General features: G+C 45.9%; 1 protein-coding gene across 6 annotated transcripts; it reads right to left on the bottom strand.

Moving 5' to 3' along the window:
- Positions 1-53,214: 53,214 nt before the first annotated feature.
- IST1 (IST1 factor associated with ESCRT-III) lies at positions 53,215-113,926 on the bottom strand. Of its 6 annotated transcripts, none has more exons than XM_029608257.1 (10): positions 113,774-113,926; positions 113,536-113,657; positions 112,393-112,573; positions 112,224-112,311; positions 94,910-94,993; positions 94,430-94,540; positions 85,037-85,237; positions 69,150-69,263; positions 54,350-54,398; positions 53,215-54,096 (listed from the first exon to the last, which is right to left on the bottom strand). In XM_029608257.1, exons 2-10 carry the CDS (start codon positions 113,621-113,623, stop codon positions 53,903-53,905), a joined length of 1,110 nt encoding a protein of 369 aa, XP_029464117.1. In that variant the 5' UTR covers positions 113,624-113,657; positions 113,774-113,926; the 3' UTR covers positions 53,215-53,902. The 6 variants fall into 6 exon arrangements, with proteins under 6 accessions (XP_029464117.1, XP_029464119.1, XP_029464118.1 ...); XM_029608259.1 differs by having other exon boundaries at positions 113,823-113,847; XM_029608258.1 differs by having other exon boundaries at positions 113,759-113,826.
- Between the last annotated feature and the right edge of the window lie 16,583 nt (positions 113,927-130,509).

A 130,509-nucleotide genomic window follows, 5' to 3' on the forward strand; every position in this document is an offset into this window, starting at 1 on the left:
ATACACTCTACTCTCCCATCTTACTTCTTAGACTTCTGGCATTGGCATACAGACATTTCAAAGTGTGTTTTTTGTTTGTTTTAACAACCTGGTTTTCAGTTGTTTGGGATAATTTGGAAATCATTAGCTTCGGTGATTTTTTACATATAGGCATATGGACTATGTTTGCTTTTAATGGAATCTCTCTGTTGGGATGCCCTAAAGGAAAATTAGGACTTACCTGATAATTTTCATTCCTGTAGTACCAAGGATCAGTCCAGACTGCTGGGTTATGCCTCCCGTCCAGCAGATGGAGTCAGAGAGAAACTGAAAAGGCACCACTGATATACCCTGGTGCGCCCCCTGCGATCCTTCAGTATAATCCATAACAAAGCAGTATGAAATTAGAAAACAATGGCAAACTCTGTGACTAGATCAATATAAAGATGAAAAGTATGAACATGTGGAAAACGAGGAAACCATGAAAACAACCAGACAAAAAAAAAAGAACAAGTGCCCGTAAAAACGGAACCTGAAAAAACAGAACAACAGTTGCGGGACTCTACACTCTTCACTGATATGGGCGGACGTCTGGACTGATCCTTGGTACTACAAGAATGAAAATTATCAGGTAAGTCCTAATTTTCCTTTCCCTGTACGTACCAGGATCAGTCCAGACTGCTGGGAAGTACCCAAGCTGCCCTAAACGGGGTGGGACCCTGACAGTCCCGCACGAAGCACACCACTGCCAAATGAGTCCACCGTCGGAGCGCGCACGTCCAAACGGTAATGTCTCGCAAAAGTGTGCAACGTCTTCCAAGTAGCCGCTCGGCAAATTTCCTGCGAGGAAATAAAACCACTCTGCCCAAGACGCCGCCTGGGAGCGCAGAGAATGAGCCTTAAGACCCTCCGGAACGGCGCGACCTTGGGAAATGTAAGTAGAAACAATCGCCTCTTTCAACCAGCGTGCTATCGTAGCTTTAGAAGCTTTATTATCTTTCTTTGGACCACCCCACAAGACAAACAGATGATCAGACAACCGAAAAGGGTTGGTAACGTCCAGGTACCGCAAGAGCGTCCTTCGAACATCCAACTTTCGAAGTTCCGGTTGCCGCGACGCATCAGCTCCGTCCACCGCAAAAGCCGGTAGGTCCACCGTCTGGTTGACGTGAAAGGCGGAAACTACCTTAGGCAAAAACGAAGGAACGGTACGTAGAGAAACCCCCGAATTAGAAATACGGAGAAATCCCTACAAGACAATGCCTGAAGTTCCGAGATTCGGCGAGCCGAACAAATAGCGACGAGAAAAACAGTTTTGAGAGTGAGATCCTTGAGAGTAGCCCTTCGTAGGGGCTCAAACGGAGAAGTATAAAGACCCCGGAGAACCAAATTTAAACTCCAAGAAGGACAGCTAGTTCGCACCGGGGGTCGCAAATGTTTAACTCCTTTTAAAAATCGTGCAACATCCGGATGCATGGCAATGGAAAATCCGTCAAGTTTACCGCGGTAACAGCCTAAGGCTGCCACCTGCACACGAAGAGAATTATAGGATAAACCCTTCTTTAGACCCTCTTGCAAAAAAGCCAGAATATGACTCACCGTAGCCTTCCGCGACGGCACTTCCAGACCCTGGCACCAGGAGTCAAAAACTTTCCATACCCTGACATAAGAAACCGAGGTAGAGGGCTTACGAGCCTGCAGAAGAGTAGTAATGACCAACTCGGAATATCCTTTCTTTCTCAATTGCCGCCTCTCATAAGCCAAGCCGCTAGACAAAAGCGATCGGCCTGGTCGAAAAATACTGGACCCTGTCGAAGGAGTCGGGGCAGATGACCGAGACGCAAGGGGCCGTCCACCGCTAGGTTGATGAGGTCGGCGAACCACGGCCTCCTTGGCCACTCCGGAGCTACGAGAACGACGGGTCCCGTGTGGGATTCGATCCGACGCAATATTTACCCCACCAACGGCCACGGTGGAAACACATACAGAAGAACGTGCGCGGGCCAGGGAAGAACTAGCGCGTCCACGCCTTCCGACCCGTGTTCCCTTCTGCGACTGAAGAAGCGAGCCGCCTTGGCATTCAAACGAGTTGCCATGAGGTCCAACCGGGGAGTTCCCCACCGGCGACAGATGAGTCTGAGTGCCTCGGGAGATAGTTCCCACTCTCCCGGATCTAGTCGCTGCCGGCTGAGATAGTCTGCTTGAACGTTGTCGACTCCTGCGATGTGAGACGCCGCAATCCGAGACAGGTGTTGCTCTGCCCAAACCATCAATTGGCTGGCTTCGGTTGCTACCGGTAGACTCCGTGTACCGCCTTGCCGATTTATATACGCTACCGTGGTTGCGTTGTCGGACAAAACACGAACTGCTCTGTCCCGAATCAAAGGCAGAAAGTGCTGTAACGCTAGGCGAACCGCCCTTGTTTCCAAACGATTGATAGACCACTTGGTCTGAGGAGGCGTCCAACGTCCCTGAGCGGACTGAGACTGACAGACTGCTCCCCAGCCCGTCAGACTGGCATCGGTCGTGACAATGATCCATTGGGGTGGCTCCAAATCGATGCCTTGGAGCAAGTGGACCGGATCCAACCACCACTGTAGACTGGTCCTTGCTGGGGGTAGGAGTGGCAAAGGTATCTGAAACTCTTCCGATTTGGGGTCCCAACGAGACAGAAGCGCCCTCTGTAGCGGCCGCATATGCGCAAAAGACCACGGAACCAAATCCAGGGTGGACGCCATATATCCAAGAACCTGTAAGTAATCCCATGCCACTGGCAAGGGAAGGGCGAGGAGACGGCGAACGTGCGCCATCAGACGCTCCATCCTTGCCTGTGGCAGGAAAACCTTTCCCACTTTCGTATCGAACGAGGCGCCCAGAAATTCCAAATTCTGGGAGGGAATCAGATGGCTCTTGGGGTAATTGACAACCCACCCCAAGGAGTGGAGCCGATGGAGGACTGCCTGAATTGCGTCTTCGCAGAGACGTCGCGATTTTGCCCGAATGAGCCAGTCGTCCAAATACGGGTGTACCAACACTCCGTCTCTCCGAAGACTCGCCGCCACCACCACCATTACCTTGGTGAACACTCTCGGAGCTGTCGCCAGACCGAACGGAAGAGCACAGAACTGGAAATGAGATCCCAGGACCATAAAGCGCAGAAATCTTTGATGGAACTCTTGTATTCCTATGTGCAAGTAAGCCTCCGTGAGATCTAAGGAAGCCAAATACTCGCCTTTGTGTACCGCAGCGATGACCGAGCGCAGGGTCTCCATCCGAAACCGCGGTATGCGCAATGCCCTGTTGACCCGCTTGAGATCCAGAATCGGCCGGAATGTGCCCTCCTTTTTGGGAACGATGAAATAGATGGAATAACGGCCTGTGCGTTGTTCGGCGGGCGGCACTGGCACTATTGCTCCCAGCGCCCTCAACCGCTCCAGGGTCTGAGCAATCCGCTGTTGCTTTACCAGAGAACCGCTGGGAGAGACAAGGAACAAATTGCGCAGGGGCCTTGCAAAATCTAAGGCGTATCCGTGAGATATAATGTCGAGGACCCATTGGTCCGTGGTAATTGTGGCCCATTCCTCCCGAAAGTAAGAGAGTCGTCCTCCGACCTCCGGGACGGAGGAATGGACCGGCGTCCCTTCATTGAGCCGCCTTAGAGGCGGCGAAGGTATGAGACGCCCCTGCGCGTGCCGGCCTTCTACCACGAAAGGAAGGAGTCCATGACTGGGAACGCGTAGATGGCTGCCTTGTAGCCGATCGAAAACGGCGCTGCCCGCGAAATCGTCCGCGGAAGGTACCCGAAGGGCGAAAAAATCTAGGCTTGTCCTCTGGCAACTTGAACACTTTATTCTCCCCCAAAGACCAGATAAGGTCTTCTAACTCGGTGCCAAATAATAGTTTGCCCCGAAAGGGAAAGGAACCGAGTTGGGCCTTGGAGGAAGAGTCTGCTGCCCAGTGACGCAGCCAGAGTAACCTCCGTGCCGACACAGCTGAAGACATAGACCGGGCCGAAGTGCGGAGGGGGTCATAGAAAGCATCTGCGGCGTAAGCCACCGCGGATTCTATGCGGTTTGCTTGCTCTGCTTCATCCGGAGGCAGATCCTGAGATGTCAACATCTGTTGTACCCAGCGAAGGGTAGCCCTTTGTACCATGCAACTGCAAACGGCCGCCCGTACTCCCAAGGCTGAAACCTCAAAGATGCGCTTAAGCAACGTCTCCAACTTCCGATCTTGAAGGTCCTTAAGGGCCGTACCCCCTGTTACGGGAATGGTGGTATGTTTAGCCATGGCAGTGACCGCCGAATCCACCCTTGGCACCTTAAGGAGCTCCAAGGAATCAGCAGGGAGAGGGTAAAGCTTATCCATAGCCCGGCTGACTCTAAGAGTTGCCTCCGGATTATCCCATTCCCGGGATACAAGCTGAAACAGTTTATTGTGAAAAGGAAAAGCATGCGCAGGTGTGCGGAGCCCGTCTAATTCAAAATCCCCTGGCTGGGAATTAGAGTCAATCTGGGGTACTGGAATCTTTAGTTCCTGAAGAACATGAGTAATCAAAGGATCCAATTCTTCCTTATGAAATAACCGGAGTATCTGAGGATCATCCCCCTCAACCGGGTCCGTACCCCCCACATCCGTATCAGGGTCCGGAGCGGACGGATCCTGTGAAAGGGGAACCGGAGCTACATGCTGTGGAGGTTTTGGAGGGGGAGCCGAAGGAGCTGGAGTAGCCTGCTGCGGAGGTTTAGGAGGAGCCGGAGCTGGATCCCCCAAGCCAAAGAGACCAGTAGAAACTCTCCCCCGTTTATCTGGGGCAGGAGTACCCTGCTCCCATTCCGCTTCGGCCTCCATATAAGCCTTGTGGAGCAAAAGAACAAATTGTGAGGTAAAGGGATGAGGTCTCTTCAAAGAACCTCCTTTTGCTCCCACAGGTGGCAAATCCATAGGCCCTGGTAACCCGCGGGGGCTAAGGTCCGGTGGGGACAGAGGTGGGAGGTCCTCCCCTTCTTCTGACGAAACCGCGTCGCGATCGGACTCATTCAAAATGGCCGCCGAATTTTCTAAAATGGCCGCCGCCCCCGGTATCGGCAGCAAGGACTGCCGAGATTTGCCCGACGCTGCCCGTGCCCCAAGCCGTGGGGAAGGGGAGCTCCCAGCCGCGGCTGGCCCCCGCGAGGAACCCTCACCCCCGGGAAGGCACCGGGAGCAAAGGCCCTCGCGTGAGAGCTGGCGGCCTGGCTCCCCACATGCCGTGCAAACAGTTCCTCGGGGCATTTTTTTTTTTTTTTTTTTAAGAAGACCAAAAAACGGCGCGAAAAACGGCGCGAACAAGGGCTGGGTGACAAGCCACCCCTTCCGGAGACCACAGTGAGGAAAGCAGGCAGTGGGACACAATTACCTCGTTTTTTTTTTTTGTTTTTTTTTAAATATTGATAGCGCTGCCACCGGCAGCTAAGAAACTACCTCACAGACAATTTGATGGTGGAGCCTGCAGGGAGTGTAGCGCACCCGCCTGAACTTTCTTCTCCGAGGAATTAAACTTCTCAGGAGGCGGAGAGGGAGAGTGACCGGCCCACCGATTAATCCTCCCCTCCTCTCACTGGGTAGTGCTGAAATAAACCCCGGGAAAAGGCTGTAGGGCAGTGCCCTGCCTTGCCTGCTACGGCTCCTATTATTAGTACCAAATTAGGTACAAAGCATTACATTGATCCAGTCACAGGATTTCTCCTATATACTAAGTCAAACCTGATAGGGAAAAAAACCCCTTCACAATTCAATTTACAGGAGATCAGGACCGCAGATGCTCTCTCATCTGCTGGAGTCAGAGATATACTGGAGGATCGCAGGGGGCGCACCAGGGTATATCAGTGGTGCCTTTTCAGTTTCTCTCTGACTCCATCTGCTGGACGGGAGGCATAACCCAGCAGTCTGGACTGATCCTGGTACGTACAGGGAACTCTCCTGTTTCATTAGTATCTTTCAAGGATACTTTTCTCCGAACCATGCACTGCTGAGTGACTGTCGGCTTTCTCCCTTGTTCTAGTTTAAAATCTGCTCTATCTCCTTTTTGAACGTTAGTGCCAGCAGCTTGGTTCCACTCTGGTTAAGATGGAGCCCATCCTTTTGGAAAAGTCTCCCCTTTCCCCAAAACTTTCCCCAGTTCCTTACAAAGCTGAATCCCTCTTCCCTGCACCATCGTCTCATCCATGCATTGAAACTCTGGAGCTCTGCCTGCCTCTGGGGACCTGCACGTGGAACAGGAAGCATTTCAAAGAATGCCACCTGAAGGTTCTGGATTTCAGCTTCCTACCTAAAATCCTAAATTTGGCTTCCAGAACCTATGTCGTTGGTGCCCACATATACCACGACAGCCGGCTCCTCCCCAGCACTGTCTATAATCCTATCTAGGTGACGTGTGAGGTCTGCCACCTTCGCACCAGGCAGGCAAGTTACCAGGCAGTCCTCACATCCACCAGCCACCCTGCTATCTACATTTCTAATAATCGAATCATCAATTATGATGGCCGGCCTAACCCTTCCCTCCTGGGCAGTAGCCCTGGGAGACTTGTCCTCAATGTGAGAGGACAATACATCACCTGGAGAGCAGGTCCTTGCTATAGGATCACTTCCTGCTACACTAGGGTGATGTTCTCCTACTGGGAGACCTTTCTGATCCAAGGCAGCACTGGGCTGCCAGACTGGATTGGGGACTTGGCTACTATGTCCCTGAAGGTCTCATCAATGTACCTCTGTGGAGGATAAGAATACTACAATTTCATTGGCCTATTTGGTCAATTCTACTGTCTTAAAAAATCCATGGCCTATGAGGAATTATTTGATGCAAATTGCTTTGATATGGGCTTGATTGGTTCTGCTAAACATGTGATTTAGGCTGTGATTACTTAAATGATTAACTTGTCTAACTGAAGTGACCTAGGTGTCTTTATTCCTATTGCAGAACATGTGCTATGAGACTTTAATATCTGATAATTTAGAGAGCATTTGCAATGCATTTTTGGAATACAATATCTTGTTGATGGATTTTGGGGGTGATATATTTGAATCTCAGTGTTAGCATTTTTGTATGTTTTCACTTTAAATAGATAAAGAAAAATTGTTTGGGCCTACATGATTAACTGGACACAATGCACGTTTGTTTTCAGCAAGTGCATTGCCATTGTATTCATGATAACCTCGAAAACATTTTATTTTTTTTTTGTAACAACAACAACAACATCCACATTCTACTGTTACAGCTGTTCAAAGAAGACAATCCAAACAATATCATCTATTTTATTTATTTATTTAAGGTTTTTTTATACCGGCATTCATGAACTCGTTCACATCATGTCGGTTTACAGAAAACAGGGGTGCGGATAATACAACCAAAAAACATAAATAACGTGATGAAGAGAAGCAGTTACAATTAACAAGGGCTAATGAACTGGGAATGTAAGAAATAGAAAGAGATAGAGGAGAATAATTATATACAAAAGTTCAATATAAATATGGTGTCTCATATGTACAGTCTCTGAGTAGAGAGTTTGTTTATGGTGCATATTAGGTAGAGTTCGAGAAGGCTTGATATCTAGTGGATATCTCCAACATTCCAAGGGATTAATCATGGCATATTAAATTTGACCCCTCTAGACATCATACAAACAGAAAATTTTACACTGTCCTACAACCTCGAATACTGAGATTAACAAGAAGAAAGCATTAGAGCCTACTCATTGCTTCCAACCCAATAGGACCAGTAGGGAGACAAGATCTTATCCTATAAAAACATATTCCACCTAATCAGATAAGTAAGCTTCTCAATCTGAGTAATTTCGTGTACAGTTTTGTTTTTATACTTCATTTTTTCCTTAAGATCCACAATTGTAAAATACAATGCATAATGGATTACTGAATTAACTTCAGGGAGTGCACATAATTTTTTTGTATATGAAGGCCGCAAATTGCTGGAAGAGATTATAGATTCTAGACCAAACCTATAGGCCTACTACAGTTTTTCATACTAGTACCTTCTGAATCCCCTATTGGGTTTGACCTCAACAAAAAAACATGGGTTAAAGTGAACACAAATGGATCTGGATATGCCCACTTTATATTGGTATGGTAGTTGGTGGGTGATATCAATATGAGCCGTTTTTGATTATTTTCCTTCAGGACTTGGAACAGCCTACAACAGAAGTAAATCTATTCGGGTCTGAGGACTTCTGAATGTTAAAGGTACAATAAGTGGGTGAAGAGGTCCTTGTGGGCATGTCTGTTGGTGGGGTGGAGAGTGTTTACTATCATGTCTTCTCCTCTTTTTTGGAGCTTATGTTGAATGTCACCCAAGTAGTTGCTTGTACAATACACAGTATTGTGCTATCCTTTTCGATACAACCCATTTCTTAAGTCCTCACTAATTCTTATCCAGCTGACTCATCCAAAAGTGATTCCATCTCCTGTAGTCTGCACCCCCCACCCCCTAAGTAAAAGAGAGAGCAGTACTTACAGTGTACTTTATTTGGATTTGTCTGTTTGCGTCGGGACATCTTCTGCCCTCCAAGCCCAGTTTGTCTTTCCCCAAGGGCAAGCTGTTGCCACCGTCACACCCAGCACATAAACTGCTGCCTATTCACAAACAGCTCACCTTAGCATAACCAGCTAGAAAAAAAAGAGAAAAAAAAACATGAGAAGGCCTGAAAGCAGACAGCTTGCAATCTTTGTTTCTATACAATGTGGGCTTACCCTTATGCTTTCCTTTCATTTGGAAGACAGCATCAGGAGGAGCATTTGGTACCTCGCTATCGCTTACTGCAAACAGAGGAAATGAGGAGGAACACATTTTTGCTCCTCTTAGCCCACCCATGCGAGTCTCTCTACTCCACTCATCTGTAGCATAGAATCAGCGACAGCCTCTCTGTCACTATACTCACGCTAGGCAGGAAATCAGGATTGCCCTAGCTTTGGCAGGGCACAGGGATTTTTTCCTCCACTTCTGACGTGTGGCAGAAATGGAGTTGAGTAAGTGATTTGTTATTTAACTTTTTTTTTTTTTTTTTTTAATAGACCGACATTCGTTGGGAACATCACATCGGTTTCCATGTAACAAAAGAGCAGCGTAACGGGTTTTACAATAAAACTGAAATCGAACCAGGTGGAAGGGAGATGCTATGTAAAAGAGACCAGAATGTAGGAGGGGGGGATGGAAATGGGAGGATGGAAGCAAAAATGAAGTGAAAGAGGAATTACAAAAATTTTAGCTGAAAATAAAGGAGAGGGTACTACAAGATATTTACAATAGTAGAGTTAAAATCTGAATACGAGCAGAAACTATTTACAGTATTGCAATAAATCAACATAGTACAGAGGAATAGGTATTGAATGATAACCATGGTACAGTATAGTTATTGCAAGAGATCAAATAAAGAACTGAATATTGGGGATAGGATGTACAAAGGAGTATGGAGGGAGAGAAATTGCAAAAGAACCAGATTATGGGAATTGCATGAGAAGAATGAAACAGAGGTATAGAGAGATGCAGAAATAGAGGATTGTTAAGCCTGGGGGTGAAGGTAAGAGGGGGAGAGGGGGTGTGGGGTGGTTAGGCTAACATGTAAAGGCCTGCTTGAACAACCAAGTTTTAAGTTTTTGTTTAAATTTTTTTGGACAATCTTCTTGGTGTAAGTCAGTTGGCATGGAGTTCCATAATGCAGGTCCTGCAATGGATAGTGTGCATTCTTTCGTGGATGTGAGGTGAGTGAGTTTAGGTGATGGTGTGTGTAGTGTTGCCAAGTAATGTGATCTGGTGGGTCTGGTGGAGGAGCGAAACTGTAAGGAGTCGTTAAACCAGTGCATGCTTGGGTTGTGAAGAGATTTGTTTATGAGGGTGAGTGTCTTGAAATGGATCCTGGAGGAGATTGGAAGTCAGTGAAGTTGTTTAAGAATATGGGTAATATGCTCTTTTTTTGCGGGTGCTGGTCAGAATGCATGCAGCAGCATTTTGTAGCAATTGGAAGGGGGCGATAGTGTTTTTGGGAAGGCCTAGGAGTAAGGCGGAGTAGTCAATTTTAGAAAGAATGATAGTCTGTAATACTGAGAAGTCGTTGAGGTGCAGAAGGGGTTTTAGTTTTTTTTAGTGTGTAGAGCTTGAAATAGCATTCTTTTAGTGTGGAGTTGATGAATTTTTTTAGATTAAGTTGGGTGTCAAGAGTGACGCCTACGTCCCGTACGTGTGGAGAAAATGAAAAAATGGACGGGAGAGTGTTGGAGGGTGAGGGGTTGTTAGTGTTGGTTGGGGGTGTAATGATCATGAGTTCCATTTTATTGGTGTTAAGAGCTAGGTTGAGATTAGTTAGGAGATTGTTGATGGAGGAAAGGGCGGTTTCCCATGTCTTTAGGGCATTGGATAGAGTGTCAGTGATAGGTATAAGGATTTGCACATCGTCTGCATATATGAAGTGCGGAAGACCAAGATCTGAGAGGAAGTGACAGAGGGGCAGTAGGTAAATGTTGAAAAGTGTGGAGGATAGGGAGGAGCCTTGAGGCACACCTCAAGTTATGTTGATTGCCCTGGATTCATTATTTCCTATTTTTACTTTGAATTGTCTATTGCTAAGGTAGGATTTGAACCAGAGGAGTGGGATTCCAGAGATGCCAATTTCAGTTAGCCTGTCGATTAGAATGTTGTGGCTGATGGTATCGAAGGCTGCAGATATGTCTAGTAGAGCCAAAATGTATGTTTGGCCTTTGTCTAGGCCTTTAAGGAGGTAATCAGAAAGGGAGGTCAGGAGCGTTTCCATACTGAAATGTTTATGGAAGCCGTGTTGAGATGAGAATAGAAGGTGGTGTTGTTCTAGATAGTCAGTTAGTTGCAAGTTAACAGTTTTTTCAAGAATTTTTGCTATGAAGGGTAAATTGGATATGGGGCGGTAATAACTAAGAAAATGTAACTAAAACAAGTGGTAACGGATTCTCAAATCTCTGTAAAAGTCAAAGTCAGAATATTCTCAATAAAAGACCCAGAGGAAACTCCCTGTAAAAATGTACCTTCAACTCAGTATGGAGCCAGTGTCATTGATTATGTTACATGTTATGTGTGTTGTATTTTTAGTGATTATTCTTTACCCCAATCTGGGTGCTTTAGTAAAAGGATGGGTAAAATAACTAATAAATGAAATGAATCAAACATTAAAAAGACCGATGCACTGAAAGTGAGACCCCAATTTTATTTATCAGATCACAGTCAAATGAACCTATACATCACCAGATCAAAGCAAATACCAGTGCCTGGTGCTTCACCCTAAAATCTTCCCATACTCATCCCAAAGGAAAAATATCAAAGAACCCTAAAACCTCCTCGATACAAAATCAGAACAACACTTTCCTGATTAAATACTATAGCCAGACCACAGAATCCCAATCAAGCAGTAAAGGTTTAAAGCAGAGTTGCTTACCTGTAACAGGTGTTCTCCAAGGACAGCAGGATGTTAGTCCTCACACATGGGTGACATCATCAGATGGAGCCTGATGTGGAAAACTAGGCACACTAAGCATGCGGGGGTCCCTCTTCAGTCTCATAACACAGAATTACGAAAAAATTAAAAAAGGAGAAAACCAACTCCGCAGGGTGGTAGGCGGTTTTGTGAGGACTACCATCCTGCAGTCCTTGGAGAACACCTGTTATAGGTAAGCAACTCTGCTTTATCTGAGACCAGCAGGATGGTAGTCCTCACACATGGGTGAATCCCTAGCTACAGGCTGCTCCCCAATACAAAAGGGGGCCAATGGCCACCTAACCAGGTGCCAATGGGCACAACAACACAGCACTGTTAGTAACAGAGACAGCCTGAACTCAAAACAACGGGCCCTAGGTTGGGAGAGTTGGGTTCAACACCTCAAATGGGTTCTGGAAGACAGACTTGCCAAACCTACTGTCTCATCGGCGATCTGTATCCAGACAGTAATGGGATATGAATGTGTGGAGAGAATTCCACGTCGCAGCCTTGCAGATCTTCTTCATGGAAACTGCTCGCACTTGGGCCTCAGATGCTGACATGGCTCCGACAGAATGAGCCTTAACATGACCCCCAAGATGCAGTCTCACCTGGGCATAACAGAAGGAGATGCAATCTGCTAGCTAATTGGATAGTGTCTGTTTGGCAACTGCAATGCCCAACCTATTCCTATCGAAACAAAATGTTGGGTGGACTGTCTATGGGCTTCTGTTCACTACAGACAGAAGGGTAAGGCTCACTTGCAGTCCAAATTGTACAGTGCTTGTTCACCTTGGTGTGAATGGGGCATGGGAAAGAAAATTGGCAGGACAAGTCACTGGTTAAGATGGAAATTCGTCACTAACTTAGGCAGGGATCTTAGGGGGCGTACGCAAGACCACCCTGTCAGGATAGAACTTAGTATAAGTTGGATAAGTCACTAAGGCCTGGAGCTCGCTGACCCTGCACAGAGAAGTGACTGTCACCAAAAGTATGACCTTCCAGGTCAGGTGCTTCAGGTCTCAAGCGTGGGTCAAAAGGAGCTTTCATCAGCTGAGTCAATACCACATTGAGGTCCCAAGACACAGCGGGAGGCCTTAGGAGAGGTTTCAATTGAAGCAGGCCCCCTATGAAACGTACAACTATAGGCTGTACAGAGATGGGCATACCATCTACACCATGGTGATATGCCCCAATCACCGAGTTGGTTTTTAAGCCAGTGGGGCAGGAGAATGGATCTAGGACTGCCTGCTCACACCACATGGAAAATCTCCTCCACTTCAGCCATAGGACTTTCTAGTGGAAGGCTTTCTAGAAGCCACCAGGACCGGAGACACATTATCAGAAAAATCAAGTGGCTGCAGGATTAACCTCTCAACATCCAGACTGTGAGCAAAAGGGCCTGGAGGTTGGGATGCCATAGCCTGCCCTGATCTTGCATGATGAGATCCAGGGAAATCTCCAGACTAATCAGTTTCTGGATGGACAATTTCCGAAGAAGTGTAAACCAGACTTGTCTCGGCCAATGAGGGGCTTTGAAGATCATAGTCCCTCTGTCCTCATGAAGCTTCAAGAGGGTCGCCACTAAGGGATTCGGAGGATACACATACAGAAGACCCTTGCCCCAATGAGGGGCAAGGACGTCCGAGGCTGGGTTGCCATCTGACCTGGACAGGAAGCAGAACCAAGGCACATTCCAGTTGCAGGGGGACGCGAACAGATCTACATCTGGGCTCCCCCAGAGACAGAAAATCTGATTTGTCATGCCTTGAACCAGGGACTATGTGTGGGGTCTGAAGGCTCGACTCAGCCTTTCCACTATCATGTTCTCCATTCCGGCCAGGTACATGGCCCTGAGCACAATCCCGTAGTCCATGGCCCAGGACCAGATCTGGACTGCTTCCTGACACAGGAAGTACAATCCCGAGCCTCCCTGCTTTTTTACATACCACATGGCTACTTGGTTGTCGGTCTGGATCAGGACAATTTTGTTGGACAGCCGATCACTGAAAGCCCATAGCACATACCTGATTGCCCGAGGCTCCAGGAAGTTGATTTGACAGGAACATTCCTGAGCGGACCACAGACCCTGGGTGCCGAGCCCATCTACATGAGCTCCCCACTCCAGGGTAAATACATCTGTGGTTAGCAGAATTTGAGTACGGAGACTCCAAAGGAAATCCCCTGTTCCAGATTGGAGAGTACCTGTCACCAAGACAAAGAGTCCTGGAGAGACGGGGTGACTCTAATGCAATCCTGGAGGCTCTGAGAGGCTTGTTGCCACTGCTACCTCAGGGTCCATTGGGCTCTGCGCATATGTAAGCATGCCAAGAGTGACATGGACGGTTGAAGCTATGTAGCGCAATAGCATCAACATGTGCAAAGCTGATACCTGCTGGCTCTGTTGCACCTGTCGCAATGATCGTTAGAGCGACGGCCCTCTGGTACGGCAGAAAGGCCCTGGTTTGAGCCGTGTCTAGCAGGGCTCCAATGAAGTCCAGTTAATGTGATGGACTGAGATGGGACTTTGGATAGTTGAGCACGAACCCTAATGACTCCAATACCCGGATGGTCAAGCGCATGGACTGGCGGCCCCTTCCTGAGACATGCTCTTGAACAGCCAATCGTCCAGATACAAGAAAACATGCACTCCCAGTCTTCGGAGGTGCGCCATCACCTCGCCTAGGCATTTCATGAAGACTCGTGGGGCGGACGCAAGCCCGAACAGCAACAGCCGGTACTGGAAGTGCTGTTCCCCCACCACAAAATGGAGATACTTCCTGTGACTGGGAAAGATCTCGATATGGGTGTATGCGTCCTTTAGGTCGAGGGAGCATAGCCAGCCCCTTTTTGCAAGGTGCCCAGGAAAACCATCTTGAACTTTTCTTTTCTTAGAAACTTGTTCCAGGCTCTCAGGTCTAGGATGGGACAGAATCCTCCTGTTTTCTTTGGAATCAGGAAGCATCTGGAGTAGAATCAACACTCTCTTTGCCCTGGTGGTACAGGCTCGACTGCTCTAGCCGTAAAGAGGGAGGAGAGCTCAGTTTGTAGTATCTCCTGATGCACTACCGGCCCCCAAAATGGGCATGGAGGGCAATTTGGTGGGTCATCCAAAAGGCTTAATTGATACCCATGGAGGACGATGGACAAAAGCTACTGGTCCAAGGTTACATTGGCCCACCGGTTCGGAAAGAATTGCAGCCTGCCCAAGATTGGAGGGTCTATTGTCCTGGATACAGGCCAACTGGCTGATGCTCCCTAAGGCTCAGTCAAATCCACGTCCCCAGAGTTGGTTGAGGAGCTGGCTAGGGCTTGGGAGCTCTCTGCTGCCTGGAACAGCCACAGGAGCTTGGATGGTGGCTATGGGATTGAGTAAGCAGAGGATAGTAATTCCTCTGACGAAACAAAGACTTCCTGGGCCTCTGCCTCGAAGGCTTCCTGTATTAAGAGGATGCGTCCGCAGTGCTGGTGGAGAGTTGATGGAGGGTTTCATGATGATCCTGGAGTTGGGCCACAGCATCCTTCACTCTCTCTCTGAAAAGATTCTCTCCAGTGCACGGCATGTCAGTGAGCCATTCCTGTACCTCTGTCTGTGATTCCGAGGCCCACAGCCATGCCAGTCTACGAGTGCCAATTTCCGCTGCAGAGACCCTCTATGCCATTTCAAGAGCATCACTCTGTGGTCCTTTCTCAGGGCCACCGAGGAGTGGTTCTGAGAGCGCTTGGCCCTCTTGAGGGTGGATTCAACCACCTCATTTGGTGGAGTAGCTGACGCTTATCAAATCCGGCATCCTTTTGGACGAGGTAAACACCGTCCACCTTCCTATTCATGGGAGGCAGCATGAGGAGGTGTTTCCAAATCTTCAGCAGCAACTCCATAAGGATCTTGTGTACCGGGACCACCACAATCTCCTTAGGAGGCTCCACAAACTGAAAAACCTCAAGCACTTTGTGCCTGATGACTTATTCAGTCAAAAGCTGAATGGGATGGCCGCTGCCATCACCCTGACAAACCCTGCAAAGGTCAAGTCCTCAGGCGGGAACTTCCTCTGCTCCTCTGGAAGGGAAGGGACTGACAGGAGACCATCCAAATCCTCGGAGGAGGATTCCATCTGATCATCCCCCCGAGGGGCCGTAGGCACCTTCATCCTCAATGTATACCACAGGGAATGGGGCCTAGGTGCTCGGCCGACATCCAGAGGTACAGGCATTGATGGAACTGGACGGGAGACTACCAATCTTGATGTCTCCGCCAGCCTCAAGGAGCTTCCTCCTCAGCGGAACCGGCAACGACTATCATATTAGTAGAGGGAGGCCTCGGTGGCCCACCAGGCACCAATGACGTCCTGGGAACAGATGCTAGCTGGGTCGGTAAGTCACCAATAAGCACATTGAGCTTCTCCAGAAGCGGTACGAACACAGGTGGCACCGGCTCTGGTGCCACGGAACTGAAGCCCTGCAGCGCCCACTCCTCCGCCAGCTGGACCCGACGCTCCAGCTCCTCCTCAAACATTGCTGATGCCAAAACTGACTGGGAGGCAGGAGGGGTAGCCAGATCTTCTTCGGACCTGCGAGGGGGATCGGTGACTGGCATTAGGACAAGTGGAGACCATTGAGGACCCCGGGCTTCGACGGAGGTTTGGCACTCACCACCACTAGGCCACTTAGGGAGCATTGTGCTGAAAGCCGGTGCATCCCCGTGCAATGACTGTGACCAAAGCTGATGCTTCTTGGTCTTCCCACAATGCTCGGCCCGGTCTTGCCCCAGTGCCGAAGTTGAGGATTATGAAACCGACATCCTCAGCCCAGAGGAGATCGACAACAGTCAGTCTCCGGCGACCCTATCCATCACAGACTTCGATGGAACTGACAGTCCCGTCGATGTCAATGATGTGGTGTCCATCAGTGCAGCTCCACGGTCCTCCAATACTGATGCCTCAGACTTCTTTGACCCAAAGAGGTTGTCCATCTTATTGAGTTGAAGCTGATGTCCCTTCGGGGTCATCTGGGTGCACAAGCGGAAATCCCAGACGTGATGTGATGCCCCCAGGCAGAGGATGCAAACCTCCTGAGGATTGGTGATCGACATGGTCCTCGGGCACTGGGGGCATTGGTGGAAGCCAGATGTGGCCATGACTCGGTGAAACAATTGGGAAAAATATGGACGATGGCGGCGGGCGTCGATGGAAGATGGACACTGAGGTACCGCCACCGCGGGGAGAACAGACCATGGAAGGAAACTTACCCGAAAGCCATAAAACCCTGACTGGGGACACCGTGAGGGACCCGGCGACAGACTTTTGAAGAGAGACTGCGAAAAAATGCAAAAAAATAAGTTTTCCATGAGGCAAAAAGCCAAAAGTTCAGGGAAGCTTTTAATCTATGATTTGCTTTATATTGTGTAACTAACTGTAAATTAAAATGTGCTTGATGTTACTGTTTGTTGTAATCCACACCGAACAATCTGTTGACTGGAGGGAGTGGAATATAAGTGCTTGAAATAAAAGCTGTAGAGCTCAATCCAACTGCAATGCTGACAGTTCCGTGGAAAAAAAAAAAAAAAAAAAAGAGACTGAAGAGAACCCCATGTGGATGCGTGGTATAGGGCATGCTGGGCATGCTCAGTGTGACTAGTCAAAGTTTCTAGAAACTTTGACATAAGTTTTTCGCATTGGGCTCCAACTGATGATGTCATCCATGTGTGAGGACTACCATCCTGCTTGTCCTCAAAGAAAAATGTCTTTAGAGCAGCAAAGGAATCATTAACTACTAAACCGAGAATAAGAAACACAACCAAAGCACATCTAAAATAATCCAGTTTGATTGGGAAAAGGTGAGAAAATGAAGACGATAAGAAATGCCATGCTGCTGGTTCTGATACTACTTGTGGAAGGGTTGTGGGGAGCATGGGACTTATATACATATGTGATGGCACTGTCAAAGGATATGAGTTTTCTGGGGAAAAGTAGCGCAAGAAATCTCATATATTATTGACCTGCCTGTGCATTTGACGCCACTTCTTGGGTTGCTGGGAAGATGAGAAGGATCATTGGTTTCCTCTCGATTTAGGTTGTTGGTTGCACAACTCCTCCTGGCAGCAAGGCTCACAATTGCCACATACTGGAAATTTGATCCATGTTTTCACCACTGGAAGAAACAATGTCATGTCGTTTCCAATCTTGAACAACTTAGATATGCAATGCAAGGAGAGAAATTCAAATTTGATAACATCTGGGATTGCTATAAAAGATTCTATAGACTGGATGAAACTACTTGTGAGTTTGCTTTCTGCCTGACTGTATGCCCCATCTGGGAACTTATTTTGGATTTTGTTTTGTAATTGGTCTTTTATGCTAACCTATGTCGTTTAATGCTGTCGAAATAATTATTTGTCTGGTCACACCTTATTTTGTACTATAATGTATTTTTTCTCATTGTGTTATATAAATAAAGAGTTTAAAAAAGAAACACCATACTGGGGCAGACTATTGGTTCACTGGGTGCAGCATCCTATCTCCGACAGTGGCCAATTCACGTCACTTGGATGTTGCTCACTCCCATCTCCTAGCAGTAAGAAGTAGAGATGTGAATCGGAACCAGAATCGGTTCGGATTTCAGTTCCAATTCACATCTCTAGAAGAAGTGGTGTTCCAAAACCACCTGACTATATGCTCCCGTTTCTACTTTGGAGCTTGACATGGTTTTTAGACATTTCAAATTGGGTAAAGCCCCTGGAATTAACAAGTTGGGGTCTGAATTCTGAGGGGGTAATATTCAGCCACTCCGGCGGAGCTAACTAACTGGATAAAACTTATCCAGCTTACTTAGCCCTGATATTCAGCAATTCAGCTGAATAAACCCAGCTATCTAAAAGTTAGCTAGATAAATTTAGGAATTTAGGAATCTAGCACGACCAATGTTAACCAGATAAATTATATGGCTAACTTTGAATATCGGAATTAGCCAGATAACTTATCCGGATAACTCTACTCCTTCCAGTTACGCCCCTGCCCCACCCACCACTTAGCTGGTTAACTATTTAGCCAGGGAAGTAGTTATCCAGCTAAGTAGTGGCCACTGATCCTGGGCAGATATTCAGCTGTTGCCACTTAGCTGCGTAGATCGAAACTTATCTAGCTAAGTGGCCTTGAACGTGGAACTTATAAAATCTTGACAGAAAAATTGCTAGATCCCTTACAACAGACTTATGAGTTTTCCTTGCAGAAAGGATTTCTCTCACCTGAAGATAAATACAGTTTACCTAAAATGGTTACAAATCTTTCCTTGTCAGAGTTATAGACCCAAATTTCTCATTAATTTGGCTATAAAAATGTTAGCTTCTGTTTTGGCCAGTAGATTGAGCTTTGCTGTACCTGCTCTGTCATCCGATCAAGCTGGATTTGTAAAACAAAGATAGACATGAGATGTGTAGTGTGCACAAGCTCATCCATCATTTACCTGATAGATGTTTCCTGAATAGCAACGTGTTAATTATTAGTCTAGATCAGAAAACGCCTTGACAAGCTTCAATGGAAATATATGTTTTGGATCTTTGAACAACTTAGTTTTTGTGGTTCTTTTATCCATTGGCTTGAACTTTTGCATACAGCCCCACAAGTAAGAACAATTATTAATGGGCAAGTTTCTTCTTCCGTCATACTGTCTGGAGGTACTAGAGAAGGTTGATCCTTGTCCCTTTTACTTTATGTTTTGACTATTGAGCCTTTAGCTATCAAACTGAAATCCCTTGCTTTGTTCAAAAGATCACAATTAGGAACAATTGCGCAAAAGATTTGTATGACTGCAGATGATGTATTGCTGTTTATAGCTAACCCCTTTAATTCACTGGGAACAATTCTTCAGACTTTTACTGATTTGGGGAGGTTTACAGGACTTAAAAATAATTTCAATAAATCAGAAGTGATGCCTTTTGAATTATCCACCTACTTGGAATGGCAGGGTGTCTTTCTATTAAGATGAGCATCCTCTCAACTAACATACTTGGGATTATAAAGATTCAATTCCAGATATCCCATCTTTATAATTTAAATATCACAGCCTTCATTGTTAGTTTTCAATTACAACTTCAAATTTAGAACTCCCATTTTCATTATTTGGTAGAGGTTACTCCTGGGGAAATTCTGTGCACAAAAACTTAAAATTCTGCAAAATTCTGCATATTTTATATTGTCAAAATATCACAATTTACATGACAGTCTTTAAGTAATTTAATTTTTAATTAATACAGAAAAAAGTTATTACTTAAAGATGCAGAATTTTAAATATTTTGAGCAGAATTCCCCTAGAAATTCACTCGCTCTCCCTAATCCTCTGGCCACTTTGCCCTCTCAGGCCCCAACTCCTCCACCTGCCAGTATCTCTCCCGTCCACCTCTAGGCTCAACCCCTTCCATTCTATCACCACTCCCAGAGTTTGACCCCGTTCTCAATACTGCCCTTTGTCCTCCCTCTCTCACACACATGCTCCCTCTCTCTAGTACACATACACATACCCCCTTATACAGGCTCCCTCACTCTCTCGCACACACACATCCCCTCATACAGGGCCCTCTCTCTTGCATACACACCCACACAAGCTCCCCTTCCCTTTCATGCATACACCCTCACACAAGCTACCTATGTCTCTCTCTCACACAATCTCTTCACACAGGCTAGCACTCTCACATACACATCAGCTCTCAATCTCTCACACGCATACACACCTTCACTATCTCCTCATATAGGCTCCCTCTCTCTGGCACCCACACCCAAGCACCCCCCCCCCCCCGCTCTCTCACCTTCCTTGCTCATACCCCTCCTCTCTCTCACCCCCTCCCCCTCCCTTCTCACACACACCTCTCTACATACATTCACTCTCACCAGGACCTTCATCTACGCTGTGAGCGAAGCATGTCCCGCGGAGGCCTTCATCTTCGCTGCGAACAGCACGCTCCGTTTGCAGTACACTGGGGCCTTCATCTTCTATGCCAATTTCTGCGCGGGGGGGGGGGGGGATTATGCGCTCTGCAGTAGCGCAGAATTCCCCCAGGACTAAGAAGTGCTCTTTTTAAAATGGTTCTACTATCTAATTTGCTATACAGACTGCAAGTGTTGTCATGCTCTGCTGTCACAAAAAGATAAGATCAGATTAAAGTCTATGATATCAGGCTTTTTTGTAGAACTAGACATGTGACAATCAGGCACCCACCTTTCCCAAGTTTACAGCAACCTATACCTCAACTCCCACAGAGTTATCAGACATCCAGGATTCAAAAACCAAGAATCAATTGGATAACAGTAGGTTCTGGCAGAATAAGATCTGTGATGGACAGGCGAAGTAAAAATAACAAAATCAATCAGCTCAAAAAAACAGAAAAGGTTCCTAGGAAGTGCAATATAACAAGGGAGAAAAACTGGAAAGCTATGACTACAAATGCTTGCAGTTTGGGCAATAAAATCCCAGACCTGCAGGCCTTAATGGTGGAGGCAGACTTGGACATTGTTGCTGTCACGGAGACATGGTTCACGGATTCTCGAGCCTGGGATAGGCCATAACTTGTTAAGGAATGACAGAAAGGACAAAAAAGGGGGAGGAGTAGCAGTTTGTATCAAAAATAATATCCAAGCAACTGAACTACAAGGAAAGTGGGGTAGAGAAGCTTTATGGGCTGTTCTAAAAAAAAAAAAAAAAAAAATAGATGACGGTACATCCATTTTTTCTGGCGTGGTATACAGGCCTCCAACTCAAACGGAAGAACTAGACAGAGATCTGATCAAAGACATTATAAAGGTGGGAAAGAAGGGGGAAGTGTTGATTGTTGGTGACTTTAATCTGCCAGACATGGACTGGAGAATCCCTTCTGCAGAACCTAACAGAAGTAGAGAGATAGTGGATACCCTGCAAGGGGCTCTGTTCAAACAAATGGTAATGGAACCCATGAGGGAGGGAATGATACTCGACCTAATGTTCACTAATGGGGATAAAGTCTCTAATGTCCAGGTGGGTGCCCACCTCAGCACCAGTGATCATCAAACAGTATGGTTTGATATTGCGAACAGGATCCAGAGAAGTGTCACAAAGACCCGAGTTTTGAACTTCAAAAAAAACAGACTTTGTAGAAATGGGGAAATATCTGGAGGCAGAACTTGAAGACTGGAAGAAAATGGGAGAGGTCGAACAACAGTGGGCCAAACTAAAAGGAGCAATTACAAAAGCAACAAATCTATATGTTAGAAAGGTAAACAAAAGTAAGAGAAATAAGAATCCAATCTGGTTCACAAAGGAGGTGGCCAAGGTAATAAAAGCAAAAAAAGCAGCTTTTAAGAAATATAAAGGATCCCAAAAAGTAGAACACAGGGAGGATTATCTGGCAAAACTGAGGGAGATGAAAAAAAGTAATCAAGAAAGCAAAAAGTCAGGCAGAGGAAAGGATTGCCAAGGAGATAAAGCAAGGTGACAAAACATTTCTCAGATATATCAGAGAAAGGAGAAAGGTCCATAGTGGTATAGTGAAATTGAAAGGGAATAAGGATCAATGGGTGGAGAGAGATGATGAATTAGCAGAAATATTAAATACTTCAGGTAAGTGTTCACTAAAGAAGACCCTGGAGAAGGACCGTCACTTGTTATCAAGAATGTAGAAGGAGGTGGAGTAGATGAAACTCCATTTATGGAAGATAATGTATGGGAAGAGCTAATAAAACTGAAAGTGGACAAAGCATGGGGCCTGATGAGGTTCATCTCAGGATACTGAAAGAGCTCAGAGATGTGCTTGCCTGTCCGCTGTGTGACCTGTTCAATAGATCCCTGGAAAAGGGTATAGTGCCTAGTGACTGGAGAAGAGCGGTGGTGGTCCCACTTCACAAGAGTGGGAGCAAAGAAGAGGCTGGAAACTACAGGCCAGTTAGCATCACCTCAGTGGTGGGAAAATTAATGGAGACTCTGCTGAAGGAAAGGATAGTGAACTATCTATAATCCGGTGGGTTGCTCGATCAGAAGCAGCATGGATTCACCAGGGGAAGGTCCTGTCAGACGAATCTAATTAATTTCTTTGATTGGGTGACTAGAGAACTGGATCAGGGAAGAGCACGCGATGTAATTACTTGAATTTTAGTAAAGCTTTTGATACGGCCCCACAACAAAATGAGAAGCTTGGGAGTCAGCTCCAAGGTGTTGGAGTGGATTACAAACCGGTTGATGGATAGAAGACAATGGGTGGTGGTAAATGGAACCTACTCTGAAGAGAAAATGGTGTTAAGTGGAGTGCCACAGGGATCGGTGTTGGGACTGATTCTGTTCAACATCTTTGTGAGCGGCATTGTGGAAGGGATAGAAGGTAAAGTTTGTCTATTTGCAGATGATACTAAGATCTGCAACAGAGTGGACACGCTGGAAGGAGTACAGAGAACGAGATGGGATTTAAGGAAGCTGGAAGAGTGGTCGAAGATATGGCAGCTTAGACTGAATGCCAAGAAATGCAGAATCATGCATCTAGGGTGTGGTAATCCGAAAGAACTATATGCATTGGAGGGTGAAGGGCTGATGTGCATGGAGCAGGAGAGAGACCTTAGGATGATAGTGTCTAACGACCTGAAGTTGTCGAAGCAGTGTGACATGGCGATAGCCAAAGCCAGAAGAATGCTAGGCTACACAGAGAGAGGAATATCTAGTAAGAAAAGGAAAGTGATAATCCCCTTGTACAGGTCCTTAGTGAGGCCTCACCTGGAGTACTGTGTCCAGTTCTGGAGACCTTATCTCAAAGGAGACAGAGACAGGATGGAGGCGGTCCAGAGAAAGGCGACCAAAATGGTGGGTGGTCTCCATCGAATGACTTATAAGGAGAGGTTGAAGAACCTGAATATGTATATCCTGGAGGAGAGGAGGAGCAGGGGTGATATGATACAGACCTTCAGATACTTGATTTGAAACTCCAGGGAAGAAGACTTAGAACCAATGTCAGGAAATATTTCTTCACTGAGGTGGTGGTGTATGCTTGGAATATCCTTCCGGAGGAAGTAGTGAAGACTAAAGGATTTCAAAGGGGCATGGGATAAACACTGTGGATCCCTAAATGCTAGAGGATGGGAATAAATAAAGCTTAACCGGCACAGAGCGGCAGTTACTACTCTTAGAAACGTGGGGGTAACCTGCACGGAGCAGCAGTTACTACCTTGGGAAGCTTGCTGGGCAGACTAGATGGACCATTTTGGTCTTTTTCTGCCGTCATTACTAGGTTACTATGATGAAAGACAAGATTTTTGGTGGGAGTAATATGCCTGATTTTAGATTTTATAACATAGGATGTCAAATAGAGGTCACTTGTTAATTGAGCCTGATATTTATATTGGGAGATGGCTAAAGCAGGAACAGAGGGAGAAATAATCTAAATTGAGGACTGGCGTGAAATAATCAAAAAAAGACTTAAACTTTGAAATTGGTGAGAAGGCTCACATAGCCATGTGTGGTCGCACACCCAGAGACCCAGCATTTTTATAACATGCATGCGCATAACATCTGTGCGCCTATTTTTAACTTTTTTGTGCAAACCCAGCAGCGGTAAGTCGACTTATAAAATACCCTCAGTTGCACATTTGTAACAGATGTGCGCCCAGCCGATGACCAGTTTCACCAGTTTGCCCAGTGTTCAGACAGGCTCTCCCAAACCCCTGGTTCTTTAGCCTCCACTCACCCCAGACCCCTCAGATGCATGTAACTTTTTTTTTTTTTTGGAGACTTACACCTTCTCCATAGCAGAAGTAAATTTCTGCGGCAGTGGACCTGGGCACATGCCCAGGTGTGTAAGTCCTTGCATGCACATCTCTTGGCCCCACCCCAGAACGCTCACACCCCGCCCACACCACTCCCCTTTTATCTCCGATGGGAGATACTCACACATTGACACTTATGCATGCATGTGGCCGCCTTACAAAATTGGGTGGACACGCACAAGTGCTAGATGTGCATCCAGCTCCCAATTTTAACGCTTGCTCAGCTTTGAAAATGCACCTTATTATGCACATTAATTAAGTTTACACCACAAAAGATGTGAGAAACGTGCAAAACACACCAAGTATTAAAAAATAATGAATGTGCTGCAGATAGTTTTATGGTCTGATGATTCATAGTGACCAAAAACACATGGTTATGGTGTCAAAAATTTAATTGGTATCAATTGGAAATGAATCAAAATCAGCAATATATTTTAATGCATTTACAATTGTTACCAATTAAATTTTTGACACCATGACCATGTGTTTTTGGTCACTATATGAATCATCAGACCATAAAACTACTTGCAATACACTCACTATTTTTCATTAGTTAAGTTTAAACACATTTGCAAGGATATTGAAGAAAGAAATTCACCACATAAGGCTAAAATCCTCAATGGAGCGGTAAAAACTCCTTATGCCTACTCTGCGTCGCCATTTAGAGATCAAGGAAAAAAACATACTATTCCTAGCTTTAAAGAAAAAAAAAGTCTCATAACTGTTCCCTTTAAGGACTGGGTTGCTATGAGCATAAAACTGATAGGCTTTTTGCATCAAAGAAAATAGTGCTCACATGGTAATGTAACCAAAACTTCCTGCACACAGCAAACCTATCCTTAAAAGGGAACACTGGGTATTGGGGAGGAGATTGAGATTGGATTTTGAGGTGGATTGGGTTTAGAAAGAAAAAGAGTGCTGTTTGGATTGGCTCTTGGAGAAGGAAAGTAGAACTGTTTTCATAGTCACATGACCAGTGGGTATGAATATATATGACATTGTAAAATTTGGTTTCGTGCACCACAAGATTCAAGCAAACTTGAAAGTGTGCCCTGATATAAAAAAAAGGCTGAGAAGCTCTGCTCTAGGGGAGAGGGCTTGAGGGAGAGAGATTGCTGTAGACAGGGGAAGGAGGGTGGGGAGAGTGGGTGGCAGGTGTGGGAGGTGGGAGAGAGACTGAATCCCTTGCTATAAAAGTGTCACCGCACTCCACTGGACCCAATACATTTCCATACTGCTCTGCAAGCCTTGATTCTTCATGGCACTGATTAGAATAAAGAGAATTACAGTAAACCTCAAACTAAATTAAGACCTCTTGAAAGTATTCAAAACTCTGCAGCCCGCCCATTGCTTTACATTTCTTATGACTCATTGGAAGAATATGACAGTACTATAACATGCAGAGGAATGCTATATCACAATTTCATAAATATGAACTGGCCGCAGCAGAAAAACTGAATCAGTTGGTTCAGATAGAGAAGATTTAGGCTGCTGTGTATCGCTATATTTCTGATGTTTCCTGAAGACTATTGTTCTCGTAATTGCCACTTGTATTGTTGTTTGGTTTTGTATTATCTTTGGTTATTGCAATAAAAAAAAAGTTTGAACCAAAAAAAAATAAAAAAAATACCCCTGCAGCCCATTTACTAACAGGATACATTTCTGAGACCATATCACCCCAGTCCTTAAGACATTACATTGGTTACCATTACACTGGCGAATTCAATATAAGACAGCAGTCATTATAAATAACCTTCTCATCATGGATCAGCCCAACACTATGAAGCCATACTTCAATTTGTACTCTCCACGTCTCTAGCCAATTCTTGCTGGATGTCCCTTCCCCAAGGTTAGCCTGACTGTCTGAAATATGTGAGCATTCTTTTTCTATTTTGGGGCCCACTCTGTGGAATTCACGCCCCTCTTTCATACGACTCATGAAGGATATTAAAACATTTAAAAAGCTCTTTAAAAACTATTTTTTAATGATGCTTTTGCCTCAGTTAGTTAAGCTTCATTGGACTTTCCTCTAGCTGGGGACTCCGCTATACCCTCCCTTGAGGTACTACAAGGCCCTCTCTTTGTTTATGCAGCATGAATGATTATTTTATTTGTTTTTTTGTATGTTCTTTTAAATTGTAGTATTGTGCCCCGCCCCAGATTTCTCTGGAGGGGTGAGTAATAAAACTTTAAATAAACTAAATAAATACTTTGCACGTACTCCCAGGGAGATGTACCTCCGTACCTACATTTTGCATGCTGGGTGGATTTTCAATGAGAAACGCCACAAGCAGATTTCACCCCAGGAAATTTGCAAAAGAATTGAATACTTCTAGATATCTATTGTAAATCATTGGTCCTACAGCTGAATCTGGTAATGACAAAAATTATTAACCAGAGGGAGGAAGTGACGTTACTTCCCATGCCGGTCGGCTGAATCGGGGCTCCTCACCTCCCGGGGCTATTTTCGGCGAATAAACAGGGAAAAAGTGAGCGTTTTTCAGCGCCCCCAACTCACAAACAGCAGCGGAACTTCTGGGGAGCATGGCCAACAAAAAAAAGCCAATGGATTTTAAAAACTTCTCCTACTCCAAAGTGGGAGAAGAAACGGACCCGGAGGCAGGCAAAATGGCAAAGCAGGATGGCATGGCAGAGCCCGGGGCAGAAGTAAATGACCCGCGGAGCACAGATGCAGAGCCTCCCTCCCGCTCCGAAATGCCCTCCTGGTTTGTGGAGTTACGACAGGACATTAAGAATTTCAAAACTGAAATTGCAGCCACACTACAAGAAATGCGTAACGACCAAACGGAGCTGGGTCGTAGGATCGATGAAGCAGATATCCAGTTGGAGGACCACGAGGAAAAATGGAAACAGTAGCAAAAATCTCTCACAAGCCTGCACTCTGGACAAGCAGAACTTGCAGATAAGACTGAAGACTTAAAAAATAGATCTAGGCGTTGCAACCTAAGATTTAAAGGTATACCCAAAACAGATGAGTATACTAACTGTACGTTGGTGGTTCAAAAGATCTGCGCCATGATATTGAATGGATCATCTTCAGACGGTGTGGACCTCCAAAATACTCCACAAATTGAAAGAGCACACAGATCCCTGGGTCCCAAACTAGGGAACAAGCCCCGAGACATTATTGCCTGCTTCCACTCATATGCTTACAAAGAGCGGATCGCGACGGCAGCACGACAAAAGCGGCTACGGAGCTGGGAAAAGAATGACGTTGCCATCTATGCAGATCTTGCCGCCATCACTTTGCGCCAACGCTTAGCTTTTAAACCCATCACTGTGGCATTAGTGGCTGCGAACACCTGCTACGGATGGCCGTTTCCATTTGGACTGCGGTTTCAGATCGAAGGGAAAATCGCATACTGTCCGCACGCTTGAGGAAGCAGCACACGCTATGAAAGAGGTGAGTCTTCCAGTGGAGATTCCTGTCCCCAGCACTACTATGTCGGCGGGAACCAGATCTGAGATGCCACGGTGGCAGCGAGTAAACAAAGGTGACCTCAGACTGAGACAGAACACCAGTGACAGTACACAAATCCCCGCTCAAACCTTACCTGCCTTTATGAGGGGGCTCCCCTACGGAGCTTTTGACCAATTTCCTATTTTGGGGAATAAGTGACGGTTGGACATACCACGCTCCCCATACTTACTGTTTCTGCGTTGATTGGTTTGGACCTATGAGTATTTTTAGGTATATGCTGTCGTATTTCACATTGATGATTAGCTACAGAATGCCCTGGGGGGTGGCTGGCTCTTTATACCGGTATGGGTTCTTCCTCCAGTAGAAACTGGAAACAATGAAATCTTTCCTAGGGGTTGCAGAGGGGTTGGGGGGATGGGTATTTTGCCTTATTGTATATTTGCAAGGTATCACACTAGGGAGCTTTCGGTGCTCTGTTACCTAATGAGTATAGCCCTGTTATAAGGGGGTCAAGGGATGATCATGCTTTTTGGTTCAGGGATGGGGGTTCTCTTGGGGTACAACAGTATCAGAGAGTCATAAATCTCTGGAGTTCTGAGCTCTGGAGGGGGTTTGGTCATGGACATAATGGCTTCGGTTAACTTTGTTTCTCTTAATGTTTAATAATAATAAACTCAGGCCACAAACGAAGATTACTCTTTCAGGAAATGGGGCGTTTAAAGGCAGATGTGATTTACTTACAGGAGACACATCTCCGGAGGAGATATGAGGGTCTTATGAAATCTGATAAATACCCGCATCAATTCTGGGCGGCTGTGACAAAAAGATACTAAATATTCTGGAGTGGGTACTTTAATTCACAAAGATTTGCAATTTGAATTATTGAAGTCACACTGCGACTCTCAGAGCTGCTATCTCCTACTAAATGTGAAACTAGGGGGGAATTTCTGACACTCTGTGCCATATATGGACCAACCTCTCACAAGGAGGCCTTCCATATCAATCTCTATACTATCCTAGCTCATAAGGCGGCGGGGAGCGTAATTTTGGGAGGGGATTTTAATGTTACTCTCAACCCATATATTGACAATTCCACTGGGATTAGTTCAGATACATCAGTGACCAGAAAGGCTCTCAAAAAGAAAATTACACTTATAGCTGGGATAGACATATGGAGATCACGTTTCCCCACCTCTAAGTGTTATTCTTTTTATTTTCACCCACATAAATCTTACTCTCGCCTAGACATGTTCTTCATAGATAAAACTAGGATCAATATGGTACAGAAGGTAGATATTGAACCCATTGTTTTGTCCGACCATGCCCCAGTTTGGTTTCAATTACAATTAAAAACTATGATACCGGCCAGCGATACTGGAGACTTAACAATTCCCTACTAGAGGACAGTACGTTTCAAAAACAGATACATAAGGAAATTCAGGAATACCTCCGGCTTAATGACACTGGGGAGATGAATCCGGGGACTATTTGTGAATGCCTGAAGAGTGTTCTGCGAGGCTCCTTTATTGCCAGAGCCACCTATGTTAATAAACAGAGGGAAAAGGATAGGCTACAATTAATGATTACGCCAGCTTGAATTAGCTCACATGCAGGACCCTCCCAATTCTCTATTGCTGAGGGAAATACAGGAGAATCGGGATAAAATTGCGGTGCTTGATTCAGCGCACATAGCTCATCAGCTATAATTGGCTCAGTAGCAATTTTTTGAAGGGAGGAATAAGGCTGGGAAGCTTTTAGCGCAAATGCTCAAGCGACGGCAAGGCTAGCCACCATCCCGAAAATCAAGAATACAGAGGGTCAACTCCTGACTGACAACACATCCATTAGACAACAATTTCTTCAGTTTTATACTAAGCTATATAGTGGAGATCCGAACATTCAAGATAGGGATATTATAGAATATCTATCTGATACGCCACTCCCAGAATTGACTACCTCTCAACGGTAATTCCTGGATAAAGATATTATCTTGGGGGGAAATACATGTATTTATTTATTTATTTATTTAAAGTCTCTTCTATACCGATAGCCGTTTGCACATCGTATCGGTTTACATAAAACAAATAACTTTTGGGTGAGGCCCTTACAAATAACAATCGCACGACAAGTAAACGAAATATAAGGGGGAAAAGTGTGTTAAAATATATATGTTTTAAGACTCGGAACTAAATATAGGGGTATCATATGCATTTACAGTAACAGGAACTATAAATAATGCTGAGGAGCATAACATGACGCTATTAAATCATTAAAACATAACATGACGCTATTAAATCATTAAAACCTGGTAAATCTCCGGGCATCAATGGTTACACCCCAAAGTTTTACAAATGTTTTGCCACAGCATTAGCGCCGGTACTCCAAAATTTTTTTTTATTTGTTACGGAAGGGGACTACCCTTTCATCCCAGGCCAATTCGGCAGGGATTACCATTTTGGCAAAACCCGTAGAGATCAGACACTTTGTGGATCATACCGCCCCATTTCTCTTCTGAATATTGACGTTAAGCTGTTGGCAAAGATCCTTGCTAATTGCGTGAACTGTTTCATAGCACAACTGGTTCACTCAGATCAAGCGGGATTTATTCCTGGAAGAACCACAGCAGATAATGTCCATAAGATTCTTGATATTCTTTGGTACACGAAACATAAGATTTCTGCTATAGCCCTCTCTAGATGCTGAAAAAGCATTCGATATGGTGCACTGGCCATATCTATTTCATACTATGGATAAAATGGGATTTGGGGCCCCTTATCTTGAATGGTTTAGGCAGCTCTATAGCACCCCCAAGGCGCATCTCAAAATTAATGGTGGGTACTCACTTATGTTCACAGTTGGTAGAGGGTCAAGGCAGGGATGTCCTTTATCCCCACTGCTCTGCCCTTTTTCTTGAGCCCTTTGCGGTTAACATCTGTTGGAATGCCGAGGTTACAGGATTCTCTCTGGGGGGAGGGGGGGCGTCTTCTAAACTCTCTTTGTATGCCGACGATATTTTTCTAATGCTTACTCACCCTGAGACTTCTCTTAGGCATATGACTAATGCACGTTCTCTGTTCAATACTTTGTCTATTGTTTAATGTAACGCCTTACCGGCGACAGTTTTGTTATATGGAAACCGACTTGATTTGATATGTATATCGAGAATGTCGGTATATAAAAACCCTAAATAAATAAATAAATAAATAAATGGAGACTTTCAGACGCGTCTCAGGCTTTCGGGTCAACTGGGACAAATCTGAGATGCTGAATATCAATATCCAATCCAACAAGGTTTCCCATCTACAAGGGTTGTTTAAATTTAAATGGGCACATTCACAGATCAAATATTTGGGTGTTTATCTGAGTGCTACCCCGGATTTGCTCTCCATAAACTACATGCCCTTATGGCACAAACTAAACAAAGCTTTGGAAGAATGGAGTAGATACCATATATCCTGGTTGGGCCGCATTGCAGTCTAAAATGACCATACTCCCCAAACTTTTGTATTTATTTCAAACCCTCTCGATTCTGGTCCCTTCAAATCTTTTAAAACAATGGCAGAAGAAATGTATGGCCTTTATCTGGGCTGGGCAACGACCCAGGGTATCTCGGCGAGTTTTATTTCTCCCTAAGTCCAGAGGGGGACTCCATGTCCCAGATATCGCCAGATACTACTGGGCAGCTCAACTTAAGAATCTGGTGGATTGGCATATTACGAGGCAACCTAAACAATGGGTACTACACACACAAGCTTGGCTAGGACAGGTCCCACTACACAGTTTACTATGGCAGCCAAAGGTACATGCTTGGTCAATCCTAACAAACTCCTTCCACCATCTTCCCTCCTTTCTTTGACACTATGGCATCAACTGAGGCCACGGTTAGTAGGAGGACGGGAATATCATGCCAGTTCTAGTTTATATACAAATAAGGCATTCCCGCCAGGATATGAAAGTGCAGCATTTCAGGTGTGGAGGCAGAGGGGGATCAAAACCTGGGAGCACATTTGTGGACCACAGAAAATGCGAGCATTTCAAGATCTACAACAAACATATAATTTACCTCCATCCGCTACCTATTCCTATGTACAGTTAGCCCATTTTGCAAGGGCCAACCTACTCATGGTACCACTTAATATGGGTATGTCTGATTTTGAAAAAATCTGTCATAAAGCCAATAGTTCTAAACAAGTTCTCTCCATGACCTATCGGCTTCTAGCTCCTCAATTAGAGGTCATTCCTGCTTTCCAAAAGGCTTGGGAAAAAGAACTACTGTTTGACTGGACACCCACGCTTTGGAAGTCCATCTTTCGGAATTTGGGTAGGGGATACATTGCTTCCTCCCTCATTGAAAACGCCTATAAATTGGTATATCGGTGGTATATATGCCCCATAAAACTTCATAAATTTGCACACCATATTTCAGATAAATGTTGGCGGGCAAAGTGCAGAAGCTGTGGCAGGAGATATACCAATGCTTGAAAGCAATGATTCTGGGGCTAAGTGTCTTTACTCCAACACATTTTACTGGGCGTCAAGTTTCCAGGGATCTCAATAGAACAGGATTGTATGGCACATGTTATCCTGACAGCTAGTAGATGCGAACTAGCCAGGGCATGGAAATCAACAATAGTTCCAACAAAAGCAGCCTTACAACAAAGAGTGGATAAAATATTTTTATTATCTCATATCACAGCTTATAAGCATAACATGCCTAAATTTGAAAAAACATGGCAAGCATATCAGATATGGAAATCTACACAAGTAGCATTTACCATTGCAGTATAGACCGCCTTTTCTGGTTTTTCCCTGACCTATCTCACTAAAATTAGGCTGTACCTTGCTTTCAGATGTTAATGATGGCTCTCAACCGTTCTCTTCTGATTACCTAGCTATACTTGCAATACATAAGAGGCATTAGGGGAGAGGGGGGTGGGAGGAGGTTTAAAGATATAAAATCGCTGTTCAATTTCATTTTCAGAATGTGAATCTAAAATTACTCATTCATATATTGATAGGGGATTATTACACACTGACACAGTTAAGGTTGTTATGTCATCCTGATAATGTCTATACACTTTGTATCATGTCTCTTGGTGTGTTATGTATTCTGTTGGATTCACTGTCTGTTCAATAAAAACTTTTAATTATAAAAAAAAAAATTAACCAGAAAAAGCCAAAAATATCCAACACAAATCCAAATTTTACCTAAACCAACTACTACTATTATCAATTCATATCATCATAGTAACAGTAATCAAGAAGTAGAGCACACCCTATATTATGCATACCTTGGCCAGATATCAAGTGTATCTGGGAGCTTTAAGTTGGTTATAAAGACATCACAAGATAAAGTTATGCAGTAAACCTATCACACCATAATGCACCAGAAAGCAAATAGCAAAATCTTACTATCTATGAAAAGGCAGCGCTGGAAATATTAAAACAGGCCCTCCTAGAATACCAGATTAACAAATATAGCAAATTGGTCTGCTATAGATGCCTACATAAAAGTGCATGCTAGCAAATACTTTTCCTCTGTCATATATGCAACCCCATAACAAATTCAGAATAAGAGACCACAAATTAGAAACAAAATCATGCAGACCAAAACTGAAATGGAAATCCCAAGAAGCCACATTCTGCACGTAGTTCAATACTGGAGACCACTGAAACGCATTTTCTCCTGTGTTGTATAAAATATAAAGATGTAGGAGATGCAAATTTCCCAAAGCTGACAGAATAAAATGGTTTTCCACAAGAGAATGAGCAGGAAAAACTTGGTCCAATCTGCTTTCAATATCATAGAATCACCATGTACTCCATGACGCTCTGTTTTTGCTTGGTTCACCTCTTATTTTTCCTATTGCACTTTAAGTGTATCCTCTGGTGGATCATTACTCCATTGTTATCCCACACCAGTCAGCGTGTCCAAAGGCTCTGTCCTAGCACTTATTTTATGTATTTATTTTAAAGTTTTTCTATACTGCCTATACAAGTTATAACAGATCTAAGCGGTTTACAGATTAAAACATAATGATAGAACATAACAATATAAATAGATAGAGGGGAAAAATATTGCATTGCATAGGACATGGGTAGGGTTTATGACTTGGTATCAGGAAAGGCTATAGAGAATAGATATGTTTTGATAGCTTTTTTGAAGTCATTTTTCATGGTAAGTAGTCGAATGGTCTCTCTTTACACTCCTTTTCTTGATGTCCTATTCTCATCTCCCAGCTTTCCGTACCATTTTTATGCCAATGACATCCAGATCTTTCTCGCTGTGCCAGAAATTTCATACAGAATCTAGATTCTAATCTCAGCTTCTTTATCCAGCAACACCACCTAGCTGTCACACTGCTACTTTAAAGTTAACATGGCCAAGACAGTACATCTTATTTTCTCTCCTTAGCCTTCAAGTCCCTTCTCTATACGCATCCAAAACACTGCTAAAAATGTGTTTTCTCCGAATCACCACCAAAATCCATCCCTTCCTTTCTGAACATGCTACAAAATCCTTATCCACACTCTCATCACCTCCTGTCACTACTGCAAGCTGCTCCCGCTGAACTCTCTCACCTATAGTCAATCCAAAATTCAGCTGCATGACTTATCTTCCTCTGCTGCTGTTATAACCACGCACCCTCTCTTCTCAAGTCACCACGTTGGCTCCCCATCTGCTTCCACAAAAGCTTCTATCTTCTCCCACTAAAAAGTGAGTCTTCACTGCAGCTTCTCCTAATAACTTAGGACTCATTGGCCAATGCAGTTGGACCAACTGTCTTCCTTTTTGGGTAGATAAACAAATAAACTAACCAAGTTCTTACCACTCCCTCCCCCTATCTCTTTTACCTATTCTCTTAACACTGTTCCCAGCACGGCACTATGTATCTGTCCCAAGCATGGCCAAACTCTGCCACTCCAGGCATTCATCCCTCCCCTGCTTCAAATACCTCCCTCCTCACATTTCCTCTGAACCTAAGGTCTAGTAGATGAAGATAAAAGCAGACGGCTCATCCACTCTGCCTGTCTATCCCTGTCCTATGCTTCTAAGGATATATTCCAGTCACCAACCATAAAGGATTGACGTCTGCAGAGTATCGCATTATGCAAGTCAGTTCTTGGCATCTTCCCCTTTGACTCTTACAAGTCCATATATATAATCCAACACCCATCCTCCTCCCATGTCCCACCAACAAGTTTTGTAATAATCCAAACAGTTATCAAAACTAGCGAGGCTGTTGTCTGAATATCTGGCTACCTTTGTGCTCGCTACCAGTGGTGTTAGCATATTACCTCCTCTCTCTTATCTTCACCCTACACATTCTTCATGATACCTTTATTCCTCAAGCAAGCTAGTTTACACCCGTGCCCTTCTCCTTCACTGCCACCTCCCAGCTTTGTGCTTTCCACCCTGCTGTGCTCTATGCCTAAATAGCCTTCAAGCTGGTGCATCAGCCCTCTCTCTGCCCATATTCAAGTTTCACTCATAAACCTAACTTTTTTTAGGTTGGTTGTAAACCTTAAACCCTGCTTCTACCTGCTCATGTATACTATAATAATATAGTATACATAGTTTTCCTGAAGCATCTTATTTCTTGTCTCTGTATGCTGACTAGACTTTGCTTCATGGAGCAAAGATTGTCTCTTTGCATATCTGTATCAGTACAGCACTGTGTACATCTATCCCCACCTTGAACTTTGGATACTGTGGGATATAAATAAATATTTAAATAAATAGAAATAATAAGTGCTACAAGTAAGAGAGATATACAAGAAATACAGGAGACTCCAGAAACAAGACTGACAGAAGGCTGAGATCCCATAGACAGACTGACAAAGAAGAGATCCTAGAGACAAACAGCATACAGAAGATCCTCAGAGGCAGAAAAATAAACCACAGAGCCAGACAGACAGAGAAAAGACCCCAGCAACAGGAAGAGAGACAGACAGGAGACCCCAGAGACACACTGAGATGGGGCACCAGAAATGGAGAGAGAAATCAGAGAGAGAGAAAGAGTGACCATAGAGATAGAAAGACAGAGAATAGACTCCAGCACCAGAAAAACACACAGAGAAAACTCAAGAGATGGAGAGAGAAAAAAAAACGAGACAGAAAGATAGGAGACCAAAGAAATAGACAGGAGACCCTAGGGAGAAACTGAAAGACACTGATGAGATGCTCAAGACAGACATGAGACCCAGCCAGCCAGTCACAAAAGAGTTCCAAGACAAATAGACAGAGATAGATAGAGACAGGAGATTCCCAGAAGAGACTGAAGAGCTTAGAGACCAACAAGCAGGAGACTCCAGGGCTAGATGGGAAACCCAGAGAGAGAGAGAGAGCGCCAGACAGAGAGAAGAGATCCCAGTGACAGACAAACAAAAGGAGCCCCTAAAGCACAACATTCAGGTTTTTAGGATATCCACAATGAGTATATATGAGATAAATTTACATATACTGTTGTCCCCATGTTATGCAAATTTATCTCATGCATATTCCTAACGGATATCCTGAAAACCAGATTGACTGTGGGTCCCCAGGACAGGTTTGGGAAGCTTTGCCTTAAAGACAGATCCCAGGGAGAGAGTCACCAAAACACAGACGAGGTTCCAGGGAGAGAGACACCGACAGACACATAAGAGGTTCCAGGGATAGAGACACCGACAGACAGATACAGATTCCAGGGAGACACCGACAGACAGAGGTTCCAGGGAGAGAGACACCAATAAACAGACGAGATTCCAGGGACAGCGATACAGACAGACATACGGTATGTTCTAGGGAGAGAGACACCGACAGAAAAGTGATCCCAAGGAGAGACACCAACAGACAGACAGAAATTCCAAGGAGAGAGAGACAGACAGACAAGAATTTCCAGGCAGTGAGACACAGACAGACAAGAGATTCCAGGGAAACACAGAAAGACAAGAGACCCCAGGGACAGAAATGAGAGCCGAGAAAGAGAGCAATCCTAAGGATAGACTGACAAACAGGAGAGCCCAGGGACAGATTGGCAAACAGGAACGCCTATAGACAGATGACAGACAGGAGAACCCAGGGACAGACTGACTTTAAGGAGAGCCCAGAAAGAGACAGACAAGCAGAGAGGCCTGAGACAGATTGACTGACAGATGCAGTCCCAGGTTCGTTCTGGCTTACGGGTCTGGCGGTGCCGGGCTCCCTTCTCTATCTCTTGTGGTTGCACATTCCCAGTTCCGGTCCGGTCCGTTCTTGCTGAGGAAGGACCGAGAAGGTCCGGGGGAGGCTGCGCCAGCAAATAATGGGTCGGTGGACGGACGGACGGACAGACAGACAGAGAAAATGGCGGCCGGCAGCGAGAGCGCGCCGCGCGGGCAGAGTCCAAGGAGCGGGAGCGCGCACTGATAGCGGCCTGTATCGAGAAGAGAAGGAAGGAGGCACTGCAAAACCGAGCAGAGAATACCCCAACCTGGACCACCACCCTCCTTACACAGACACACCCTTCCCACCATGCACTGTCAGGAGACTCCAACAACTTCCCTCTTCCACACATACACCCTCATCCCAGTAACCTCCCAGCACTATCCAGGAGACTCCAGTAACTACACACACCAGGAAACCACAAACCCCCCCCCCCCCCCCGTACCTACCCTCTTCCACACACACCTCCCAACATCCCTTCTCCCTGCCACACACACGCTTCTCTAGCATTCCCCCCCCCCCCATATCAGGAAATCCCCCACACCAATGTTCCCTCAAATTTTTGAAGACTGCGTGAGCAAAATTTTGCTTTTTATGCAACTTTTTAGAAGCAAAGTTCAAATTTGTGCATTACAAGCCTGCATAATGGAAATAACATTGGGATTTCCAGTCGGTTTTGCTATATGCAGTGGCTTTAAACCTGTGTGTACACACACACAGTGTAGAGGGAACAGTAACCCCCCCCCCCCCCACACACACACACACTGCTCCCCCACCCCCTTATACACACTGCCAACAGACCCCACCAATTTCCCTACCAACACAGACACACCAGGAAACCCCAGAAACCCCCACTCCAGCACTTCCATTCCCCATCCTCAACACACACAGGACTCCAGCAATCCCCTTCCTCACCCACACAGTAGCATAGTAATGATGGCAGAAAACGACAACATGGTCCATTCAGGTTGCCCATCAAACATCTTATGGTAATAACTGCCGCTCAGTGCAGGTTACCCCCAAGCCTTATGTTAAGGATTGAAATATTAAAAATCGAAACCAAGCACACCGCACACACCATCACCCCTAACCCATCAGGACTCTCAAGAGCAAACACCCCCCCCCCCCCCCCCCCATACTGTTAGGAGACTAGCAAGCTCCCTCCATTCCTTGCCAGCACTCTCAACCTGTACTGCCTGGAGAGTGCCACATCCTGTCCCCCTCCCCTCCTTTTCCATCCCCTATTCTTTTCTCACAACAAACTTTATAAAGGGACAGGGACAGTGAGTGACTGCACTCATTTTTCAAGCTCCATCTGTCCATTTCTTTCTGCTGCCATTCCTGACTATGTCTGATGACAGTCAATATCTTTTTATAGAGCTGAAAAAAGGAGGTGGGGAGGGCTTCCTGTTATATAGGTCAATGATGGGCAAGTTCCCAGAGTCCCACCACATGACATGTAGCATTTATGAAGGCTGAGCATCCTACATGAATTTAATTGTGGTAGATGTACTCTGTGCAATCTGTAGGATGCTTGGCCCACAGATGGAACTCATATGTTTTTAAGACCCTGTTCTATGTAACTTGCACTCTTCATGCATGTCTTTTTCAGTTGCAATGTAAACCGAACTGATATGCAAATTTTGCATGAAGCCCGGTATATAAAAATGTTAAATAAATAAATATGTCAGGCAGATGAAACTCCAGTTTCCTTATCCTGCTAAACTAGACATCCCATACATAGATAGATGTAGTGCAGCCCAGAAAAAGTTAGTATTCGCTGCCTCCAGCAGATGCTGGGGAATACTGATGGAGCATCAAAGGTGTTAAATGCAGTGGGAGCACTGAGAGATAAGAACATGCCATACTGGGTCAGACCAAGGGTCCATCAAACCCAGCATCCTGTCTCCAAAGGTGGCCACTTCAGGCCATAAGAACCTGGCAAATACCCCAAAACTAAGTCTATCCCAGATTACTGTTGTTAGTAATAGCAGTGGCTATTTTCTAAGTCAACTATAATTACACAATGTTGGGTTCCATATTAGGTGCTACAACCCAAGAAAGAAATCTAGGCGTCATAGTGGATAACACATTGAAATCGTCAGTTCAGTGTGCTGCGGCAGTCAAAAAAGCAAACAGAATGTTGGGAATTATTAGAAAGGGAATGGTGAATAAAACGGAAAATGTCATAATGCCTCTGTATCGCTCCATGGTGAGACCGCACCTTGAATACTGTGTACAATTCTGGTCGCCGCATCTCAAAAAAGATATAATTGCGATGGAGAAGGTACAGAGAAGGGCTACCAAAATGATAAGGGGAATGGAACAGCTCCCCTATGAGGAAAGACTAAAGAGGTTAGGACTTTTCAGCTTGGAGAAGAGACGACTGAGGGGGGATATGATAGAGATGTTTAAAATCATGAGAACTTATCCAATCTTTTTAAACCCAGCTACACTAACTGCACTAACCACATCCCCTGGCAACAAATTCTAGAGTTTAATTGTGCGTTCAGTAAAAAAGAACTTTCTCCAATTAGTTTTAAATGTGCCACATGCTAACTTCATGGAGGGCCCCCTACTCCTTCTATTATCCGAAAGAGTAAATAACCACATTTACCCGTTCTAGACCTCTCATGATTTTAAACACCTCTATCATATCCCCCTTCAGCTGCAAATAGTATGTTTTTACAACCACGGGCAAAGCACTCTCTGGAATCTTAAGTATTTGCATCATATATACTTTGAACAATTCGTTAGGCGAGATTAATCTCACTAAAGGAAAATTTAAGATTCTCAGATTATGTGCTCGCAAAGCATTTTCTATGGTTTCTAATCTTTTAACAGTATTCCCTTCTGATTGTATCAATTTTAACTGCTTGGAATCCACTTTGGCACCGATGCCACTCATGGAATTGGCATTGGCATCGATGGCATGCATGGAATCAACCTGGCATCGATGCCGATCGATGGAAACCACCTGGCATCAATGTCCATCGATGGAATGGACCCTGGCATCGATGCCCATTGATGGAATCGACCTGGACATTGATGGAAAGGTCCTGGTCACCGATGGCATCCATAAGGGATGGCATCAATGAGAATGACCCTGGCATCAATGGAAGTGTCCCGGGCAACAGCGGCATCGACCCGAGTATGGATGGCAGCGACGAGACAAAGGTGTGCTTCGATGGCAACCATCCGGGCAGTGACGGTTCTGATGGAGCCCAAGGAAAAATCAGTGCCATGGATGAAAAACATTGCAGCACTGATAGAAACGATGCAGGGAGGATGGCATCAGGGTACCGCGGGGGGAGGGGTACCGATGGCATCTAAGAATCTAGGGTGGTCTGAATGGGGTACCGACGGTAGCGATGGGGCATCGACTGTGCGAGGGTACCAGGGAAAATGAAGGACCTGAATCTACAGGGGCCCTGGCAGCAACGGAACCGTGAAAGTCCCTGTCCCACTAGCGCTAATAACCAGCAATGTGTCACAGAGGGACACTCACAGGCTATGTATAGCTAACTGAAAAAATAGGGAGAGGGAAGGCCTCAGTCGGTTGGCAGGCCAGAAAGGTGACAGGAACCGACTGAAAAAATAAGGCATAGTACTCACCGAGCGTTGTATAAATGTACGCGGAGGGAGACCTGTGCAGGGAAAAGTGTTTGTTAAGTAAAAAGTTAAGTGTTTCTGTGAGGAAAAAATGTTAAAATTTCTCACAGAGCTCCTAATCGCTGTGTATACTGCAGAGCAGAAAAAAGAAGACTGAGGGAGACACCTGTGGCTCACAGGGATAATTGCACCCCTTCCACTTCTCTTGGTAGGACATCTGTGTGGAAGGCTTACGCGAAGCTACCAGGACTTGCGTGACATTGTCAGAAAGGTCAAGGGACTTCAGCACTAGCCTTTCAGCATCCAGGCTGTGACAGGCAATGACCTGAGCTTCGGGTGGCGTAGCCAGTCCTGATCCTGTGATGAGGTCGGGCGAGGTGCTCAGGCAGATGGGCTCCTGGAGTGACAGGTCGCAGAGGATTGGAAACCAGACCTGTCATGGCCAATGCGGGGCTATGAGGATCATGGAGCCTCTGCCCTGTTGCAGCTTCCAAAGAGTCTTGGCTATGAGCGGAATTGGAGGGTATGCATACAGGAGACCCGCACTCCAGGAGTGGGCGAAGGCATCTTCTGCTGGTCCCTTTCCTTTCTTGTGCAGGGAGCAGAAACAGTCCACCTTGGTTCTGCGAGGACACAAAGAGATCCACATCCGGCTGACCCCACTGGACATGGACATCTGCTACATAGGGGTTTAGGGACCACTTGTGGGGGTGGAATGTCCAACTGAGGCGGTTTGCCACCACATTCTCAGTCCCTGCCAGATAGCATGCAAGAGCATGGAATGTGACAAGGCCCAGGCCCAAATCTGTGCTGCCTCTTGGCAGATAAGAGCCTGTACCCTCTGTTTGTTCATGTACCACATGGCCACTTGGTTGTCTGTCTGTATCAAGACGACCCTGTTGGATAGGCAGCACTGGAATGCATAGAGTGCATACCGCATTGCCCAGAGTTCCAGGAAGTTTATCTGGCAGCTCGCCTTTGCTTTAGACCCCACCCATTGCATGTGGAAGCTGTTGACATGGATCCCCTAGCCTAGGTTGGAGGCATCCATGGTCAAGATCACCTGAGCAATCAGGGGTTATAAAGGTTGTACCCCTGTGCCCACCAGGCGAGGGAGAGCTGGAGTGGTTCAGTTATTCGGACCAGTGCAGAGTTCTTGAGAGGCTTGGTGTCACTGAGACCAGAGTCCACTGCATGACCCTTATGGCCAGGTGGGCCATTGGGGTGATGTGTACTGACAAGGCCATGTGACCCAGCAATTCAGGAGCAGGCAGGCAGAGGCTGTCTGCCAGCGACAGATGGACCTGGCTAGCCCAGCCAGGGTGGATATGTATTCGCTGCGAAGGCATGCCTTGGCTAGATCCGACCCAATGAAGCTCAGATGCTAGGATGGAGATACCTGGGATTTTGGGTAGTTTACGAGGAATTCCAGCAATTGGAGGAGTCTCATCATCCTGTACAGGGATTGAAGGTGCAGAGGTTAGGCCGAAGCGGAGAACCCCGTACTGGAAGTGCCGCTGGCCTACTACGAAGTGCAGATATTTTTGATGAGACGTCCTGTAGGTTGAGAGAGCAGAGCCAGTTCCCTTGGTGCAGAAGCGGTAGTAAGGTACCCAAGGATACCATTTTGAATCGCTCGCTCCGGCGCAACTTAAGGCCTGGAGATCGAGGATGGGACGGAGGCCGCCTGTTTTCTTTGGAATGAGAAAATAACGGGAGTAGAACCCCTGGCCATGCTGTCTTGGGAACAGATTCTACAGCTCTGGACAGTTACAGGGCTGAGAGTTCTAGCTTGGGTCGTTGTGCGTTCCACGAGGCTCCACACCAGAGAGGGTGGGGAGTCTGGGGGGAATATTGAGAAGGTTCAGGCGGTAACCCCGTGCTACAATGGACAACACCCATTGGTTGGTGGTGATTGGGAACCAGTTGTTTGAGAAAGCAGAGTTGCTTACCTGTAACAGGTGTTCTCCCAGGACATCAGGATGTTAGTCCTCACATATGGGTGACATCATCAGATGGAGCCTTGTCAAGGAACACTTTTGTCAAAGTTTCTAGAAATTTGATTGGCACACTGAGCATGCCCAGCATGCCACTAACCCTGCATCCAGCATGGGTCCCCCTTCAGTCTCGTTTGTATCAAAAGTACGAGCGAAAAATAAAATAATAAAACGTAAGCGAACCCAACTCCGCGGGGTGGCAGGTGGGTTTCGTGAGGACTAACATCCTGCTGTCCTGGGAAAACACCTGTTACAGGTAAGCAACTCTGCTTTCTCCCAGGGCAAGCAGGATGGTAATCCTCACATATGGGTGAATAGCAAGCTACAGGATGAGTCATATATATGAGGCCAAGCAGCACCGAACATGTGCAACAGGCACAACTGGGGTGCTGTTGGCAAGGATGAGGCAGCTTGAAATTCACAGCGGTTTGAGGTAGGACGAGTTGGGTTCCTATACTGGAAACAAATTTCTTAGGACAGACTGGCCAAAGATGGAATCCTGTCGTCCAGCCTCATCCAGACAGTAGTGAGCTGCAAAGGTGTGATGAGAGCTCCATGTCGCAGCCCTGCAGATGTCAACAATCGGTACTGAACAGTAGTGTGCTACTGATGTTGCCATTGCTCTGAGTGTGCCTTCACTCATCCCTGTAGTGAAAGGCCTGCTTGCTGGTAATAGAATGTGATGCATTCTGCTAACCAGTTTACAGCGTTTGCTTGCCCACCACATTCCCAAGTTTGTTCTTGTCAAAAGAGACAAAGAGTTATGTGGACTTCCTGTGGGCTGTAGTGCAGTCTAAGTAAAACGCAAGAGCACGCTTACAGTCCAAGGTGTGGAGAGCTTGCTCACCTGGGTGAGCGTGAGGTCTTGGAAAGAAAGTGGGCAAGACTATGGACTGATTTAAATGGAAATCAGTTACCACCTTAGGAAGGCATTTAGAGTGAGTGCGGAGAACCACCCGGTCATGGAGGAACCTTGTGTAGGGTGAGTAGGTCACAAGGACCTGTAACTCACTTACCCTGCAAGCAAAAGTAATGGCTACTAGGAAAAGTACTTTCCATGTAAGGTATCTGAGTTCGCAGGAGTGCATGGGCTCAAAAAGAGTGTGCATGAGCCGTGCAAGTATGACACTGAGGACCCATGCCACGACCGCTGGCCATAGAGGAGGCTTAAGCTGTACTAAGCCTCTCATGAAGCAACGCACCAGGGGTTGAGCCGTTCCCAGGGCATCCCCTATTCCTTGATGGTAAACAGAGATGGCACTAAGGTGCACTCGGATAGATGATGTCTGGCAACCAGATTCCGAGAGGTGCCAGAGATAATCTAACAGACTCGATGTGGGGCAAGAAAAGGGATCCAAGCCCTTTTGTGTGCACCACAAGGTAAATCTCTTTCATTTAGAGCGGTAAGATTTCCACGTGGAAGCCTTCTGTGAAGCTACAAGGGAGATACTACAACCATTCAACCTTTCAAGTGAAGTATCAGCCTTTCAACATCCAGGCCGTCAGAGAGAGAGGGCCTGGAAGTTCGGATGGCGTAACTTGCCGTGATTCTGTGTTAAGAGGTTGGGTGACGTGCCCAGGCGAATGGGGTCCTGGACTGAAAGGTTGTGAAGTTTGGGAAACCAAATTTGGCATGGCCAATACGGGGCTATGAGAATCATTTAGCCCTGGTCCTGTTGTAGCTTCACGAGAGTCTTGCTTATAAGCAGAATCGGAGGATACGCATAAAGCAGGCCTTTGTTCCAGGGACAGGCAAAGGCATCCCTGGCTGGTGCATGCCGGTTCCTGTGCAGGGAGCAGATGTTTTCCACTTTGACCTCTTTGTGTCCAGTCAGAACCACAATGGTCGGATGACCCCACTGGTGGAAGATTCTGCTCGCAACTGAGGGATCCAGAGACCATACGTGGGCCTGGTAACGTCGGCTGAGGTGTTCCGTCAGTGCATTCTGTGTGCCCGCTAGATAAGTGGCTCGCAGAAGAATGGAATGCGACAGGGCCCAGGCCCAAATCTGCGCCGCCTCCTGGCAAAGCAGATAAGAGCCCATGCCCCCCTATCTGTTCAGGTACCACATTACAACTTGGTTGTCTGTTTGGTTGGAGAGGTAATCCTGAAATGCATAAAGGGCGTACCGCATCACTCGAAGCTCCAGAAAGTTGATTTGATGGGTCACTTCGGTTTTTGTCCAAGTCCCTTGAGTTTGAAGGCCTTGGACGTGGGCTCCCCAACCTAGGTTGGAAGCATCCATAGTTAAGGTCACCTGAGAAGTCAGTTGCTGGAAAGGAAGACCCACTTGTAAGTTGGCTTTGTGTGTTCACCAGGCAAGGGACAGATGAAGCTGGCTGGTTATGCGTACCATGGACGACAGGAGCTGAGTAGCTTGTCACCACTGGGATTTCAGAGTCCATTGGGTCACTCTCATGGCAAGACATGCCATAGTGGTGACTTGGATTGTTGATGCCATGTGGCCGAGCAACCTTAATAGCTGGCCAGCTGAGGCTCTTTTTCGACAGCAGTTAAAGCTGGCAAGGTTGGACAGCGTAGTCGCACGGTCGTTGGGTAAGAATGCTCTGGACAGTGTCGTATCTAGGTCTGCTCCTATAAAGGAAAGAAGATGAGACTGAGTCATTTGGGATTTGGGGTAATTTATTAGAAATCCCAATGAGTTTAGAAGCCTTATGGTGAGACCTAGAGAGTTGAGGGCTCCTTGTTTTGACTGGCTTTTTATGAGCCAGTCATCCAGGTATGGAAAAATGTATACACCTCTGCTGTATAACTGCGCAGCCATGACTGCCAGGCACTTCGTAAAGAGAAATATATTCAAGGTACGGAGGTCCAGAATAGGCCGGAGGACACCGGTCTTTTTTGGAATTAGGAAATATATGGAGTAGAACCCTTTTCCCTGCTGATTCTGTGGAACCGGTTCCATGGCTCTGACCGACAGAAGGGTTGAGAGCTCTGATTAGAGTTTCCCTGTGTGGTCGTCCCAGCTCCAGGATGGAATGGGTGGGAAGGCTGGGGGTATTTCTGAAAAATTTAGACAGTAACAGTGGGTTATGATGGACAGTACCTACTGGTCCATGGTGATTGGATGCAATTTGTTGCAAAGTGGCACAGGCAGCCCTCCACTGGAATATAGATGCTGCTCTCTGGAAAAGTCAAAATCCAGACATGGGGCCAGCTTGTGGAGCTGGCTGTGGTCTAGATGTTTGGCTTCCCTCCCTGACCCAGGCAGTTTGGTGGTGAGAAGGAGGCCCCTTACAACCCATGGGAGGATGCCACCTCTGAGCATTCCTCAGAGGCCTCCAAGGACCTTCTGTCGAGCCTACTCCACCAGCTGAGAGACGACGCTCGCCACCTGGGGACTTTATCCTTCATGAGCTTTGTGTAAGCAATGGCAGAAACCATCCTCTTCCAGCTTTTAAGTGAAGAGGATGCCCGTCATAAGATGTTGAAGGTCCTCTAATTTGTGGATGTTCCTAAGGAAGTGATTGCCGTCCCTGTATATGAGGTCCTCTTAGACCTCCTCTACTGGCTGTGGGAACATCCGGGTTCCGTGGCTCCGGTCAACAGAAAAACGGATGCCTCCTATCTAGTGCAACAGGCCCTGGGCTTCCAGAAAAGCCAGTTACCTCACCAGTCAGTAGTAGTGGAATCAGCCCAGAAAAAAGTCAAAAGGACTCACCCTCATGCCTCCACCCCTCCGGGAAAGGACCACAGAGCCTTAGACGCTCTGTGGTCAGAGAGTTTCCAAGGATCCATGCTTATCGCTCAGATAGCAGCATACCAGTTGTACATGAACCAGTACAATCGCAACCACTGGAAACAAGTCCAGGAGGGCCTAGAATCCATCCTCCAAAAAGGATTGGAAGTCAGGAAACATGAGGTAAGGGCGGCCTATGACATCCTTGAGATGGCATCAATAGTCTCAGCAGCAGGCATTAGTGCCAGATGCTGGGCCTGGTTGAAAGCCTCCGACCATCGCCTGGAAGTTCAAGACAAACTGGCCGACCTCCCCTGTACAGGAGAAAACCTGTTCGGGGACAAAATCTGGGCCGCAATGGCCCAACTGAGGGGTCACCATGAGACCCTACATCAGTTGTCTACTACCACTTCTGACCCCTCGTTGGCGACCCGCAGGGCACCATGTAGGGATTCCACAAAGCAAATTTACAGGCAATGGAGATACTATCCTCTGGCCTCCCATGCTCGTTCAGCTGTTTGCCCAAAGAAGCCACCCTCACCACCCACGAGCACTTAGGGCATAGCCTAGCCCTGCAGCTGGCTTTTGCCTGGCACAGAGAAAGCAGCAACTAATCCCTGTGCCCACATCGTCCGATCCACCAGTGGGAGGCAGACTGCCTATTCTTCCAGGACAAGCAGGATGGTAGTCCTCACATATGGGTGACATCAGCAGATGGAGCCCTGTCACAGAACACATTTGTCAAAGTTTCTAGAACTTTGACTGGCACCTTGAACATGCCCAGCATGCCACTAACCCTGAATCAGGCAGGGGTACCCCTTCAGTCTCTTTTTTTCCACACAGCGGTTGCCTCACGGTTTAGGAGCTCTGTGAGAAATTTCTTCCAAACTTTCCTCACGGAACTATTTGAAGTTTATCATTGTCCACGGACATTCAGGTCACTTCCTAAAACTGGTCACCACTGAAAAAAGGGTGGTGTGCGGTCGGCCATTGGGGGGTTAGACACTTGGGAACCAACCGCAAAAGCGTGAAAAAACACCCTCCAAATGCTGAATCAGTTCACGATGGGGGACCCCGAGGCGGGGAAAAATCAAAGAGAAAACATTGCATTCTTCTGTGAGGAAAAAATTTTGAAACAGAGCTCCACAAACCACGAGGCAACAGCACCATGGAAAAAAGACTGAAGGGGGATCCCATGTGGCTATGGGGTTAGTGGCATGCTGGGCATGGTCAGTGTGCCAGTCAAAGTTCTAGAAACTTTGACAAAAATATTCTGTGACGGGCTCCATCTGATGATGTCACCCATCTGCGAGTACTACGATCCTGCTTGTCCTGGGAGAACCCTCTTACATGTTCCTCAGTGAAGACTGAAACAAATAATTCATTTAGTTTGTCTGCTATGGCTTTGTCATCCCTAAATGCCCCTTTTACTCTTGATCATCTAATGGTCCAGCTGATTACCTCACAGGCTTTTGTACCTGAAAAAGTTTTTGTTTTTGCTTCCATTGCAAACTTCTTTTCATATTCTCTTTGCCTTATCAATGCTTTGCATCTAACTTGCCAGAGCTTATACGGTTGCCTGTTTTTTCTTTATTTGGATCCATTTCTTGAAAAATGTTCTTTTAGCCTAGAGCCTCTCACATCTCACCTTTTAACCATGCTCGTAGTAGTTTAGCTTTCCTTCGACCTTTTCTAATGCATGAAATACATCTGGCCTGCGATTCCAAGATGGCATTTTTAACCATGTCCATGCTTGATAAATAATAAAGAATCTCCTTCAACAAGGTCCTCACTCGGAGTACCCCAAGGATCATCGTTATCACCCACTCTCTTTAATATATACCTCCTCCCACTCTGTCAGCTTCTAACAGACCTTAACCTTATTCATTTTCTGTATGCAGATGACGTGCAGATTTTGATTCCGATAACAGAATCCATCGCAAAATCACTCTCACTCTGGAACAACTGCCTAAATCGGATCACCACCCTTCTTAACAGCCTCAACTTGGTCCTTAACGCATCCAAGACCGAACTCCTCCTCATCTCCTCTAACCAAGACAACCCACTCCCACAGACCATCCTTGACACCCAGCTCATGCATACCCACGTACGAGATCTCGGGGTGTTACTAGACAACCGCTTAAACCTCAAGAAAATGATCAACACCACAACCAAAGATTGTTTCTACAGGCTTCAAGTCCTAAAAAGACTCAAACCCCTACTTTTTTTCCACGACTTCAGAACAGTCCTGCAAGCCTTGATATTTGCTAAAATCGACTACTGCAGTGCACTCCTCTTGGGACTCCCCAGCTCTACCACCAAGCCGCTACAGTTGATACAGAACGCTGCCGCAAGAATCTTGACTAACACCAACCGGGGAGAACACATATCTCCCATCCTACGTAACCTACACTGGCTCCCAGTGAAGTACAGAATCCTCCACAAATCACTCACTTTAATCCACAAAGTCATCTACAATCACTTGCATCTAGACCTCGAATTCCCCCTCAATCTCCACCTCACCAACAGACCGACTAGAGAAATATATAAAGGAACCCTACAGACCCCACCTACAAAAGCCACACGCCTCATCTCAACTAAAGACCGATCCTTTTCAACAGCAGGCCCAACTATCTGGAACGACATCCCAGCTGACCTCAGAATGGAGCCCTGCCTACCAACATTCAAGAAAAAACTTAAGACCTGGCTTTTCCGCCAAGCCTTCTCAGATACCCATGACACACAATAGTCGACAGAACTTCCTTTAGGAGCAATGGATTTCCATTTACCCCTAAGCCCAGAATAAGAGCCTCCTGACTGCTCTGTTTATTCTAATAATTTCTCCGCTATCTCTAGCCTTTCCTTCCTTCCAGCAGTCTATGCCTCCAAGTTTAATTTCCCTGTTAAATGTAACTTTGCTTTTTCATGTTCAACCTTTTGTTTTTGGTTACTGTTCTTGGTTCAGTTCCCCTATTCGATGTGAACCGACCTGATATGGTCTCCACCATGAAGGTCGGTATAGAAAAGTGTTAAATAAATAAATAAATTGATGTAAAATCTTAACTTTGCAGCTGGTCCTTTCAATTTTTTCCTATTTTCCTCATTTTATCAGTCATCTTTTTGATAGTTAAATACTGTTGCAGTAGATTTCTTTAGTGTCCTCCCTCCAGTTATTAAATCAAATCTGATCATGTTGTGATCACTATCACCAAGTAGCTCCAACACTGTTACCTCTTGCACTAAAGCCTGTGTTCCACTAATGACCAGGTCTAAAATAGTTTCCCTTCTTGTTGGTTCTTATACCAGCTGCTCCATGTAGCAGTCAGTCATTTATTTCATCTAGGAACTTTATTTCTTTAGCATATCGTGCTGCTGAATTTGTTAGCTTCTCTAATTTATTAGCATTTCATTGTCTGCCTGTTCATTCTGGCCAGATGGATGGTAATACACCCCACTGCTATTTTATGCCCTCTTTCATTTGGAATTTCTATCCATAAAATTCAACATTACAATTTGTTTTTTTGTAGAACTTTTATCCTGTTTGACTCAATGTCCTCTTTTACATATAGTGTCACCCCTCCAGCCATTAGTACATACTGACTCAGATCAAGGATCCATAAATCCCAGCATCCTGTATCCAATAATGGTCAATCCAAATTACAAGTATCTGGAAAGTACCCAAACATTAAATAGATCTGAAGCTAGTATTCCTTATTGATTAATAGCAGTTGATGGATTTTTCTTCTAGGAACTTTTCCAAACCTTTGTTAAACTCATTTACATTAACGGCTGTGACCACATCTTCTGGCAATGACTTCCAGGACTTAACTATGCGCTGGGTGAAATAATTTTCTCTGATTTCTTTTGAGCTACTTGTCAACTTCATGAAATGGTCCCTAATCCTTGTATTATCCATACTTGTAAATAACCAATTCACATTTACCTGTTCCTGATTTTGTAGACATCTATCATATCTCCCCCTCCCCCAGCCATCTCTTCTCCAAGCTGAACAGCCCTAACCTCTTTAGCCTTTCCTCACAGGTGAGCCGTTCCATGCCCTTTATCAGTTTGGCCACCCTTCGCTGTACTTCCTCTAGTGCAATAATTTTTTTTTTTTGGAGATGTGGAGATCAGAACTGCAGCGTATTCAAAGTGCAGTCTCACCATGGAGCGGTAGAAAGGCATTATGACATCCACTCTTTTATTCACCATTCCCTTCCTATTATTTCTTAACATTGGCCTGGATTTATCAGAGCACTAAATAGCACCTGCGATAGGAAAAGGGGCATGTTTTATTGTAATGGCAGTTTATCGCAAAGTGCACTCTCTTAGCACTTCGCATAGGTATTACCGCAAAGTGCGATAACTTTTTCGCACTTTGCGATAAGTACCAGAATTGTTGTATTTCCTATGTACAACCCCGGGGGGGGGGGGGGGGGGGGGGGCGGGCGGGCGGCAGCGACCATTTTAAGCTGCTGGAAATCTAGCCTGTCAGGGGCCTCCTACAACCACTGGAGGGAGAGGGGGAGACCAGCTATAATGCTTTTATACTAGGTAGGTATTTATACTTCTATATGAGGCCTACCTAGTCACTCGAGGTGAGGTTTAGGTATTAGTGTCGGGGGTTAGGGGCCACTTTGAAATTCAAAATGAGACGTACGAACAGAACAGTGCTCTCTTGTAAAGATTTGATGACCTTTGGAGTGAGGAAACTCACACAAAGATGAGATTTGTGCAATGTTCTCTCAACCTAGCTTGATGTTACCCAGGTAGAGAGTCCATCAAGCTAGGTTGAGAGAACATTGCACAGATCTCATCTGTGTGAGTTTCCTCACTCCGAATGTCAAATCTTCACAAGAGAGCACTGCTCTGTTCGTACGTCTCATTTTGAATGTCAAAATGGCCCCTAACCCCCTACACCAGAGCTTTCCAAACTTTTCATGTTGGTGACACACTTTTTAGACAAACATAATTTCACGACACGGTAATTCAGTCTACTAGTAAACTAGAGGTTAAAGGTTAAACGAACGAAACATATTTCGACAATTTATGTATGTTTCCTTAAATATATACATAAATAAAATGTTTCACGACACAACCTATCTCATGAAAACCTTAAATTTATATTAAAAATATATATTCCAAGATTCATGTTATTGTTATAATTTATGAGAAACAATAATAAAACAAATTGTCTGTCCCCCACACACTCATCTCTCTCCTCCCCCCCCAGCACATGTCTGGCCCCCACACACTCATCTCTCTCCCCCTCAAGCACATGTCTGTCCCCCCAGCACGTTTGCCCCCCACTCACTCATCTCTCTCCCCCCAGCACATGTCTGGCCCCCACACTCATGTACCTCGTCTTTTTGATTGTTGCCAGTTAAGTGCTTCACTCTCTTCTATGATCACCAGACACTGCTGCTTGCAGTCAGCACTCCTCATGTCCAGGCCTCATTGGCAGCAGCAGCCAATGCAAGGATGGCTGGGCTCGTTCCACCCACCAAGCCCCCCAAAAAACCGCGATTGACAGCAAAAATCACCCAATAATAAGCAACCCATAAACTGAAAAAAAAAGTGAATCTCTAGAAAAAAAAAGCCCAAACTCGCATCAGAGTTGACCGGGCTTGCGCGACACACCTGCACACTGCAGGCGACACACTAACGTGTCCCGACACACAGTTTGGAAAGCTCTGCCCTACACTAATACACCTCACCTCGAGTGACTAGGTAGGCCTCATACAGAGGTATAAATACCTACCTAGTATGAGGGCATTATGGCTAGCCTCTCTCTCAGTTGTAGAAGGGCCCTGATAGCTAGGCTGGCTCTCCAGGAGCTTAAACCTACTAAAACAACAGCATTTGCCAAAACAGCGCAAAGCGCAATAAAGCCCTATCACACGGCTTTACACAAATGAAAAAGGTGTAGTTAAAATACACATTAAAGCCACACAATATGGCTTCACAAATCATGAAGCCAGCCCACTTGGCCACAAAACCCACCCCAAACTCCTCCCCTTTTTCTAATTTGCATCGCACTATGCATTATGGTGTTTTCGCATGCGAAAACACCTTAACACATGCAAAAGCACCATATAGCAGTTTGATAAATGACCCCATTGTTTGCTTTTTTTTTTTTACCTCAGAGAACACAGAGCTGACAATTTTAATGTATTATCCACTATGATGCCTAGATCTCTTTCCTGGGTTGTAACTCCTAATATGGAACCTAACATTGTGTAACTATAGCATGGGTTATTTTTCCCTATATGCATCACCTTGCACTTGTTCATATTAAAATTTCATCTGCCATTTGGAAGCCCAATCTTCCAGTCTCAGGTACTGTAGATATTTCCCTATCCCCAGAGGGCTCATAATGTAAGGGGATAATTTTCAAACTGGATTGTGTGCATGTAAATGCACTTTACGCACATGAGTGGACTTTTGAACATTGTTATGATATATGATAAATCTTTTTGAAAATTACCCTCAAAGTTTGTACCTGAGACAGTGGAGGGTGAAGTGACTCACCCAAAGTCACAAGGGGTGTCAGCAATATTTGAAATCCAGTTTCCCAACCTACCTCAGTAAGCCCTAGTGACAGTTCACTGTTTGGAGGCCATGCTGGCCTCCAACGATTGAACTGGCTCTCTGAGAGCTAGTTATACACATATTGGATTATCAACCACCAACTGGTTGATAATCAAACATGTAGCACTCTGTGCAAAATTCTGGATAGCCCCCATTTCACTGTTGAACTGCAGTCTGCATCTTCACCTATTCAGTTGCTAATAACTTAAGATTGCTAAGAGATACTTAAGTCTAAATGTCAAGCCCCTTAACTTTAAGTGGTGTATTTTGTGTTAGTTTATCAATGACCAGCTAGAGGAAATCTAACAATTGTAAAAAAACAAACAAAAAAAAAACAAAATACAAAAAAAAGCTAAGTTATTTGCTTGTTTTATCTAAATTGGCTCTTGCTATGTACAACATCCCTCTTGACCTTTCAAATAGGATAACAGACTATAAAATAAAAAATGTCAGAGAGAAAGTGGGAAAACCCCCAAATATATTTATACACAAGAATAATCTAAAGAATATCTAAACAGATATAATTGTTGGAAAAAGTGCATATCTTTAATTTAAACAAAATAAAAGGACTATTAGAAAAATAAGAAAAGAGATACAAATAAAACCAAACAGAAGCAAGAACCAGGCAAGTCAATATTTAGAAAAAGTGTAGGCGGGACTGGCACTTTAAATCCAGCACTATATCATCCATAGTAAATAAGAACCATTTTTTCGATCTTCTCAATCAACAACAAACTAGAAGTCTTAAGTTTGTACATAAATATAAAAGAAATCATTAGCTGGGTAGTGACAGGCAGGAAAAATGGGAGGAGGCATTATCACACAGCAAAACATAACCTTCCCACACCAAGAGAGTCAGTATAGAGTATGGTAAGGACTCAGGAAACCTCACTGGGTTTTTTGGGCAAAGCCCTCTCCCAGTAAAAAGGAAAAAAGATGGCAGGTACATTCCCTGCTGCAGGCTCTCATACTTCGTGCAAAGTAGTAGCAGTATTTGGTGCAAGGATAGCCTCAAAACCCTCCAATCAGTAGAACAAAATATTAATCAATACGTTGAAAATAACATTAGACAGATCCCAGCTATAGAACTGCAGTGTTAATTCCCAGGTATCAGACAGGACATGTGTCTTTTCTGATTCATGTTTTCTTTTTCAACTCCTCGAATCTACGAGACAGATCATCAAAATCAATATCTTCAGATGCAGAGGTGTTTGCACCCACAGATGTAGCAGGCAAGGTGTCTGGAACAGAGGGCAATTCAGGAAGCACAAAATTGTCATAGTGACCAGTTATTGGTTTTGAAGAGGATCCAGGACCATCCCCAGGACCTACTTTTAAAAAACACAAAAATGTTGATTTTATACAAGCAGGTATATTAGCTCACAACCATACCAGTGTTTGAATTCCCTCCCCATCGCAGTCTGCCAGCAACCCACACTGCCTCTCCCAACAGTGCAACAACCTTCTGAGTCAATCAGCAGGCACAAGGACACAATGACTTTTCACTGGTGCCAAAATATTTCCAGGTACCAAACACCTCACCCCTTCCAGCATGAAGATGCAATTTCCAGCTCATCTACTCACCAGTCACCTGTGCAGAAGATATATCTTTGTCAGGTTTGATATCATCAATCTGAAAGACAATATTATTGTATGATAACACTTCTTAACCACAGCAGGGTCAGTAATAAGTATGTCAGAGGGGCAGCACTGCAGGAAGCAGAACGAGAGTCAGTAAATAATGTGTGCACATTATTTTTTGTTTTGTTTTATTTCTTTAAAATGAAAGAGCAGCACCATTTTGTACAGTAAAATTAACAGTGCTGGTCTTGGTCCACTACACCATTTTAAAAACTGTAGCTCTAGCTGGACAGAAGTGACCAGGAACTTCCCATCCTCGTTAGCATCAAGGTGGGTAAGAGGGTTTGGGAGGAAGGCTTGGGAGCACTGTTTTTTGGGCAGACATACTTTTTAAAATGAAAGGAACAGAAAATCAAACAATTTTGTTCAATCATTTTAAAAACAAATTGAAATAAAAATAGGAAATTATTAAAATGTCATGTTTCATTTCAAATGAATGCACATCTCTAGTAATAAGACTCCGAGCAGCACAGAGGTGTCACTACAGAAAACAGAGGGGTAAGAGAAAAGGATGACAGGTTTGGGTTGGCTGGGAATCAAATCAGAGAACTGAAGGGAGGAGTGCCAGCAGAATCTGGTTCATGGGATGGGAAGTCATAGGTATGGGCAGCAGACAGCATCTAGGGCAGTGGTTCTCAACCTTTTACCCCATCGTGACATACCTAACAGACCACGCTCACATGTGTGACACACTGCTCATTACAATTCACGGCAGAAATAAGTATTATTTTTATTAAGAGTGACACAAGGGAAAGATAAGTACTCTGTCTGAACAGAAATTGCATAAATCGTAAACATCCCATACTAAAACAGCACCAAACAGTAACCACCTTATCTAAGGCATCACTGAAAATATTACACCAGGCCTTAAGACACCAATAAACATCTTATTAGGAAAACAGACCAAGCCTGGCTGCTTATAGAGCCCTGCACAGAAACTACACGCCAGCAGAATACCTCACCTGAAACACATGTGCTGACCCTCACCTAACAAAGAATAAAGAGACCAAAACATAACTAGAAACACGTAGACTAAAACTGAACTGGAAACTGCATGCAGTGTAACAAAGGAAAAAGAGAAACTTCACCAGTCCTCAAAATAAAGCAAGAAATATAAAATCAACAGAAGTAAAACCATAATAAAAAAAGATTTCGAAACAGCTGATGAATGGAATATCCAATAATTAACAAATAAAAATTGTCTAGATACCAATAAAATATTTCAAAATAGCAGGCACAAACACCCAATTATGAAAAATAAGGATTACAAAAATGCTTTGCTCTGCATACCTGGGAATGTTTGATATCCAGGTGCTCCAAGATTGTTTTAAATTAGCAGAAGGAAGGATGGTTTGCTTGCAACTTTCTCCTCTCTCTGTCACACAACACATATACACAGGCTCTCTTACTTATATACACAGGCTCTTAATCATACATACAATAATCTCTCATTTACACATACAGGTTTCTCGGTCATACACTTACATTCATGCTCTCACTCTCTCACACAGAGGATCTGAAAACATATGCTTTCTCACTCACTCTCTTCCCAAACTAGTAGCAGCATCCTCCACTTCCAGCTCTCACGGCCTCGAGAAAGGAGTCCCACTTGTCGCAGGGGCTGACGTTTCTCCTCTTTTGCTCCGCGCTGTGTCTTTCTTCAGGTAGATGCTGCATGCACTAGCATGGCCTCTTCTTTCCGCACGTGCGGTTGCTGCACTCCACTTTCGGGCCGCGGGAAGAAGGGACCATGCCGGTGCCGCTGACTAGCTCTCCTGATGCATTCCACCCGGGTGACGATAATGGAGAAATTACTTACCTGATAAATTTCGTTTTCCTTAGTGTAGACAGATTGACTCAGACCAGTGGGTTATGTGCTCCTCTGCTAGCAGATGGGAGACGGAGTCAGATTTCAAGCTGTCGTCATCCTGGGTACATATACCCCTGCACTGACCTCACTTCCTCAGTTTCCTCCTTGAAAAGCCATTGTGGATATATATTTTGCATAACTTGGTTATACTTATTAAACTTGATTAACTGATTCAATTGAATTAAAATACTGGAGACCGCCAGTGCACTCAACTAAGTAAACGTCGATACCAGACTAACTGTGGGTGTTTTGAACTAAGGGTAGGCAGCAGCTTACCCGTATTTGTATGTTCAAGGTTCGCTTTCCCAGGTCCTCCTTCTCTGGGGTTAGCCGTGGGTGGGATGCTGAGTCCATCTGTCTACACTAAGGAAAACGAAATTATCAGGTAAGTAATTTCTCCATTTCCTAGTGTGTAGCCAGATGGACTCAGACCAGTGGGATGTACAGAAGCTACTCCCGGAAAGGGTGGGAGGATGCCCGTGGTCCACTTAGAACTGCCCTTGCAAGGCTGCGTCTTCTCAGGCCTGAACATCCAGGCGGTAGAACCTGGAGAAGGTGTGTAGGCAGGACCACGTCGCCACCCGACAGATCTCAGCGGGCGATAGCAGTTTGGTTTCTGCCCAAGATACTGCTTGGGCCCTAGTAGAATGAGCCTTAAACTGCAGTGGTAAGGGCTTCCCTGCCTCTATGTAGCCTGCTTAGATTGATCCAGCGGGCTATGGTTGTGCATCGGTTCCAATCTTTCCAGGTATCGCACCAGGATTCTACCGACATTTAAGTGGCGAAGAAGGCGTGAGTCTTCAGAGTCATTATGTTCATCAGGGTTCATCTTGGTTCAGATGAAATTCGGAAACCACTTTCGGTAGGAAGGAGGGAAAAGTGCGCAGCTGTATGGTTCCCGGCAGGATAGTGCCTGTAGTTCGGAGACACGCCAAGCTGAACATATTGCCACCAGGAATACCGTCTTCAGTGTTAAGAGGCATAGTGATAGACCGAGTGTTGGTCTGAAAGAAGCCCCTGCTAGGAAGTCTAATACCAGATTGAAGTTCCATTGGGGTACCGGCCACCTCAGGGGTGGCTGAAGTTGCTTGACCCCTTTTAGTAATCAGGTCAAATCCAGATGAGCTGCTAGACGTATACCGTTCACTTAGGCTCTGAAGCAGGAGAGGGCGGCTACTTGGACCTTGAGTGAGTTGAGAGACAGTCCCTTCATTATACCGTCCTGCAGAAACTCCAGGATCATGGAGATTCTGGCTGTCTGCGGGGGAGTCCCGCAGTCCTTGCACCAGGCTTTGAATATTCTCCAGATCCGTATGTATGTCAGGGATGTGGAGAACTTGCGCGCACGTAGAAGGGTGTCAATCACGGGTTTCGAGTAACTGCGGTTCTTCAAGCGAGTCCTCTCAAGGGCCAAACCATAAGAGAGAATCGAGATGGATCTTCGTGAAGGACTGGGCCCTGCTGGAGAAGGTCCCTGTGTGGAGGTAGGCACAGAGGGCTCCCGGCAAGGAATCTTTGCTTGTCTGCGTACCATGGGCGTCTTGGCCAATCTGGGGCTACTAGTAGGACTAGTCCCCTGTGGTGTTCTATCTTGCGGATGACCTCGTCCAGTAGTGGCCATGGGGTGGGGGGGAAGGCGTACAAGTAAGACTTCCTCTAGCCAGGTATGGACGAGGGAGTCTGTCCCTTGGGAGTGTGGCTCTCGTCTGTGGCTAAAGAACATGGGGACTTGGGCACTGATGTAGGCGGCCAGTAGATCCATGGTTGGTAGGCCCCAGTGATTCACTATCAGTTGGAAGGCTGTGGTTGACAGCGTCCATTCTCCTGGGTCCAGACTCTCTCTGCTGAGGAAGTCTGCTGAGACGTTGTCTTTTCCTTGGATGTGGGAGGTCGAGATCCCTTGTAGGTTTATCTCCACCCATGTCATGAGAGGATCTATCTCCAGGGACACCTGCTGGCTAATAGTTCCTCCTTGGCGGTTGATGTAGGCCACCATTGTGGTGTTGTCTGACATTACTCGAATCACTTTGTCTTGGAGTCTGTGGTCTTCCTGCAATTTATCACAATCTGCTTGTGATTTAACTACTCTGAAAAATTTTGTATCATCTGCAAATCTGATTATCTCACTCCTCGTATTTCTTTCCAGATCGTTTATAAATATATTGAAAAGTACGGGTCCCAATACAGATCCCTGAGGCACTCCACTGCCCACTCCCTTCCATTGAGAAAATTGTCCAAAAGACTGGCAGTGGAAGCCACTCTGACAAGATTACTCAGCCTGAAGGCAATAACTCCGGTTCCTGCACCCCAAAATACAGGACGCTATTCCACTAATTTTATCGTTCCCAAAAAGGATCATTCTGGTCCATCTTGGACCTCAAGAACATCAACCGTCACTTGCGGATACTTCACCATGGAGACCCTCCGCTCCAAACGGACTTTGTTCTGTTTGGTATCGAAACGGGACCCCAGGTAATCTAGGGACTGGGGGGGGGGCTGCAGACTGCTCTTGCCCGTGTTCACGAGCTCCTGCAGTAGGTTCTTGACTTTGCTGGTCACCTGTTGGCTCTCTTCCGAAGACTTTGCCCTGATCAGCCAGTCGTCCATGTAAGGGTGGTCCAAGATTCCTTCCTTCCTTAGTGTTGCCACCACGACCACCATGATTTTGGAGAATGTTCCGGGGATGGTTGCCAGGCCGAAGGGTAGCGCTTGGAACTGAAAATGGTGACCCAGTATCGCAAAGCGTAGAAAGTGCTGCTGTTCTTGATGGAATGTGAAGGTAGGCTTCGGAGAGGTCCAGGGAGGTTAGAACTGCCCTGGGGCTGTACTGCCATTATTACAGAGCAGAGGGTCTCCATGCTGAAGTGAAGTATCCGCAAGTGACGGTTGACGTTCTTGAGGTCCAAGATGGGCCGGAATGATCCTTTCTTTTTGGGAACGATAAAATAAATGGAATAGTGCCCCGTATTTTGGTGCAGGAACTGGAGTTATTGCCTTCAGGCTGAGTAATCTTGTCAGAGTGGCTTCCACTGCCACTCAATGTCAACAACCCACCACCTCAAACCACTAACAAAACCACCATCCACTTCAGGAAACCATGCTCTCCAGACATACTCAGTGAAAAGATGTCTGAAGCATTAAAGCAACTAGATCTCACAGACGCAACAACTGCAACTACCTCCTGGATCAATATTAACAATAAAATTGCAGATCAAATCTGCCCATCTACAACCAAAACCATACAACCTACACTAGACAATAGGAAACCTTGGTTTACACCCGAAATTAAATCCCTTAAACAATCTCTTAGAAAAAAAGAACAAAGCTGGAGAAAAAACCCAACCACTTCATCACATGCCATCTATAAATCGCTCCTCAACAACTACAGGAATACAATCCTTAGAACAAAGAAAGAATTCTACGGAAAAAAAATACACCACTTTATATTCGACTCAAAGGCTCTCTTCTCCTACGTGTCCTCTTTAACCAAACCATCTCCTCCTACTATCCCAGACCACCAAGCACTCAACAAAGCAAACGAACTAGCCAACTACTTCAAAACAAAAATCACCAACCTTACCCAATCAATCACATCCAACAGCCTTACCCTAACACACCATCTCACATCCTTGCCGCAACAAACCACAAGCCTGGATTCATTCGAGCTCACTTCTTCACTGGAGATTGAAAACACACTCAAAAAATTCAAACCTTCCTCCCATCCATCAGACCCAATACCTACAAATCTCCTCATCGCCATTCCAAACACCATCTCAAAACCAATTGCAGAAATTATCAACACATCCCTTTCTCAAGGTTTAGTTCCTAACCAGTTAAAATTGGCAATACTGAAACCATTACTAAAGAAACCAAATGCTTGCCCATCAGACCCAGCTAATTTTAGACCCATCGCAAACTTACCACTTATCGCCAAACTGATGGAAAAAATTGTCAAGCAACTGTCAGATTATTTGGAAGATCATAACATTCTATCCCCAGCTCAATATGGATTCCGAAAACGCCTAAACACCGAATCGCTCTTACTATCTCTCACTGACACAATCCTCGTTAATCTGGAGAATAAACAATCTTACCTGCTCATTCTTCTGGATCTTTCCGCTGCATTTGATACGGTAAAACACTCTACTCTAATAGACCAACTAGCAAACATAGGGATCAAAGGCACAGCCCTTAGATGGTTCCATTCCTTCTTAAGCAACAGATTCTACAAAGTAAGGATAAACAACAAAGAATCGCATCCAATCCTGACAGAACAAGGAGTCCCACAAGGATCATCACTTTCACCCACCCTCTTCAATATCTACCTCCTCCCTCTCTGCCATCTACTCTCAAACCTTAAGCTTACCCATTACCTCTATGCAGACGACATACAAATACTCCTTCCGATCACAGAATCCCTTCAAAAAACCATCACGTACTGGAACGAATGCCTACAGCCCATCAAAAACCTACTCTCAAGCCTCAACTTAGTATTGAATGCTAATAAAACCGAAATGCTCATTGTCTCCCAGGATCCACACACAATCTCTTCCAGCCTCTCTCTACCAAACACAAACAACTCATTCTCATCTGACGTCAGAGACCTTGGAGCATGGCTTGATAATCATCTAAACCTAAAAAAGTTTGTAAACAATACCACAAAGGACTGCTTTTACAAACTGCAAGTCCTCAAAAAACTTAAACCCCTCCTTCACTTCTCCGACTTCAGGCTAGTACTGCAATCCATCATTCTTTCTAAGCTCGACTACAGCAACTCCCTGCTTCTAGGTATACCCGCCAACACTATCAAACCATTACAGATGGTTCAGAATTCAGCGGCTAGAATTCTAACTAGCACTAATAAAAAAGATCATATCACCCCAATCCTTCGGAACTTACATTGGCTCCCCATTAAACAAAGGATACTCTATAAGGTACTCACTATCATACACAAAGCGACAAACAAACTAGCCCCCATCACATTAAGCTCTGAACTCCAACCGCACACTTCCTCCAGACCAATCAGAAGCGCATACAGAGGAACACTGCATGCTCCGCAATTAAAATCATCATTGAGCAAATTAGCGCTATCCTCAGCAGGCCCACACCAGTGGAACACGCTTCCCCCAGATCTTAGACTAGAACCCAGCCATCAAGAATTCAAAAAAAGACTGAAGACTTTTCTCTTCCAGCAAGCTTTCCCAGACGCTTAATCTTTCTGTGACTGACAGACTTCCTAATTACTAGGTATCCCTTATTATGGACACTGTATCAAATACTACTATTAAGAATCTGCAACTGGACAATTATCTTGGAGCTCAAAAATTCACTTTATTTCATATATTTATTTGGCATCGCTTATTTTTATATTTATTGCTACATTAAATAGTTATACTTCTTAAATATAAAATATTATATTTCTTTATTTATTTCCAGTTAAACTATTATCACTTTATTTAGTATTATGTTAAATTGTCAACCAGTTATACTGTTCCATATGTTCTACGGTTCCATGTAAAGCTCCGCTCTCTGTTGAGCAGTTCTTCGTTTTATGTAAACCGGAGTGATTTGTAGTCCCTACAAGAACTTCGGTATATAAAAATTAAAAATAAATAAATAAATAAATAAATAATGGGAGTGGCAGGGCGACATGATAAATTTGCCCTGAGGGATGCTACAGAACTCCAGAAAGTAATCTTCTCGGATGATATTTAGCACCCATTTGTCAGACGTGATCTCAACCCATCTTTGGTAAAAGAGGGAATGTCGACCTATTTCCTCTTCCCATGGATGGATCGGCCCCTTCTCATTGGGTGGCACAGCTGGAGCCTGCCCCTGGGCCTGTTCCTCTCTTATTCTGTCGGTTCCGAAAGGACTGGGGCCTTCTGGAGGAATGGGATGCTTGAAACTGCGAGTTCCTGTAGGGTCTAAAGCATTGAGAACCTCTGCCCCTGGCTCTTCTGGGCGAGGGGCGCTGGGATCTTTTACCCATCTTCAGGTAGCCGAGGCAATGCTGATTCGCCTCACCTGCTATCTTTTCCAGTTCGTTTCCGAATAGGAGAGATCCTTTAAAGGGCATTCTCGTGAGATTTGCTTTAGAGGTTGCGTCAGCGGACCAATTTCGCAGCCATAACTGTCTTCAGGCTGCCACTACCGAGGCCACACCTTTGGCTGAGGTACGCACTAGGTCTGAACTTGCGTCCATCGGGAAGGCTGCTGCATGTTCCATCGTCTTGCCAGTATACGTCCAGAGCTATCTACCTCTCTCGAGAGGAGCAAACAGGAACGTGCCACCAGTGCACAGCAGGAGGCAAACTGCAGTGTCATTGCTGTTGGGTCGAAGGCCTGCTTAAGGATGGACTCCAATCTTCTGTCCTGAGTGTCCTTCAATGCAGCCCCTCCCTCAACGGGAATGGTCGTTCGCTTTGAGACAGCGCAGACCACGGCGTCCACCTTTGGAAAGCGCAGGTGTTCCTTAGCCGCTGATTCCAGAGGATACAAGGCTTCCAAGGCCCAACCTCCTTTAAAGCTGGCCTCCGGAGTATCCCACTCCAGGTCAATCAGTTCCTGGATGGCTTCCATCATAGGGAAGTAGCATGAGGCCTTGCGAAGGGACACTAAGATGGGGTTCTTCTTCAGTTCTGCCATGGGGTCCGTGCCTGGAATACCCAGAGTCTGCGAAACAAGGGCTGGTAATTCATCCTTGTGGAAGAAATGAAGCATGGTTCGGTATGTTTCCAGGCCTGGAGGTATTTCTTCTTCCAGGGAGCAGTCATCATCTGAGGTATCCGGTCCCTGTCAGGAAGACTCTTAGATAGGCAAGGCATTCAAGTAAGGCCGAGAGGATTTTGTGCTTCCAGCAGGGGTTGAGCCTATGTTGCAGCGAGGGCTGATTGTGCCTGTATAAAGGTTTGCAGTCCCTGGAAAAACTCTAACCAGGAGAAGATTCCTGGGTCCATGTTAATCTCCGGTGGAGCTGGAGTAAGGGCCCCTGAGGTGCCTTCCTGTGGTGCAGGCATCTCGGAGTTGCCTAGGTCTAGTCCAAACCCGTCCTCAGGCAGTGAAGGACCAGGCTTTGGTTCCCCCTGGGCTTCATAAAGCTGACACAAGCAGGACTCCAGTTCAAGCTGCACGGCTCTTATGTGGCAGGCAATAACAAAGAGAATGTCTTCTGACCGTCTTGGACGCCAGTGCCATTGAATCTATGCTTGGGCGCACAAAGTAGTTTCACTGCGTGCGAGAATATTGAGAGTCTGTAGTTATGCGCACGGTGCGGATTTGTGATTGGCCGTAGATATGTGCTCGGAGTGTGTGCAGCTAACTTGTGCGTGGCTCCAAGTTGTGCACAAGGCTCTATGGGATGTGCACAAGTTATGCGCATTGGCCGCTGGGCTGTCCTGTGCGTACCGCCGAGGGAAGGGAAGATGGCACCCCCCCCCCCCTTAGGGTCTCCACGTGTGTGGACCCTTGCACCGGATCGGGGCCTAGCCTAACCGAGGCTGTGCCCCCATTTTAACTCGCCAAAGGCAGAGTCGGTACGGCGATCCGAGCTCTGGAGACCAGAGACCTGAAAGGAAAATTTGTTCTTACCTGATAATTTTCGTTCCTGTAGTACCACGGATCAGTCCAGACAGGGTTTTGCCTCCCTTCCAGCAAATGGAGAAAGAGAAGTTTTTAAACAAAACTCTGCCTTATATACCAGGATGCCACCTACAGTCCGGCAGTATCACTCAGTGTCAAAGCAGAATGGCTCAAAACCAAACTAAATATATACATTAACACCTCAACAAACTGGCTCAACCCAGAAAGGGACCAGAACCTGAAGAAAACCACTGAATTCTGTGAATCAAAAAATACGAAATGAGTGGACTCTCCTTTGTCTCAAAGACTCAAAAGGCGGGCCCTATGGACTACAGGAACGAAAAGCAGGTAAGAACTAATTTTCCTTTCTCTGTACCACCCGGATCAGTCCAGACTCCTGGGATGTACCAGAGCTTTCTTAACTGGGATGGGATCCGGAGAGGCCGGCTCGAAGTCCACCTTCTCCAAATCCACTGGAACCTGGTGCCTTGACATCCAGCCTGTAATGTCTCGCAAAATTATGTACAGACTTCCAAGTAGCCGCCCTGCAAATCTCTTGCGGTGAGACTTGGTAGCATTCTGCCCAAGACGCCGCTTGAGAACAGGTAGAATGGGCATGCACTCAAACGGTAGAGGTCTACCACGTAGCAAATATGCTGAAGTGATAGCTCCCTTCAGCCATCATGCAATAGTAGTCATAGACGCCACATTACCTTTCCTTGGACCACTCCACAGCACAAACAGATGGTCTGACAGACGAAAAGTGTTCGTAACCTCCAGGTAAAGCAGTAAGGCCCTGCGAACATCCAGTTTCCGTAAATCTTTAGAAAGGATCCACCTCTGGAAAAGATAGCAGCTCCACCAATTGATTCAAGTGAAAAGAGGAAACTACCTTTGGAAGAAAGGAAGGAACCATTCTTAAGGAAACTACAGAATCAGAAATTCTCAGGAACAGCTCTCTACAAGACAACACCTGCAGTTCAGACACCCTCCGAGCAGATGAAATCGCTACCAGAAAAGTCACCTTTGATGTGAGATCCTTCAATGTTGCCCTTTTTAGAGGCTCAAAGGGCGCTGCACATAAAGCTGTGAGAATTAAGTTTAGGTTCCAAGAAGGACAAGGAAGTTGGATCGGAGGTCTTGAGTGTTGTGCTCCTCGAAGAAAAAGAGCCACATCCGGATGCGCTGCTAACGCTACCCCCTGAATTGATCCGCGTAAACAGCTGAGAGCTGCTACTTGAACCATGAGGGAACTCCATGATAAACCCTTCGACAGTCCAGCTTGCAGGAAACCTAAAATATCAGGCACAGAAGCCTGGGTCGGAACCACCTCGTGTTCCACACACCAAGATTCAAACACTCTCCACACCCAGACATAAGCCATGGAAGTTGAAGTTTTGCGGGACCTTAAAAACGTAGCCACTACCATGTCTGAATACCCTTTGCTCTTCAGACGCCGCCTCTCAAAAGCCATGCCGCTAGACAAAAACGATCCGCTTCTTCGAAACAAACGGGTCCTCGATTAAGAAGGGCCAGAAAGTCCCGAAAACGTAGAGGCTCTGCCGCGGCTAGATTGAGAAGATCCGCAAACCAAGGACAACTCGGCCACTCCAGAACCACTTCTGCCAGGTGTAATTCGATGCGCCTGAGCACTTTTCTGATCAGAGGCCACGGAGGAAATACGTAGAGCAAGACGTTTGCTGGCCAGGGAAGAACCAGAGCATCCATTCCTTCTGCTCCTGTTTCCCTGTGGCGACTGAAGAAGCATGGGGCCTTGGCATTCTTGAACGTCACCATCAGATCCATGTTGGGTATGCCCCACGTGTCACATATGAGCTGAAAAGCCTCGTCGGCCAATTCCCATTCCCCAGGATCGAGACAGTGACGACTGAGAAAGTCTGCCTGAACATTGTCGACGCCGGCTACGTGGGACGCTGCAATGCTGATCAGATGTTCCTCCGCCCAGTGAATCAACTGCTGAGCCTCTAGCACCACTGGTTGACTTTTGGTCCTGCCTTGGCGATTGATGTACGCTACCGTGGTCGCATTGTCGGACAGAACCCTGACCGACTTCCCTTGGTAGAGTGGAAAGAAAGCTTGCAACGCCAATTACACCGCTCTGGTCTCCAGACGATTGATCGACCACTGAGCTTCTTGCTGGGACCATTGCCCTTGCATCGATCTCCCCAGACAAACCACCCCCCAATCTGATAGGCTGGCATCCGTGGTAATTACTGTCCACTCTGGCACTTCTAAAGGGACTCCTCGGGTTGTCTGAGAAGAGCCACCAATCGAGGCTGGACCGAGCAGCATCTGTAAAGGGAGAGGTAGGTGAAATTGTTTGGAGACTGGGTTCCATGGCGAAAGCAATGCGGATTATAACGGACGGAGCTGGCAAAGGCCCAGGGTACCAGCTCCAAGGTGGAAGTCATCGAGCCTAGGACCCGTAAGTAATCTCGCACCCTGGGAGGTCGTTTGGCCAACAAGTCCCGTACCTGGCCCTGCAGTTTGCAAATGCGCTCCATGGTAAGGAAGACTCTCCTCTTTTTTTGTGTTGAAAAGAGCCCCCAGGAATTTCAGAGACTGGGAGGGTACCAGCCGACTCTTGACTAGGTTGACCACCCAATCAAGTGAATTCAGGAATTGCTGCACTCTGCGAATCGCCAACCGGCCGAGCGTTTCCATCTTCGCTCAGATCAGCCAGTCATCCAGATAGGGATGCACCGGAAGCCTCTCCTTTCAGGGCTGCGCTGCCACCACCACCATTACCTTGGTAAACATCCTGGGCACGGTGGCAAGAGCCCGAAATTGAAAATGGCGACCCAGCACAGAGAATCTGAGAAACGTCTGGTGGTCGGAGCGGATGCCGATGTGAAGATACGCCTCAGTGAGATCCAAGGATGCCAGAAACTCTCCTTTTCGCACTGAGGCTATAACGGACCTCAGGGTCTCCATGCGGAACCTGGGCACGCGAAGGCATCGGTTTACTCGCTTTAAGTCCAGAATGGACCAGAAGGCCCCCCCCCCCTCCTTCTTTGGTACCACAAAGTAGATGGAGTATCGCCCTCGTCTTAGCTCCGCTGGAGGTACTGGCATAATGGCACTGAGCTGAAGGCGGTGCTGTAAAGCGTCTTGCACTGCCTTTCGCTTCTCTTCGTAACCGCATGGGGAAAACTAGGAACCAGTCCCGAAGGCGCAGAGCAAAATCTAAAGCATAGCTTTGACATATCGCTGAGAGGACCCACTGGTCCGACGTCAGTCTGGCCCATTCCTCGTAAAATAGGGACAGTCTGCCACCCACAACTGGCACAGAGGAATGGACTGGTGCCCCTTCATTGGGAAGACTTGGCTCCGGTGGCAGTCTGAGAACGTCTGGTTCTACCAAAGCACCGGCCTCAAAAAGGTTGAGTCCAGGATTGTTGCCAGCTTGAAGACTGCCGAAAGGAAGAGTTAGGAGCCCTAGATGACGAAATCTTCGATTTCCTTTGAACCGAGCCCGGGAGAAAAAGGAGCCCCTTGATCTGGGCCGGTCCTCTGGCAAATGATGGACCTTATTCTTGCTGACAGACTGGATCATATCTTCCAGGCCCTTGCCAAAAAGCAACTTGCCCTTGAACGGCAGAGAACCCAGCTGAGCTTTGGAGGAAACATCCACTGACCAGTTCCGCAACTACAGGAGTCTCCAGGCAGAGACCGTAGACACCATAGACCCCGGCCGAAGTCCTCATCAGATCGTAAAGTGCATCAGCACTATAAGCCATCGCCACCTCCAGGCGCCCCGCTTGGCGAGTCTCCTCCTCATAAAGGCCTGCATCTATTGTACCTAACGAAGGCCATCTTGCAAAGAAAAGTTGCTACACATAGCCGCCCGCACTCCCATTGCGGAAACCTCAAAAATCTTCTTAAGTTGAAGCTCCAACTTCCTATCTTGCAGGTCCTTGAGGGCTGTGGCTCCCGTTACCAGGATAGTAGTCTTTTAGGTGGGACTGCGGACACCACTACTCCCACCTTAGGTACACGCAGCAGGTCCAAAGCTTCCTCCAGTAGAGGATACAGCTTATCCATAGCCTTGCTCACTTTTAATCCTAAATCTAGGGTATCCCATTCACGAAACAAATCTGTCACTGAGAAATGAAAAGGAAAAGAAGTGGCCGGGCCCTGCAGGACCAACAATACCGGATCCATAGCCCCCCAACCTGGACTATTCTGGAGGCATATCGATGCCCAGCTCTCCAAGAACCGCAGGGTTCAACGGACCCAACTCCTCTTTCCTAAACAGGCGGACCACTTTGGGGTTGTCGCCTTCCACAACATGAGATCCCCTGCCTGCATCCTGCTAATCAGGATCCAAATCCACCCCCAGTAGGGGCTTGGCCTGCAGGTCTTGGTTCCCCTTCACCAAATTCAGATCCGAGGAATCAGTCAGTCTGAGGGACCGCTGTCTTCAATGGGCGTTTAGCCTGAGCAGGTCCCGAGCCACCCTTAGGCTTAGCCCGCTTGTGTGGATTAGACTTTGGACCCAAGGAAGAACTTTTTCCTCCAGCCTGCTGCTTTCCTAACTTCCTGGCCTTAAAGGCCTTGTGAAGGAGTAAAACGAACTCCGAGGAAAAGGAAGAGGAGGAGGAATCTGAAGCCCCCTCGGAGCTATTCTCTTTTGCTGATGAGTCAGAAAACAAAGGGGCGACCCACCCCCCTCCCCAGGGATGCTTTGTTGCGGAGAGAGAGAGAAGGAGGAAGAATCCCCTCCCCCCCCAATCGCTGCACGAGTCTCTGCTCTAAAAGAACCCAAAATGGCCTCCGTTCCCATGCTTAGCATGAATGGGTCAGCTGCAGCGACTTGCTATGATCCCCCACCCTTAGAGGATCTGCCCGCCGCGTTTTTTGCCAAATCTGAAATCTGACTCAGTCTCCCATCTGCTTGCAGAGGAGCACATAACCCACTAGGAAAGTTCCTATTTCACTGAGGCAGGGGGAGACCAGGAAATGTGGCAACACACCTGCGTGTGCTTGGCAACACACTGGTTGAGAACTGCTGGTCTAGGGGTAGCAAAAAGCACAAATCCATTCCTGTCCAGCCCAAGAACTGAAGCTGACTTTTTTGTATGGCAAACAGACTGCTGCTGAGCCAGAAAAGGGAAAACAAATTTTAAAGGAAAATATTTTCTGTGCATATCAGCAGTATTCAAATATACCATCAAATTACTACAGAATGTAATGAACTGTGGCACTGGGTTTTATAATTCTTGCTGCAGAATTTACTGCATGAGCTGCTACAGAAAACAAAGAACTTACAGTTTCATATGCTGGGGAAACTGTGGGTATTTGTGGGGGGGTTCCTCCCATATGAGGTGGATAGAAGTTGGTAAAAGCTTGGTAGGTGCCTACTTCTGCACCATTAAAATTCTCCTAAAATGAAAAACAAACAAAAAAAAACAACCCAGAAAAATCAGTCAATAACCCATGGAAAAAAAAACAAAACAAAACATACAACACCTTTAATAACTACAGCCCACTGTGAGAAGGGAATATTAAACATTAACGAAGGCAGAAAAAGATCAAGTGGTCCATCTAGTCTGCTCAGCAGTTTTTTATGGTATTAACTGCTTGTCCATGCAGGTTACCTCCAAGCCTTATGTCAATGGTAGTAATATTTACTATCAAAATCAAGCAACTATCAAACCCGTAACAAAATTACTTAGTGATATTTTTATGGGGTTGAACAGCCTTCTTGATTATTCAGACAATACTGTTTGAATGTGTTTTGCTTTGGACTTGGCCGTAGAAGCAATCCTATATTGCTTCTACGGCCAAGTATTTACGGCCAAGTACGGCATTTATTTTCATGAACTATGGACTCTGGTACCTCCAGGTTAAAGCACTTCCAAGCTTTAACCCGTTCTCTCTATCATATCTTTCATAACTAATACTTGCCTTTATCTTCCTTCCAGCTTGTTTTAAGCTTCCAAGTTCTTGACTCCCGTTGATTGTAACTTTGACTTATTCCTATCTATGGTTATTTATTGTTTACCTGAATTGTTCCTTCAGTTATACCCTATGTTAAATGTAAACCGATCCGATATGGTTATTTACTATGAAGGTCGGTATAAAACACTGTTAAATAAAAATAAATAAATAAATATTTTTCTCTGTCTACATATTAGTACCCTGGACCATAAAAGTCAGGGCCCAGCATTGGCTGTTTGAATCAAATTCCCCTTTTTGCATCAAAGTGGAGAACATAGAAATGACGGCAGAAGAAGTCTACCCAGCAAGCTTTCACACTTATTTTTTTCTCATGCTTATCTGTTACTCTTGACCCTTATTAGTAACTTTTTGGTTCTAGTTACCTTCCTCCCCCACCATTGATGTAGAAAGCAGTGCTGGAGCTGCAATTAAGAAGTATCACAATGTTGCAGTTGCATCAAAAGCATGAAGGCTAATTGATTAAAGGGCAGTAATCCCCCCATGCCTTTTGTTAAGGGTAGTATCTGCCTCTCTGTGCAAGTTACACCCATGCACCCTTTTCTTCATTTCTAACCGGATCCCTAAAGGCTACAGCAGTTTTTATCCCATGCCTTTTAGAATTTATTTACTGTTTTTTTGTCCTCACCACCTCTTCTGGAAGGGAATTCCAAGCATCCACCACCCTCTTCATGAAGAAATATTTCCTGATATTAAATCTGAGTTGTTCCCCCTGGAGTTCCATTTCGTGACCCCAAGTTCTACTGCTTGCCTTCCAACAAAAATGGTTTGAGGTTCGCACATCATTAAAACCTTTTTATGTATCGGAATTTCTGTATCATATCTCCCTAAACTTCCTCTCTTCCAGGGTATACATTATTCAGATCCTTCAGTCTCTCCTCACAAGTCTTCTGATACAGACACCACACCATTTTGGTCACCCTTCTCTGGATCACCTCTGTCCTGACCTTATCCTTTTTGAGATTTGGGTTCCAGGACTGAACACAGTACTTCAGGTGACGCCTCACCAAGGACCTGTACAAGGGCATCACCACCTTTTTCTTACTGGTTATTCTTTCTGTGCAGCCCAGCATTCTTTTGGTGTTAGCTATCACCTTGTCACGTTGCTTTGCCGCCTTCAGATCGCTAGACACAATTACCCCAAGTTCCAACTCCCAGTCTGTGACATTAGTCTTCCACCCCCCCCCTCCCAATCACATACTGCTCTTTTGGATTACCACATCCCAGGTGCATGAACTCTGCCTGCCTTTCTTGGCATTGAATTCAAGCTGTCAAATCTTAGACCACTCCAAGATTTCTTAAATCACGTTTCATTCTCTATACCAGAGCTTTCCAAACTGTGTCACCTGCAGTCTGAAGGTGTGTCGCCCGGTCCACATTGCAGCAGGGCCTGCAGAAGCAGGGAACTACAGCAGGAAGATCGGCGGGGCCGTGGTGGAGCTTACCTCACCACGGCCCGAAGAAAAGGGTCAAGTTCACTACTCCTCCTTCCTGCCTGCGCAGCCCCGGAAGAACGCTGCCAGAGCCACGTGGGCAGGAAGGAGGAGGAGCATCTGGCGTGTACAGAAGAAGAGCAGCGTTATTGGGCTGCCGCATATCCCACGTCGCGGTGGCCGGAGAAGGAGGAAACCCGGTAGTAGGGCTGCTGTTAGAATGAGAACCTGATTGTGTGTTTGAGGGAAGAAAACAGATGGAAAGGAAAACAAAACAAACAAAAAAAAAGACCCTGTAAAAGGAATTGGCAAAAAAACAAGAAAGGGAAGGTGGAAAAAAAAAGCCTGTGACCAACCAATTAGAAAACTAAGATCAGACAGCAAAGGGAAAAAATTACTTTTTAGTGATTGGCATATGTTATCTTTGGGAATGTGCAAGAGTAGCACTTTCTCTATGCCGATCTCACAATGTACCAAATATCCACATGGCAGCAGTGACAGCAGTAGCAGAGGAATGAGAGAGGCTCTGAGGTTGCTGGCAAAAGAAAAAGGGGGGGGTCTGCCTTCAGTGTGTGCAAGTGTATGAATAGGAGTCTGCCTGGGGGGGTGTGTGTATGAATGTATGGGTGCCTGCCTGAGGCTGTATCTGTGTATGAGAAAGAATGGGTGTCTTCCTGGGGTCTGTGTGTGAGAATAGGTGCCTGTGTGTGTGTGAATGAATGTGTGCATGCCTGGGGGGTGGGGAGGGAGCGGTGTGAGAATGAATGGGAGCTGCCTGCGGGTCAGTGTGGGTGTAACATTATGTAATCCACAAAAATGTATGTATATATTTAAGGAAACATACATAAATGTCAAAATACATTTTATTCATTTAACCTTTAACCTCTGGTTTGCTAGAAGACTGAATTACTGTGTCGTGAAATTATGTTTGTCTAAAAAGTGTGTCACCAACATGAAAAGTTTGGAAAGCTCTGCTCTACACTCTTTCAGGTGTGCGACTCTACTGCAGGTTTTAGTATCATCTAAAAATAGACGAACTTTACCCTTCTATCCCTTCTGCAATGTCGTTCACAAAGATATTGAACAAAACTGGTCCCAAAACCAATCCTTGTGGCACTCCACTTAACACCATTCTCTCTTCAGAATAGGTTCCATTTACCATTACATGCTGTCTCCTGTCAATCAGTTTATAATCCACATCACCACCTTGGCGTCCACTCTCAAGCTTCTCATTTTATTCAAGAGCCTCCTATGCGGGACCATATCAAAAGCTTTGCTGAAATCCAACTAGATCACATTGAGCACTCTTCCTTCATTCATGTCTATAATCACTCAATATAAAAAAAATATATAAATAAATCAGATTGGACTAATAGGACCTTCCCCTGGTGAATCCATTCTGCCTCAGATCCAGCTACCAACAGGATTGTAGATAGTGAACTATTTTTCTTTCAGCAGAATCTCCAATAAATTTTCCCACCACAGAGGTGAGACTAATCAGCTTGTAGTTTCCAGCTTCCTCTCTGCTACCACCCTTGTGAAGTGGGACCACAACAGCTCTTATCCAATCATGCAACACCACTCCTGTTTCCAGGGATCTATTGAACAGGTCTTTCAGCGGACCCACCAGCACATCTCTGAGCTCCCTCAGTATCCTGGGATGTACCTCATCTGGCCCCATGGCCTTGTCCTCTTTCAGTTTTCCTAGCTCTTCCCATACATTGTTCTGTAAACAGAATTGCAATTACCCCACTTCCATTCACAGTCTTGTCAAACAGCAACAATCTATCTCCAGGACCTTCTTTAGTTAACATTGAACTGAATTATTTGTTTAATATTTGCTATTTTTTCATCTTTCTCCATACATGTTTTCCTGTGTTCCTCTTTTTGGAATCCTTTATACTTCTTGAACACTATTCTTTTTGTCTTTATTTTTTTCAGCCACCTTCTTTGAGCACCAGATCAGTTTCTTTTTCCTCTTGTTTTTGTTTACTTTTTTTTTAACAAACAGATTTGACTCACTTTTAATTTGGCCCACTGGTGGTCCCCCTTAACTCACTTTCTCCCAGTTCTTCCTCCAGGTACCATAGACTAGAATTTCCCCAGCCACAAAATCTTTGTATGATTTTTTCCAGGTATTTTTCCAGTTATTTAAGGACAAAGCCATCCCCCTCTGGCTATCATGTAATTTGTTATGAAGTTTGAATGTGGACTGGAAAGGTGGAGATTTTTTGGTGAGTAGTTTCCTCTTGCTCCCAGCTTAAAGCAGATTCGCCCCTTACTGGGCACCATAAGCCTTCATTCACTATATAGGGATTTTTCTTCAATGTTAACCAGTGACAATCCTTCAGGCAGGCTCCTTTCAGATCCCAGTAAAGGAAAATTAGTTTCTTACCTGGTAATTTTCGTTCCTGTAGTACCACGGATCAGTCCAGACTCCTGGGTTTTTCCCCCTCTCTAGCAGAGACAGAGAAGTTTACCAAACAAAACTCCACTTTATATAGGATAGTGCCACCTACAGTCCGGCAGTATTACTCAATGTCAAAGCAGAATGACTCAACAAACCAACCTAACTACGTACAATAAGTCCTCAATCCGGGAGAAAAAACAACCGGAACATGTAAACCGGCAGAAACTCCACCTGTGGAATCACCAGAGGACTATTAATGGAAATCTCTGTGAAACTGAAAGCGCACAAAAGAAAAAACTAAGCAGACTCTCCCTTCACCTACATGTCTGTGAAGGGCAGGACTCTGGACTGATCCGTGGTACTACAGGAACAAAAATTATCAGGTAAGAAACTAATTTTCCTTTCCCTGTACGTACCCGGATCAGTCCAGACTCCTGGGATGTACCAGAGCTTCCTTACATGGGATGGGATCCAGAAAGGTCCGCTCGCAGCACATGTTTTCCAGATTCTCCTGAGACTGGCGCTTGGACAACTAGTTTGTAATGTCTTGCAAAAGTATGCAAGGATTTCCAAGTAGCCGCTCAACAAAGTTCCTGCGTATAAACCGTCTGACGCAAAAGAATGCAAGGATATCCAAGGAGCCACTCGACAAAGGTCCTGCGGATAAACTGACTGACATTTCGCTGAGGACACCACTTGTGAACAAGGAGAGTGTGTACGCAGACCCGCTGGAAGAAGCCTACCACGAAAAACAGATTGGCTGAGCGAAAAATGTCCTTCAGCCAACGAGCCATGGCAGTCTTGGAAGCCTGCAGTCCTCGTTTGGGACCATTCCATAGTCCAAAATGATGGTCCGACACATGAAAGGCATGTGTGGCGCCAGAGCTCTGCGAACGTCCAGCCTCCACAAGTCCCTAGACAAAGCATCCGAGAGGTCTAATTCTGGGAAGGCCGGTAGTTCCACCGGTTGGATGACCTGAAATGAAGAAAACACCTTTGATAGAAAAGAAGCGCCTGGAGGTCTGACACCCTACTAGCCGAAGTTATGGCCAGTAGAAAACACAAAACAAAACAGAACTACCTTCAAGGTAAAATCTTTCAAAGTCAAACTTTTCAAAGGCCCAGAAAGTGCCGAAGAAAGCGCCATGAGAAATAAATTCAGACTCCAATATGGACAAGGGTGCATCAGCGGAGGACGCAAGTATTTTGCTCCCCTTAGGAAACGAATCACCTCTGAAAGTACCGCTAACGCTATGGCTAGCTCGGTGCCATGCCAACAACCAAACAGCCGCCATCTGCACTGTAAGGGACCTACATGACAAGCCGTTGGCTAGGCCAGATGGAAGAAGCCCAAGAATATCAGACACCGAGGCCCGTTTAGGTAGCCCCCGACAGACCAGACACCAAAACCGAAAGAAAAAGAGCTTTCATATTCTAACGTAAGCTATGTTAGTGGGAAGCGTACGCGACCGGCAGAGCGTAGCCCCGACAGCTGAATACTAGTCCTTGTGACGTAAACGGAGCCTTTCAAAAGCCATGCCGCTAGCCAAAAGCGATTCACTGCCGTCAAACAAAAAGGGCCCTTGATGCAGCAGGTCGGGGAGAAACTGGGAACCGCAGCGGTCTCGCCACCGTCAGATTGAGGAGGTCCAGCCCCTCAGGGACGTCTCAGCCATTCTGGGACTACCTGGAGTATCTCTGCTGGATGGATCTCTATTCGCCTGAGTATCTTGTCAAAGGCCAAGGCGGGAAGATGTACCGCAGAACTCCTGGGAACGGTGAACCCGGACAGCACTAGGGCAGCCACCCCTTCTTGCTCCCGAGTCTCTGCGACGACCGTAAAACCGTGGCGCTTTGGCATTCTGAAAAAGTTGCCATGAGATCCATGCTGGGTGAGCCCCATGCGTCACAAACGAGTTGAGGAGCAGTGTCCGCCAATTCCCATTCCGGCGATGTGATACGCTGCTGTACTAACTAAGTTTGGGAGATCAATTGATTAGCTTCCAGCAACACTGGTCGACTCCTAGGGCTCCCTTGGCGATGGATATACGCCACCTTGGTCGTATTGTCTGAAAATAATTCTAACCGACCTCTTTTGGAGGAGAGGCCGGAATGCTTGTAGCACTAGCCCCAAAGCTCCTGTTTCCAAGCGATAGAACGACTACTGCGATTCCTCAGGAGATCATAATCCCTGTATAGATTTTCCCCCAGCACACTGCCCCCCCAACCAGAGAGGCTGGCAGCTGTGGTGACTACTGACCCTTCGGGGACATCCAGGGGGACTTTGTGCCAAAATTGTCCATCCACAACCAGCAACCGAAACTGCCCCGTGCTGTATCTGTTAGCAGCAGAGGAACAAATTTGGGGATCGAGTTCCATCGGAAAGCAAAGCTGATCGCCAAGACCTCCTATGAGTAAAGGCCCAGGGTACCCGTTCTAAGGTGGAAGACCTTGAACCAAGAATGTGTAAAAAGTCTCGAACCCTGGGTGAATGCTTGACCAATAAGTCTTGCACTTGACGATGCGGTCTGTTGTAAGAATAAGACTGCCCTACTGAGAACGAGTCTGTGCTGCTGAATGTTGAATATAGCAATCAAATACTCCAAGAACTGAGTTGGCACCAGCCGACTCTCGGCGAAAAAGACCACCCAGCACAGCGAGCCCTCTATGAATCGCTTCTCAGGGAAGCACTACCGAGTGCGCTCTACTCAGCCAGATGTCTAAGCAGGGATGGAGTAGAATCCCTTCCTTGCGGAGCTGTGCAGCCCTCACCACCAGTACTTTAGTGAATGCTCTGGACGCTGTAGCGAGATTGGAGGGTAGCACTTGAAACTGAAAGCGAAGACCCAGGACCGAAAACCGCCGAAACTGCTGGTGGTCGGAAGGGATACAGATCTGCAGGTACGGCTTCGTGAGATCCAGGGACAGTAAAAACTCACTTGCGCCCTGAGACAATGACCGACTGTAGCGTCTCCAAGCGAAACCGCGTCACTCTGAGACACCAGTTTATTCTGTTGAGATCCAGAATGGGCCGAGATGATCCCTCTTTTCCTTGGCACCACGAAGAAAATGTAAAAACAACCACTCCTGTTTACCTTTGGAGGCATTGAGGTTTCCTGGACCGCTTTTTGCTTGGAGCCGAAACCGCAGGTAAAGAGGAGAAAGCGATCCAGAGGGCGCCGTGTAAAAACTAAGGGGTAGCCTTGACTTATCATGGTGAGCACCCACTGATCCCTGGATATCCTGGCCCATTCCTCGAGAATCAGGGGCAGACTGACCCCTACCACAGGCTCCGAGGAGTGGCCCGGCCCCCTTCGTTGTGAAGACGTGTCTCTGGATGCCGCCTGCACATTACCAGGTCTGCTGATACGGCGGCCATGAAAGGACTGGGACCAGGCCTGTTGTCTATTTGGCGCCTGATGCAAGTAAGAACTGGAAGCTGTAGATGGCCGAATTATTCGACTGCCTCGAAATCTGGCCTGGGCCAAGAAGGAGCCCTCTGACTTTGGACGAACCACTGGAAAGCAAAGGACCGTAATGTCCCCCCGAAATTGGATCATAGCTGCCAAAAGCAACTTTCCAGTGAAGCATAGGGAACCCAGCTGTGCCATGGAGGAGACATCCGCTGACCAGTTCCTCAATCACCGAAGCCTATGGACTGAGACCGCCGAAACCATAGACCTGGATGGCGCTCTCAACAGATCGTGAATGGCATCAGCACAGTAGGCCATTGAAGTTTCGAAACGGCCGGCTTGGGCAGCCTCCATCTCCGAGAAACCGGCGTTGGCTTGTAACTGCCGAACCCAGCAGAGGCCCGCACGCAATGGCAAGTTGCCACAGATAGACGCTTGAGCTCCCCGACCTGAGACCTAAAAGAATCCCTTAAGCTGCAATTCCAACTTCCTGTGCTGCAGGTCTTTGCGTGCAGATGCCCCCAGTAGAGAATATAGCCTATCCATAGGTTTGGTAACATGCAAAACCAAATCAGGGGTGTCCCAAACTGGAAACTACAAGCACGTGACAGAAAAAAAGGAAATGAAATGGAAAGGAAGTAGGAAGGCCCCTCAGGCCCCATTACACCGGATCCATGGCCCCCCAACTTGGACTCTTCCTGGGGTAACTGACAACCCAAGTCTCCCCAAAATCACAGGGATAAGGGAACACAGAACTCCTCATCTTTTTCCACAGTATGAGATCCCTGCACAGTTCCCTGTGGCTGATCTAAAGTCCCGTAGACCCCCCCTCGGGGGCTGGGAGGGTAGGTCTAAACCACCCTAGTCTGACACCACAGACGACGACTCTGCTGCTCTCTGAGTTACCACCGAACCTAAGGGACGGCACCCCCTGTCAGAGCCAGTGCTATCATGTGTCCTGGCCTACTTACTGTGCTTCACAAGCGGCTCAATCCCAATAGCATTAGCCTCTGGTAATATTATTATTTATTTATTTTTTTAACTGTCTAGCTCCAAAAGGCCGGTGCAGCAGGACACAAAACCTGAAGAGGAGTAAGGAGGAAGATGCCACATCTGAGACCCCCTTGGGGCCATCCTCCATAGCTTTTGCTTTCATTCCCAGCGATTTGCCCCCCACTGCCTGCATGTCCTTCCTCGTTGCCGGCGCGAAAATTCCAAAATGGCGTACTTTCCCCGCGCTCAACGGGAACAGACTAAGAAGGAGACTCCCTCTCCCAAAACGCTCCAGTGACAGTCTGAAGCGCACATCTACCCTCCCAGGGGCCGTGGAAGCTCCCCCTCTCCCCAGGAAACAGACGGGGCACAACCCCTCTCTGCAGAGATGTGCGCGCGCGCGTCAAGTATCCCGCTGACAAGGTGACCTCCGCGGCAGTATGCGCGAGAGACAAACCGCAAAAACCTGGCTGAAATAGCCCGCGAACGCTGCAACAACCCCGGCTACCCGGACGACGATTAAAGCTCCACCTCAACCGTGAGGAACCGCAGAAACCGAGACAAGGAACAAAGAAAAAAAATTTTTTTTTTAAGCTGCACTTGCCCGGTCTGTCGTGGTTCCTGGACCATCTGGGGTGAGTGAGCCGGGCTCCCCGGTATCACCCCAGTGCTGCATACACCCAGCAACAGAGCTCTCAGCCCTTAGCTGCAGCTGCCTCTGAAACCAGGGGGATGGTCCCCTCAGGACCTGGCAACCCCTTGGTAGGCCACCACACTCCTTCAGAAACTGTGTGAGTTAGGCAAAAATATGCTTTTCTAAACAGCGTAATCTCAACCTGAATGATTAACAAAACAAAAAAATTATCTACACTAAGTAACCAGACTGTAGGTTTTGCACCTCCATCTGCTAGAGACAGAGAAATAAGAAAATTACTTCCTTACCTGCTAATTTTCGTTCCTGTAGTACCAAGGATCAGTCCAGACGGTGGGTTATGTCCCCCGTCCAGCAGATGGAGTCAGAGCAAACTTTGGAGGGTGCTGGCATATTAACCCGTGCACCCTCCCTACATCCTCAGTATCGAGAATATCAAAGCTAGAATAATAACTAGGAAGGATGGATCAAGTGGAAAAACAACAGCAATAAATTAAACTTGCAACCCAACTTGCAAAGAAAGCTGTCGACCATCCTCATGAAAACGGAGGCCAAAAACCCCATAACCAAGAGAAAAAAAACAGAACGAGCCACAAAGTAGAGGGAGATTGAGCAGTATAAAGAAACCCCAGTATCCCAACATTAACCGGGCGGGCGTCTGGACTGATCCTTGGTACTACAGGAACGAAAATTAGCAGGTAAGGAAGTAATTTTCTTTTCCCTGTACGTACCAGGATCAGTCCAGACGGTGGGATGTACCAAAGCTTCCCTAACTCGGGTGGGCCCCTGATAGCCCTGCTCGAATGACCTTGTTGCCAAAAGACCCAGAGGCTGACGACGGCAAGTGCAGACGGTAATGTCTGGCAAAGGCGTGTAGAGACTTCCAAGTCGCAGCTCGACATATTTCCTGAGATGAGACGGACTGAGATTCTGCCCAGGAGGTTGCCTGAGCACGGAGTGAATGGGCCTTTATTCCCACTGGATGGGTTCACCCCGCCCCAATGTACGCAGTCACTACGGCTTCCTTGAGTCACCTTGCGATCGTGGTCTTCGTGGCCGGAGATCCCTTCCGTGGCCCGGACCAGAGAACAAACAAGTGGTCTGAGACCCGGAAGTCGTTGGTAACCTCCAGATAGCGGAGTAGACTGCGCTTGACATCCCAATGCCGGAGCGATCTGGATTCGTCGGCGGGAAAAGACGGGAGCTCCACTGTCTGGTTCACATGAAACGTGGAGACGACCTTGGGAAGAAAGGAAGGCACCGTCCGTAAGGATACTCCGGAATCCGTGAATCAAAGGAATGGTTCCCTGCAGGAGAGAGCTTGAAGCTCCGAGATATGGCGTGCAGAAGAAATGGCCACCAAGAAGACAGACTTGAGGATGAGGTCCTTGATGGTGGCGTGACGTAGGGGCTCGAGGGGAGGACCTGCAAGGATCTTGAGGACCAGGTTAAGGCTCCACGAAGGACAGGGGTCCTTTACCAGAGGGCGCAGATGCTTCGCCCCCTTAAGAAACCTAGCGATGTCCGGATGAGAAAGGAGCGACGAGTGTCCGGTGGTCCGAACGAGTGAGCCTAGTGCTGAAACTTGAACTCGCAGGGAGTTGTAGGTGAGCCCTTTCCCCAGAGCGTCCTGTAGAAAAGCCAGTATCTGAGGAACAGAGGTGTCATGGGTGGAGCACCACGACTCGAAAACCTTCCAGACCCTCACGTAAGCGACCGAAGTTGAGGTCTTCTGAGCCTTGAGGAGGGTCGAGACTACTGCATCAGGGTAACCTTTGCGCTGGAGACACCGCCTTTCAAAAGCCAGGCCGCAAGACAGAAGTGTTCTGCCTGGTCGAAAAATACTGGGCCTTGATGCAGCAGATGAGGGAGATGGCCGAGCCGTAGGGGGCCATCCACTGCGATGTTGAGGAGGTCCGTGAACCATGGGCGCCGCAGCCACTCTGGGGCCACTAGAATGACGAGCCCCAGAGTGGGTTTCTATTCTCCGTAGGACCTTGCCCACTAGGGGCCATGGCAGAAAGGCATAGAGGAGGAGACAAGCCGGCCAGGGGAGAACCAGGGCGTCTACGCCCTCTGCGCCGTGCTCCCGCCTGCGACCGAAGAATCGTGGCACCTTGGTGTTGCGAGCTGTGGCCATGAGGTCTAGCGAGGGCGTCCCCCAGCGACGAATGAGGAGTTGCATCACCTCGTCGGAAAGAGACCATTCCCCGGGATCCAGACTATCGACTCAGGTAGTCTGCCAGGATGTTGTCTACGCCCATATGAGAGGCCGCCAAGCGCGTTAGGAAGCGCTCTGCCCATGACATCAGGCGGGCTGTTTCGAGAGCCACCTGCAGACTTCTCGTGCCGCCCTGGCGGTTGATGTAGGCTACTGTGGTTGTGTTGTCCGACAGGATCCGTACCGCCCGATTCCACACGAGGGGCAGAAAGTGTATGAGCGCCAGACGGACCGCTCTTGTTGCCAGGCGATTGATCGACCAGGTGGCTTGAGCCCTTGTCCACTGTCCCTGCGCCGAGCTCTGTTGGCCCACTGCTCCCCAGCTGGTCAGGCTGGCATCTGTGGCGACCACCACCCAATCCGGGATCTCGAGAGGAGAGACTTGAGCCAGATGCTGGGGGATCTAACCACCAGCGCAAGCTGTTCCTGGCGATCGGAGGGAGAAGGAGTACGACCTGGTAGTCCCGTGACACCGGTTTCCAACGGGAGAATAGAGCTCCTTGCAGGGGCCGCATATGCGCAAACGCCCACGGTACGAGATCGATCACGAAGGCCATGGATCCCAGGATCTCTAGATAATCCCAAGCCGTGGGTTCCGGGAGTGCCATGAAACGCTGGATCTGCTCTCGAAGAGCCTGCGCTTTGTCCGGGCGTAGGAAAACCTTTCCCTGAGCCGTGTCGAAGCGTGCTCCCAGGAAGTCCGGGCACTGCGAGGGCTGGAGACTGCTCTTGGTGAAATTCACCACCCAGCCGAGTGACTGGAGGAGTTGGACGACTCTGGTGACTGCCGCCTGTCCCTGGGATAGGGATTTCGCCCGAATGAGCCAGTCGTCCAGGTAGGGATGAACTAGTATTCCCTCCCGTTGTAGAGCGGCTGCCACTACCACCATGATCTTCGTGAAGGTCCGAGGGGCGGTCGCCAAACCGAAGGCAAGGGCCTGGAACTGGAAATACTGGTTCAGGATCTTGAAGTGAAGTAACCTCTGGTGAGCCTTGTGGATGGGAATGTGAAGATAAGCCTCCGTCAGGTTGAGAGAAGCGAGAAACTCTCCCTGATGCACCGCCGCCGTCACTGACCGTAGGGTCTCCATGCGGAAGCGAAATACCCGGAGAGACTTGTTGACCTCCTTGAGGACCAGGATGGGACGGAAGGCTCTGTCCTTTTTGGGTACCACGAAGTAAATCGAATAGTGGCCCGAGCCCACCTCTCCGGAGGGGACGGGAGAGATGGCCCCGAGATCCAGGAGCCTATCGAGGGTCTGCCGTACCACTGCTTGTGGCTCGAACCACAAGGCGAGAAGAGGAACCTGTCTCTTGGGGTGCGAGCAAATTCCAACGTGTAGCCGTTCCTTAGAATATCCAGGACCCACTGGTCCGAAGTAATGTGGGCCCACTCCCCGGAGAAGAGGGAAATGCACCCTCCGATCCGGGGCGTCAGGGAGCGGGTGAGCCTGGCATCATTGGGAGGGCTTGGACGACACTCCTTGCGACGACCCCTCTCTGGGTTGCCGGTGGCCACGAAAGGAACGGGGTCACAACTGTGACCTGGAGGAAGGCGTCCGAGGCGCAGGCTGTCTGGAGCCGTGAAAACGGCGTTGAGAGCGGGGGCGACTTCTTAGGGAGATGAACGGTCGGTAAGGCCGTTGGCAGTCCTCGGGCAAACGATGAACCGCGTTTTCCCCCAGGGACTTGATGAGCTGGTCAAGGTCTTCGCCGAAGAGGAACTTGCCCTTAAAAGGAATGGAACCCAGACTGGATTTGGAAGAGGAGTCTGCCGCCCAATTGCAAAGCCAAAGGAGGAGCCGCGCTGAGACCACGGATACCATGGATCTTGCCAAAACTTGCAACAGGTCGTAGAGGGCATCTGCCCCGTAGGCTATAACTTGGTCTTGGTCTGCTTCCTCCGGCGGCAGTTGAGAGGTGAGGAGTTGCTGGACCCACCGGAGTCCAGCCTTCTGGGTGAGAGAACTGCCGATGACCGCGCGGACTCCTAGCGCCGAAACCTCAAAGACTCTCTTGAGGTATACTTCCAGCTTTCTATCCTGGAGGTCGCGTAGGGCCGTGCCCCCCCGTGACCAGGATCGTGGTCCTCCTAGTAACTGCCGAGACCGCTGAGTCTACCTTCGGAACCGTGAGGAGGTCGAGGAAATCCTCTGGGAGGGGATAGAGTTTTTCCATCGCCCAGCCGACCTTGAGGGAAGCCTCGGGAGTGTCTCACTCTCTCGCCAAGAGCTGAAGGAAGGAGGCATGGATCGGGAAAGCCCGGAACAAGGGGCGCAGTCCTGCCAACACTGGGTCCCCCTTTTTGCTAGACGAGGCGACGACAGGTGCGGGGGGCCCTGCGGGGGTCGACAGGAGGCTCGAGATCCAGCTCCTGCAAGATGTGAGGGATTAGGTCCTCCAACTCTTCTTTGTGAAATATGCGAAGGACCCGCGGGTCGTCGCCGTCCAACTGAGTGTCCAGGAGGGGCTCATCCCCATGTGGTGACGTCTGGTCCCCCCCAAATCCGGAAGAGGGTCCGCTCCCCCCACCAGGGGGCATGCAAGGTGTACCCTGGAAGGCCCCGGGGGGGGGGGGGGGGGGCCCTCGCGTGACAGGGATCCAAGGCAGGAGTCTCTGCTAGCCTGGGAGCCTTGGATGGGAGAGGCTCTGTACCGAGGTGTCTGGGATGCTCCAGGTGCTGTAGGTAAGCATTGTGCATAAGCACAATGAACTCTGCGGAAAACGCGGGGGGGGGGGGGGGGGGGGGGGGGGGCCCGCTTGGGGACCGGAGAGAGAATCGGTGGTGACAGGTCCATGCAAGCCTCCCCGTCCCCTTCAGATGCCTGCAGCATGTTATCCTCCGCATCCAAGATGGCCGCTGTTCCCGCTGAAAGCGGGGACAGAGCCGGCCCCTGCAGTGCATGGCGTGCTGAGGCGCGCAAAGAAGATGTTGTCGGCGGCCCGGAGGTGCCCTCCCCACCAGGGAGGCACCTAGAACAGAGTCCCTAACGTGATCCTTGTGAACCCGGATCGCCGCAGGCCGAGCATCATGGAGCCCTCGGCATGCTCGGAGACGGCCGGGGGAGGGGCAGGCAGCAGCTGCAAAGGAGCCAGAGGGGGGATTTGCGCCGCGGGGGGAGCGGGAAAGACGCCTCCGCTCACACTAATCCCCTTCCAGAGGCAGCAGGGGAATGAAGCCTCCCTGCTGTGGCAGCCCGCCGCTGAGGAGACCCGCGGCTAGGGGGGGAGAGGCTGGCCCCACCAGCATCCACCGCCCTAAGCACTGCACGGAAAAATCACTAGAACCTGAAGGAAAAAAAAGAAAACAGAAGCACTTACCCGCAGGAGAAAGGAAAGAAGAAGAGAGAGGTGCCCATACAGCACTGCCTGCAAGGGAGATCAAACTAACAGAGTCTGAGAAATTTTTTTTTTTTTTTTTTTTAAATAACTTGATCCAACCTTAGAGAAAGAAAAACCAGAGAAAAGTAAGTGTGGAAAGAATTCCACCAGTGAGGGGAAGCACCAAGTTCCCCAGCTCCTATCTGCTGGAGTCAGAGAGATACTGAGGATGTAGGGAGGGTGCACGGGTTAATATGCCAGCACCCTCCAAAGTTTGCTCTGACTCCATCTGCTGGATGGGGGACATAACCCACTGTCTGGACTGATCCTGGTACGTACAGGGAAATTGCCGGACTATAGGTGGCACCATCCTATATAAGGCGGAGCTTTGCTTGGTAAACTTCTGTGTCTCTATCTCTAGAGGGGGGGCAAAACCCAGGAGTCTGGACTGATCTGGGTACGTACAGGGAAGTGCAGATTGAGTTGGTTCATTAGAGGTCATCACTGCCTTAAGGTGACAGCATTACAGCTATAAGTACATACAAGGTCTCTGTCTTTATTCTAAGCTGTTTGTTCCCAAATCTAACATTTAAGAACTCACTACTCTTTCAGTTATCAGGATAAACAAAATACATCTATTAACCTGCTAGGCCAACTCATGCAAATATATTATGAGTAATAATTGTGGCTATCCTTAAAAACAGAGCTATTAGTGGTTCTCAATTTGCCCATCAGTTCAATGCTAATACTTACTGGTCCCTTTGTAGCTGGATATGAGAAAGGGATATTTGGTGAAGGCATTGGCACAGGTCCAACGGGGCCAAAAGGGGCCATGAAGCCACCACCACCACCACCACCACCTCCTCCTCCTCCTCTGCCTGGACCTCCCTTTGTCACACTGTCTGAGAATCCAACATCAATTAGATCAGCCTCCACCCCAACAGGCGCTTCAGCCTACAAGAAGATAAAACACTTATTAAATTCCTACAAGGCTGCTTCAAGAAGAAAAAGTAAGTACTAAGCAGGGGAGCTTGCAGCTTCTTCCCAGCAGGAGGTGTTGTATGTAACTGTTTCAGCACACTAACTGTGCAGGAGGCTCAAGGCTCCTGTGCTCATTGTGTCTCCCAGCAGGAGCTCACAGGGGTACGAATCTCTCTTGGGACACATACTGTATCCTCAGGGCCCTTCATTTTCAGTTTCTATTTTATTTTTCATAGGAATTTATGAGTGTATTACAACAACAAAAAATGGGAGAAATCAGTGGGAAAAAATGACTTTTTCCAGGTAAATATTTTTTTTCTTGTTGCAATTGGAGAAATTACTTACCTGATAATTTCGTTTTCCTTAGTGTAGACAGATGGACTCAGGACCAATAGGTATAATGTGCTCCTGATAGCAGTTGGAGACGGATCAGATTTCAATCTGACATCAGTACTACATATACCCGGACAGGAAGCTCTGCTCTTCAGTATTCTCCTTGCAAAGCAATTGTGGATATGTGTGTTTGAACAACTTGATTAACTTAGTTAACTTGATAAACTTGGTTAACTTGGTTAAATGTGATTAACTTGAACTGACTGACCTGAATTATAGCTGGAGACCGCCAGTGCACTCAACCGAGAAACGCCGACACCAGGTAACTATGGGTGTCTTAACTAGGGATAAACCGTGGCTTACCCGTGCTTGTCTTGCTCTCGGGGATTGTAACCCGAGGTTTCCGAATTTTGAAGCAGCTGTGGGCGGGATACTGAGTCCATCTGTCTACACTAAGGAAAACGAAATCATCAGGTAAGTAATTTCTCCATTTACTAGCGTGTAGCAGATTGACTCAGGACCAATGGGATGTACAAAAGCTACTCCTGAACTGGGTGGGAGGCTGCCCATGGTCCACTTAGGACTGCCCTTGCGAATGCTGTGTCCTCCCGGGCCTGAACATCCAGGCGGTAGAACCTAGAGAAGGTGTGAATGGAGGACCATGTCGCCACCCGACAGATCTCGGCGGGTGACAGCATCTTGGTTTCTGCCCAGGACACTGCCTGGGCTCTGGTGAAATGGGCCTTGACTTGTAGAGGTGGAGGTTTTCCCGCCTCTACGTAGGCCGCCTTGATTACTTCTTTGATCCAGCGGGCTATGGTTGCCCGCGAGGCCACTTCCCCTTGTTTCATCCCGCTGTGAAGGACGAATAGGTGGTCCATCTTTTGTAAGGATTCCAACCTTTCCAGGTATTGGACTAGGAGTCTGCCGACGTTAAGATGGCGAAGGTGAGAATCTTCAGAGTCCTTATGCTCATCTGAAGATGGCAGCGAGATGGTTTGGTTTAGTTGGAAATGAGAAACCACCTTCAAAAGGAAGGAAGGGACAGTGCGTAGCTGTATGGATCCCGGTGTGAATCTGAGGAACAGTTCCCGACAGGATAGTGCTTGAAGCTTGGAGATGCGAAGGGCTGAACATATTGCCACTAGGAACGCAGTCTTCAAGGTTAGAAGCCGTAGAGACAGCCCGCGGGTAGGTCTGAAGGAAGCTCCCGCTAGGAAGTCTAGTACTAGATTGAGGTTACATAGGGGTACCGGCCACTTTAGTGGTGGTCGGATTTGCTTGACCCCTCTCAGGAAGCGGGAGATGTCTGGATGTGACGATAGACTAATGCCGTCCCCTTTGGCTCTGAAGCAAGCCAACGCAGCAACCTGAACCTTGATGGAGTTGAGACACCCCCTTCTGTAAGCCGTCCTGCAGGAATTCCAGGATCATGGGGATCTTGACTGTCCGCAGAAGTATGTCGCGGTCTTCACACCTGGCTTCGAATATTCTCCATATTCATATGTAGGTTAGAGACGTGGAGAACTTGCATGCTCGCAGCAAGGTGTCAATCAATGCCCCCAAGTATCTGCTCTTCTTCAGGCGCGTCCTCTCAATGGCCAGACCATAAGAGAGAATCGAGCTGGGTCTTTGTGGAGGATTGGTCCTTGCTGGAGCAGATCCCTGTGTGGAGGTAGAGAGAAGTCTTCGCACAACGGCCTTCTTGGCCAGTCTGGGGCCACTAGAAGCAGTAGCCCCCTGTGGTGTTCTATCTTTGCGGATGATCCTGCCCAGTAGTGCCCATGGAGGAAAGGCGTACAACAGGTCTTCCTGTGGCCAGGTCTGGACGAGGGCGTTGGACCGGGTTGCCAGAAGATCCATGGCTGGAGTTCCCCAGCAGTTTATCATCAACTGGAAGGCTGAGGTCGATAGCATCCATTCCCCTGGGGTCTAGACTTTCTCTGAGGTAATCCGCAGTGACGTTGTCTTTTCCTGCGATGTGGGTGGCAGAGATCCCTTGCAGGTTTGTTTCCGCCCACTCCATTAGGGGGGGCCTATTTCCAGGGACACCTGTTGGCTTCTGGTTCCTTCCCGGCGGTTGATGTAGGCCACAGTTGTGGCGTTGTCAGACATGACTCTGACCAATTCTCCCCGGAGTCGGTGACTGAATTGTAGGCAGGCTAGTCTGACAGCTCGGGCTCCCAGTCGGTTGATGTTCCATCCTGACTCTTCCTTGTTCCACTGCCCCTGGGCCGTCAGTTCCTAGCAGTGGGCTCCCCACCCTCGTAGGCTCACATCCGTGGTGAGCAAGACTCAGGTCGGTGGGGATAGCCTTACTCCCTTGTTCAGATGGTCTTCTTGTAGCCACCATAGGAGCTGGATCCGTACATCTGCCGGTAACTGGAGGCGAACGGTGTAGTCCTGGGACATCGGGTTCCATCGTGACAGTAGGGAATGCTGTAGTGGTCGCATGTGGGCCCTTGCCCATGGGACGACTTCTAGGGTTGATTTCAAGAGGCCGAGGACTTGGAGGTAGTCCCATACCGTGGGGTGAGCACCGTTCAGTTCTCAACTGGTCCATCAATTTCCTTCTGCTTGTAAGGGGAAGGACGACCTCGTCTTGTTGGGTGTCGAACCGGACTCCCAGGTATTCTAGTGATTGGGAGGGCTGCAGGCAGCTCTTGGTTGTGTTGACGACCTACCCGAGATTCTGCAATAGATTCTTGACTCTGGTGGTCGCCTGATGACTTTCCTCTAGAGATTTTGCTCTGATCAGCCAATTGTCCAGGTATGGGTGTATGAGGATTCCTTCTTTTCTCAGTATCACTGCCACTACAACCATGATTTTGGTGAACGTTCGAGGGGCTGTAGCTAGTCAGAAGGGTAGCGCCTGGAACTGGTAGTGGTGGTCCATGATTGCGAAGCGTAGAAAACGCTGGTGGTCGTGATGGACCTGGATGTGCAGATAGGCTTCTGACAGGTCCAGGGAGGTCAGAAATTCTCCCGGCTGTACTGCCCTTATGACAGAGCGTAGATTTTCCATGCAGAGGTGTGGTACCCTCAGGTAGTGGTTGACAGATTTGAGGTCCAGGATGGGCTGGAACTTTCCCCTCTTTCTTGGGAACGATAAACTAGATAGAATAGTGCCCAGTATTTTGTTGGTACTTAGGCACCGGTGTTATAGCTTTTAGGGCGAGCAATTTTGTCAGTGTGGTTTCCACTGCCACCCTCTTGGAGGGGGAGTGGCAAGAGGATGTCACAAATTTGTCTGAAGGGACGCTGTGGAAATCCAGATAGTATCCCTCTCGAATGATGGTTAGGACCCACTTGTCCAACATTATCTCGACCCAACTTTGGTAGAATAGGGCAAGCCTGCCCCCTATGGTTTCTTCCTGTGGATGGGGCTGTTGATTCTCATTGTGGGTTGCGGCTGGGGCCTGGACCTGAGCCGGCTCCCCTCTTGTTGTGTGTTCCGAAAGGACTGGCCCCTGCCTATGGTGTGAGGCGCTTGATATTTATTTATTTGATGGTATTTATATACCGACGTATGTTGGGAACATCTCGTCGGTTTACAAAGAACAAAACTAGCAACGGGCTTTACAAGGAACAAGTAACAGTAATAACAAGTAATGCTAGGGTTGGAGGGAAGTTAGGGAACGCAAGAACTAAAGGAGGGTAGGGAGGGCTGGGAAATGATTATAATAAAAATATAATATAGTTAACAGCACTATATTATAAAAATATAATATAGTTAACAGCACATATTTACAAGGAGGCAGTAAAGCATGTTATATATAGGTCATATACCGGGTGCGTAAAGATTGCATTGGAATATGTTCCTGGGAATAGAAAGGACTAGAAGGAGGGTGGAGAAGGGAGGCAGGCGGTTAGGTGTAAGAGTGGGTGAAGAGCCAAGTCTTAAGGTTCTGCTTGAATATTTTAGTGCAGGTTTCTTGGCGAAGTGAGGTAGGTAGCTTGTTCCAAAGGGAGGGACCTGCGAGGGAGAAGGCTCTTTCCTTGGTGGTGCGCAGTTTAGTGAGTTTGGGAGAGGGGGTGTGAAGAGTGGCAAGATACTGTTTTCTAGTGGGTCTGATGATGGTATGAAAGGTGAAGTCTTCTTTGAACCAGTTCATGTTTTGGTTATGAAGGGATTTGTGTATTAGGGTGAGAGATTTATAAGTGATTTGGGCTGAAACAGGCAGCCAATGCAGATGTTTGAGTACCGGGGTTATATGGTCGTTTCTGTGAGTGTTGGTGAGGATGCGGGCAGCAGCATTTTGTAGGAGTTGAAGAGGTTGCAAGGTGCTTTTAGGTAGGCCCAGAAGCAAGGAATTACAGTAATCGATCTTATAGAGTATGAGGGCTTGGAGTATAGTGTGAAAGTCATTGAGATGTAAGAGGGGTTTGAGTTTAAGTGTGTGTAATTTGAAATAGCAATCTTTGATTGTGGTGTTGATGAATTTTTTTGCAGTTGAACTGATTGTCGAGTGTAACACCAAGGCTGCGAATGTGGGAGGGGAAGGAGGAATTTGTAGGGGGAGTGGTGTTCATTGGTAGGGGAAGGTTGATGTTGGGGGGAGAGATGAGGATAAGCTCTGTTTTAGCAGAGTTGAGAGCGAGAAAATTGTTGGATAGCAGTGTGCTGATGGCGGAATTCCAGGTTTGGATGGCTTTGTGTATTGTGTCTGTTACAGGTATCAGTATCTGCACATCATCAGCATAGATAAAGTGTGGAAAGCCTAGTTTGGATAGTAGATGGCAGAGGGGGAGGAGGTAAATATTAAAGAGTGTAGAGGATAGGGATGAGCCTTGGGGTACTCCTTGCTCGAGGGCAATGGGTTTGGAGATGGCATTTCCAATTTGCACACTAAATTGTCTATCAGTGAGGTAGGATTGGAACCATTGAAAGGCGGAGTCTGAGATGCCAATGTCAGTGAGTCGTTGTAAGAGTATGTGATGGTTGACAATGTCAAACGCAGCGGAGATATCCAGTAGAATTAGGATGTGCGAGAGGCCTTTATCCAGGCTTTTTAGGATATAGTCTGAGAGAGACAAAAGTAAGGTCTCAGTACTATGGTATTTGCGAAAGCCGTATTGTGAAGACGTGAGTATATTGTGTTCGTCCATCTAGTCTGAAAGTTGTCTGTTGATTGCTTTCTCTAGGACCTTTGTTATCAGTGGCAGGTTCGAGATAGGGCGGAAGTTGGCAAGGTCTGATGGGTCTAGGGAGGGTTTCTTTAAAATGGGTTTTATAATGGCATGTTTGAGGCTTTTGGGAATGCTGCCAAGAGCAATGGACCGGTTGATGATGTTAGAGATAGGTTTAGCGATGCACCCAGGGATAGAGAGTAGGTTCTTAGTGGGGGTGGTGTCTGAGGGGTGTGTAGAGGGTCTGATTTTTTTTAAGATGGAAGCAATCGCTAGTGATGAGGTGGTTTCAAAAGTGGAGAGTTTCGCAGTAGATTGGCATTGGAGGGTGTCGATGGGTGTGTGTGAAGATGGGAATCGTGCCATAATGTCTATTTTTTTGTGGAAGAAAGAGGCTAGGTGTTCACATTTGGACTGCTCATCGGTGTCAAGAGTGGGTAGGGAGAGGGGTTTCGTAAGGTTGCTTACTAATTGGAATAGAGCTCGTGAATTGAATTGTAGGTGATGGATTCGTTGGGAGTAAAAATCTTTTAGTTTTATCGATTGCTGTTCGGTAAGTGTGGAGATAGGTTTTAAACTTGTTTAATTGGGCGGGTGAGGAGTCTTTGCGCCAATTTCTTTCTAACTTTCTCAGAAGGTGTTTCATATTTCTTAACTCAGGAGCATACCAGGGTTGTTTGTGTTTTTTAGCGGTGTTGATATTGCGCACTTGTAAAGGGCAAATCTTATTGGCAATAGCTCTTGTGATGTGATTCCAGGACAAAAGGGCAGAGTCTGCGTCTGCTAGATCGAGGGTGTTGATGTCTGAGGTGATGGCTGCTATAAGATCATCTTGTTTGCAATTGTGTCTAAAGTGTATGGTTTTTTTTGGTTTGAGTGGGAGTAGTGGTGTTGATCACTGTACAGGTTGCGTCAATGCGATAGTGATCGGACCATGGGATAGGTGTGCATTTGGGAGTTGGTGAATATGAGGTCGAGCGTATGGCCTGCTTTGTGGGTGGGGTGGGAGATGACTTGGGTGAAGCCGAGAGTGTCAAGGGCAGTGAGCAGTGCATGACAGGAGGATGAGATGGGGGTGGCATCAACATGGATGTTGAAATCACCAAGGATGATTGCCGGGACATGGATGTTTATGTTTTTGGAAATGTATTCGATCAGGAGGGAGGGGTTATTTTCAAGGAGACCAGGTGGGGCGTAAATGAGGCAGATCTGGAGGTTGGTTGCATGAAAGCAGCTGATTTCAAGTCTAGGAGGAGGGGGGAATAGGTTTCCTGATAAGTTTATTTTTGTAAGGTCTAAAATGCTGTGATCCTCTGCCCTTGGGTGGTCAGGGAGAGGGGTGATGGCTTCTTTTGTTCTTGTCCTCCAGTAGTCAAGGTACTGGGGATTCACCCAATTTGTCGGCCAACTTCTCCAGTTCGCTTCCAAACAGGAGGGCTCCTTTAAAGGGCACTCTCATGAGCTTCGTCTTGGAAGTCGCATCGGCTGACCAGCTTCATAGCCAGAGTTGCCTTCTGGCTGCCACTATGGGTGAGATGCCCCTGGCTGAGTTGTGCACCAGGTTGGAAAATCGCATCCGTGAGGAAGGATATCGCCGGTTCTAATGTTTCGACGGACGTGGTAGTGTCCCCTGCCAAGTGCCAAGCAGGCACATGTCACCACTGCGCAGCAGGCAGCAATCTGCAGGGACTTAGCTGCTACATCAAATGACTATTTAAGGATGGATTCCTGACGTCTGTCCTGGGCATCCTTGAGTGCAGCTCCTCCTTCGACTGGAATGGTAGTGCGCTTTGTGACAGCGCAGACCATGGATTCCACTTTGGGGAACACCAGGAGTTCTTTGGCTGAGGGTTCCAGTGGGTATAGGGCTTCTAGGGCCCGTCCTCCGGAGTGTTCCATTCTAGGTCGATCAGTTGTTGTATGGCCTGTAGCTATGGGAAATGGCATGAGGCCTGACGGAGCCTGACCAGAAGGGAGTTAGTCTTTGGTTCCGCTGTGGCGCTTGTGCCTGGGATGACCAGCGCCTTCAGGCTCAGAGACACGAGATCTGATAACTCGTCTTTGGAGAAGAAACGCATCATGGTTCGGTATGGTTCCGTTCCTGGAGGGATTTCCCCTTCCTCCAGGGAGTCTTGATCTTCCTCAGAGGGATCCGTGTCCCCTATGGGGGAGGCTTATGTCCTGAGGAGGTGTGTCTCGGGGAGGCTGAGAGGGGCCTGGAAGGTTTTGGTCTTCTGTGGAGACTGTGGCTGCGTCACCGGTGGCACCTGGACGAAGGTTTGAAGTCCTTTAAAGAATTCCACCCAGGAAAAGGTTCCTGGGTCTTTGTTGAACCCAGCGGCGTTCCCCGATGGACCTGTCTGAGGAGGGGCCGAGCTGGGGATAGAGAGGTCTGGGGTACTATTGCTGATGGAACCGGATTCCTCTACTAGCAGAGGATGGCCTTGTCCCAGTTCCCCGAGAGCTGCCTCGCATTGTAGGCACAGGGCAGTAGCCTCTTCGTGTTGCACAGTTCTTAGGTGGCAGGCTGGGCAGAGGGCTTGTCCCTTGACTTTCTTGGCCGGTGGTGCCATGTTTTGTGCGCGTAGTCATTCAAAACTGGTCTGTGCGCTTATATGCGCGCGCTGGGAGGCTTAGATATGTGCTCTGGGTGCGTCTAAGATATGCATGAAAGCTGCGACGATATGCGTGCAGGTCGCTATGTGCGCTTAAGGAAATGCGCGTGCCGCTGTGCGCACAGGCTCAATTTGTGTGCCCGGCGCCTCTGAGCGTGTCGCTATACGCTTGGCACCCTCGTGCGCACAGCATAGATGCACGCGCCGCTGTGCGCACAAGTTATGCGCCCGGCTCAGTTATGAGGACAATATGGTGCAGATGACCACGCGGGCAAGATGGCAGCCCCCACAGAGGGACTCCACGTGGGAGGACCCTCGTACCGGATCGGGGTCTAGCCCGGACGGGGCTGATCAACCCGACAGGACAGATACCGGCCGGTGATCTGAGCGGCTATCAGAGCCTTGGAGACTTTAGGAGAAAATTTCTCTCTTACCCTTATCTCGGCACTTCCCGGTCTCCGGCTGCAGGGGGAGAGGGAAAAGTACCTTCACCACTGCGCTCGGTAGTGCACCCACTGCCTCTCAGCCACTCCCGTTCCTGGGAGCTAAGTCAACGCCGGGAACTAGCTACAGGACCGAGGCCTACCTCTGAGGGATCTCGGAAATCACCTCAGGAATTCTCAACTGGGTGAGGGACCCTTAGGTATCACCGCAAGAGTGCAGGGCTCGTCTGTAGAGGTAAGATTATTTCTTCTTTGTTTTGGAATTTTCTCTTCTTTTGGTTTGGATTTTCTAACACTGTGCAAGCGTGTGTAGAGTCCCAAACCCCCTTCTGGTCGGGCTCCGTCAGGCCTCATGCCATTTCCCATAGCTACAGGCCGTACAACAGTCTCTCCTCAGTCTCTATTTTAGTAGGTTATAGTTCCTGCCCGGGTATATGTAGTGCTGACGTCAGATTGAAGTCAGACTCCTTCTCCAACTGCTATCAGGAGCACACTATACCCATTGGTCCTGAGTCCATCTGCTACACTCTAGGAAGATACAGTTGAATTCCTCAGGAAAACAAAATGAAAACTGAAAATGAAGGTCCCTATATATACTGCATCAGTTCAGACACAAAAGCCTATCCTTTCCTTGCTTCACTTACCATGACGACAGAATCAGGCTCATAGGGTACATTGTAGTTCTTTGCTATCTCAATTAGGTATCTCTCCACCAGGATTTTCGGAGGAGCCTCCACACTCAATTTATGCATCAGCTGGAAGATGGAGACAAAGTAGGTTTACTTTTCCAGTACAGGTGTAGACAAGAGGTTTCCCCAATTACAGAAGGGCACTTTCATATAACATCTCAGTACAGATAAAAGCAATAGATGTATGGCCTTCATGTAATGGATTGCACCTAAAAGCAACTAGCAAATGAAAACCAGGTGACATCAGCCCTCAAGGGAAGCTATCATAGCTATTGGATTCTTCCATTGACAGCTATATTAAAATCTCTTGTATTTCTGTGTCTGAAACTTGGGGCCATTTTATAGCATTGGAAGGTAGACTTTCAATATTATTTAGTCTTACCTGCCACTATTTTAGCAGTGACTTCAAGTCACTCCATAAGAATGTGCTCTTACCCGATCATTGACAGTTCCAATCTGATTTGTCCTGCAGAGTTTGCCATACTCCTTGCTGTACTTGGCACATAGCTGATCGGCAACCTAAAGAAGAGTAAGTAAATCAGTACCTCAAAAAAAAAAAAAAAAGCCAGACAACCAGAAACATCTCTCCTTGGGCACAATAGGCCTGTGCCTAGGGCAGTACAATTTAGGGAGCAGCCCTGTGGACTTCTACTCTAGGACCTTCTTCACCGAGCTCAGGGATTTGGCATTACCTCCCTGATATCAGAAATCAGTAAGGTTGGAGATGGAGAACCAATTCAGGTCAAGCCATGCGCTCCTAGGCCCCACACCCTGTAAGGAAGCCCAGAGGCGGTGGGGCCTGCAAGGACATGGCTTGACCTGACTCAGTTACCACGGTCAATGATTTCTGATAATGGTGGAGGCAGAGAAGGAGCCCCGAGTTTTGTAAGGAGCAGGAGGAAACAAAAGGACTGCAGGTCTAAGCTGAGGTGAGACTCAAATCGAAGGACTGCTGGGTATATCAGCCAAAAGAATGCTGAGAATGAATTCACAAAATCAAGCAGAAATAGGTAATGCTAACAAGCACTAAGCATTGAGAAAGATACCATACTTCCACTGGCCCCATTTGTCATATAAAGGAAAATTGGTTCTTACCTGCTAATTTTCATTCCTGTAATACCACAGGTCAGTCCAGACAAGTGGGTTTGCATTCCTACCAGCAGATGAAGGCAGAAAACAAAATTTTGAGGCACTGATACATAACCAAGTGCGCCACCTGCAGCCCCTCAGTATTGATCTGTACCTCAGCTAAAGAGTAGAGACCATCACCCTAATTTTCAGGGCAAACAAGGAAAATCAGGGTTGGCATCCCTCCCTGATCTGGAGCATGCCATGTGTCCAGAAAAACCAACAGTAAAAAAAACACCTGATGAACCTATTTACAATACGTAACTTCTGCAATTCAAACCAGGATATTCAGTCTTTCAGCAGTTACAACCGGGCTGGGTCTCTGGACTAATCTGTGGTATTACAGGAACGAAAATTAGCAGGTAAGAATCAAGTTTCCTTTCCTGTTCATACCCAGATCTGTCCAGACAAGTGGGATGGATCTGTCCAGACAAGTGGGATGGACGAAAAGCATCCCTAAACTGAGCGGGATCCTGAAAGACCCGCACACAGAACACTCACCAAAAGAGAAGTCTTCCTGCGCTCGCAGATGCAATCATAATGCTTGGTTAAAGTATGAAGTGTCGACCATGCTGCCGCTCTACATATCGCCTGTGGAGATACTAACTTAACACTCCACCCAAGAGGTCGCCTGAGCTCTTATAGAATGCACCCGCAAACTTAAGGGCATTGTCCGACCCTTACAAATATAAGCAGAAGTAATGGCTTCTCTCAACCAGCGAGAAATCGTAGCTTCTGAAGACTTTGCTCCTTTATTCACCCCTCCGAATACCAAAGTGGTGATCCGACCGCTGAAAGGAATTCATAACCTTCAGATAAACGCAACAGGGTCCTGCATACATACAAAAGATGCAGTTCCCACTCTGGTGGAGAGGCTCTATCCCAGTCCGTAAAAGCTGGCAGTTCCACTGTCTGATTCAAATGAAGAGGGGAAACCACTTATGGTAAAAAAAAAACAAAGAAAAACACGACAGCACCGTATGTAAGGTAACCTTGTCAGACTCAATCCCAAGGAAAGGATCCCTACAAGACTAAGCTTGCAACTCAGAAATCTCCCTGGCCGAACATATAGCTACCAGAAAAACAGCCTTCAATGTCAGATATTTCAACAGTGCTCCTCTTAAAAGGCTCAAAAGGTGCCATACTAGGTTGAGGTTTTAATCTGGACACTTCCTCCTCACTGGAGGCCGTAAATGCTTGACTCCTCTAAGAAAATGCCCCACATGTGGATGGGAGGCTAAAGCCCTGCCCTGTCTCCTGCCTATAAGGCAACCCAAGGCAGACACCTGAACCCAGAGAGAATTGTAAGCCAGACTGACAGCCCCTGCTCCAAGAAGTCCAGAATGGGTGGAACACTCACGGATAAGGGATCTAGATGCTGCTGAAGACACCAAGTATCAAACACCTTCCTGACCCGAACATAAGCCATAGATGTAGAAGGACGTCTAGCCTCGAGCAAGGTGGAAATGACTGTCTACAAATAACCCTTTAAGTCAACCGCTGCCTCTCAAAAGTCAAGCCACAAGATAAAAGCAATCCTCTGTTCCGAATATATGGGACTCTGCCGAAGCAAACCAAACAGATGAGCCAACTGGTGAGGACAGTATCGTGAGACCTACCTAATCCGCGGAATAATGGCCACTATGGCACCACCAGAACCACTCGGCCTGGATACACCTCTATGCGCTGCAATGCACAACCGACCAGAGGCCAAGGAGGAAACACGTACATGAGGATCCCCGTCGGCCACGGGCAGACTAGAGCATCCAGCCCTTCCGCTCTGACTTCCCTCCTACAACTGAAGAACCTCGAAACCTTTGCATTGGCCCTCATTGCCATTAGATCCAACTGGGGAACTCCCCACCTGGCACAAAGGCAATCCCAGACCTTCAGGGATAATTCCCACTCCCCTGGACCTAACTTCTGCCTGCTGAAGTCGTCCACTTCCACACGCCCGCTATGTGAGATGCTGCTCTGCCCAAGCAAACAATTGTTGAGTCTCCAGAGCCACTGCTTAAAACCTTCGTGCCTCCCTGATGACTGATGTAAGCCACCATTGTCTGAGAAGATTCTCACCGTGCGACCCTTTACCAAGGGAAGATAGGCCTGCAAGGCCCTGTGCACCGCCTTCGTCTCCAGGCGATTGATCGACCAGACCTCTTGCGCAGTCCGCCCTTGATATACCACCTCCTAACTCTTGAGGCTGGTGTCAGTCACCACAACACAATCCTCGGCCTCCAGATCCACTTCTCTTCTCCAAACTGGGTTGGGAGAGCCACCACAAGAGATTGGATCTGGATTCCCCCCCAAAGCGGTAAACGTAGATGATACTGCTCGGACACTGGATCCATTATGACAACAGCACCTTCTGCAATGGGCGCATGTGAGCAAAGGCCCATGGAACCAAATCCAACGTGGAAAACCATAGAGCCCAGCACCTGAAGGTAATCCCAGACCTTCTGTCTTGGCAGCTGGAGCAGATGCTGCGCTTGCAACTTCGACACTCTGTCCACAGTCAGAAAAACCTTGCCTGCTGGAGTATCGAATCACACTCCCAGATACTCCAAGCATTGGGTTGGCACCTGATGACTATTTGCTGCATTTATCACCCAATCGGAACATCACTCACTTTATAGAACAACCACACTCCTCAGTCTTTGCTCAGATGAGCTGTCAAGAATAACAAGAAATTGCCATACTGGGTCAGACCAAGGGTCCATCAAGCCCAGCATCCTGTTTCCAGTGGCCAATCCAGGTTACAAGTACCTGGCAAGTACCCAAAAACTAAGTATATCCCATGCTACTGATGCTAGTAATAGCAGTGGCTATTTTAAGTCAACTTGATTAATAGCAGGTAATGGACTTCTCCTCTAAGAACTTATCCACACCTTTTTTTTAAACCCAGCTACACTAACTGCATTAACCACTTCCCCTGGCAACAAATTCTAGAGTTTAATTGTGCTTTGAGTGAAAAAGAATTCTCTGATTAGTTTTAAAATGTGCAACATGTTTTATGCTTCGAAAATTCATGCAGCTAACGGGAATCCACATACACTATTCAATATTTTAAAAAGTCTCTTACATCTATCCCTAAAGAACAGACACTCTCGCATTGACTCTAGTTTTTGGCCAGACTCGGGCCAACATGTTCCAACATTCCCTTGACTGATTCCCATACTGATCTTAAGCATCAAGTTTTATTAATCTTTAGCATTGTATTTCTCTTTAATATCTTCCATTTAATAATCTTCAGCATCTTGCCATAAAGGTGCCTTTGGTATCATATTAACCGACCTGCTTACATTTTCTTCTTGTTACCCGCTGTTATTTGTTCGTTCTACAGTTATTCAATTGCTACTGGTCAGTGATGGATTTTAACCATGTACCAGTGTTCATACCTATCCCTTGTTTGATGTAACCCTCGTTCAATGTAACCCTTTGTTCGATGCAATATTTAACCTTGGTTCGATGTAAACCGATGTGATATGTATATTCATGTACGTCAGTATAGAAAGGTTCTAAATAAACCTCAAAAATCATCCATACACCATACCAACGATTTTTGTAATAAATTAGCTCATTTCAAAAGCAAAATAGAAAATATTTCATCTGATTTTGCATCATTACCGCTCCCAGGTCCTAACCTACCTCGTGCAGTAAGCTCTTTTTCTGACTTTGATATGACAAATTCAAATACTATAACCCACATATTAAAAAAATCCAAAGTCTATAATAGCCCATTTAATCCTTGCTCTGGACAGCTACTTAAAAGCATCAAAGAACATATCTCTCCGTCAATAATTGACATAGTGACTGCATCGCTGACTCAAGGCCCTTTTCCATCCATCCTGAAACAAAATTTCAGGTCTACCAATTCCCAAAAAGAAGTGTCAAGAGGATAGGAAAATTGGTTCTTACCTGCTAATTTTCATTCCTGTAGTACCATGGATCAGTCCAGACCGCTGGTGATGCCTCCCTTCCAGCAGATGGAGATAGAGAAAAAGCTGAAAGGCACCCACTCTTAGCCTGGTATGCCACCTGCGATCCTTCAGTATAAATCAATACCATAGCAGAATGAATAAATTTAAGAACCGATGGCTAGACCAACAATCTGAACAAGAAACGTTGAAAAACTATGCACATGGAAAAAAAAAAAGTACCAAGTTGGATATTTCCGATGTCTTTTTTTTTTTGCAAAGCATATCAAAGAAATCAGAGATTGAAAGTATTACTACGTAGTGGACTCTCCAGAACAGAATACCCTGGGCGGGTGTTTGGACTGATCTGTGGTACTACAGGAACGAAAATTAGCAGGTAAGAACCAATTTTCCTTTCCCTGTATGTACCTGGATCAGTCCAGACCGCTGGGATGTAACCAAGCTGCCCTAAAACAGTAGGGGAGGGAATGAAGAAAAGAGGATCTATATTCAGACAACAACCAACAAGGACTGAATTGCACAGGCTGGGTAAACAAATAAGAGTGGAAATAGCTTGCTTATTGCTAACTTAATTGGCAATAAGTATCTAACTTATTGCCAATTAAGTTAGATACTTTACTTTGATGCGGCTCCAGCACTGCTCTCTGCATCAATGGCAGGGGGGAAGGAAATTGGAACCAAAAAGTTACCGATAAGGGCCAAGAGTAACAGATAAGTATGAGGAAAATAAGTGTGAAAGCTTGCTGGGCAGACTGGATGGGCCATTTGGTCTTCTTCTGCTGTCATTTCTATGTTAAATGGGGTGGGACCTGGAAAGTCCCGCTCGAAGTACACTGCTGCCAAAACAATCGACGTCCGGAGCCCGGACATCCAAACAGTAATGCTTGGCAAAAGTGTGTAAGGATTTCCAAGTGGCTGCTCGGCAAATCTCCTGTGGCGAAACACACTGGCTTTCTGCCCAAGATGCCGCTTGAGATCTGATCGAATGAGCTTTTAGAGAGAAGCATTCAGAGCCACCTACTAAGAGACCAGGCAGTTTTCCTTGTTTTATTATGCTGTGCTTATGACTTATTCTTCCTATTTTTTTCCTATCTTTTATGTTTGTTAGTTAAATGTAAAATTAACTTAAGTTTATTTTAATATCTTTAGGTATAAGGATATTAGTAATATTGATAGTAACATCAATATCAGGCCGATACAGTAAAAATCGCGGGAGAGTGGGCGAGCGCCCGCTCTCCCGGCGCATGCACAGGTCACTCTCCTGTGGCGCGATTCAGTAAATAAAAATATTCAAATTAGGGCCTGCGGTAAAAAGAGGCGCTAGGGACACTAGCGCGTCCTTAGCGCCTTTTTGACAGGAGCAGCAGCTGTAAGCGAGTTTGACAGCAGACACTCAATTTTCTGGCGTCTGTTCTCAAACCCGCTGACAGCCACAGGTTTGGAAACCGGCAAAATTGAGTGTCCGGTTTTCAACCCGCGAGCCGATTTAAAATTTTTTAAATTTTTAATTTTTGGGACCTCAGACTTAATATCGCCATGATATTAAGTCGGAGGGTGCACAGAAAAGCAGTTTTTACTGTTTTCTGTGCACTTTCCCGGTGCCGAGAGAAATTAGCACCTACCTTTGGGTAGGCGCTAATTTCTGAAAGTAAAATGTGCAGCCAAGCTGCACATTTTACTTACTGAATCGCGCGGGAATAACTAATAGGGCCATCAACATGCATTTGCATGTTGCGGGCGCTATTAGTTGCGGGGGGTTGGATGTGCATTTTCGAATAAGGGGTAAAGCTAGCGCGTCGAAAATGCATGGCCAAATACGGGTTAACAGTGCGCTCCACTGGAGCGCACTGTACTGTATCGGCCTGTATGTAATTTTATTCATACTTATTTTATTTTTACTTTCACTTTATGAAAGTTTAGTATTTATTATTTTTATGCTCAATGTTGTAAACCATTTCTGTTCAAATTTATTTGCTGAAGGCTGAATATAAAAAAAAAAGTCTTAAATAAAATAAATAAATCCGGTACCAGCCGCCCGTGACATATGTACGCCAAAGTAATAGCTTCTTTCAGCCATCGGGCAATGGTAGCTTTTGATGCCTTATGCCCCTTTTTAGGACCACTCCATAAGAAAAAAAGATGGTCCGACAATCGAAAATCATAGTTGCCTCCAAATACCGCAGGAGAACCCGCCTGACATCCAATTTCCTCAAGTCGTGAGCCTGAGGAGAATCACGATCTAAATCTGAGAAAGCCGGCAACTCCACTGACTGATTCAAGTGAAACGCTGACACTACTTTTGGTAGAAAAGAAAGTACTGTTTGGAGTGACACCCCGGATTCCGAAAACGGCAGGAACGGTTCCCGGCAGGATAATGCTTGAATCTCAGATATTCGCCTAGCCGAACAGATAGCCACGAGGAAAACAGCCTTAAGCATTAAGTACTTTAACGTAGCTCGTTTGAGAGTTTCAAAAGGAAGACCGCATAATCCCCGGAGAACCAGATTCAAACTCCAAGAAGGACACACTGGACGAACCGGGGGGGGGTTTAGATGCTTGGCACCCTTCAGAAAACGTGCAACATCAGGATGTGCCACAAGGGATGTTCCATCAACCTTCCCCCTTAAACAGCCTAGAGCCGCGACTTGAACTCTAGAGCTGTACGCCAACCCCTTCTTCAAAACCCTCCTGTAAGTAGGCAAGAATATGCACGATGGTGGATCGCCGGAGAAACCTTCAACCCACTACACCATGAATCGAAAACCTTCCAAACCTGAACAAAGGTGAGCGAAGTAGAAGTCTTTCGTGCCTGTAGGAGGGTGGAGATGACTGAATCTGGATAACCCTTCTTTGTCAACTGTCTCCTTTCATAAGCCAAGCCGCTAGACAAAAGCGAGCTGCCAGATTGAAAATCCGCCTGCACGTTGTCCACGCCGGCTGTGTGTGAAGCTGCCAGTCGGGCCAGATTGCATTCTGCCCATACCATTAGCTTGTCAGCCTCCCCTGCTACTGGCTGACTTCTTGCTCCCCCCTTGACGATTGATATATGCCGTCGACGCACTGTCTGACAAAATCCGGACCGCCTGATTCCGGACGAGAGGGAGAAAACTGCGCAGAGCCAGACGGACCGCTCTCGTTTCCAATCAATTTATGGACCACTTTGCCTCCTGGCCTTGTGCCGACTGCGATTGGTAAATTGCCCCCCAACCGGAGAGGCTGGCATCCATTGTCACAATCACCCACTTAGGGTCTTCGAGGTCCACACCATGTCGCAAATGTTCCGGAACTAACCACCATCTGAGGCTGGATCTGGTGGGATCCAGGAGTGGTAACTGGAACTCTTCCGACTTGGGATCCCAGTGGGAAAGTAACTCCCTCTGCAGAGGCCTCATATGAGCGAAGGCCCAGGGGACCAACTCCAGAGTAGACACCATAGAACCAAGAACTTGTAAGTAGTCCCATACCTTGGGCATCGGGAGGGCCAACAGTCGGCGAATCTAAGTCGTCAGCTTGTATATCCGCTCCTGTAAGAGGAAAACTTTGCCCACAGCAGTATTGAATCGTGCTACCAAGAAATCCAACACCTCGGCCGGGACCAACTGGCTCTTGGAGAAATTGTTGACCCATCCGAGCGAGCGAAGACGATGCAAGACTGACTGAACCGCCCTCTTGCAAAGCTCCTCTGACTTCGCCCGAATGAACCAGTCGTCCAAATAGGGATTAACCAAGATCCCCTCCCTCCTGAGAGCTGCTGCCACTACCACCATCACCTTGGTGAAGACGCGGGGAGCCATCGCCAAACCGAAAGGAAACCCTTGGAACCGGTAATGCTCGCCCAAGATCATGAACCGCAGAAACCTCTGATGATGATCTCGGATTCCTATGTGAAGATAAGCCTCCATCAGATCCAACGAGGCGAAAAGTTCTCCTTTGTGGACGGCCGCAATGACTGATCTCAAAGTCTCCATGCAAAAGCGAGGTACCCGAAACACCCTGTTGACTTTCTTCAAGTCCAATATCGGACAGAAGGATCCCTCCTTTTTGGGGACCACGAAATAAATGGAGTACCTGCCTGTCCGGCGTTCGGTCGGCAGAACTGGAACAATCGCTCCCAGAGTTTTCAATCGACCCAGGGTTTGATTTACCACGTGCTGCTTTGCCAGAGACCCGCAGGGAGACACCAAAACAAGGTCTCAGAGTGGGCGAGCAAAATCTAAAGCTTAACCATGTTCTATGATGTCTAGAACCCACTGATCCAAGGTGATCTTGGCCCATTCCTCGCGAAACAGAGAGAGATGCCCTCCTATCTCCAGAACGGAGGAGTGGGCCGGCACACCTTCATTGGGTAGACGTATTGCCAGAGAATCCTTGGGAGGTTCCGTCACAAGCCAGCTGCAAAAGGAATGAGCCCAAGCCTGAGACCTTGTTGACGGCTGCAGAGGAGCAAAGGACGGAGCTCTGCCCGGATGATAATGGCGCTGCCCCCGAAAACTACCCAGAGATGAACCGAAGGTCCTAGAGGGTCTAGGCTTGTCCTCCGGAAGCTTGTACAGTTTATTGTCCCCTAAGGACTTAATGAGATGTTCCAGATCATCGCCAAATAAAAGCTTTTCTTTGAACGGGAAAGAACCCAACTGAGTCTTGGAGGAGACATCAGCGGACCAATTTCGGAGCCAAAGAAGCCTTCTGGCCGACACCGCCGAGGATATAGTGCACGACGAGGTATGGAGATCATATAAAGCATCTGTGGTATAAACTACTGTCGCCTCCATACACTTCGCCTGCTCCGCCTCAGGAAGTTCCTAAGCAGTGAGCAACTGTTGTACCCATCTATGGGTTGCCCTCTGCTTGAGACTACTGCAGACAGCTGCTCTGACGCCGAGCGCCGAGACCTCAAAAATCCTTTTGAGAAGAACCTCCAGCTTCCTATCCTGGAGATCTTTAAGCGCAGCCGCACCTGTAACCAGGATTGTCATGCGCTTGGCGATTGCTGAAATGACCGCGTCTACCTTAGGAACCTTAAGGAGATCTAATGACTCCTCCGGAAGCGGATAAAGCTTCTCCATAGATCTACTGACCCACAGACTGGCCCATTCCCGGGTCATAAGCTGTAAGTGCATCGGATGAAAAGGGAAGGTTTTAGGGGGAGCCCGAAGACCAGACAGAACAGGATCCCCCGTGGAAGGCTCAGCCACTGGCTGCGGAGCCTGAATATCTAGTTCCAACAGCACATGAGGAATCAAAGGGTCCAGTTCCTCCCTGCAAAATAATCTGAGCAACCGCGGATTGGCCCCTTCAACCGGAGCGGATTTGTCAACATCTGAGGTGTCTGCGTTGGGAGGATCCTGGGAAGTGAGATCTGGAGGGGGGGGCAGGGTCAGCAAGTGGGGCTACCGCCACGTCCGGAATCGCACAAACCACCCTGACTCTAGGAGCGTCCTGACCTTCAGCAGGCCTAGGGACCTTTGCTGAAGGAGGCTCCTTTAAATTTAAATCAGCTTCTGCTTCCATAAAGGCTTTGTGCAACAAAAGCACAAATTGGGAGGAAAAAGGGTGCTGTCTCTTTAAGACCCCCAAGGGGGAAACCCCAGATCTCGAGGCCTCTCAGGGCTCAAAAATTCAGCGGCGAGAGCTGAGGTGGGAATTCCCCTCCCCCCGAGCCTTGCAGCGCGTCAGAACCTGGAGGAGATAAAATGGCTGCCGTTCCTGTGGTAAATTGGGAACGGGGCAGGCCGAGGTCTCCAAGCAGACAGATTTTTCCCTGCACCACGCAACTGCATGAGGGACGCTCCCCTGCTGTCGGTAGGCGTTCTTCCCCGGGAATGCATCGGGAGCAGAGGCCATGAGGGGAGAGCCGCGCTGCTGGCTCCCCACAGGCTGAACACCGCGATCCGTGCGGCATTGCGAACTGAACCGCGACAAGGTAATCAGCTGCACTAAAAAAATACCTCCGGAGACCTGGGAGCCTAAAATATATATTTTTTTTTGTATAGCTTCTGATCAACCAGGGGAAAGAAATGTCCCTGGGTCCAAGCTACACAGAGGCTCCCACCTGAGGAATGAAAACTTCTCTGGGCTGCTAGGGGGAGGGACCGGTCCACCGGTAAATTCCCCTACTCACGGGTCTTGAAACAGTCTCCGGGCAGAAAAGGCCCGTGCCCCCAGCCGTGCCTACTACCAAGGGGGTGTGGAACACCTTGGGAGGATTCGTACTCCTTTGCAAAAAATAAAGATAGAGATACTTTTTTTTTTAAACTACTCTATCAACTAATTGATCTAGCCTGAGGCAAAGAAAGGTACCAAGACCCCTCTTTTTTTTTAAAAAAGGATTAGGCCCGCAGGTTCTGCCACCTTTATCTGCTGGAGACAGAGAAATACTGAAGGATCGCAGGTGGCACACCAGGCTAAGAGGGGGTGCCTTTCAGCTTTTTTTCTGTCTCCATCTGCTGGAAGGGAGGCATAACCAGTGGTTTGGACTGATCCGGGTATGTACAGGGAACTTGATTCTAATTAATCGCCCCATTGCTACACTTCCTTCCAATTGCTAAAATTATTGAATCTTTCGTTCTCAAACAATTCTCTGATTACATATATGATAATATTTTGCACCCTAATCAATACGGTTTCAGAAAGGGATACAGCACCGAATCCCTTCTTATATCATCTTTTGATACAATACTTAGAGGTTTTGATACTAACGTGGATTATATATTGGTACTTTTAGACATTTTTGCTGCATTAGATATGCTAAATTATGAAATCCTCCTCTCAAACCTTGAACACACAGGAATATTCGTTTCTGTCTTACAATGGATTCAATCTTTTCTGGCTAACTGTCCACAAAGTTACCCTTGGTGATGCCAACTCTAACTGGTTCTATACTAATTCAGGCATACCTCAAGGCTCATCGATACCGCCATTCTTTTTAACATATACCTTCTTCCCCTTTGTCATCTCTCTGGTCTTGATTTGAATTTCAAAATTTACGTAGATTATATACAGTTTATTATTCAATTTTTAGGTTCACGGTCCAAAACTTTCATGTTTGCAATTGTACCTAACAATAAAAATTAGGCTATCACATAATTGACTAAAACTGAATGCCTCAAAAACCTAACTGCTTTTCTTATCCACAGTTCCAGATTCTACACACTGTCCTCCAGACAATTTCACTTTTGAAAACCACACAATCCCTATAACAAATTGTGCTAGTAACTTTGGTGTACTCATGGACTCTAAATTGTCTATGTCAAACAATATTTCTGCAATTGTAAAAAAAAATAAATATATATATATATATATCTTTTCAAATTACAAATTTTAAAGAAACTCAAGCCTCTGCTATTCCCTTCTGATTTTTGTTCTGCAAGTCCAAGCTTTAATTTTATCAGGCTTTGATTACTAGAACTCATTGCATTTAGGACTTCCTGCTATGACCATTTGTCCTCTTTAACTTATTCAGAACTCAGCCGCTCGCTTATTATATAACTTATCTTGTAAAGATCATGTTACACCAATGCTACAATCTCTGCATAGGCTGCCAATATCATACAGTGTTTAATACAAAGTTCTCGTTATCATTCACAATTTAATCTACAATCCATCAGTCTGGCTATGTTCAATGCTAAGGCTTTATAAACCTTCTCGACAATTACCTTCTATAGACAAATGCATCCCTGAAGTGCCCACAATCAAGACAGCAAGACTGGACCTGACTTGTAAGCGAGCATTCTCAGTTGCTGGTCCGGTTTTACGGAACTCTAACTGAAGATATTAGTCTAGTATCAAATATTAAAGATTTTAGGAAAGCTCGTAAAACATTTTTGCTCCATTGCCTGTAAGATCACAGTTACAGTTTTAGGATTTTTATATATCTCAATTTATGTTTTAACTAATAGTCATTGTACATTGTTTTCTCTTGAATTTGTATTAATTTTGTAATTTTATATATAACACCAATTGTAAACTGCATAGATTAATTACCCAATTGTAAAAGTGATAACTTAAATAATAAAATAAATAACTTCATGGAGTGCCCCCTAGTCCTGCTATTATCAGAAAGTGTAAATAACCAATTCACATTTACCTCATGATTTTAAAACGTCTATCATATCCCCCCCCCCTCTGCTGTCTCTTCTCCAAGCTGAACAGCCCTAACCTCTTTAGTCTTTCCTCATAGGGGAGCAGTTCCATTCCCTTTATCATTTTGGTCATTCTTCTCTGTACCTTCTCCAGCACAACTATCTCTTTCTTGAGATGCGGCAACCAGAACTGTACACAGTATTCAAGGTGTGGGTTCACTATGGAGCGATACAGAGGCATTATGACACCCTCCGTTTTATTAACCATTCCTTTCCTAATAATTCCTAACATTGTTTGCTTTTTTGACTGCCACAGCACATTGAGCCAACGATTTCAAAGTATTATCCACTATGATGCTTAGATCTCTTTCCTGGGTTATAGCTCTTAATATGGAACCTAACATTGTGTAACTATAGCATGGGTTATTTTTCCCTATATGTATCACCTTGCACTTATCCACATTAAATTTCATCTGCCATCTGGATGCCCAGTTTTCCAGTCTCTCAAGGTCCTCCTGCAATTTATCACAGTCCACCTGTAATTTAACCACTTTGAATAATTTTGTATCTGCAAATTTGGTTACCTCACTCATTGTATTCCTTTCCAGATCATTTTCAAATATATTAAAAAACATGGGTCCTAGTACAGATCCTCGAGGCACTCCACTGTATGCCCTTTTCCACTGAGAAAATTATCCATTTAATCCTACTCTGTTTCCTGTCTTTTAACCAGTTTGTAATCCACGAAAGGCCATCGCCACCTATCCCATGACTTTTTACTTTTCTTAGAAGCCTCTCATGAGGAACTTTGTCAAATGCCTTTTGAAAATCCAAATGCACTACATCCACTGGTTCACCTATATCTACATGTTTATTAACCCCTTCAAAAAAGGGAAGCAGATTTGTGAGGCGAGACTTGCCTTGGGTAAAGCCATGCTGACTTTGTTCTATATGTTCTGTGATTTTGATCTTTAGAACACTTTCCACTATTTTTCCTGGCACTGAACTCAGGCTAACTGGTCTGTAGTTTCCTGCATCGACCCTGGAGCCCTTTTTAAAGCCACCCTCCAGTCTTCAGGTACAATGGATGATTTTAATGATAGGTTACAAATTTTAACTAATAAATCTGAAATTTCATTTGAGTTCCTTCAGAACTCTGAGGTGTATACCATCCAGTCCAGGTGATTTACTACTCTTCAGTTTGTCAATCAGGCCTACCATATCTTCTAGGTTCACCATGATTTGGTTCAGTTCATATGAATCATTACCCATGAAACCCATTCCGGAGAAGGTTATCTCCTCAAAATCCTCTTCAGTAAACACCGAAGCAAAGAAATAGTTGAATCTTTCCGCGATGGCCTTCTCCAAGAGCTCTTTTAACTCCTAGATCATCTAATGGTCCAACTGACTCCCTCGCAGGCTGCTTTGGATATATTTTTTAAAGTTTTTGTGAGTTTTTGCCTCTACGACCAACTTTTTTCAAATTACCTCTTAGCCTGTCTTATCAATATCTTACATTTAACTTACCAGCGCTTATACTTCATCCTATTTTCTTCGCATAGATCCTTCTTCCAATTTTTGGAATGGAGACCTTTTGGCTAAAATAGCCTCTTTCACCTCACCTTTTAACCATGCCGGTAATCGTTTTACCTTCCTTAATGCATGGAATACATTTGGACTGTGCTTCTAGGATGGTTTTTTGTTAAACAATGTCCACACCTCTTACACACTTTTTACCTTTGTAGCTGTACTTTCAGTTTTTTTCTATTTTTCTCATTTTATCAAAGTTTCCCTTTTGAAAGTTTAGTGCTAGAGCCATGGACAAACATACTGTCCCCCTTCCAGTCATTAATTCAAATTTGATCACTGTTGTCAAGCGGCCCCACCACCATTACCTCTCTCACCAAATCCTGCATTCCACTGAGAATTAGATCTAAAATTGCTCCCTCTCTCGTCAGTTCCTGAACCAATTGCTTCATAAAACTGTCATTTATACCATCCAGGAACTGTCTCTCTCTAACATGTCTAGATGTTACATTTACCCAGTCAATATATTGGGGTAATTGAAATCTCCCATTATTATTGCACTACCAGTTTGGTTAGCTTCCCTAATTTCTTTTAGCATTTTACTGTCCATCTCACCATTTTGACCAGGTGGACAGTAAAAACTCCTATCACTATTCTCTTCCCCAACACTCAAGGGATTTCTACCCATAAAGATTTGATTGTACCTTTAGTCTCATGCTCATCCTGTTGGACTGTGCCATTCTGGACAAAGTGCCACCAAGATGTTCCTATCATTGCGCTATAAATTTGTACCACGGTATAGCACTATCCCACTGGTTATCCTCTTTCCACCATGTCTCTGAGATGCCAAGTAAGTCTATGTCATCATTCACTGCTATACACTAATTCTCCCATCTTACTTCTTAGACTTCTGGCATTAGCATACAAAGATTTCAAAGTGTGTTTTTTGTTTGTATTTACATTCTGCTTTTCAGTTGTCAGGGATAAATTGGAATTTTTTTTTTACCTCAGGTGAGTTTAATTATAGGCATTTGGACTACTTTATTATTAGTGGAACCTCTCTGTTGGGATGCCCCATCTCTAATGCTTCATTGGTATCCTTTGAAGATACCTCCCTCCGAACCATGCGCTGCTGAGAGACTGTAGGCTTTCCCCTTTATTCTAGTTTAAAAGCTGTTCTATTTCCTTTTTAAAGGTTAGCACCAGCAGTCTGGTTCCACCCTGGTTAAGGTGAAGCCCATCTCTTCGGGAAAAAAAAAAAAAAAAAAAAAAGACTCCCCCCTTCCCCAAAAAAGTTGCCCAGTTCCTTACAAAACCGAATACCTCTTCCTTGCACCATCGTCTCATCCATGCATTGAGATTCCGAGGCTCTGCCTGCCTTTGGGACCTGCGCGTGGAGCATTTCAGAGAATGCTACTACCCTGGAGGTTCTGGATTTCAGCTTTCTACTTAAGAGCCTAAATTTGGCTTCCAGAACCTCCCTCCCACATTCTTATGTCATTAGTGCCCACATGTACCATGACAGCTGGCTCCTCCCCAGCACTGACTAAAATCCTATCTAGGTGATGCATGAGGTCTGCTACCTTCGCATCAGGTAGGCATGTTACCAAGCTGTCTACATTCTAAATCAAATCACCAACTATGATGGCTGACCTGACCCTTCCCTCCTTGGCAGAAGCCCTGTGAGAGACATCCTCGGTGCGAGAGGACAATACACCTCCTGGAGAGCAGGTCCCCGATTTAGCTTCCCTAACTTCTCTTAACATTTCACTGTCCATCTCACCATCTTGGCCAGGTGGACGGTGGTACACTATCACTATACTCTTCCCTAACACAAGGGATTTCTACCCATAAAGAAATGGATTGTGCATTTACTCTCAAGCAGGATCTTTATCCTTTTGGACTCTATGCCTACCCAGACAAAGTGCCACCCCACCACCAAGATGCTCCCCTCTGTCATTGCGATATAACTTGTACCCTGGTATAGCACTCTCTCTCTGGTTATCCTCTTTCCACCATGTCTCTGAGATGCTAATTAAGCCTGTCATTATTCACTGCTTTACACTAATTCTTCCATCGTACTTCTTAGACTTCTGGCATTAGCATACAAACACTTCAAAATGTGTTTTTTGTTTGTATTTACATTCTGCTTTTTAGTTGACACGGATAAATTGAAATATTTTAGTTATAAAATAGAGTGAGTAAAACACTAAATTCCCCAAATTCTCCAACAGTGCAATACAATAAATTAATTTTTTAAAAAAGCAGATGAAAGTTAGCACAATTATTAAAAACCCAAATAACTTTGAAAAACGCAATTTCATCTCTACAAAAAATAAAAAGTATAAAAAACAAAACAAAATACAGAACACACCCTAAATTTTACCAACACAAAATTACCTACTATTTAAATCATATATCTCAAAGACAAAAAATGTCCAAAGACAAATTGCCTTTGGTTGAATCTTCTCACTTGAAATCTCTTCTCTCATCAATACAACTGTTGGGATGCATAGTTCACTCCAACATTAGTAACCCTCAGTTCTTGTAACACATGGAATGCTGGGAGCTGTAGTACTATATAAGCACAGAAAGTATCCAGTAGCAGAAAATGATTGAGGGGAAGAAAAAGGACCAGAGCAACAGTCCCTCTGGTCCTTTTCTTCAACTCAGCTATCATTCAGCTGATCACAAATTTGGGGCTCAGAAAGAATCTTTTTCTCTGCTGAACCAACTATAGATTCACAGTATAATTTTCAAGTTACCATATCCAGAGCTAGAAGGATGGCTCTCCATGTTTCTCTGGTCCTCCTAACCAATCATCTAACTACAATTGAGAATGAAGAGATTGGAACTGGCAGATTTAAGAGAAAGAAGAGATGAGGGAAACGATATAAGGAAGAAATGAAATGTTAATGAGAGCACAGATTATAACACAGATTTCTATCACTTAACCATCACAAAAAAAGACAGTTTTCTATTTTTAGCTTATCAACTTCCATTTTAAATTTTTGTCTTTCATCTCCACATGATACAGATACCACAACCTAGACAATGTCAGGTCAGTCTACTCACTATTCTCAGTTCAGCCACTTCAGCCTGAAGTCGGGGTGCTGCCCAAATCAAGGTAGATACTGCTTCACCCAGACCAGGGTCCAGTTCTCTAAACAGAGTACAAAAACAGACATCAGAAACTCTGAAAACAAGCTTTCCTTTCTTGATCTCCCAATGCTAAAGACCTTACTTCATGGACTGAATCAAGCCAAATCGAGCCAGCAGAAGATCACAATACAGCTCCAGGATCTCCATTGCTTCCACCAAGTAATCCTCACGGATGATATGCTCCACACGGATCCGAGCCCGTTCATCTTTACCTGCTGACAGATAATCCGCTATCTCCTTCCTTGCCTTCTGGGCTAGCTCAGCTGTGGTACAAAACAAAGCATGACTTGCAGGTCCGGGAGGCAAAAGGCTTCACCCCTCTTATCAATACTAAGCAGATCTGAAGCCTCAACCTGGGGATACCCAAACTCCCATCCAGCTGCTCACAAACAACTGGGTCATCCTCCTACCAAAACCCTCAGCCTCACACCAGCCAGTAATCACATACCTCCTGGGAGCATCTGGGTCCCCATCATTGTTGAGAAACTCCCAGGGCTCACCAATCTCTTTCAGACCATGTCAGACCACAGTTGGAAATTTTCAAGGCACTGGGTTGCATGAGCACTTAAAATTTCCTTGTTAGTTTCTAAGCTCAAAATTATAGTACTTCTGGTACTCTCTACTGGCCCTTCTCTGCACTATTTTGAGCAGGTAGAGCTCCTCTAGCTGGTCACTGAAGAAAAGTCCTGCAGCTGCCATGGGACCATCTTCCTTTCTCCAAAGCTAGGCTGCTGGAATGGAGAACAATACAAGAGTCCTTTTGACTACTTTTCCCCCTCCTCCTGTGCACTTCTCCTATAAACAGAGGTGTAAAAGGGGGGGGGGGGAGGAGCTACAGGGCCTGGGACCTCACAGTTTTGCACTGTCCCAATGTTTCCGGTCTCCCTCCCCAAGGTAGCTTGCCTCTCACGTCAGGAGATCTGGAGTCCGAGGGCCGGTGCAAGGGGATTAGGTGCCTTATGCCTTGCGCCGCCCCCTCCCTCCGCGGCGGCAAAGAAGAGTGGAGATTCGAACCCCCACTCCTCTCCGCCGCTACCGCCCGCGCCCCCTAATGGGCGGCGCCCTAGGCCTAGCGCTTCCGCCGATACTCACCGCTCAGGGCTTTCCTTCTTCCGCCTAACCACCCAGGGACACAACGTACTGTCGCCTTACAACAAAGCAAGATCAGGGCGCTCCCTGACGCAGTATCACCTGCACTCTCCCTTCCCCAAACCGTATCACTCACTTTTCTTCTTCTCCAGGAGTTTGAGACGATTAATAACAAGGCGCAGATTAACCCGTAGGCGTTCCGCCTTAAATCCCGATCCCAGCATGTTTTCCACGTCCTAGCGGAACAAGGTCGGTGCTCTGTTGAGAAAAACAATAAATCAAGGTCAACAGAAAACGCCGCGTTAACAATTAGCTAAAGCAGAGCTGTTCAACCGGCCTGCCATTGTTGTCTCCCTTACCCCCTCCTTTCTCACCCGGTAATGTTGCACTGCAGCCTTAACTTGACTTCCTCCCGAAGCCTACCTTGCTTGCGATGCTCCTATCAACCAATGTCGTCTTGCCACCGCGGCAGCCCGCCTTCCAATAGGAAGGCCCCGCCGAACGTGCAACGCAGCTTCGCTAGTGGCAAGCAGCACGCACACAGCTGAGATGGAGCAAGCGAGAGGAGGGAGCTATGTAGTTACAGGCTGCCGGCAAAGATGAAGTATTAAAAAAAAAAAAAAGAAAGCAAAGAAAGAGACGGGCCGCCGCATGAGCCTAGGCCGGCAGGGCCAAAATAAAGAAATCCTGCCCAGACCTGTGGGACAAAAAGAAAGAGAGGTCCCGCTGCAGGCCGCCGGCGGGGCTGAAGAAAAAAAAAAAAGCCAGAAACGCAGTTGTTGAAGCTTCCCCCCCCCCCCCCCCGGTCCACAAGGCTGAAGCATGAGCAGAGGCACAATTATGCATTAGAAATCAGGAGCCTATTTGTGAGTATACCTGTGTGTGTGAGAGAGAGCCTGCTTGTGAGCGTACCTGCGTGTGTGTGAGAGAGATCGGGAGCCTGCTTGTGAGCGTGCCTACATGTGTGAGAGAGAGATCGGGAGCTTGCTTGTGAGCGTGCCTACATGTGTGAGAGAGAGATCGGGAGCTTGCTTGTGAGCGTGCCTGCGTGTGTGTGAGAGAGATCGGGAGCCTGCTTGTGAGCGTGCCTACATGTGTGAGAGAGAGATCGGGAGCTTGCTTGTGAGCGTGCCTACATGTGTGAGAGAGAGATCGGGAGCTTGCTTGTGAGCGTGCCTGCGTGTGTGTGAGAGAGATCGGGAGCCTGCTTGTGAGCGTACCTGCGTGTGTGAGAGAGAGATCGGGAGCTTGCTTGTGAACGTGCCTGCGTGTGTGAGAGAGAGATCGGGAACCTTCTTGTGAGCGTGCCTGCGTGTGTGAGAGAGAGATCGGGAGCCTGCTTGTGAACGTGCCTGCGTGTGTGAGAGACAGATCGGGAACCTTCTTGTGAGCGTGCCTGCGTGTGTGAGAGAGAGATCGGGAGCCTGCTTGTGAACGTGCCTGCGTGTGTGAGAGACAGATCGGGAGCCTGCTTGTGAACGTGCCTGCGTGTGTGATAGAGAGATCGAGAGCCTTCTTGTGAGCGTGCCTGTGAAGGGGTCTGAACGCTTCAACCTGACAAAGGACTTCATGTACCAGAATTCCCTGCTTCATGACGGGTTTACTTACAGTCTGCAATACAGCTGTAATTAGGACATTGAGAAACTCTCTGTCAGCACATTGCACATTTTCATTTTTTGGCTTCGCTGTTCTTATTCTCTGATAAGCTTTCACTGCTGTAACCTAGATTAGAACAATGGATGTATTATGTGATGGGCTGTATTACTGCAGACTCGCGAATTCCTTTCCAGAACTGCAAGTCCCAGCAGCCTCTCCTGCAGAACATGGGAGAAGTTTCACGAAAGTTCCAGGGTGTCTAGGGAGGGGGTCAGTAGCCCCTTCAGCTGGAATATGCTTGCTCAGCAATGCTTAGAACGCATGTGTAAAAGATAAGAACTGTAAAGTGCATAAGAGTCTGCTCCTGGAGGGGAGGGGCATGCAGTTGTACTGAGCCTTTGTCTTAGCTGCATCTTGCTGGCAATAAAAGTCTATCTTTACGGATCAGTTGTCTGGACCTCCTTACTTACTAAAAAGAGACGGTTACACCTGCGTGTGTGTGAGAGAGATCGGGAGCCTGCTTGTGAGCGTGCCTACATGTGTGAGAGAGAGATCGGGAGCCTGCTTGTGAGCGTGCCTACATGTGTGAGAGAGAGATCGGGAGCTTGCTTGTGAGAGTGCCTGCGTGTGTGAGAGAGAGATCGGGAGCCTTCTTGTGAGCGTGCCTGCGTATGTGATAGAGAGATCGGGAGCCTTCTTGTGAGCGTGCCTGCGTGTGTGTGAGAGAGATCGGGAGCCTGCTTGTGAGCGTGCCTGCGTGTGTGTGAGAGAGAGAGAGAGATCGGGAGCCTTCTTGTGAGCGTGCCTGCGTGTGTGAGAGAGAGATCGGGAGCCTTCTTGTGAGCGTGCCTGCGTGTGTGTGAGAGAGATCGGGAGCCTGCTTGTGAGCGTGCCTGCGTGTGTGAGAGAGAGAGAGATCGGGAGCCTTCTTGTGAGCGTGCCTGCGTGTGTGAGAGAGAGATCGGGAGCCTTCTTGTGAGCGTGCCTGCGTGTGTGTGAGAGATCGGGAGCCTGCTTGTGAGCGTGCCTGCGTGTGTGAGAGAGAGAGATCGGGAGCCTTCTTGTGAGCGTGCCTGCGTGTGTGTGAGAGAGATCGGGAGCCTGCTTGTGAGCGTGCCTGAGTGTGTGAGAGAGAGATCTGGAGCCTGCTTGTGAGCGTGCCTGAGTGTGTGAGAGAGAGATCGGGAGCCTGCTTGTGAGCGTGCCTGAGTGTGTGAGAGAGAGATCGGGAGCCTGCTTGTGAACGTGCCTGCGTGTGTGAGAGAGAGATTGGGAGCCTGCTTGTGAGGGTGCCTGTGTGAGCATGTGCCACATGCAGTCGTTCACAGGCATACACACACAATGTATCTGAGGGAGAGAGAGCTTGAGTATGTGTGAGAACATAAGCATGTATATGAGAGAGGGAGTGTGTGAGAGAATGAATATATTAGTGTGCATAAGTGAGAGAAGAGTTTGTTTGGCCTTCCCTCCCCCAATCCACGACAAACTCAGGGTGACTGGAAATCAAAAGATCACAGTTATGGAGAGCAGAAGTTTTTAAAATCATTTTTATTTTAATTATTGGATGGTGTTTTTAGATATTTTATTGGTGTTGTGGGGAATTTATAACAAGTATTTTAAAATTATTGTATGTTCATCAACTGTTTTAGCATTTATTCTTTTTGTTAGTATGATTTTATTATTATGAATATTTTGTATCTTTTATTACTTTATTTCTGTTTTTTCATTGTTGTACTGGCACATTTCTATGTATACTTTATGGCCTTTCTGATTTGTTTTGGTGAGGTTCTGTCTTGTGTAACTAATTCCTGCTGTGAAAATAATAGTACTTATTACTAGCTTTTATAGAATTATGGCATCCATTTCTATCTAACAAAAGTTTGCTCTTGCATGCCGAAAATGGTTTGGAATATTATTGCTGAAAATATTTTTTCATACACATTTTATTTTCATTGCTGTTAGTAGATATTAGATAATTATTTAAAGCAAGGGGTGGATTTAGCCAATGTTCCCGTTTAAGTATTGAGTTGGTGTGAGCATAAAATTAATAGGTGTTTTGTATCAATGAAAACAGTGCTCTCAGGCTAATGTAACCAAAACCTTTTCACAGAGCAAGCCAATCTTTAAAGGGAACACTGGGTGTTAGGGACAATGAGATTGGGATTGGGTTTAGAGAGAAAAAGAGTGCTGTTTGCTTAGACCCTTTGGGAGGGATGTTAGTGCTGTTCTGTGAAATTTACAGTACATTTCCTGACATTTTCAAAGTCACATGACCAGTGACCAGCAGCTAATGTGACATTATAAAATTTGGTTCAGTGCGCCACAAGGATCAAACAAACTTGAACGTGTGCCTTGATATAAAATAGGTTGAGAAGCTCTGATCTAAAGCATTAACACGCCTTCAGCATCACTGTCAATTGCTGCTCAGCCTGTGGGTAAGGCAGCAGTGGAGCTTCCTCGGTGGAGGAGTCCTGCATTTACCACAGCCCACCTAGGCCAGGACTGCTGACACCCCTAATAGATCTACCCCCTCCTCACTAATCACAAGCACTCCTGCTTTAGAAGATTCAAAGATATCTTCCAGGCCGATTAGACTCTCCCCATTGGGTTAATTACAATCTCCCGTTATTATTGTGAGTTTCCACTTTCAGCAGCCTGTCTGATCTGTGAGCATCTTCCCCCTTTCCTCTCCACCTCCTTTTCCCCTGTGAATGTTCTCTCCTCCTTTCCTTAGGTGTCTCATCACCTCCCGCTGCTCTTATTTCCCAGGTCATAGTATTACTGGCATGGTGGGAACGGACATGGTGAGAGAGTGAGTTCCCCTGGTTCCCTTCACAGGATGAGGAAGAGCAGCAGGGACCTGTCGGCACTTTAAAGCTGCCACTGTTTTGAGAAGCTTTTAGCAAGCGGATGCCTCGTATTCTGGGAATGTGTCTGTCTCAGAGGCATAGTGAGGGTCTCTGGCACTCGGGAGCCAATGCATTTGTGTTGTCTCCCCTGTGCCTTCTCTTTTCTCCCCTACCATTACATCACCACATGGCCCCAATGTGTGGGGTCTCTTTTCATGGGGGAAGGTCGGGAACCCAGCCAGTGTGTCACCACAGAGTATTGCCGTGCAGAGCAAGTGCTTACGTTTTTGCAGCCCTGTGCTGGCCCTTCCTCATTCTGTGTTTTTTTAAATTTAATTTTATTTATATTCTTTTTCTAATCCAGGTCAGTGCAAGGGTTATAAGTCACCCTAAGTGAATCTTACAGCTTTGTGCCCAGCCTTCCTCCCACCATGGCCATCTCCACACACAATTTCAAATTATGAATTTATAATAAAAGATTTTCCATGAAAAAGGACATGTCAAAAAAGTGTTTCTTTGTTAGAAAAATGTTTCTTTTCAGCCATGCAAAGAGTTAGCCAGTTGTAGCCAGTTAGATCAAGTTAATATTGAAGCATAAGAATTGCTTTTTCATACGCCCTGCACTTTTCCACTAGAAAAGGGCCTCAACTGGGTTGCCGTCCAACTTCAGTCACTTGTGTCCTTGGAGGCTCAAAAGTATAAGAAACGTAGCTTTCTTACAGTTAGGAATACAGACTAGCCCCTACCTGGCTATCCTTGTTATCTTTGTCCTTGGGGGGGGGCTTCAAAATCTGAGCCCCCATCGACCTGGCTATTCTGTCTATTTAAACCCCTGTTAAGAACAGTACAGGGAGCAGAGCAAGAAAACCTGACTGACCACCAGAGAGACTTTAAAGGGCTAAACGCTTCATGATATTGGTAAGCTTTTAATTATAAGTTATTTCTGCATACGAGAAACCTAGCTAGTATAATTAACTCTAGCTAATATAATTAACCTAGCTAGCATTAGCTAATCATGTACTAGAAAGCATTTATTTTACAAGAAAAATGTCTTTAGTAGATATTTATGATTGCTATAGTTGCAGTAACTATTGTTATCATACTTATACTTATAGCTCTGTATTGTTTGATTAAGATAAGATTCGAGAAGTATAACACTTCATAAGCTAATAAGATAACTGTTATCTGAATAAAGAGACTTATTTTTATACATCTAGTCTGGTTTATTTCTCTAAATAACTCTATTGGGGAACTCTCACCTCTAAAAAATAAACTCCTTCTCTTAGGGCTGGAGGGTCTTATGAAAAGGTAGGATAGGAGCAGAGCATATCCTGACTCACTGACATGGCATCCAAGATGGGACCCCTTTAGAAAGATAAGTAATATCTAGGGAAAAATAAAATAGGAATTTTAATTTCCAATAAAGTGATATTACCTATAATAAAAAAATTCAATATTAATATAGAATGGCAGATCCTTATAGGATAAGGGCTAGCCAAGAGACTGCATTTTGCAAGTTGGTGGAGGCAAACCACATTCAGGAAGGTCAGTCTTTTGTACTACATTTGCAGATAGTGATTCCTCCCTGTGCTATCACAAAGATATTTGTCGATTTAAAAGCCCTGACTCAATAAGGGAGGGACCAGGGATTAGATCGTAGGGGAGATGAGAACTTCATACCCTTTACTCTCCCTAATTGCCAAATGTCATACACACTTAGTAAGTGTCTGTTTACAAACAATCCGACCGTCCCGGTCTCAGAGAAGCGAGGCGGCTTGGCTTTCACAGAAACCAGACCACCTCTCGATACAATATTATCATATGATCCTCCTGCTGCGGGCGATGTCCCAGCTGGAAAACGGGGTGTGTACTACACTGCTGTCCTGAGATGCTTTTTAACATTATGAGATAATTATGGAAGCACCTCAACCCCGACAGGGACCCTTGCAGGGTATGGGGGCCGTAGTGAGTTCCTCTGGGGTCGAGCCGTGGTCCAAGAACACACATTCCTCTGGTAAGTGGAACCGCTCTCCTAGCGCTTCCCAACAGATGCGAAGCCCTCTGAGCTTTCCCATGCTCAAGGCCTCCATCTCCATAACATGAGGTCTACCATCCTGCTAGTCCTGTGAGAAAGCAGAGTTGCTTACCTGTAACAGGTGTTCTCACAGGACAGCAGGATGTTAGTCCTCACAAAACCCACCCGCCACCTCGCGGAGTTGGGTTCGCGTATGTTTTCTTATTTTATTTTTCGCATGTACTTTTTACTATAAGACGAGACTGAAGGGGGACCCCTGCTGGTTGCAGCGTCAGGGCATTGCTGGGCATGCCCAGTAGGTGCCAGTCAAAGTTCTAGAAACTTTGACAAAAGTGTTCCGTGATTGGGCTCCATCCTGTGATGTCACCCATATGTGAGGACTAACATCCTGTTGTCCTGTGAGAACACCTGTTACAGGTAAGCAACTCTGCTTATTAAACAGTAATGATGGCAGAAAAAGACCAAGTGATCCATCCAGTCTGCCCAGCAGATTTCTTATGGTAGTAACTGCTGCTCCATGCAGGTTACCTCCAAGCCCTATGCCAATGGTAGTAATATTTACTATCAAAATCAAGCAACTATCAAACCTGTAACAAAATTACTGCTAGTAATATTTTTATGGGATTGATTATTCAAACAATGCTGCTTGAATGTCTTTGCTTTGGAGTTGGCCGTAGAAGCAATCCTGTACTTTTCCCCTAATGTCTACATATTAGTACCCTGGACCATAAATAGTTGGCCTCCTTCCTCTGTCCATTGTACTTGAGGCCTGGAGTGTAGCCAATGTAACTCCAATATTTAAAAAGGGCTCCAGGGGTGATCTGGGAAACTATAGCCTGGCGAGCCTGACTTCAGTGCCAGGAAAAATTGTGGAAACTATTCTAAAGATCAAAATCACAGACCATATAGATAGACATGGTTTAAAGGGGACACAGCCAGCATGGATTTACCCAAGAGAAATCTTGCCTCACAAATCCACTAGTTTTTTGAAGGGGTTAATAAACATATGGTTAAAGGCAAACTGGTAGATGAAGTGTATTTGCATTTTCAGAAGGCTTTTAACAAAGTCCCTCTTGAGAAGCGTCTAAAAAGTCATGGGCTTGGAGATGATGTCCTTCAGTAGATTGCAACCTAGTTAAAAGACAGGAAACAGAGAGTAGGACTAAATGGTCATTTTTCTAGGTGGAAAAAGGTAAACGGTGGACTGCCTCAGGGATATGTACTTGGACTGGTGCTTTTCAATATATTTATAAATGAGCTGGAAAGGAATATGATGAGTGCAGATGATACAAAATTATTCAGAGTAGTTAAATCACAAGCGGATTGTGATACATTGCAGGAGGACCTTGCGAGACTAGAAGATTGGGCATCCAAATGGCAGATGAAATTTAATGTGGACAAGTGCAAGATGTTGCATATAAGGAAAAATAACCCTTGCTGTAGTTACACAATGTTAGGTTCCATTTTAGGAGCGACCACCCAGGAAAAAGAGCTAGGCGTCATAGTGGATAATACATTGAAATCGTCAGCCCAGTGTGCTGCAGCAGTAAAAAAAAGCAAACAGAATGTTAGGAATTATTAGGAAGGGAATGGTGAATACAATGGAAAATGTCATAATGCCTCTGTATCGTTCCATGGTGAGACCGCACCTTGTGTACTGCGTATAGTTCTGGTCACCGCATCTCAAAAAAGATATAGTTGCACTGGAAAAGGAATAGAGAAGGGTGACCAAAATGATAAAGGGCATGGAATGGTTCCCATATGAGGAGAAAGGTTAAAGAGGTTAGGGCTGGACAAGAGACAGCTGGGGGGGGGGGGGGGGGGGGGGGGGGGATATGATAGAGGTCTATAAAATCATGAAAGGATTTGAATGGGCAAATGTGAATTGGTTATTTACTCTTTCAGATAATACAAGGACTAGGTGGCACTCCATAAATTTAGGAAATCAGAGAAAATTCTTTTTCACTGCACAATTAAGCTCTGGAATTCATTGCCAGAAGATGTGGTTAGGCAGTCAGTGTAGCTGGGTTTAAAAAAGGTTTGAATAATTTCCTGGGGGAGAAGTCTATAAACGGCTCTTAATCATGTTGACTTAGGGAATAGCCACTGCTTAATATTGGCATCTAGTAGCATGTGATCGATTTAATGTTTGGGTACTTGCCAGGTTATTGTTATGTATTAATTTAAATTCTGATTTTTGGCACTTCATAGTGGCTTACATTCTAAGTTTATACCTGAATGGAGGATAAAATGACTTGCTCAAGGTCACAGGGAGCGGCAGTGGGATTTGAACCCTGGTTCGTACCAAAATTTCAGCTATATTCATCCATTGAGAGGGTCTCTGATATATATGTATAAATGGATAGTCTCGAAGTTGTGGTCATCAGATCCATAACAGGAGTATTTATTACTTATTTATTTAAAACTTTTTATATACCATCTTAGCAAATAAATTTGAACAAAACGGTTTACAACATTGATCATAAAAATAATAAAATAGTAAACTTTATTGAGATGAAAGTAAAAAATAAAATAGAAAAATAAATAGTAAAGTTTGAATAAAAATTACATTAGTAACATTTCAATATCAATATAACTAATATCTATGAAAATAAAAATAGTAATATTAGATTTAAATTTACCTTAACTTTAATAAAAATGAGATAGAAAATTAAATCATAATAGCTACAACATAAGATCATAGAAAAAGAAACTACCTGGCCTCTTATTCAATATAAGTACCAATATAACCCTGAATATTCATTGATTTAACTTTTATTGCCATGACCTCACAGTTACTCTGCTTAGCCAATGTGCTAAGTGGCAAATTGTAACCTGGATTGGCCAGTATTGGAGATACAATGCTGGGCTTGATGGACCCTCGGTCTGACCCAGTAAGGCAACTTCTTATGTTCCTGTCATTTTCCTTCTTCATTCAAGATAGGTTAGAGGCCTCAGCAAGTCTTCTTCTCATGTTCAATTTACCTTTTTGTTACTATTTCAAGTTCAGTTTTGGGTCTAATCTGGAGCTTTATCAGTGGTACTCTGGATTCTTTCTGAGCTGCACCACTTCTAAGGAAAACAGTGTTCTCTGCCTCCATCTGTTGGTAGAGGGAAACAACCCACTTGTGTAAAACTGGACTGGTACAGCAGGACTAATGGAAAAGAAACTAACAGGTAAGAAAATTTCTCCTTCCCAGAGAGGCAAAAACAAAAAATAAACTCCTGTGAGGTAGTTGGTTGGACCAGTAGATGACCTGAAGGGTAAAGAGGTGCTCAGAGGAGACAAGGCCATAGCAAAAAACCTAAACAAATTATTTGCTTCAGCCTTCACTCTGGAGCTTGTTGGAGAGATGCGTACACCAGTAGCATTATTTAAAGGGTGATAATTTAGAGGAATTGAATCGCATTATGGTGAACCATAGCAAACTGCCAAACTAGAGAGTAACAAATCATCTGGATGCGATGATACTGTATATATTCCAGAGTTTTGAAGGTACTCAAAAATGAAATTGTAAACTTATTATTAGTAATAGACTTTTCATTCAAATTAGCTACAGTACCTGAGAATTGGAGGGTAGCCAATAAGGTATTGGCACCAATTGCCCCTACTTGGATTATACCTCATAAATGATGAAGGACAAGGAAACTTTAGGACATGTCAGATATTTCAGGGTAGATAGTAATGGACAGGTTTTTCATTTTCTGTTGAGTGAATTTACTAATTTTACATTATTGCCTTATGTGGTTCTCCCCTCACGATGTGATACAGGTTGTAGTTACTACTCAGCACTAATAGCATATAGCTTATAAAACTAAATTTTGTGTAATTACATGAGTATAGTTTATTAATAAATTAGTTATTAGTATTAGTTATGAGAAGACAAAAGCTATCCAATAGACTAAAACCAAATCTAATTTTAGAATTATGGTGCCAACCTAATTATTTTCCCCACTGGGAAAATCTGTTGATGTGTGATGCATACTGTTCTTAATACAATGAGATACAATCCTATGTCCTAAGAGCAAAGCTGAATAAAAGTGATCTCAAATATGAGGTGAGACAGTGCTTCCATCCAAGGAGTCGGCGTGTTCTTGCTTTTATATTTCTGCGTCTCCAGGCTCTACTGTCTCCAGCATCTGCTGAATTCCAAACCAGCTAGATAGCTTTAGCAGCATTAGCTCCATGATTTCCTGCTCCTTAGATACCTAATGGAAATAAATGAAAGAAAATTGCAGCAAAACGATAAAGACCAGAAAAAAAAAGTCAGAAACCGAATTTGCATTTTTCAAGTGACTGTGATCTTTTGTAAGTGAATGCTATTTGTTCTCAGCCCCTGTACACTAATCCTATTTTTACTCAGCCTGGGCCCTGGCTAATCCCTACCCTTACAGTTCATCCTCACCTCCTTCAACCTTTGCAATTGTCGTGCACATGGATCAATACTGTATCAATCATACTTCCAGGTAGACTTTTGGGGAGTATAATGGACCAGTGTCAGGAAGTGAAGCAGCTTTCTATCTGAGCCCTGCTCTTGCATACTGCTATCCTTCCTACTAGTCTTTTGATAGTGCATATACCCACTTGCTCATGGAGCTCAAAAGTATCAATCTAGGAAACATGGATAGGCCTAGATCTTGCCCTTCTCAGATTGAACCTTTTATGAACCAGTCTTGAATGCTTGTTTGCCAGAAAGCAATATGCCTTAGCCGTATACTTGGGAATCTTCTAGTACTATGTTGTGGAGAAGCATCTAGGTTGTCCCCCCTGATTAAGGGCTGCATCTTCAGGGGACCCCCACATTGAGAAGTAATTGGTTGGGGGATGGGGATTCTAAGATCATTGGATGTTTTCACAGTGAAACCCCTGATTTAAGTGCTCATACATTGGTTGAACAATATGCATAAACAGGATTTATCCTTCTTTATGACATCACTAGTTGATCTCCAGATTCTTCTCAGTTCAGATGCTAAGATTTCTCTCTCTCTCCCCCACTCCACCCCAATTTGATCCTATTCCTTTGATTTTGTTGGTGAGTAATAAGCAGAACAGGAAAAGGTGGTAAATCAGAAGTCTGCTTGTTGAATCTGAATACCTTGAAAGCCCTTATATGGTGGGTGGCAGTGACCCTCATTTACTGAACATTTTTCACATAGTGGCAGAAAAGCCTTTGTAAATTGGGCCCTTAGTCTGTAAATGATGGATCCCACTAGATGTTACTGTGGTGCCTCCTAGCTAAGGGGAGGAAACTGGTGCCTCTGTTCCTACAATCAATAAAAAGCCTTGTTTGAAAGAAAGAAATGGACTACTCTACTCAATAAGTTTTTGATGGTGAAGACCCTTCTTCATCATGAAGAGGCTATCTGGCAATAAGATGGCAATGTGGATCAGTCTTCTTAATGTGTGATTCTACTATTGTGGGATTTGTTTTGATAGTTACTATTTCAGTGGAAGCAGTCGCCTCCTTAAAGAATGTCACAGAAAAATAAATGGAAACAGCCCTGAAAATGGCCTAAGAGATTCTAGTGCAAACATCAACAGAGCTGACTAGGTAACCCACAATAATCAATACATAAAGAACAGGGAACCAAAATACCATAAATTATCAAAGAGCCTTCATAATTTTAAAGGTGTCAGCAAGCCAGATGGCATGTTAATAAAACTTGAACTGCCCGGTCTTTTCTATCATTCACCTTGTGTGCGTGAGTGAGTCTTAATAGTGAAACAATGTTCGTGATAGCAAAATCAACATACATTTTCAAAAGTAAATCTTCAAAAATCTTTATCAATAGGTCCTGATAGTCCTAAAGGAAGCCCAACATGGCCAATATTTTGTAAATCCATCGTTGTTCTGTTTGTAATAGATGAAAAATTTTAAATCTCTGTCGCGCCAGCCAATCTGAGGTTGGTCGAAAGTGCAAAAGCGTAAATCATCAAAAGTATGTTGAAATTCTTCACAATGGCTGACCAGAGGAGCGCCATCTGGGAGGTTTTTGAAGATTTTTTGCACTGGTTGAATTCATTCAATCATCGTCTTTGTTTTACAGAGGTTATCAAATCAGATGAGATTCCATTTTTGGATATACTGATTAAGAAATCATCGTTTGGATTTTCTACCACTTTATATCACAAATCAGTTTCTTTGAATGTGCTATTACATTTCACTAGTGCGCATTGTTGCGTCCGTCAGTCTCAGACGGCTTCGACCCTTGTGCCGCACCTTTTTCTCTGCTCTCCCCGCTAGCCTTGGGAAGATGGCTACTGCCGTGTCTGCAAACCGCGCTCTCCAGCATCCCCGGAACGGCTATGGCATTGCCTCCCGCCATGTTTCTTCCAAGGGGCTCCTAGGGTGCGCGCATGCACGCACTACCCACGTCTTTATTCCAGCTATGGCGTGAACATCGGGGGCGTCCCCCTCAAGTGACGTCATGCCATCCGGGTATTTAGCCTGTACTTGTTTGCTAGCTCATTGAGTTAGCAAGGATTGGACTCGTCTGGTCTAAGCTACTCTGCTGCGTCTGTGCTGCCGCTGGAAGCTCTCTCTCTGCCCTTCGGAGTATTCTCTAATCTGGTTACCCGCTCCTCGGGGGCCCTCTGCTTTCTTTCAGGTGCCTTACTAGGATCAGGTACTCGCTCCTCGAGGGCCTGCTCTCCCTGCCTCGGTGCCTGTAACCATCTACTTCAGCCTGGTGGAATCGCCAACCTTACAGCTACCATCTAGTGAGTAATCTAATTCTCACAGTCTGTCTCATCTACAGCTTTGCCGTGCTGGGAAACCTACACCGGGATCTCCCTATACCAACTTGGTGAGACGGGTTCCCTCTGCTGAGGGTCCCTGGACTGCTACCTCTGGATCACCTCACTACTGCTACCTCTGGTGGTATACATCAGCTGTACAATAAAAGATCTCATTCTGTGTTTGTGCGTCCTGAGTCTAGCCCAGTACTGTGGCTCCCCATGGGCTTCTCCCCGTGGGCATGGTCATCTGGCACAGTACCCAAGAATCCACCCAAACATCGCTAAACCATAACATGCATCTGAGACCCTTGAAGGAAAATTTGCCAGTGAGCCAGTTTCTGAGATTACATCAGATATGTTCGAACATTATTGATTTCCAATCACAGGCTACACTCATGACGGACAGATTTATAAATCGTGGTTACCCTAAGAGAGTGGTGTATAGAGCTTATCTAAGAGCTAGACACTGTCATCATGAGTGGTTGTTTTTACCACCTTCTAATGTATCCTCTTCTCGACTTCATGCATTTTACCTTTTCACCAGCAGTCAACCAGATTTGGGCATCGATCACGCGTAAGTGGCATATTTTGCAGACATGATATTTTCAAAGATCCACCTCGCATTACCTACACCAGAGGATCGAATTTGAGAGATATATTGGTAGATTTGGATTTTACTCTATCTCCTGTTAGAAACCTGCCTTCAGGTTTTCACAGTCCATGTGGAAAATGTTCAGTTTGTCATATTTTAATGAGTGTATCTTCTATCTACATTCAAGCAATAGGCTATACTGTCATTCTTAAACATGTTACAACTTGTTTATCCACATTGGTAATATATTTGATTGAATGTCCTTGTAAAAAAGTCTATATTGGAAAAACCTCCTGGATGTTAAAAACTCAGTTGATCGAGCATTGGTCAGCACTTCTTCATTATAAGGAAGGCGCCCCTCTGGTTAGCTATTGTGAAGAATTTCAACATACTTTTGATGATTTACGCTTTTGCGCTATTGATCAACCTCAGATTGGTAGGTGCAGCGGAGATTTAAATTTACATCTGTTGCAAACAGAACAATGATGGATTTACAAATTACACTCAATCACACCAAGTGGTTTAAATGCTGAGTGTGATTTCAGTTTTTTTCTGTAATTTTACAAAGTTCTCTATCACGCCTGGATCCTGCTATACTATCAACAACATTTGCTCTCTTTCAGGTTCTCCTGTGGATTTTATGCTAGCGCACAGTGAAGCATCGATCAGCTGATGTGGCAAAGATTTAAATTCATGGCTGTCACAAATAGAGTAATGCCAGACTCAAATTATATTGATTGTGTTTTGGAGTTTATATGCCGAATGTGATTCAAGTACTTTTTGTAAACCAAAGGCTTCCAACACATCCATGTCTTGTCACATTACCAATAACACCAGTTCTCTTTTAGGTCCTCATTTAAATCTTACGTCAGTGCTCAGTGGATATTTAAATAGAATTTACTTCCTTCCGGTTTCATTCCTTTCAGAAGAACACTGAGACCAGTTGGATCCGGATTGATGGTAATTTTTTGTCACGAGGCCGTGTAGATAAGTATCAGTTATTTTCTAAAAAAATGTTTTGAGTTGTTAATATTATTCTTATTTATTCTTTATAGTCATCGATTTACTATTTACAAATGTGATGAAACATCAGTCGTGTAAGGCTTCCTTTAGGACTCTATCATCAGGATCTATTGATAAAGATTTTTGAAGATTTACTTTTGAAAATTTATGTTGATTTTGGCATCATGAACATTGTTTCACTATTAAGACTCACACACGCACACAAGGTGAATGATAGAAAAGATCGGGCGGTTCAATTTTTATTGAACACGCCAACTGGCTTGCTGACACCTTTAAAATTATGAAGCCTCTTTGATAATTTATGGTATTTTGGTTCCCTGTTCTTTATGTATCTAAGAGATTCTAGGACATATTCTTCAGTCATGAGTCCACTGTACTTGTATAGCCAGAGCCTTTATTAAATCTTCTCGGAGAAAGCAGAAGTAGATTGATGATCTAGATCTAGGTATGAGAAGCTTGGCTTTTTCAGTATCTTCCATGAACCTCGCATCTGTACATGCAACTCTAGTTTGTCTTGACTGGATTGTAAGTTTCATGGTGTAGGGATGTTATCTTATACAATGTTGCATACATCTAGTAGCAATTTAGAAGTAGTAATAGTAGTAGCCTACACCGTGACTTTTCCTCCTCTCTACAAATTTCATGGCTTATGAGGTGGCTAGGAGCCTGTAGCTCAAAGGTTAATTTGCAGATGCCTCTTCCGGGAGCTATTTAATAAACATTTATTTTGAGGTTAACTAAGAAAATTGTCAAAGGGGCCGCTATACAGAAAATGCCATTTTTTTTCTGACAACAGGTCTAGAGTTTGCTGGGAAACAATTTTGAAGATACCATAACCAGAATGAACCTCCCTCTCAAGCCCAGAGCATGATGGGAACAAAGTCAATGTCTCAATTTCACTGCTAGAGCTCTTAACACTTGCATTGTACCAAAGAGAACTTTCCTCTGGAGTTTGTAAGGTGTTTTCCATATATATATATGTGTGTGAGTGTGTGTATATGTCTATATATATATAATTGTGTGTGTAGATATATGTATGTGTGTGTATGTATATATGTGTCTGTGTGTGTGCGTGTGTATATTTATTTATTTATTTAATGATTTTTGTATACCGGCATTCATGCGAAACATAACGTCAGTTCACATCATAAATCAAATGCTGATTAACACATTTGCATTTAAAATAAGGAAAATAGCATCTAAAACATATACATTTAAAATAAAAATAAAATCTAAAAACATATCACTATCATTAAAAAGTAAAATAAAACTAAAACTATAAATCAGTGCATCCTAAAAAATAAACAAACTGTATCCCTAAAAGTTGTAATAGAGGAGATAAATACAGCAGAGTCAAACCTTGTTGTAATAAGCTTGATTAAAAAGCCAGGTTTTGACTCCTTTTTTAAAAAGTTCCAATTTATTTATTTATTTATGCAATTTTTATATACCACTGCACAGGAAACAAGTTTCTATGTCTACGGTTTACATGTAAAATCAACAAATCATCATATAAGTTAGAAGAAAGAGCAAAAAATACAATAAAATTCAATATAAAATAAATATAAAAATCATATAAAAATATTTCTAAGAACAGATATAAATTATAAATATAATATAATACAAATAGTAATACATATAACATATAACATCTCAGAAAAGAGCAGAGAATAACATGTTAGAAAGATACCAATTAGGTTTAAATTTTGCAAAGACTTATTGTACAGAAGTATTAGGGTTCAAGATGGGGTTGAATTGTTAAATATAGATATAGATTATATCATTCTGTGTATGATTGTCTAAACAACCGTGTTTTTAGTTCTTTTTTGAAATTTTTGGGATCTTTGATGGAACTTAGGTATCCTGGGATAGAGTTCCATTCTTTTGGTCCGGCAATAGAGAAGGCTCTTTGTCTAGTAGAAGATAGTTTTGCAGATGAGAGAGGAGGAATGAATAGTTATAGTTTGTTCGAAGATCTTGAAGAACGGGGTGATTTATGGATTGTAATCATGTTGTCCAGGGATGAATTGTTGTCTTTGTGAATTTCATTGTGTAAGATGGTTAAGGATTTGTATTTAATTCTTTGTGAGATAGGTAGCCAATGAAGGTTTTTTAGGGTTGGGGAGATGTGATCGAACTTCTTTTTTCGGGTGAGAACGCATGCCGCAGCATTTTGAAGTAATTGCAGTGGTCTTAGTGAGGATTTAGGTAGACCTAGGAGAATTGCGTTGCAATAATCTAGACTTGAGAAAATGAGGGTCTGAAGAATTGTTCTG

The sequence above is a fragment of the Rhinatrema bivittatum genome, chromosome 7 (genome assembly GCF_901001135.1).
Source record: "Rhinatrema bivittatum chromosome 7, aRhiBiv1.1, whole genome shotgun sequence".
In the NCBI taxonomy this organism is placed as follows: Eukaryota; Metazoa; Chordata; class Amphibia; order Gymnophiona; family Rhinatrematidae; genus Rhinatrema; species Rhinatrema bivittatum.

Excerpts from the sequence above, each read along its gene's own strand:
- IST1 (XM_029608257.1), bottom strand. The coding sequence starts at position 113,623 with ATGCTGGGATCGGGATTTAAGGCGGAACGCCTACGGGTTAATCTGCGC. Across the intron at positions 94,541-94,909 it reads TTGGAACTGTCAATGATCGG|CTGATGCATAAATTGAGTGT; the intron begins GTAAGAGCACAT and ends TCCATCTTCCAG. Across the intron at positions 85,238-94,429 it reads AGCCTGATTCTGTCGTCATG|GCTGAAGCGCCTGTTGGGGT; the intron begins GTAAGTGAAGCA and ends ATCTTCTTGTAG.